The sequence below is a fragment of the Gossypium raimondii genome, chromosome 5, assembly GCF_025698545.1.
Source record: "Gossypium raimondii isolate GPD5lz chromosome 5, ASM2569854v1, whole genome shotgun sequence".
Classification (NCBI taxonomy): domain Eukaryota; kingdom Viridiplantae; phylum Streptophyta; class Magnoliopsida; order Malvales; family Malvaceae; genus Gossypium; species Gossypium raimondii.
Genome location: NC_068569.1, coordinates 44,514,909 through 44,659,087, shown reverse-complemented (window position 1 = coordinate 44,659,087; position 144,179 = coordinate 44,514,909). Strand labels below are relative to the sequence as shown.

Below are 144,179 nucleotides of genomic sequence, written 5' to 3'. Positions count from 1 at the left end.
ATTACATCAACTGGGTTTGAACCTTGGTAATTGAGGTGTCAACAAGGGGCCTTGACCGTTACTCCCTTATGCTGTTGACTGTGCACTTAGTTCTTAGCCTTCTAATTCTGATTAAGCTCATTGGAGATTATGAGTTTCATACGGCCACATTAATGTTGTTGAGCATGCTACTGAACTAATTTTCTAATTACTTATCAGATGAACGGTGTGTCTTTACTTGTGGAGATGGTTCGTTTGGCCAGCTCGGGCATGGTGATTACAGGTCACATTGCTCTCCTGTTAAAGTATCATTTTTTGTTAATAAGCATGTTGAACAGATAGCTTGTGGCATGCGCCATTCGCTTGTCCTACTGAAAGGTAAACGTGACAATGATTTAGTTGTAGTGTTAGTAGTCCTGAAAGCAACATGAAGAATTTAATTTTCCATATAATTTACTTGTGTTTGCCTTAATTTTTTGCACATGTTTTTCGAGTCTATCTTTTTTATTATTTATGTATGTTCACTACTTCAGTTAAGGTGATGAAAACTCCACGGGTTGAACTAAGTGTTGAAAGATGAACAGCGAAGCTAGATTTTTTTCGCAACCTTTTTGCAAATGATGATTTAATTTTTTGAATTTACATTTTTCCAAATGATGATTAATAATGATGCTTTGTTGGATGCTTTCTGTGACCCTTGGGATGAATTGCAATTTGCGAGCTAAACATTGAATAAGGAATCTCACATGAGTAAAGCATAGTGTTTCTATCTTGATGCTCGGTGAATATGAAAGAAGACTAGAAGAGTACCCTTTGAAGGTTTAGCTTAATTGAAGGTTTAGCTTAGTGATTCATATTTACTTAAATCATCAATAACCAAGTTTTGTCTCTGCAGATGGTTCAGGAAATCTACTTTATGGATTTGGATCTGGAAAGCGTGGTCAATTGGGTATTTCAATAGATAGAAGCAAGTCTGTCAATGCTCCTGAGATTATCCGTGGATTTGATGATGTTCAAATCATTACCATCACTGCAAATGCAGACCACAGTGCAGCATTATCTGGTGAGTACTCCAAATTAGCTGAATATTTGTAGCATAAAACATTTTGGATCATAAGTATAACCCTTTTAGGTGAAAAATAAAATTTAGCTCCAATCACAAGCTGCTAATTTTAATTTAAACTTCTGAGTAATTCTTAGTTGTTGTGTTTTGTCTGTTGCACCAGCTGATGGAGAATTGTACACTTGGGGAAGAGGGTTTGGTGCTACATCTGATTTTCTTAGTCCTCAACAATCACCTTCATCATCGAAGTTCTCTAAAGTTGCACTTGGTTGGAATCATGCTCTAGTATTATCTGGTATGCATACACACTTGTTAATCCGTTATAGACTTGTACTTTGTTTGAGTTTTTACTTGATCTATTTGCCAGTAACTTAATATTAACTTTTCCCACCCAGGCCCCTGCCAAGAGAAAAGGAAAATTCCTAGGCGAATTTTCAGCTTTCTGAGAATTCTACCTGGCAAGATATTGTAAACCGCATGTTTATGACATTGTTTTCATTTTGTACAGATAATGGAGAAGTTTTTATGCTTGGTGGTAGTCATCATGGAATGCTAAGCAATCCTGAGATAACAATTCTCTCAAAGCATTTATCAGGTGATCCTTAAGGAAAACTAAGACTAGAACTTGATTTCATCATAAAAAATAAATAAATAAGCAAGAACTTCAATATGCTTTAGTGCAATAGAAGCATTAGGATTGATGCTTACATATATACATTAGAGATGTTTGGTTTCTTAACTATCATGATTGGAAGGGAATTGCGGGGAAAGAAAAACATGAACATCAGATATTTATATATGTATATATACATATACAAACCATTATGTGATTGTTTATGTTTTTGCTGATATAGATGGAGCTGTTTTGGAGAGAGTCCCAGGTCTTGATGGGATAAAAGTGGTGGACATTGCAGCTGGAGCTGAGCACTCTGCTATTGTAACAGGCAAAGTCACATTAATCTTTCACTGGTTTGTGCCTGATCATAATGTTTACCGATTTTTCTTTCCAATTGGCAGAGGAAGGAGCGATTAAGATATGGGGTTGGGGTGAACATGGGCAGCTTGGTCTTGGGAGTACAAGGGATGAAACCAGCCCTCAAACAGTCAGTTTAGGTGATGAAGTTGAACGCAAAGATGGTACAGTCAGAGTTTACTGTGGGAGTGGATATACGTATGCCATTAGGACATTTTTTTCTTAATGATACATTCTGGTTAACATCAAAGAGACATTATGCCTTGGCTATGTAAACCAATGGGAGCAAACTTTTCTGGAAGCAGTCTGAAGAAAAGTTTAGAGCTGTTTCATCACTCCTGACGGTGTTTTTCTTTAAAAAAAAGTAAATTGTGTTCAGTTAATATCATGGTTAACCGTACCTACTGATATGTATTGTATCCAATTCGGTACCTTCCTGTCTTGATTTGCATCAATTATCTTGATCTTGTAGCAGTTGAGGTTGGCACCATCTTGTATTGATAGTTACAAGATTTTATTTTTTGGCTTTTTTAAATAGCTATTTAATTTAAAAGGTTTATACCACATGAAAAAAATTATGTAAAAAATATATTTATAAAAAATATATATTAATTAAATGAGGCTTTTATTCAAATGGTAAAGTTAAAAGTTTAAATTTCATTTGTTAAGTTCAAGTTTTATTATAGTATTGTTTTATTAAAAAACATGAGAAGGTAAATATTTTTGTATTATTTGTTCCTTTATAAAAATAAATGTATTTTGTAATTTTCGAACTGAGTTAGCATTCAGTTGATTCGTAATATCAATTCACTCAATAAGTTAATATAAGTATATATGAATTTTGTTCTCTTAGAAATTATTCAAAGTTATGTTTATTACCCCATATTTAAAAAGAACTTTTGAATATTAAATATAAATTTTTATTTTATATTTACATTAAATATTCATATGTACTAAATAAAAGTGTATGTCTGTGTAAAATATATTATTAAATTTTTATCAAAAGATATTAAATAAACTTGAAAATTAAATATATGAAAAAAGAAATAACTCCAAAGCTAAAAGTTTGCTCTGAAGTAGCACGATTTAGTCTAGCAAGTCTAGGGTTTTATCCGATTGGTTTTTTTTTTTTTTTTTTTTTTTTGCGATTGGAGGCTTTTTTGGCGCTGATAAGGGAAAAGTTCTTTACAAAAGAGGATATTCATGAAATTTTTTAGAAAAACTAAACTTTGTAGGTTCGTAATTCTTACATAACCAAGAAAAGTAGATTTTGCTGAAACATGGTAGGAAGAGCTATCGATGGAGAATGAGCTTGCAAAATTAAGCTTTGAGGAAGAAGAGGATGAGGGTTTGTAGTTTGCGACAGAGGCCAGACCACAGAGATCAATTTATGAGATGTGTTTAGTTGGATGCTGCCTCACAACAAGCGTAGTGGACTTCCTTGCACTAAAAAACACGATGACTAATTTGTGGCATCCGTTGGGGGGAATCTAGATCTCTGACTTTGGTGAGAAACGCTATCTATTCCGTTTCTTTTATGAGGTTGATGTGGAGGGGGTGATGAGCAGAATGCCATGAACTTTCAATAACCATCTTCTTTTGTTGCATAGACTAAAAGAAGGTGATGATCCAAATTTAGTTTCGCTGGTTTATGCTGAATTTTGGGTGCAAGTTCACGATCTTCCACAAGGTTTTTTCTTTGATTGTGTGGTGCAACAATTGGGAGATTTTGTTGGGAAATTCCTGGAACATGATACAAAACAACTTAATCAAGGTTTTATAAATTTTATGCGTATTCGGGTCGAGATAGATATTAGAAATCCTTTAAAGAGGAAGAAAAAGATTGTCATTTCTCTGTCAAACTTTGTTTATGTGAAATTTTGATATGAAAAACCGTCTCTTTTTTGCTTCCTTTGTGAATTTTTTGGGCATGATGATAGGGTTTGCTGAAGGAGGATTAACCTAGGGCTGATAGAAGTTGAGTGTGGGTGGGATATGTAATAGCCCGAATTTGGGGCTAGTCGGAATAATGGTTTCGGGACCACAAATTCGACGAGAAAAAAATTTATTTTCATTATATTTTTATGGTCTACGATTTCACAAAATGATTTCGTGAAAATTTCGTTCGAAAATTTTGACGTTTGGGCACTCAATTTAGTCAAAAGGACTAAATTGTAAAAAGTGCAAAAGTTGAGTTTTATATGTTAGAGGTGTCCAATTGTTATGAAATTTTAAATTGGAGGTCTTTATATGGTAATTAGACCATTGGTTAAGTTGGTGGACAAAAATGGGTATGGTTAGGCATGTTTCCAAAGTTTTTCATTAAGGGCATTTTGGTCATTTAGTTATTAAAATGAATTAAAAACAAAATTAAAAGCCAATTTTTGTCCATATTCAACCCCTAGGCCGAAAATTGCATGGAGAAACCATGGCTAGGGTTTTTCAAGCTTCCAAGCTCGATTGTAAGTCCATCTATCCCCGTTTTTAATGATTTTTACGTTTTTGAAATCCTCGTAACAAGATTTACCTATTTTTACCATTGTTTTGAACTAGGGTTTGTGTTTAAAAATTTACCCATGAATGGTATGCATGTATTTTGATGTTTTATGGAAGAATATGAACATTTGGAGTGTGATAAACGATTTGTACTATGTAATTTTCGATGAAAATGCCTAAAAGGATTAATTTGTAAAAGTTATAAAATGTCACAAGTGTGTGAATAAGTGAGTATTGTGGACTGCTATAGTTTTAAAAATGGTTAAACTAGGCCTAAAATGCAAGGAAATTGAATAAAAATTATTTTACGAGGCTAGGGGCAAAATCATAATTTTGTGAAACTTTAGGGGCAAAAATGTAATTTTTCTAAAGTATGATTTTTGGACTGGAATGAATAGTGTGAATGTTATATAAGGTAAATGTATTGTTATAAATCAAGAAAGACGAGAAATTAAAATTGATCAATAAAAAGAAAAGTGAGAAAAAGTGAAAAATTCTCGAATGAACCTTTGGAATAAAAAGGGATACGAATGAAGTGACAGAAATGATCACATGTGGCACGGATTGTGTGTAGGCCACTATGTAAAAGTGAAAGTGATGGTCACGTGTGTAGTACTATGTGCAGGCTACTACGTGTACCGGAATGATAGGTCGCATGTGTAGTACTATGCACAGGCTACTATGCGTACCAGATAGTTTCGATCACGTGTGTAGTACTATGTGCAAGCTACTACGTGTATCAGATGGTAATGGTTATATGTATAATACTATGTGCAGGCTACTATGTGAACCGAACATCATTAATTAGTAAGGTGGTTGCTATGTGCTGATTCCACCGGACATCATTGATTAATAAGGTGGTTGCTATGTGCTAAATCCATCGAGTATCTGTTATTATTCCGAAGTGTTCATCGGGAAATTGACTAAGTGTAATTGAATAATGAATATAGGTGTGGAATTGAATTGAATATCGACTTAGAAATGAAAAAGTGAATTTTGAATTGAATTGTGATTGAAAGTGAAAGTGAAATTATGAAAGAGTACATTTAGCAATAAAATAGTTTAGACAATAACAGTTGAGTGACTTTAAAAAATCACCAAAAATGGTGGAGATTGAATTAGAGGCTGAATAATATATGAAATTGAAGTTGAATGAGTCTATTTTCACATAAAAGAAATAGAGCAAGCAAAAGAGTTATATATTTTGACATATTTGAATTTTAGTTAGACAGAGTCAGAATGAGTTTGAAATCCCCTATTCTGACTTTGGAAAATTGTCAAAAATTGTAAAAAAAATAATGGGATAAAGTTTATATGTTTAGAATCCTCAGTGAATCTATTTTCAAGAGAAACAAATGGAAACAATATCTGAATTCTGTACAATGAGATAATTAATTTTTAGTCAAGAGAGACCAGAACTGTCGAGCAGTGAAACAGGGGAAACTTTAAAGAATAAACTGTACTATTTGGCTAAACCAAAAATTTTGAAAATTTTATATTAGGAAGATATGTGAATCTAGTTTTGGGAAAAATTTATGGATCTTCATTTGGAGTTCTGTAGCTCCAGGTAAAAATAATTTAGTGACTCTGACTCGAATAGACAGCTTTGAATATACATGTGAGTGAATAGTGAAATTGTAGTTAATGTTGTTTAAGTGTGTTATACACATTAAGGATGTGGAATGGAGAGGAGGAGGAGGAAAATTGGAAGAACATATGAATGATTTGTGTATAATTGTCCATATGCTCGATTATAATCGATAAACGATTGAAAAGAAATGATGTTTATAATTGTGCATTATTATTATAGTTAAAGTTCATGTGAGAAAATAAAGTTTCATAGTATGTGTATGTGGTATACTTCGTATATGATTTGGTATGTAGCAATGTCAGAAATGGTTTATGAATTAACTCATGTTGATAAGTTTGATACATAAATAAATGTGGTGCTTATCCATGCTTATAATGCTTATACTATATGTTTATTTGGCTAGCATGTTTGGTGTGTTTGCTTAGGCTTTTGCCAAGTTGTGGCTGGATTACGCCACATTAAATTTATAAAATTATGCATTGAAATGGTAAATGTCTAGATGGAAATATGCTTGTGATCATAAAAGGGTGGTAAGGTTTAAAGTTTGTAATATTTATTAAAATGGTTTATCATGTGGTTAGTCTTCAAAAAGACTAGCTTGCGACTATGGTTGAGTGTCATGTTTATTTCTTGTGTGATATGCATAGGAAACAGGAGTGGAAAGGAAATGAAATACTAGGTTCATGCTTGAAGTGTAAAATGATGCAAAAAGGGGACGTTAAGTTAAACGATAAATATGTATTAGTATTGAACTTAATGAAATTGAATTGTACGTGAATTAAATGGAAATTGCAAATGATATGATTTGAATTAAATGAATTATTGTGGTATTGAAATGTATATTGGATTGAGAAATTGAATTGAATCGTGAACATGAGAATCGTGAATTAAATGAAATGGAAATGAAGTATTGAATTACATGAGTATGTATTGGGTCTCAGAAGTCGTATTTGTTACAAATATAGTATTTTGAAGTTATAATGTGAAAATTTATAAAAGCATGTTAAAAATTTGAAGAGTTTAAATTTGAATGAAATTTTATAACTCGGTTTAACATGTTTATAAGTGTATGTGTTCTAGTAATGCCTCGTACCCTATTTCGGCGTCGAATACGGGTAAGGGGTGTTACAATGTGACATCGCCAGATTCGGTCATAACGTTTAGACCGGATTTTGGGTGTTACAGGATATATCATTAAGGTCACAACCAAGGCAAGTTAGTATCACACCAAATGTATGGTTGAGAGAAGAGAATTTGGGGAGAAATTTTGTGGAGACTGTTGGCAAAAAAAAAAGCTACGAATAATAGCCATGGGGTTTGTAGTCTTGATCCGCAACAAAACTCAGGTTTTATTACCCAAACCTTAGGGTTTAATCTAGAAGGTAGAAAGAGACAAGATAAAGGAAAAGGAATATTATTGATAAGTGAGGAAGAAAAGGAGGATATGAAAGAAGATAGTGAGAAACTATCACTGGAAAATGTCGAAGGAAAGAAGAGACTTACGTCAAGAAATCATGTACAAGGTCGAATTATGCTTAGAGGGGAGGACGGTTTAGAAGAACAACAGGGAACAATTTGTACAAATCAGATATCAGTGGCTGCATATAGGCAAGCTGACCGAACACAATGAAAATATTAAGTTGGAACGTCTGTAGATTGGGGAGTCCACGGGGTGTTAGAAGGCTTCATCAATCATTAAAGTTGTATAGTCCCCAGGTAGTCTTCTTTATGAGACAAAACTTGAAAGTTATCGGATGGAAAGGGTTAGGCGGTGATGCGATTTTCACTTTGGCATTGATGTACTAGCAATTGAACGCGTGCTGGGCTAAGTATTGGATGCAATGAGGGGATATCAGTGAGTTTGAATAGTTTTTCTAATAATCATTTTGATGTTGACATTGAAGATAATGAAGTACGAGCGACATGGTGGATGATTGGATTTTATGGGCACCGGAGACGCGAAGGAGGAGTAAGACATAGGACCTTTTAAAAACCTTAGGTAGGGAGCAAGTCATGCCATAGTTGGTCTGTGGTGATTTCAATGAGATTTTTATATTCGTTTGAAAAGGAAAGGGCTTTGCCTAGAGATGGAGGACACGTGGAGGATTTTAGATTAGCTCTTAATGTGTGTCGACTTGAGGATGTGGGTTATGTAGAAAATGGGCTTCACAAAATCACTAGTATCTTTTATCATGCGATGTGTCACGATAGTAAATTATTCGGTATGCATGAATAATGAGATGGGTGAACGTTTGAAGCCAATGAGAGGGTTACGTCAAGGTGATCCTTTAAGCCCCTACCTATTCTTAATTTGCAATGAAGAACTTTTATCCTTAATGAGGTTAGCATTGCAAGAAGGAACTATTAAAGGAGAAAAGGTTTGCCGACAAGGACCAACTATTATGCACCTACTATTTGCGGACGATTGCATTTTATTCATGGATGCTACGGAAATGGTAGCCAATAACCTTAAAATCGTATTATGATAGTACAAAATATGTTCAGGTCAGTGCATAATTTTTGATAAGTCAATGGCTTTTTTTTAGTTCAAATGTTTCTAAACAGATGAGGGTATTAGGCGCACGAACTTTAAGAAACCCAGAAAAATATTTGGGTCTACCAAATATGGTGGGAAGGGATAACAAGAGAACCTTCCAACTTCTGAAGGATAGAATGATTAGTAGGGTCAAAGGGTGGGGTACAAGGTTTTTGTCAATTTGAGGGAAGGAAATGTTCAGTAAAACTGTGTTACAGGTAATTCTTACCTACTCTATGGCATGTTTTTGTTGCCAAAATCTTTTTGCGTGGAATTAGAAAACATTATGGGTCGATTCTGGTGGAAAAAAAGGCACGATAAATGTGGAATTCATTGGTGTGAGTGGAGGAAGCTTGGTGATTTAAAAGAGGATGGTGGAATGGGTTTTAAATGCCTTTCTAAGTTCAATGTGGCACTTTAAGCAAAACAAGGCTGGCGTTGATTTGTTACCCAGATTCATTATTAGCAAAATCTTTAAAAGAAAAGTACTTCCTCATTCAGATATTTTGCAAGCAAGATTGGGGAACTTACAATCCTTTACCTGGAAAAGTTTATGGTCAACAAAGGGACTTCTTGAGAAAGGGATGTGTTGAAGAGAGGGGTCAGGAAAATAGATATTGATTTGGAATGAGGCATGGGTCTCGGGCATTGAAGATTATAAGATCCAATTATCAGGCTTTAATCCAAATTTAGTATATGTTTCAGACTTAATTGAACAACATTCAAATTGTTGGAAGGAGGAGTTGATTAGAATTACCTTTCATCCCGAAAATGCTGAGAGGATTATGTGCATTCCCCTTCCCGTTGAGAAAGAAGCTGATAAAATAGTATGGCGAGATGAAGCTTCAAGGGTTTACACGGTTCAAAGTGGTTACAAAACATTAGTACAAAATTATCGTGTAACATCCCTAACCCGTATCTATCTCCAGAATAAGGTTATAGAGCATTACCGTAAAAACATAACTCAAATCATTCATTTACAACATGTCATAGTCATTGCAAAAATCCAACCAAACACATGTGTAACGTCCCTTTTTTGAGCCCTCGAGGCCTTAGAAACACTTTAGAAACAATTCGGGGCTAAATCGAAAACATTTAGATCTTCATGGCAAAATATAGAAAAATTCATACTACAGGGGTCACGCGGTTGAGACACACGCCCGTGTCTCAGGCTGTGTGGGCATTCGAAGTAGGGACACACGGCCGTGTCCTAGCCCGTGTTCGTGCCCGTGTAACTCTCTGACTTGGTTCACAAGGCCAAGCCACATGCCTGTGTGCCAGGCCATGTGACTCTCGAAATAAAACCTTTTAAAAACTACAAGGGACACACAGCCGTGTTCCGTGGCTATGTGTCACACACAGCTGAGACACATGCTTATGTCTTAGGCCGTGTGGACAAGAAATAGGCCAATTTCAAGCCATTACTTTCATCCATTACAAGCTCACACCTACAAGACATTTACACATACAATCAAGCTTTCAGACATACTAAAGCATGAATATTAAAACCAATTCAATAGGTCATTTATCCATACAACCAATATGCTAAAAGGAACCTCAAACATAATCATCAAATCAACCTAAACATGTGCACATTTACCATTTATCAACTATATTGTTTCCATGCCAAAACATATCACAATTGATACATATCAATCATACCAAATTAATGTCCAAATGGTCATAATTCAACTAGACAAATTTAATTTAAATTCTATATCAATACATGCCATAAATGATCATTTTGCAACCATGCCAACAATTATCAATTTGGTCACAAATCATTGGAATGACGAAAATGTGCAAGTGTACACAATCGCAACAAGTAATAAAGTGACAAGTAAATGTCGAGTTATCGTACCCACAGGGACTATGAAAAAAATTATTTATGAGTGCAATTAAAAACAGTTTGGTGAAGAAAAATATTTTGATTTGAGGAGGTGATTAAAAACTAAGATTTTAACTAAGTAAAATAAATAAAAAGAAAATAAAAGTTCTATTGCACGATTTCAAAAGATGATTTTAATCAAGATGACATAATTGTGTTAGATTAATTACATTTCTTAACTTAGAATTATTAAGCTCATGTTCATGTTGTTACGAATAAATTCATGGCAACTTGGTGATTTGCTAACTTATGAACATACTCACCTATCAAAATCCATTTATCTCTTGACTATATCTCTATGTCAATTCAACCGATTAAACAAATTTTAATACACAAATGTGTTAATGCACATACATAATTATGAAATTAAAATAATCTCTTGTACATATCTCTATGCCAATTCAAACAATTAATTCAATCTCATAAGCACATAAAAGATTTCGTGAGGTAACAATATTACTACCTTGTAACAGTTTAATCACAATAATCTTGCAAGTTATGCAAGGCTAATGTATCGTTAGATACCGTTGCTAATTTAACCGTCAACTACCTTAGATGATTAAACATGCACTGATTAACTATTGTGTCAATTAATTACAATTTCAATCTGTTTAAATAATTAATTCATTAGTTACCTTACAATTGTAATGCAAGAATAACTTAGTCATGGTTTTTCTTAATCAAATATCTTACCGAGACCTATAACAACATAAACACGATTTTAATAAATTAAGTGGACAAAATGCAATCAACCTAACACAAATTAAATTTAAGCCATATTAATTAAAATAAACATATCAGTGTCACAATCATTCATAGACATGTTCATAACAACAACAATAAAATTAAAAGGATAAGGAACAAGAATCAAATTCGGTGTTTCTCCGAAGCTTGACTAGTTTGCTCCGCTCCTCCTTCTCCGCTTGTTCTTGTTGAGCCGAGACTTCTACGAACACTTGAATGCTGCTCCAAATGGTGGTTGAAGGACTCCTTTTCAAGAGGTGAAGTTGGCAAGGGAATGGGGAAGAAAATGAACAATAAATAACGATATTATCTGTTATTCTGTCTTCTTGTTGCCGTTGAGTCCAGGGAGGACGTTAGGCGTTGTGTGAAGACGATAAAGATAATAGACGGTCTTAGGTAACAGAAACAAATATTATGGAACAAATCGAGTGTCAGTTTAAAGATAAAACTTGTAATCATATTACGCATATAGACTCTAGAAATGAAAACAACATTTCATCTCTGAGTAAGGGTATAAATAGTCTTGTGGATATGACTTCTTTTTATTTTTCTAAGTTATATAGTAAGGTCGATTCAGTAGAAGAGAAAGTAAATAATTTAGGTGATATTAAAATTTAGACTTAAACCATCAATCGAAAGAAATATTAACTAATGTTAATAATAAACTAGATCAAAGTTATAAACAATAATAATATTGAGTCCAAGTAGATTTAGGTCCTTTATATTATGGTAATGGTAAGGATAATATTTTAGTTTTATCCAAGGAAGAAAACACTTCTTTTGATGAATCAACATCTATGTTAAAAATTATAAAAAACATAAAAAACGTAAAAAGATGATAAACAAAAGAATATGATTTCCGATCCTATAAAACCCTTATAGAACATTGGAAAGAAAAATTTACTAATAGTAATGATCAACTTGAAAGAGTTGAATATTTAAAACTAATAAAGGAACTTTATGAAAACATAAAGATCTTTTAGTATGTTTAATTATCATTATATGTTAAAATATGATGATAAATGGTTCAAGTACTTCGAAAACATAGAATTATTTAAAAACAATCTAATGAAGAAAAACTTAAACAGATCGGGATGAAGACATAAAAGTCTCAACATATAATTCGATGAAGAAAACACTTCATCGAAGATGAAAATATAGAAATTCCGAACCCATGGATCTTGAACTAATAGATCCTAATGGAAAAGAAAAATAGATTCGGATATTCAAACAAATGATTATCGATTAAAGAAATAGATAAAGATCAAAATACTGGTTGTACTATATTAAAAGACTCGAAATAATCCAAAATACAACTACTATTTTGACTAGTAAAATAGAAAACTTAACTATTAATAAGTTAAATCTCGAAAAACTAGAAAATCATTTAGTAAAGATTTATTAAGTCTTAATGTTTAAATTAATAGATTTTTATTAGGATTTGCTTTAAAACCTAATACTCATCATAGGCATAGAAAGAAAAAAATATTATAAGCCGGTCAAATGGAAACTAGGAAATAAAAATTTTACGGTAATAGTCAGTCTTTTAGAAGAAAAACTTCTAGAAAACTTAAAGATATTTTAAGTGTTAAGACAAAGTTATATAGTCAAAAATTTTCGAACAAAAGAAAAGAAACTCGAAAAAGAATTAAAAGTCTTGAAAAACAAGATTTAAAAGTTTGTTATAAAGAGGAAACAAATCCTAATAAAATATTATATGAATCGAATCAAAAGCGACATTGATGAAAATATATTTTGTTAGAAAATTCTAGAAACACTAGAATTGAAAATCTAAAACTATTATTCAACAAATGAAAATTGGGAAAAATTGATATTATTACTTTTCAAATTTCCAACCAGAAATATTATACTTATATTGAAATTAATTTTCAATTCGAGAATATAAAAATATTATTTACATGCTTTATTAGATACTAGAGCTACAACCAGTAGTTGCAGAAAAAAATGCTATTCCTATAGAAAAATAGGAACCTATGAATAATCCGATAAGAGCTATAGGAATCGATGGTAACGAAACCATCATCCAATATAAAGCTAGAAATATACCAATCTACATAAACAATGTTAGATTTGTAATTCCTAAGATTTTGTGTTTTCTTGAAATGCATGGAGACATATTACTAGGAAATAATTTTATATATCAACATTTACCTTTTCTATAGATAAAAATCTAGTCATTTTATCCGTAGAAAATTTCTCAATGGAAATACCACTTGTAGAAAACCATAAGTTTGTGTGTGATAAAACTTTACACCAAAAAAAGGAACAAATTAAACAACTTGAAACAAATCATTGGTTGTTTAAAATCCTTGAAGATAATTTTAATGAAGAACCATTACAATTATGGAAAAATAGTCCTAGATATTGTGAAATAAAATTAGTTAATCCTAATAAAATCATTAGGGTTAAACCTATGATCTATACCAAACAGGATATAGATGAATTTGATATCTGATTAAAGAATTATTAGAAAATGATTAATAGAAAAACTAATAGTCCACATTCTAGTTCACCTTTTGGTAAGAAACCATGTTGAAATAAAAGAGGAAAAGCTAGGATGGTAATTAATTATAAAATATTAAATCAAAACAGTATTTTTATGGTTATTTTATACCTAGAAAAGAAGTTTTAATTAATCAGGCTAAACATGCCAAATATTTTAGTAAGTTTGACTGTAAATCAGGATTTTGGCAAATCATGTTAACCGATGAGTCAAAACCTTTAACGGCTTTAAGTGCCCCTAATAGTCATTATCAATGGAGAATAATGCCGTTTGGATTATGTAATGCCCCGCAAATCTTTCAAAGATGGATGGATTCCATTTTTAACAAGTATAAAAGATTTTGTGTGGTATATATAGATGATATCTTAGTCTTTTCAGAAACTCTAGAAAAGCATTGAAAACATCTAAATATTATTTCTCAGGAATTCTTAAAACATGAAATTATATTAAGCCCTAAAAGATAGAGCTAGAAAAAATTGAGATAGAATTTTTAGGTTTAAAATTATCAGCTGATGGTCTTAAACTCCAAGATCATATTATTGTAAAAATAAAAGAATTTCCTGAAAATATTGAATACAAAAACGGCTTCAACAATTTTTGGGAATTGTTAATTATGGAAGAAATTTCTTTCATAACTTATCTGAAAAAATAGGTGAGTTATACGAAAAATTAAAAAGGAAATACCTTTTAATGGTCTAAGCAAGACTCGAAATTATAAAAATTTAAAATCAAATAACTCGAGAATCCTAAAGTTTATCTACCTAAACAAGGTGATAAATTAATTTTAGAAACCGATGCATCACAAAATCATTGGGGATGTATTTTAAAAGCTAAAACCACAAATAATGAAGAATTAATATGTGGTTATAGTTCGGAAAATTTAAACCAAATGAGGTTAATTATGTTATATATGAAAAAGAACTTCTAGCTATTAAAAAGGAATAAAACTTTCATTATATATTTAGCACTTGAAAATTTTATCATAAAAACGATAATTAGGCGGTAAAGCAATTCCTAACTAACAACAGTTTGGAAACTGTACCACGGAGAATTAGGTGGTATAATGATTTATGCACTTTTAATTTTGAAGTTTTATATATAAAAAGTGCTGAAAATATTCTTGCTGATTATTTGAGCAGACCTTTTCATGGATAAAGGTAAAAAGCCTCTAAAAGAAACTGTCGGTGAATGGACTACCATTCACAAAAAGCTCAACAAAGGGATTGCAGCAACAAACTCTAAAAAAGAATTTGAATATGCAAAAATACCATTTTATCCTAAACAGGGATATTATGTGTCTTATCCAATGGTAAACCAACCACTTGGAACAAATGTTTTGTCAAATCCAAAGGTAAAACAACTGGTTGGAACAAATGTTTTAAATTATCTAATGGTAAACCAACCAATTGGAACTTCTTTTTCAAACTCGGTGTATCAATCACCAATGTCCCAAGATATGTATTTAGCATCACAAACCAGTTATGCTGAAATTATCAAAGGATTAGAAAATTTGTTGAAAAAACAACAAATTGAAGAAGAAAAGAAATTTCTAAAATTAAAGATTTTATAATCCTGGTTTATCACTAGAAAATTATGGTTTTGTAAATGAGATATGAAAACCCATATTTCAAATCAAAGAGCCAATTTCAGAAGAGCTCTTACTAGATTTTCACAATTTTAGTTGAAAAACAACTAAGGAAAGTGAATCGAGGATTTATTATTAAAATCTATTTTATATAGAGATTGGGATGAATTCTAACTCTTTATAATGGATATTAAGGAGATAAATAATCTTCTTGATATTGTCCAATATTTTATTCATAAAGGAAAAATACCCTATTATGAATAAAGTATATAGAATCATTTATATAACAAATCTAGACAGATTTTACGGTAGAAATATTCAATAAAATCAATGGAATCATCTCAGTAATCAGCAGACTCAATTCCAAAAATCTTTTTTTGAATATTTTCTACAATCTTATGTTTTTACAAATTTTATAGGTGAAAGTTATCCAACTATGAAATTTAGACTGGATCACGAACCGTTCGATATAACCAGTATTGAATGGGGATTTGTAAGAGAAATTCTCGTACAAAATCTTTCTTTTCATCTTTTAAAAGATTTTCCAGCAGTAGTAAAATCCTTACTACAAACCATCATAAACAATGATGACTTTTTCTACTATTTTTATATCAAAATTAGTAATTTTATTGGTATTGCTGAAAAAAAAATTTATCAGCCATACCAAATCTGGGAAATTCAGATGATCTCGGAACCCCCCGTTTATCTGCTCTTGATGAAGATAAAGAACACTTGGCATCAGCAATTGACAAGTGTCAAAATAATTTTAGCCACTATCAAATCCAAGCAGGAATTGCTTTAATGGCTAAAGCCAAATATCTACTTCAACAAAAAAAAATATAAATTCAAAACTGATGTAAGATGGATATTAGCATTTCATTCTGGAATTAAGGAAGAAAATGATGAAGAATCCATACGACTTCTAAAAAAGTTAACTGATATGGAAATTGAAGACTTCCCATAATATATTCTGGAAAAAATCAGACACACATGGGAAACTTGTCACCAACATATTTCTACAATTCATCATTTTTAAACAAAGAAGAGGAATTAAGAAGGTTGAAGTCAACAAAGATGGCCACCTAAAAGAAAGGAAATCCATACACCAACAACAAAGTTTGGCAACGTAGAAATCATTATGATGCAAGCAATGATGGAAGCAACCATTAATGCTAATCAATGACATCCAGATGTAGAAAAAAAAGTCTTGCAACGTGGAAGCTATTATCAAAACAATGATGATGTAAGCAGTGATGGAAGCAACCATGACACAAGCAGTGATGGAAGCGGCCATTAATTTAAGCATGTAATGTGGAAACAACCATGACCATGCAATTAAAGAAACAAGAAGACAAATGAGACGTGGAAGCAGCCACATCCATTTGAAACCGAATCCTTATCAGAAACACTGTTCGGGATTCAAAATACAATAGAATTCTTAAACTCCTCTATAAATAGAGAGGAAAGTTCAATTGTATAGACATCTTAGAATTACCAAATAATAAAATCTTGTAAATTACCAAATACTTTTCTTTATAGTTTTCTCTACTGTAAACTTTTCCTTTTGTAATTAAGAGTCTATAAATCCTTCCGCTCATACTCCCTCTTGCCCTTCACTCATTTTAGAGGGTTTTTACCTCTATCCTTGAAAAGGCATGCTCAAATAATCAACAATTATTAGTAATAAATCACAAATAATAACTAATTAATTTTAATTGATGTAAATTTTTTATTACATACAATTTTATTATTATCTTCAAGTGGAATTTCCATAAAATCTTCTTCTATTGATAACCAAATAGAATGTTTATCAATAGTAAATGGTAAATGTCTACAAATAAAATTATTACTTAATAATATATCTCCTGCGTGTTAGGAAAACATACTATTTTAGGAATCACAAATCTAACATTGTTTATGTAGATTGGTATATTTTTAGCGTTATGTTTTATAATGATTTTACTACCATCTATTCCCATTATTTTTATGGGTTTTCATTAATTCCCATTTTCTCTGAGAATCGCATTCTTTTCGCAACTTCTGATTGTAGCTCCAGATATCTATCAAGGCATTTAGAGAATATTTTTATATTTTCTAAAATGGAATGTAACTTTAATATTTATTCCAACTTTTGACTTTTTATCAATTGTTGCAGTTTGAATTTCTTCCATTCTAGTTTTTCTAGAATTACTACTAGGATCAGTAGGAAATATAGGAATTTGAACAGTTTTAATTCCTATTGGTGTACTATTTGTACTAATATTATCCTCTTCTTCTTCTGGTTGAGAACTAGAGGGTAAAACTAAATTTTTGTTTGTATTGGTTATACAATTGTTTTTAAAGTACAATTTATTACCTGACGACATATACTCAATAATACTTACTGGTTTAGAAGTACTAGTACTATTAATTTTTTTTCATCATCCAATCCCTTGGAATTGTCAGATCTCTCAAATCTAATAATTTCGGTTGTATTTCAGTTGTAAACCTGTTTGGTTCGAAGAGTTCAATAATTTTGTTATTAATCTCTTTTATTTCTACTTCTGCCGTATTTGTATATTCATTAATAGAAGTCCAGCTGATTGCAAGATCTTCTGCTAAATCATTAATATCAGAATTTTTTGTCTGAATCCTAAGGCAAAGACACTCTTCTATTAGAGGATCTGTAATTGAAATAAAGTAATTTGGTTTAACTTTAAATCCTATTACACCTGTATGTAAATTAGACGGAATACCTCCAATAAATGCTTTTATTGGATTTTCAAATCTTTTATCTAAAAGAACCGCTATTATAGGAATGTCGTGACCTCTCCAAAATAAGGCTCTAATAGTGATCATGATTATACCTAAATGTATATATCTGACCTGAGGATTTTTCTTTTTAATCCTCTTAATTTTTTCTTTAGTAAAGAGAGGGATTTCTGTTAATCCTCCTATTGTATCCTTCGCGACGGTGTTACCGCTAATTTTTTCTATATGTCTCTGAGTCCATATTTTAAACTTAGAGATCTTATATATTTCTTCTTTAGAAATATTATTTTGTTAATCCTTTCTAACATTTCATCAGAAAAGTCTTTTTCTTCTCCGATTAAATTACCTAATTTAATATCCTGTTTTTTAATTAGGAATTTCTTCTAATTGATTATTAGAACTACTTCCTATTTTAAACATAAATATATATTCTTCGTAATATATCTCCGTGATTTATTTCCTTTTTAAAACATATTTCTAAATCTTGTTCTTCAAGACTTTTTATCATTTTTCTAATGTCTTTTCTTTTGTTAGAAAAGTTTTTGACTATATAACCTGTCTTAATACTTAAAATATCTTTAAGTTTTCTAGAAGTTTTTCTTCTAAAAGATGACTATTACCAAATTTTTTTATTTCCTAGTTTCCATTTAACTGGTTTATAATATTTTTTTCTTTTTATGCCTATGATGAGTATTAGGTTTTTAAGCAAATCGTCCTAATAAAAATCTATTAATTGAAACATTAAGACCTAATAAATCTTTACTAAATGATTTTCCTGTTTTTCGTGATTTAACTTATTAATAGTTAATTTTTCTATTTTACTAGTCAAAATAGTAGTTGTATTTTGGATTATTTCGAATCTTTTAAAATAGTACAACTAGTATTTTGATCTTTATCTAAATCTTTAATCGATAATCATTTGTTTGAATATTTGAATCTATTTTCCTTTTTCCATTAGGATCTGTTAGTTCAGTATCCATGGATTCCAGAATTTCTATGTTTTCATCTTCAGATGAAGTGTTTTCTTCATCAGAATTATAAGTTGAGACTTTTATGTCTTCATCCTGATCTGTTGAAGTTTTTTCTTCATCAGATTGTTTCTTAAATAATTCTGTGTTTTCAGAATTACTAGAACTACTACTATCATCATATTTTAACATATAATGATAATTAGACATCTTGAAAAGATCGTTTTTTTATAAAGTTCCTCTATTAGTTTTAAATATTCAACTCTTTCAAGTTGATGATTACTATTAGTAAATTTTTCTTTCCAATGTTCTATAAGGGTTTTATAGGACCGAAATCATAATCTTTTGTTTATCATCTTTTTACATTTTTTATGTTTTTATAATTTTTAACATAGATGTTGATTCATCGAAGAAGTGTTTTCGACCTCGGATAAAACTAAAATATTATCCTTACCATTACCATAATATAAATTACCTAAATCTACTTGGACTCAATATTATTATTATTATTTATAACCTGATCTAATTTATTATTAACATTAGATAATATTTCTTTAGACTTATGGTTTAAGTCTAAATTTTAATATCACCTAAATTATTTACTTTCTCTTCTACGTAACCGACCTTACTATATAACTTAGAAAAATAAAAAGAAGTCATATCCACAAGACTATTTATACCCTTACTCAGAGATGAAATGTTGTTTTCATTTCTAGAGTCTATATGCGTAATATGATTACAAGTTTTATCTTTAAACTGACACTCGATTTGTTCCATAATATGTGTTTCTGGTACCTAAGACCGTCTATTATCTTTATCGTCTTCACACAACACCTAACATCCTCCCTGGACTCAACGGTAACAAGAAGACAGAATTGTAATATCGTAATATTCATTGTAAGTTTTTGTCTTTGATACCAATCGGGGGGAGGATGAGTGAAGGATAAGAGGGAGTATGAGCGGAAGGATTTATAGACTCTTAATTACAAAAGGAAAAGTTTACAGAAGAGAAAACTATAAAGAAAAGTATTTGGTAATTTACAAGATTTTATTATTTGGTCATTCTAAGATGCTATACAATTGATCTTTCCTCTCAATCTATAGAGAAATTCTAAAAATTCTATACAATTGTATTTTGAACCCTGAACAGTGTTTCTGATAAGGATTCGGTTTCAAATGGATGTGGCTGCTTCCACGTCTCATTTGTCTTCTTGTTTCTTTAATTGCATGGTCGTGGTTGTTTCCATGTCGCATGCTTAAATTAATGGCCGCTTCCATCACTGCTTGTGTCATGGTTTCTTCCATCACTGCTTACATCATCATTGTTTTGATGATAGCTTCCACGTTGCAAGACTTTTTTATCTGCATCTAGTTGTCATTGATTAGCATTAATGGTTGCTTCCATCATTGCTTGCATCATCATGATTTCCACGTTGCCAAACTTTGTTGTTAGTGTATGGATTTCCTTTCTTTCAGGTTGCCATCTTTGTTGACTTCAACCTTCTTGATTCATTTTCTTTGTTTAAAAATGATGAATTGTAGAAATATCTTGATGACTAGTTTCCCATGTGTGTCTGATTTTTTCCAGAATATCCTATGGAAAGTCTTCAATTTCCATATCAACTAACTTTTTTAGAAGTCGTATGGATTCTTCATCATTTTCTTCCTTAATTCCAAAGTGAAATGCTAATATACGTCTTCCATCAGTTTTGAATTTATAATTTTTTTGTTGAAGTAGATATTTGGCTTTAGCCATTAAAGCAATTCCTGCTTGGATCTGATTGTGGCTAAAATTATTTTGACACTTGTTAATTGCTGATGCCAAGTGTTCTTTATCTTCATCAAGAGCAGATAAATGGGGGGTTCCGAGCATCATCTGAATTTCCCAGATTTGATATGGCTGATAAAATTTTTCTTTTTCAGCAGTACCAATAAAACTACTAATTTTCATATAAAAATAGTAGAAAAGGTCATCATTGTTTATGATGGTTTGTAGTAAGGATTTTACTACTGCTGGAAAATCTTTTAAAAGATGAAAAGAAAGATTTTGTACGAGTATTTCTCTTACAAATCCCCATTCAATACTGGTTATATCGAACGGTTTGTGATCCAGTCTAAATTTCATAGTTGGATAACTTTCACCTATAAAATTTGTAAAAACATAATATTGTAGAAAATATTCAGAAAAAGATTTTTGGAATTGAGTCTGCTGTTGAGATGACTCCATTGATTTTATTGAATATTTCTACCGGTAAAATCTATCTAGATTTGTTATATAAACATATTTCGTATACTTTATTCATAATAGGAGTATTTTTTCCTTTATGAATAAAATATTGGAAAATGTCAAGAAGATTATTTATCTCCTTAATATCCTTTATAAAGAGTTGGAATTCATCCCAATCTCTATATAAAATAGATTTTAATAATAAATCCTCGATTCACTTTCCTTAGCTGTTTTTTCAACTAAAAATTGTGAAAATCTGGTAAGAGCTCTTCTGAAATTGGCTCTTTGATTTGAAATATGGGTTTTCCATATCTCATTTATAAAATCATAATTTTCTGGTGATAAACCAAGATTATAAAAATGTTTAATTTTAGAAATTTCTTTTTCTTCTTCAATTTGTTGTTTTTTCAACAAATTTTCTGATCCTTTGATAATTTCAGCATAACTGGTTTGTGATGCTAAATACTTATCTTGGGGCATTGGTGATTGATACACCGAGTTTGAAAAAGTTTCAATTGGTTGGTTTACCATTGGATAATTTAAAACATTTGTTCCAATCGGTTGTTTTATCATTGGATTTGACAAAACATTTGTTCCAAGTGGTTGGTTTACCATTGGATAAGACACATAATATCCCTGTTTAGGATAAAATGGTATTTTTACAGATACAAATTCTTTTTTAGAGTTTGTTGCTATCATCCCTTTGTTGGGCTTTTCGTGAACGGTAGTTCATTCACCGACAATTTCTTTTAGAGGCTTTTTACCTCTATCCATGAAAAGGCCTGCTCAAATAATAAACAATTATTTGTAATAAATCAAAAATATTAACTAATTAATTTTAATTGGCGTAAATTTTTTATTACACACAATTTTATTATTATCTTTAAGTGGAATTTCCATAAAATCTTCTTCTACTGATAACCAAATGGAATGTTTATCAATAGTAAAAGGTAAATATCTACAAATAAAATTATTACCTAATAATATATCTCCCTGCATGTTAGGAAAACATACTATTTTAGGAATCACAAATCTAACATTGTTTATGTAGATTGATATATTTTTAGCGTTATGTTTTATAACGGTTTTACTACCACCTATTCCCTTTATTTTTATAGGTTTTCTCATTAATTCACATTTTCTCACAGAATCGCATTCTTTCTCGCAACTTCTGATTGTAGCTCCAGTATCTATCAAGGCATTTAGAGAATATTTTTATATTTTCTAAACTGGAATGTAACTTTAATATTTATTCCAACTTTTGACTTTTTATCAATTGTTGAAGTTCGAATTTCTTGCATTCTAGTTTTATAGAATTACTACTAGGATCGAGAGAAAATATAGTATTTTGAACAGCTTTTAATTCCTATTGGTGTACTATTTGTACTAATATTATCCTCTTCTTCTTCGGTTGAGAACTAGAGGTAAAACTAAATTTTCTTTTGTATTGGTTATACAATTTTTTTTAAAATACAATTTATTACCTGACGACATATACTCAATAGTACTTACTGGTTTAGAAGTACTAATTTTTTTTCATCATCCAATCTCTTGGAATTGACAGATCTCTCAAATCTAATAATTTTGGTTGTATTTCAGTAGTAAACCTGTTTGGTTCGAAGAGTTCAATAATTTTGTAATTAATCTCTTTTATTTCTACTTCTGCCGTATTTGTATATTCATTAACAGAAGTCCAGCTGATTGCAAGATCTTCTGCTAAATCATTAATATCAGAATTTTTTGTCTGAATCCTAAGGCAAAGACACTCTTCTATTAGAGGATCTGTAATTGAAATAAAGTAATTTGATTTAACTTTAAATCCTATTACACCTGTATGTAAATTAGACTGAATACCTCCAATAAGTGCTTTTATTGGATTTTCAAATCTTTTATCTAAAAGAACCGCTATTATAGGAATGTCGTGACCTCTCCTAAATAAGGCTCTAATAGTGATCATGATTATACCTAAATGTATATATGTGACCTGAGGATATTTCTTTTTAATCCTCTTAATTTTTTCTTTAGTAAAGAGAGGGATTTCTGTTAATTCTCCTCTTGTATCCTTAGCGATGGTGTTACCGCTAATTTTTTCTATATGTCTCTGAGTCCATATTTTAAACTTAGAGATCTTATATATTTCTTCTTTAGAAATATGATTTTTATTAATATTTTCTATCATTTCATCGAAAAGTCTTTTTCTTTTCCGATTAAATTACCTAATTTAAATATACTGTTTTTCGAATTAGGAATTTCTTCTAATTGATTATTAGAATGATATACTATATTAAACATAAATATATATTCTTCGTTATTATCGAATTTGTTTATGATAGTAACTCATATAATATATCTTCGTGATTTATTTCCTTCTTAAAACATATTTCTAAATCTTGTTTTTCAAGATTTTTAATTCTTTTCTAACGTCTTTTCTTTTGTTAGAAAAGTTTTTGACTATATAACCTGTCGTAATACTTAAAATATCTTTAAGTTTTCTAGAAGTTTTTCTTCTAAAAGACCGACTATTACCGTAAATTTTTTATTTCCTAGTTTCCATATATGACCTGGTTTATAATATTTTTTATGCCTATGATGAGTATTAGGTTTTAAAGCAAATCGTCCTAATAAAAATCTATTAATTGAAACATTAAGACCTAATAAATCTTTACTAAATGATTTTCCTGTTTTTCGTGATTTAACTTATTAATAGTTAAGTTTTCTATTTTACTAGTAAAATTGTAGTTGTATTTTGGATTATTTCAAAGTCTTTTAATATAGTACAACCAATATTTTGATCTTTATCTATTTCTTTAATCAAATAATCATTTGTTTGAATATCCGAATCTATTTTCCTTTTTCCATTAGGATCTGTTAGTTCAAGATCCATGGGTTCTCGAATTTCTATATTTTCATCTTCGATGAAGTGTTTTCTTCATCGTAATTATAAGTTGAGACTTTTATGTCTTCATCCTAATCTGTTGAAGTATTTTCTTCATCGATTGTTTTTTAATAATTCGTGTTTTCAAAATTACTAGAACTACTACTATCATCATATTTTAACATATAATGATAATTAAACATTCTAAAAGATCTTTATGTTTTCATAAAGCTCCTCTATTAGTTTTTAAACATTCAATTCTTCCAAGTTGATCATTACTATTAGTAAATTTTTCTTTCCAATGTTCTATAAAGGTTTTATAGGATGGAATTTATATTCTTTTGTTTATCATCTTTTTACGCTTTTTATGTTTTTTATAATTTTTAACATAGATGTTGATTCATCGAAGAAGTGTTTTCTTCCTCGGATAAAACTAAAACATTATCCTTGCCATTACCATAATATAAATAACCTAATTCTACATCCGACTCTATATTATTCTTATTAATAACTTGATCTAGTTTATTATTAACATTAGTTAATATTTCTTTACACTCATGGTTTAAGTCTAAATTTTAATATCTCCTAAATTATTTACTTTCTCTTCTATAGAACTGACCTTACTATATAACTTAGAAAAATAAAAAGAAGTCATATCCACAAGACTATTTATACCCTTACTTAGAGATAAGATGTTGTTTTCATTTCTAGAGTCTATATGCGTAATATGATTACAAGTTTTATCTTTAAACTTACACTCAATTTGTTCCATAATATTTGTTTCTGGTACCTAAGACGGTCTATTATCTTTATCGTCTTCACACAACGCCTAACGTCCTCCCTGGACTCAACGGCAACAAGAAGACAGAATAACATATATATGGGTTTTGAAACAAATAACTGTGAATCAAACAGAAATGTAAATCCAAGACAAAAACTTACAATGAATATTACAATATTATTTCTCCAGAAAGTCGTTACACCGGCACCTCTGATACCAATCGGGGGAAAGAGTGAGTGACGGGTAAGAGGGAGTATGAGTGGAAGGATTTATAGACTCTTAATTACAAATGGAAAAGTTTACAGAAGAGAAAACTATTTGGTAGTTTACAAGATTTTATTATTTGGTAATTCTAAGATGCTATACAATTGATCTTTCCTCTCAATTTATAGAGAAATTCCAAAAATTCTATACAATTGTATTTTGAATCCCGAACAGTGTTTCTGATAGGGATTCGGTTTCAAATGGATGTGGCTGCTTCCACGTCTCATTTGTCTTCTTGTTTCTTTAATTGCATGGGCATGGTTGTTTCCACGTTGCATGTTTGAATTAATTGCTGCTTCCATCACTGCTTGTGTCATGGTTGCTTCCATCACTGCTTACATCATCATTGTTTTGATGATAGCTTCCACGTTGCGAGACTTTTTTGTCTGCATCTGAATGGCATTGATTAGCACTAATGGTTGCTTCCATCATTGCTTGCATCATCATGATCTCCACGTTGCCAAACTTTGTTGTTGGTATATGGATTTCCTTTCTATCCGATTGCCATCTTTGTTGACTTCAACCTTTTTGCATATTAATTAGATTCATTTCTTCAATTTCATCTAGATTTAATAAATCTAGTGAAAGTCTTGGTGGTGAATTCCAAGTCTCCCATGTATATTTGATATTTTTTTATAATGTGAGATGGAAATTCTTCTAATTCCATGTCAGCTATCTTTTTTAATAGCTTCATAGATTCCTCATCTCTATCCTCCTGGATGTTTCCATTAGTAAATGCCAGTATTCTTCTTCCATCCGTCCATAATTTATAAACTTCATCATAGAGAAGATAACGGGCTTGTGATAATAAATCAATTCCTATTTGGATTTGATAATTATCAAAATTATTATAACATTCATCAATGGTTTTTGACAAATGTTCTTTGTTTTCATTTACCGCAGATAATTGGGGAGTTCCAATCATCTTTTAATAACCCAAATTTGATATGGCTGATAAAATCTTTCTTTTTAGCTATACCAATTAAACTACTAATTTAAATATGAAAATAGTAAAAGAAATCATCATTGTTTATGATGTTTTGTAAAACCGATTTTACTATAGCAGGAAGACTTTTAAAAGATTAAAAGAGAACTTTTGTACAACTACTTCCTTAGTAAAACCCCATTCAATATTGGTTATATCAAATGGTTCATGATCTAATCTATATTTTAAAGTAGGAAACTTTTATCTAAGTAATCAAGAAAACATATGCTTGTAGAAAATATTCTAAAAAGCTTTTTGCAATTGAATTTGCTATTTGCAAATTACTTCATCTATTTTGTGGATATCTCTCTGGTAAAATTTTCCTAGCTTTGTTATATAAATGATTCTAAATACCTTATGTTAGAGTATGCCCAAAGATCAATCATGAGATGGTTGTAATAACATACTTGATTTATCATGTTTATTAATATAAGGCGCTACCATTATTATTTCAGCTTTCTTTTCGTGTATATATAAATAAACTATTTTATAATAATGTCATGAGAATAATATGATTATTCTTAAAAGTTCCTTAGTCAAGTATTATTGTTGGATAGGACAACGATAATGCATTAAGACTAACGTGTAGTTGATTGATGATAAATAGTTGTCATTGATATGGAATGTCGAATCATTACATGAATATGTGTGTTAGAGAACAACATATTGGACCTGACCCGTTATGAGTATGTTTCTTGGATTATTATGTAATTGTCACGACATTACTCATAATGATTAATATTTATATGATCCTCGACTTGAGATCATCATAATCCCAACATCGTGAGTTGTATATTTTGATACGCTTAAACGTATAATCAGAATCGGTTGTTCTATAAAGACTGATGTTGGATATACCACAATCTATGTAGAGGGATATGGTTGGTCGATATAGAATAAGTCCCTCCTACATAATGGGAGTAATATCTTAGGCCACTTGATTAAGTGAGACTAGAAATGCATGGCCATGCTCAAATAAGTTGATATTAGATGTCATACTTATTTATATATCGTAGTCTGCTTAAGATATCAAGGAACATGGAATGGACAATACAAGTGTGACTATTCCATGACTTATGTCCAATCCAGAGATAAATGACTTAAGGATTATTGCATAAAAGGTTAATCATAAAAAGGTTATGTCGAATCATGATCTCTTGTGACTTAGGTAGCAATGATGCATTGCTAGATGCCACTCATTGTTCGTAGCATTAGAATCATTTTAGTGTTACTGCTAACGTTACAAGAACCTACAGGGTCACACCCTATAGTTGAAATGAACGGAATAAACCATAGTTGGTATTGTTTTTGGGGTCGCTTGAATTAAATTAATTATAGAATTAATTTAATTCGGTAATCAAATTTCCAACACATTATGTACAAGGTTGTTGTACGTATAGTGAGGACATGAATTTGGTTAGCATAAGAATTCAAATAAATATATGGTTTATCGAACTTATATTATAATTAATGTAATTATAATTTTCGGATTAAAATATTATTATATTTATTTAATTCTTAAAAAAAACCCTAAAACAAAAGGATATATATAATCCCGTTTTTCTTTGTTTTGAGTCTAGCAGCCTTCAAAGAAAAATAACTCTCAAAACTGTTTTGTGGATTCCTTCCGTTCGTAGTCAACTGGGTGGATTACGTAGAGGCCGGAATCACGATAGATTGCGGTTTGGTTCGATAGCAGATCAGACTACTCGTTGTTGAGGTGTTGCTGTCCACTCTGAATAAACATTAGGTAATTTCGCAACCTCTTTTACCCCGATTCGTTCCTCACACATGGATCCCTGGTTAGGATCGCTGGATTTTTATTTTTCGATGCGCCATAGGGGTGCCGGCAATCCAACACCTTATTCATAATAGAATTGTTTTTTCCTTTATGAATAAAATATTGAATAATATCAAGAAGATTGTTTATCTCCTTAATATCCATTATAAAGAGCTAGAATTCATCCCAATCTCTATATAAAATAGATTTTAATAGTAAATCTTCAGATTCACTTTCCTTAGTTGTTTTTTCAACTAAAAATTGTGAAAATCTGGTAAGAGCTCTTCTGAAATTGGCTCTTTGATTTGAAATATGGGTTTTCCATATCTCATTTATAAAATCATAATTTTCTGGTGATAAACCAGGATTATAAAAATCTTTAATTTTAGAAATTTCTTTATCTTCTTCAATTTGTTATTTTTTCAACAAATTTTCTGATCCTTTGATAATTTCAGCATAACTGGTTTGTGATGCTAAATACATATCTTGGAATATTGGTGATTGATACATCGAGTTTGAAAAAGAAGTTCCAATTTGATGGTTTACCATTAGATAATTTAAAACATTTGTTCCAATCAGTTGTTTTACCGTTGGATTTGACAAAACATTTGTTCCAAGTGGTTGGTTTACCATTGGATAAGACACATAATATCCATGTTTAGGATAAAATGGTATTTTTGCAGATACAAATTCTTTTTTAGAGTTTGTTGCTGCAATCCCTTTGTTGGGCTTTTTGTGAACAGTAGTCCCTGCACCGATAGTTTCTTTTAGAGGCTTTTTACCTCTATCCATGAAAAGGCCTGCTCAAGTAATCAGCACATATTAGTAATAAATCACAAGTATTAACTAATGATTTATTTTAATTGGTGTAAATTTTTTATTACACACAATTTTATTATTCTCTTCAAGTGGAATTTCCATAAAATCTTCTTCTACTGATAACCAAATAGAATGTTTATCAATAGTAAAAGGTAAATATCTACAAATAAAATTATTACCTAATAACATATCTCCTGCGTGTTAGGAAAACATACTATTTTAGGAATCACAAATCTAACATTGTTTATGTAGATTGGTATATTTTAGCGTTATGTTTTATAATGATTTTACTACCATCTATTCCCATTATTTTTATGGGTTTTTCATTAATTCCCATTTTCTCTGAGAATCGCATTCTTCTCGCAACTCTGATTGTAGCTCCAATATCTATCAAGGCATTTAGAGAATATTTTTATATTTTCTAAAATGGAATGTAACTTTAATATTTATTCTAACTTTTGACTTTTCATCAATTGTTGAAGTTTGAATTTCTTCCATTCTAGTTTTTCTAGAATTACTACTAGGATCGAGAGGAAATATTGGAATTTGAGCAGCTTTTAATTCCTATTGGTGTACTATTTGTACTAATATTATCCTCTTCTTCTTCGGTTGAGAACTAGAGGGTAAAATAAATTTTCTTTTGTATTGGTTATACAATTGTTTTAGAATAAAATTTATTACCAGATGACATATATTCAATAGTACTTACTGGTTTAGAAGTACTTGAACTATTAATTTTTTCCATCATCCAATCTCTTGGAATTGACAGATCTCTCAAATCTAATAATTTCGGCTGTATTTCAGTAGTAAACCTGTTTGGTTCGAAGAGTTCAATAATTTTATTATTAATCTCTTTTATTTCTCCTTCTGCCGTATTTGTATATTTATTAATAGAAGTCCAACTGATTGCTAGATCTTCTGCTAAATCATTAATATCAGAATTTTTTGTCTGAATCCTAAGGCAAAGGCACTCTTCTATTAGAGGGTCTGTAATGGAAATAAAGTAATTTGGTTTAACTTTAAATCCTATTACTCCTGTATGTAAATTAGTCTGAATACCTTCAATAAGTGCTTTTATTGGATTTTCAAATCTTTTATCTAAAAGAACTGCTATTATAGGAATGTCGTGACCTCTCCTAGATAAGGCTGTAATAGTGGTCATGATTATACCTAAATGTATATATCTGACCTGAGGATATTTCTTTTTAATCGTCTTAATTTTTTCTTTAGTAAAGAGAGGGATTTCTGTTAATCCTCCTCTTGTATCCTTAGCGACGGTGTTACCGCTAATTTTTTCTATATGTCTCTGATTCCATATTTTAAACTTAGACATCTTATATATTTCTTCTTTAGAAATATGATTTTTGTTAATCTTTTCTAACATTTCATCAGAAAAGTCTTTTTCTTCTCCGATTAAATTACCTAATTTAATATACTGTTTTTCAGAATTAGGAATTTCTTCTAATTAATTATTAGAACTACTTCCTATATTAAACATAAATATATATTCTTCGTTATTATCAGAATCTGTTTCTAATATTAACTCATATAATATATCTTCAGGATTTATTTACATAAAACGGATGTATGTACGGATGTATGTACGGCCTTGCCCTCACATTCCAAGAAACAACATCAATCTTTCCTTCATCTGGATGTTTAAGACAAATCACGCAAATTTCCAATGGACGCCACTACTAACTCCTTTTTCCGTGATCCATTATCTGCCCGTCTTCGTAGTGCTCATCTGCTTCTTTAAATGTCGACAGCTCTTGAATAATCAACTTGAATTTTAGGGCCATGAAGCAAAGTCGTATACTTCTTCATCACCCTTCTTTTGTTGTGTTTCTTGGAATATATTCGGGCAACCGTATTTCTTCCACTTTATCAAGAAACCTTTTTTCCATGATAAGCTTTCTATCTAGCAACCAAATATGAAGCAGCGCCTTTCAGAATGAAATGCCATGTAGTTGGAAAGCCACGCGATCAAAGTAAAATAAAAAAAAAGTCAGTATCATGTATAAACATAGAATCAACAAATAATAAAACACCTATTCGGGTATATACTAGGGTTTAGTGTAGCTCTACCTAGGGTGAATTCCTAAGATTCATTATATGAGGTTCGGCTTCTAGGGCAAAGGTACCCGAACCAGCAGATTCCTCGATCTCCACCCATTATAGGCTCATATCGATCAATTTCAGTTCAGGGGAATACATTTTCCCTATGACTATACATAGATGAAAATCTCACGAAGGCATAGGTACAGATGTATTCCGAAAGCGATCCACTATCCTATACGGAGGTGAAAACCTCACGAAGGAATAGTTTCTCACTCCCACTTAGAAGGGTAAATCATTCAACTCATGTAATGTATAATGCAAAAATAACTTAGATTAATTAAGCAATTATATAATGAATGCAAAAAGATCTTATGAGTTTTTAAAATTTATTTTCTTGACCTTAAGACAAAAATTAATCAACTTTTTGGCTCAACTCTCTTATTTTTAAAAGTCCCCAGTGGAGTCGCCAAGCTATCGAAACTATTTTTATTTTTGGGAAAAAACAAAAATTAGTTGTCGACGAAATTTGGAGTTGCCACCAATCTTTTATTAAGGAGTGATTGGATCACCTAAAAACGACATTGGTCTACGAGTTTTAGAAAAACGATTTCGGGACTCAGTTACGTACGAGGAAGGATTAGCACCCTCGTAATGCCCAAAAATTGGTACCAAGTCGATTAATAAATGTCTTAATGTCGAGAGTTGAAAAATACGATCCTTAATTAATTTAAGTTATTTATTAAGACTCTCTCATTTTGAAAAAGAAAATGTCACACCCAATGCGTTAGGGCACGATATTTTATTCTTTTCAAGATGAGTTGGTCCAAAAAACTCGTGTAATAAAATTTAAGAAAATATTTAATTGTTTAAAATTCATGAAGAAATCGCAGCCCAATACGTTAGGGCACAATTTCTTAAAATCCCAAACAATGAATATTTCCTTTATTTTTTTAAAAAAAATCTTTATCTCGAGAAATCAACGCGTCACATCCAATATGTTAGGACACAACATATTGAATTCTCGATGACAAGTTTTATTTTGTTTGATTAAAGAGCAATCCTCGATTGTTAGATTTTACGAAGAAAATCGGAACCCAATACGTTAGAGCTCAATTTTCTTGAAAATCCTAAATACGAGTATTGTCTTTATTTTAAAAATTTTCTATTTTTAAATTTGAGTAAAAATGTAATGTTATATTGGATGTATGTATAAAGGTCGCAACAACAAATAATAAATACAACAACGATATAGAAATAACATAAATAGTAAATAAGCAAAATTTGAAAAACGATGACATAGAAATATCTAATAAATGAACAAAATAAATAATAATAAAACATCCTTTAGAAGGTAAATAAAATACCAATAAATATAAAAATAAAGTGTGTATACGATATTGAAAATATGGATTTACATATAAAATTTGGTTTATAGAATTTAAATAACAAAATATATAATGTATTTATGAAAACAAAAAATATATAAAAAATATATATAAATTATAGAATATGTGTTAGAAATATGAATATGTATTTAAGTATTTTTGAAAATAAATAAAAACATGGCTAAATACGTACACACATATGTATGGAATATTCTAAATATAAGTATATATATGTACATATATATAAAAGAAATATACACACATGTAGATTATAAAAATATATACATATATATAAATTACATTATTAATTAATTTTAAGAAATATAAAGGAAGGACTAAATTAAACTGTAAATAAAATTTTTGAGGCAAATCTGCAAATAAATAGAGACTGAAGGACCAAATTGAACGCGCGTATTACATGGAGGGACCGGAGGGGAAATTTTCCCTACTTCCCTAAACGGCGTCGTTCAATCAGGATCGAATTGAATTTTAAAATGAATAAAAGGGTAAATTTAAAAAAATAAAAAAACTTAATTGTAAAAATATTAAAAGGTGGAGGGGTTAAAAGCACAATTTACCCCTCCGCATAAAAACACGCGGATCCTGGGTCCGGGCCGGTCGACATCGCAGATCCCACCCTTCCAAACAGTGTTGCTTTCAAGAGGCTATATAAGCCAAAATTTAGTTAAAAAATTTCATTTTTCATTCTTTTTAAAAAAAACTTCAAAAAGGTTTCAAAAATGCTCTCCCCTTCCTTGTCCTCCGGCCAGGGTTCTATCATCGGCCACCGCACCACCGCCGATCTCCAGTAGCACATCGCTGCTTTAAAGTGGCGAAAAAGGGAAAACGACCCTTTTGGCTCTCTTGACCTTCCCAAGCCTGGATCTGGGCTCAAAATTCCCAAAACATCAATAAAAATACCCCGAAAGCCCGAGAAGCCCTTCGGCTCCCTATCGTCTGTCATCGGAGACGACACCTTCGGCCATCGACGGCAATCTGGGCACCACTAAAGGTTATTTCTTTCCTTTTTATTATTTTGTTTTATTCGTACGTAAAAATACCGATAATAATAAATAAACTAAAGCGAAACGAAAAATAAATAAGCAAAAAAAACTGTAAATATGAACCTCTTGGTTCGATTCTTTGTTCTTGTTGTATTGTGTAATTCCCTATTTTTTTATTGATTTTCGAATTCGGGGGGGCTCATTACAGTATATCGATGGCTCTTTTATAGCCGAAGTATCAACAATATAAAGAAACAATCTTTGATTTGATTTGCAAATCTTTTCCTTTCCATATACTGCTGCTTTCTTTCTTGATGTGCAGATCCAAAGATCATGCTGTGATGCTTGGCTGCGGTGCTTGAGGAAGGCTGCGGTTTACCCTAGAAACCCTAGGGTTTCTGAAACTATTTGGGCCACTGTTAATTTTGGGCCTATTCTGTTGTAATTGCATTTGAATTAATTGGGCCACTGCTTTGTCTTATTAATTGGGCCATTCAGTCCCGTTTGTAATTCGGGCATTTTGACCCGGGCAAAAATAGGGTATTACAAAAACAACTAAGGAAAGTGAATCTGACGGTTTATTATTAAAATCTATTTTATATAGAGATTGGGATGAATTCCAACTCTTTATAATGGATATTAAGGAGATAAATAATCTTCTTGATATTTTCCAATATTTTATTCATAAAGGAAAAAATACTCCTATTATGAATAAAGTATACAGAAGCTGTTTATATAACAAATCTAGACAGATTTTACCGGTAGAAATATTCAATAAAATCAATGGAATCATCTGTAACCAGCAGACTTAATTCAAAAAATCTTTTTCTGAATATTTTCTACAATCTTATGTTTTTACAAATTTTATAGGTGAAAGTTATCTAACTATGAAATTTAGACTGGATCACGAACCGTTCGATATAACCAGTATTGAATGGGGATTTGTAAGAGAAATACTCGTACAAAATCTTTCTTTTCATCTTTTAAAAGATTTTCCAGCAGTAGTAAAATCCTTACTACAAACCATCATAAACAATGATGACTTTTTCTACTATTTTTATATCAAAATTAGTAGTTTTATTGGTATTGCTGAAAAAGAAAAATTTTATCAGCCATATCAAATCTGGGAAATTCAGATGATGCTTGGAACCCCCCGTTTATCTGCTCTTGATGAAGATAAAGAACACTTGGCATCAGCAATTGACAAGTGTCAAAATAATTTTAGCCACTATCAGATCCAAGCAGGAATTGGTTTAATGGCTAAAACCAAATATCTGCTTCAACAAAAAGATTATAAATTCAAAATTGATGGAAGACGGATATTAGCATTCTGGAATTAAGGAAGAAAATGATGAAGAATCCATACGACTTCTAAAAAAGTTGGCTGATAGGGAAATTGAAGACTTCCTATATGATATTCTGGAAAAAATCAGACACACATAAGAAACTTGTCATCAAGATATTTCTACAATTCATGAATTTTAAACAAAGAAGATGAATCAAGAAGATTGAAGTCAACAAAGATGGCAACCTGAAAGAAAGGAAATCCATACACCAACAACAAAGTTTGGCAACGTGGAAATCATGATGATGCAAGCAATGATGGAAGCAACCATTAATGCTAATCAATGACACCCAGATGCAGACAAAAAAGTCTTGCAACGTGGAAGCTATTATCAAAACAATGATGGTGTAAGCAGTGATGGAAGCAACCATGACACAAGCAGTGATGGAAGTGGCCATTAATTTAAGCATGCAACATGGAAACAACCATGACCATGCAATTAAAGAAACAATAAGACAAATGAGACTTGGAAGCAGCCACATCCATTAGAAACTGAATCCTTATCAGAAATACTATTCAGGATTCAAAATAAAATTGTATAGAATTCTTAATCTCCTCTATAAATAGAGAGGAAATTTCAATTGTATAGACATCTTAGAATTACCAAATAATAAAATCTTGTAAATTACCAAATACTTTTCTTTATAGTTTTCTCTTCTGTAAACTTTTCCTTTTGTAATTAAGAGTCTGCAAATCCTTCCACTCATACTCCCTCTTACCCTTCACTCACTCCTCCCCCCGATTGGTAGCAGAGATACTCACTTTCTGATGAAATGTTAGAAAGTGAGAGAGAAGTGAAAGGATGAGAGGTTTTGAGGTGTGTTTGAAGTGATCAGCCAAGGGGGTATTTATAGGTTGATTAGGATGCTAAAAATAGAAAAAATTAGCAACCATAGTGTCCCCCCATGGCCAGCCACACATGTGGCAAGTTTGAAGGATTGAAACTTGCTATTTTAAGGTAGGGGCAAATCTAGAAAAGCATAAATAGTGGAGGGGTTTGAATGGAAATTGAAGGAGTCTTCAAGGGCTATTTTGCAAGCAAAATAATCAACCAAACAAGCTGATTGAGTCAGCATGTGGGACGATTTTGGGCTACCCAGTGCTCGGTTGGAACAGTTTTCTCAGTTTAGCTTAATTGGGCCTCTTTTTATAATTAATTAATAATAATTTATTTAACCCCAAATAAATTATATTAAAATTAAAATTAATTATTTTATGAATTAATATTAATAATTTTGACCGTTTTAGGCTGAAAAATTAATTTTCCTTCATGCTTCAAAATCGCTTCTCGGTTTTGCACTTCTAATAGTGTTTGCCTAGCCAATTTTCGCCCTTTATGCGATTCTATCGAAAATGATGAAAATTAATCAAAATTTAATAAAATTAATTAAAATTCAACATGTTAATAATTTGAGTGCAATTTAATTATTTTATAATTATTATATATTTTTTGACAAGAATTTTACTAAAACTACATGATTATATATTTTTCAACATAAGTCATGTCTGGCCGAATCTTAACCTCTGGCTGTGAGATCACATGTGACGGATCAGAACGGTAACGATGTAACATAGACACATGGAATACATTATGAATCTTCTCTAACTCAGTTGGCAAAGCTAACCGATAGGCTAAGGGCCCAATTCTTTCAGTCACCTCGAACGGTCCAATGAAACGTGGACTTAGTTTGCCTTTCTTGCCAAATCTGAAATTTTTTTTCCACGGGGATACTTTCAAAAACACTTTGTCACCAACTTGATACTTGATCTCTTTTCTTTTTAAATCTGCATAAGACTTTTGTCTGTCTGAAGCTGCTTTTAAATAATCTCTGATAACTTTTACTTTCTCTTCCGTTTCTTTGACTAAATCAACCTCAGAATCGATTTTCCTTAAGTTCATCCAATATAAAGGCATTTACATTTACGTCCATACAAAGCTTCATAAGGTGCCATCTTCAAACTCGACTGATAACTATTATTATAAGCAAACTCTACCAACGGCAAATATTTCTCCCAACTGCCTTGAAATTCTAAAACACAACATCTGAGCATATCTTCAAGTAACTGAATAACTCTCTCCGACTGACCATCGGTCTGAGGATGAAAAGTTGTACTGAAATTTAACTTTGTACCCAAAGCTTCCTGCAATTTCCTCCAAAACCACGATGTAAATCTCAAATCTCTGTCTGAGATAATCGATAACGGTACTCCATGTAGTCTAACTATCTCTGAAACATACAATTCAACCAACTTGTCAAGTGAATAATCCATACGAACCGAAATAAAATGAGTTGACTTCGTTATCTTATCAATTACAACCCATACTGCATCTTTATTTTTTGGTGTCAACGGTAACCCTGCTACAAAATCCATGGTAACTCGGTTCCATTTCCACTCAGGAACTAACACAGGCTGCAATAAACCCGAAGGTAGCTGATGTTCAGCCTTCACCTATTGACAGATCAAGCATCTAGAAACAATTTTTGAAATATCTCTTTTCATTCCTTCCCACCAGTACATTTTCTTCAGATCATTATACATCTTTGTACTACCTGGATGAATAGACAAAGAACTGCTATGTGCTTCCTGTAAGATCTTCAGAATAAGCTCATCATTCTTTGGCATACATACTCTGTCTCTAAACATCAAACAACCATTAGAACTGATCTGAAAATCTGACTCTACACCCGATTCACATTGAGCTATTTTAACTTGCAACTCACTGTCATTTTTCTGAGCTTCATAGATTTCATCAAGAAATATCAGTTTAGCCCTCAGCTCAGCTAAAATGGAACCGTCATCTGATAAAGCCAAACTGATATTCAAAGCTCTAAATGCAAATAATGATTTTATACTCAACGCATCAGCAACAACATTTGCCTTACCTGAGTGGTAGTCAATCACTAACTCATAATCTTTAATCAACTCTATCCATCTTTTTTGCCTCAGGTTCAAATCTTTCTGAGTCATCAAGTACTTCAAGCTTTTATGGTCAGTAAATATTCGACACTTCTAACCATACAAGTAATGTCTCCAAATCTTCAACGCAAATACAATGGCAGCCAGCTCTAAATCATGCGTCAGATAGTTTTTTTCTCATGTGGCTTTAACTGTCTGGAAGCATATGCGATTACTTTATCTTCCTGCATAAGTACACAACCCAATCCATTCAAGGATGCATCACTGTAGATCACAAATTCTTTACTCGGTTCTGCTGACACTTTTCAGTCCATTCAAACTTGACATCTTTCTGCAACAACCTTGTCAATGGGATATCTATCATGGAAAATCCCTTTACAAATCGTCGGTAATAACCAGCTATTCCAAGAAAGCTTCTAACCCCTGATACATTTTTAGGAGGCTTCCAATTAACAATTGTTGAAATTTTACTTGGATCAACTTTAATACCATCGCCTGAGACAATGTGTCCAAGGAATCCAACTTCCCGAAGCCAGAACTCACTTTTACTAAACTTGGCATAAAGCTTATTATCTCTCAAAATCTGTAAAATGGTTCTCAAATGCTCGGCATGTTCAATCTCATCACGAGAATAAATCATAATATCATCAATGAACACAAGTAAGGTCTGAAAATTTGATTAATTAAGTCCATAAAAACAGCAAGAGCATTAGTCAATCCAAATGGCATCACAAGAAACTCATAGGGACCATACCTAGTCCAGAAAGCAGTCTTCGGAACATCGGACTCTTTAACCCTCAACTGATAATAACTGGATCTCAAGTCTATCTTGGAAAACATAGTAGCTCCTTTCAACTAGTCAAACAGATCATCAATTCTAGGCAGTGGATATTTGTTCTTTATAGTTACCTTATTAAGTTGCCGGTAATCTATGCATAATCTCATTGAACTATTTTTCTTTTTCACAAAAAGCACTGGTGTGCCCTACAGAGAACAACTAGGCCTTGCAAAACCTTTATCAGTTAATTCCTGCAATTGATTTTTCAATTCTTTCAATTCCAAAGGGGTCATTCTATAAGGAGCAATAGAAATAGGAGTTGTACCTGGAATCAACTCAATACCAAATTCAACTTCTCTTACAGGAGGCAAACATGGAAATTCTTTCGGGAACACATCTAAATACTCACGTACCACTGGCACTGATTCAATTTTCAACTCTGGATCTTTAGTGTTCAATACAAAAGCAGGATAAGCTTCACACCCTTTTCTCAAGCATTTCTGAGCAGACATAATAGAAATCATAGAGAGAGAACCATCTGACTCATCTGAATCAACCCGGATAATATCACCATTTTCACATTTCAACTTAATGTATTTCTTTTCGCAATTTACTATCATATCATGGGCAGTCAAAAAATCCATACTAAGAATCACATCAAACTCATCAAACGGCAATAGCATGAGATCGGCCGAAAAATAGTGACATCTAATCATCAAAGGGCAACTCTTGCATACTTTATCTACTAACACATACTGGCCTAATGGATTTGATACTTTAATTACAAATTCAGTGGATTCTATTGGGATGTTCATACTAGGCATCAATCTCATACAAACATAAGAATGAGTCGAACCCGGATCAATTAAAGCAATAACATTAGTATCATAGAGAGAAAATGTACTCGTAATCACATCAGGGGAGGATACCTCTTCCCGAGCACGAATATCATATGTTCTTGCGGGTGCTCTAACATCTGATCTAGCTACTGAGTCTCTAGACGTACCCCAGTTACTTGCTCCAACTCCCGGGTTGCTCTGTGATCTGCCTCTAGTAGGAGCATTTCCTGATCTCGCACTCAGTATTACTTCTCTTTTAGTTGTTTCGGGACAATCCTGAATAAATTGGTCTGGTGCACCACATCTGAAATAAGCATTTTCATTTGCTCTACACTCTCCAGGATGACGTCTACCGCATTTGGCACATTCTGGCCTAGTGGGTCGAGTACTACCCGTCCTTGCAACTGTAGTAGTTTGAGCTCTAGAACCCTCAAATCTTCTACCTCTGCTTCAACTAGAATATCTGGTTGGAAAATTTGATCCGCTAGGGAACTCTCTAGGCCTCTTGGAAGTAGACTGAAATGATCTGCTCATCTTGCTTTTCTTCGTGTCTTGCGCTTCAATTTCAGCTTTGCCCTTTTCTTTTTCTTTTAACAAATCCTCAGCTTTACAGGCTCTCTCAACCAGAACAATAAACTCTTTGATTTCTAAAACACCCACTGACAGTCGAATATCATCATTGAGCCTGTCTTCAAATCTCTTGCACATGTTAGCTTCAGTGGACACAAACTCCCGAGCATATTTACTAAGTCTAACAAATTCATGCTCATACTCGGTCATAGTCATCTTACCTTGTTTTAACTCAAGGAACTCTTTTCTTTTCTGATCTATAAATCTTTGACTGATTTACTTCTTACGGAACTCCTCCTGAAAGAAATTCCAAGTAACCCTCTCACTAGGTACCATTGACACAAGAGTCTTCCACCAATGATAAGCCGAATCTCTGAGAAGTGAGACAACACACTTCATACGTTCTTCAGGTGTACAAGATAATTCATCAAAATCTCTGATAATGTTCTCGAGCCAAAATTCTACTTTCTCTCCATCATCGTCTTTAGTAGCCCAAAATTCTTTAACCCCTTGTTTTCTGATCTTATCAACTGGTGGCATTTCCCTAATAACTATACCTACGGCTGGAGAAGCTACATGAGGAACCTGAGAATCATGAGGGGGTAGAGGTCTAACCACCGGATTCGTACGAATGAACTCGGTAAACCAATCATTCATAGCTTGGAAAAAGGCTTCTCGAGCCCCTCTTCCCTGACTAACTGAAATGGGTCTTTCACTAACATTAACAATTGGTGGCACCGTCCCTTCTGTGGGAGTGGGCGCATTACTCTCTACTTCATTTGTACCAGCTCGTTCGGGATCCATAACTATAAAAGAAAACATTTCAAAATCGTCACGAGTCGTCACACTATCAAAAAATATATGTATGGCATGTATAGTTAGACTCTTATTCATACTGGATATTCCGAGAACCGACTAAACCTACTCTGATACTAATAAAATGTAACACCCCTTACTCAAGACTGTTTTCGGAGTCGAGCATGAGGCGTTACTTGACTTAACTTAAAAGTTCGGGGCATAAACTTTTACTTTTGAAATTAATTTCACTATTCACAACAAAGCTGTCCACCTGTACAGCAGTTACTAAATTAATCATAACTCGAGCTATGAAACTTGAAATTTAGATCCATAAATTTTTCCTAAAACTAAACTTATATATATTTTTACCATAAATTTTTCAGAATTTTTGGTTAATCCAATTAGTACAGTTTATTAGTTAAAGTCTCCCTGTTTCACTGATCAACTGTCCTGACCTCTCGTCACTAAAATTTAATTATCTCATTGTACAGACTTCATAGGGAATTCCAAAAACCACTTTGACCTTGTCTAACTAAAATGCAAATATCTCAGAATACATAATTCCTTTGTCAACACTGTTATTTTTATATAAAAATAGACTCAATAAGATTTAATTATATATCTCATCCACCCTCTAATTCATTTTCTACTATCCTTAGTGATTTTTCAAAATTACGTCACTCATGTTGTCTCAAACCGATTCACTACCAATTTTACTTTTCATGATTTCTATGCATAATTTATCCCTAGACATTTATAACAACAAACACCTTCATACTTAGCAATTTTAATAACTATTTATCATCAAATATTTACATATCATCTTTTGGTCATAATTTAAGAATATACAATCGAAATGACTAAGTCCCTATATATGCCATAGCTCGAAACATTTATTGTCTTAAAATACTGAGTTGTGGTGGCTGATAGTGTGAACGCTCTCCGACGTCTTCAAGATCCCGACTATGCTTGATAATACTATATGAAAGAAAAGGAAATAAAAGAAGTAAGCATAAAGGTTAGTAAGTTTACAAGTAAAGAAATAACAACATTTAACACAAATAATGATATGCAAGTATCATGTTCTTAAGTTTCCTCTTTACTTACTCTCATTTACTTGTTTATTTACTTACCTATTTGGATAGCTTAAGATTACAGCTTACTCTTCTCATGCTGAAATAATGGTTCTCACTGATATCATAACATATTCTTAACTCTTATAACTCACCTGAAGTTGCTAATTATACTTTTATTTGAACTTCCATAGAACATAATCTATTTTCTAGCCTGTTGAGCCATATTGGAATAATAAGGATACTTGGGTCTCATATCTGATAATAACATGCCAAAGCCATGTCCCAAACATGGTCTTACATGGGATGTTTCTTGTACTGCCAATGTCATATCCCAGATATGGTCTTACATGGGAGTTCTCATATTGGTGCCCATGCCATGTCCCAGACATGGTCTTACGAGAGATCTGTCATCTCGGTGCCAACACCATGTCCCAGACATGGTCTTACATGGGACCTCTCATAACCTCAATGATATCAATGCCATGTCCCAGACATGGTCTTACATGGGATTTCTTTACCCAAATGTCATGACATTTGTATCCAATACACTCCTAATGTTTCAACGGGGCTTTTATCACTGATTCTCTGTCATCTCATACTTAAGTCAACATTAAATAATTTCATGAAATAAATACATAATTGCTGGAAAATAGCAGCATTAATAATAATTATTGAAATATTACATTTATTTATCGTAAACTTACCTCGGTATAAAAATGTGATCAAATCTAACACTTTAGTCCTCAATCTTTTTCTTTCCCCGGTCTAGCTCCAGATTTCGTTCTTCTTAATCTATAATAGCAAATTTAGCTTACTTAATACTCACATTCATCAAAACAATCCTTGACTCAATTTTGGCAAAGTTACAATTTTGCTACTAAACTTTTACATATTTACACTTTTGCCCCAAAGCTTGGAAATTAAACTTCATCTCTTATTCTTATGTTTTATAACATGTTGAACATTTTCCCTTCTATGACAATATCAAATTCTTACTCTAACACTAATGAACATTAGGTATTTTTGTTGATTATGTCAATATACTCGTTTTCACTTAAAATCAACTAGCAAAAGTTGTTTAACATAATTCCTAGCTTCATATTCTACCATAAAACATCAAAATAAACATATTTCACCTATGGGTATTTTTCCAAGTATGAACCCTGGGTTAAATTATTGCTAAAATAAGCTAAATTAAGCTACCAGAATTCCAAAAACGTAAAGAACATTAAAAACGGGGCTTGGAGTCACTTACTATGAGCTTGAGAAAGTGAAGAAACCCTAGCTATGGCTTCCTTCAAGTTTTGGCAGTAAGCAAGGATGATGAACACAATTTTTTTTACATCTTTTTCCCTTTTAATTCTATTTATTTACTAAATGACTAAAATGCCCTTACTTAAAAAATTCCTATTTCACTTATCTCATGTCCATTTTTGTGCATCACTAACTCATGGTCTAATTACCATATAAGGAACCCTAATTTATAGTTCCATAACAATTAAATACCTTTAACATATAAAACTCAACTTTTTCACTTTTTACAATTTAGTCATTTTGACTAAATTGAGTGCCCAAACGTCAAAATTTTTGAACGAAATTTTCACGAAATCTTTCTGTGAAATTGTAGGCCATAAAAATATAGTAAAAATAAAATTTTCCTCATCGGATTTGTGGTCCCGAAACCACTGTTCCGACTAGGCCCTAAATCAGGAGGTGAGAGTTTCTTAATAACATCTACCTTTTCTTTATCTACCTCGATTCCATGTCTCGTTATCCGACGCTCTAGAACAATACCTTCTGGTACCATGAAATGACACTTTTCCTTGTTGAGTACGAGGTTTGTTTCTTAGCATCGCCTTATTACCTTGGCTAGATTGGCTGGGCAATCATCATAAGTGTCTCAAAACACTAAAAAATCATCCATAAAGACTTCAAAATAATTTTCAACCATGTCAGTAAAAATATTCATCATACATAAACCAAATGGCATGCGTCTAAATGCAAATGTACCATACGAGCATGTGAACCTTATTCTGTGTTGATCTTCTGGTGCACTGTAATCTGATTATACCACTAGTATCCATCGAGAAACTAGTAATAGTCTCGTCCCGTGAGTCTATTCAGCATCTGGTCCAAAAACGATAAAGGAAAGTGATCTTTCCTAGTCGCCTTGTTTAGCTTCCGATAATCGATGCAAATTCTCCATCCCATAATCGTTCTAGTCGGTATGAATTCATTATTTTCGTTCTCAATGACCGTAATACCTCTTTTCTTTGGCACGCACTGGACCAGACTTACTTGCAAACTATCTAAGATGGGGTAAATTATACTCGCATCTAACAACTTGATGATTTCTTTCTTTACTACGTCCTTCATGATGGGGTTCAGTCTTAGTTTTCCATCAATCGTCCCTTTCTCACCATCTTTCAGGATGATTTGTGCATGCATATACACAGACTAATGCCGCGAATATCGGCTATGGTCCATCCGATAGCTTTCTTAAATTGTTTCAATACTAGGATGAGTTTCTCTTCTTGCTCTTTGGTCAATTTTTCTAAAACAATCACATGAAAAGTAGAAGTGTTATCTAAATAAACATATTTTAAATGTGAAGGAAGTACCTTGAGTTCTAATTTAGATGGCTCCTCGATTGATGCTTTTGGTTAAGCATAACCCCTATTCTTTAACTCCAAAGATTCAAAGTGGGATTGTAGATTAAATCCCCTTTGATTAGCTTCTAGAAAAGCTAAGTATTCCTCTCCCTCTTCATCACTTGAAGGGTCTGACATCGAAATTTGCTCCAATAGGTCCTCAACATAGTTGAGTTCCTTTTCCATGATTAATTCCTCTAAATCAGACACTGTAAAACAATCATCAAGTGTGTCAGGAAATCGCATAGACTTAAAAACATTAAATGTTACCTGGTCATCCTAAACACGCATACTAAGCTCGCCCTTTTGTAGATCAATAAGGGTTCTTCCAGTTGTTAGGAAAGGCCTTCCTAGGATCATTGTCACCTCTTTATCTGCTTCAAAGTCTAGAATAACAAAGTCAGCAGGAAAAATAAATTTATCTACATGTACCAATACATCCTCGATTTTTCCTTCTGGATGTGCTAAAGATCAATCTGCTAATTGAAGTGTAACTGTAGAAGGTCTAACTTCACCTATCCCCGATTTCCTAAATATTAACATGGGTATCAAGTTGATACTCGTACCCAAATCACATAGTGCCTTACCACAATACGTTGCTCCAATGTTGCAAGGTATGGTAAAACATCTAGGATTCTTCAACTTTCGGGGTAGTTTATCTTAAAGATATGCATTGCATTCCTTCGTTAAGGCAAATGTCTCAAATTCTCCTAGTCTTCTTTTCTTGGACAGGATATCCTTCATGAATTTGACATAATTCGACATTTGCTCAAGTGCTTCTACCAATGGAATGTTGATATGAAGTTTCTTGAGTACGTCTCTAAACTTCTTGAACTGGACTTCCTGTTTCTGCTTCTGAAGTCTTTGAGGGTAGGGTGGTGGAGGATTCTTTACTGGAACTAGTTGATTCATCTTCTATGGCAATTCTACATCTAACGGAGTTGTTAGTTTATCAGAATTAATTGGTTCAGAAGTTACCTTATCAAATTTTACAGATTCTAGTTTCGGTGAAACTAGAATTTCAACACTCGGTTGAACTTCCATTGAGTCTTGAGCATCAATTGGCTTCTCTTCAACTTCGATATTGTTAGGCTCTAATGTCTTTCCGCTCCTTAATGTCAATGCTTTACAATGCTCCTTCCTTGGATTCCTCGGATTCTCCATATCATTAGGTAAAGCTCCTTGTGGATGGTTCCTAAGTTAAGTAGCAAGTTGACCTATTGATTCTCCAAATTCCTTAAAATAACGTCATTTTTACCATATATGCCTTCAATAGGTTCTCTAAGCTATTGGAAGGTTCAACTTTGGTTGGTTTCTGAACTTGTTGGGGGAAAACAGGTGGTTGGGTCGGCCTAGGTTGTGCATAAGTGTAACACCCCAAACCCGACCTAGACGTTATGGCCGCATCCGAAGATGTCACAAATAAGGGTTTTTGAAAACTGAATTGTTCGATAAATTCTTCAAATTTTGTAACTCTTATTCATTTATAACCATTATCGAAAGTGTTACTTAATTAATTTATTTTTTAAAACATAAATTACAACGGTAGTCATAAAAACATTATATTTGGAAATCCCGTTCGTATTTTCAAAAAACCTTTATTTTAGTGAAAATCATGTTTTCAGCTAATTGTCTCAAATAAAGTGTTAAAATAAAAACCCAAATCCAAAATAAAACCAACAGTTTGGAGAGTCCATTAATTACAAAACTCCCAGAAATAATTCATAATTAAATAAAAATCAAAATCTTAAACAATTACGAACTTGTGGTCACTGTGAGGCTCCGTCACACCGATCCGCCTAAGTCCGTGGATTACCTGAACAAAATAGACAAACAAATGTGAGTTTTTGTAAACTCAATGTGTAACCCAACAGAATTAGACATGCTATTCATACAGATATCATATACACAGTCAGATTCAAATTCAGATTTTGGCTTAAGTCCTTTACAGATACAGATAACAAAATCAGATATGCAGAACAGATATATAGAATCCTACCCTCATCCTCTACACACCAACTCCGACCATCCCATCACACCATGTGGGGTTAAAAACACCCACCCATCCCTACGCACCATATCGTGCCATTATGACACATATCAGATAATGTGCAGCCAAGCTGCCAGAATATAGGTGATGGTCGCCATACAGAACACTTCCTCCACCTATACAAAACCCACCCCAATCACAGATATAGAAATAACAGATACAGTAATATCATGCATAACATGCTCATATACAAATGTCATATATATACTTAACAGAGTAGTCAAACATGCATAACAGTGTCCTACTTAGAGTAAAATATCAGATCACATAATTTTTGGGTTTGGTTAGCTTTTACCGACTCTACGATAGGCCCACAATCAATTAGAACTACCTGTACGACCCTAGGGAAAATATCAAAATTATGGGCTCACATGCCCGCGTGGCTTGCCAATGTGGGCCTACACGCCTGTGTGGCCCACACGCCCAGATTGGCCTCACCCGTGTGGCCCACACGGCCTGGCCCAAAACCATACACTTGTGTGGCAAGCTCGTGTGGGCCCACAAGCCCAACTTGGCCTAGCTTCTGTGGTCCACACAACCACACCCACACCAGACACACGATCGTGTCTTACATACGGCCGCACCTTCGTCAAACACACAACCGTGTCTCGCACACGGCCAACCACACGAGCAACCATACGACCGTGTGGCATCGACAAACTGCACTTTTGGCTTTCGCTGAAACTCGATTTTCACGCGTAAGGGGTGCACACTTGGTTCATTTTCACAATGAAACAATCCTGAGACTCTTGAAATCTAAGAACAACACCAAAAACTTGATTAATTCCAATTATCGAAGCACCAATCTATCCAAAACCCCAAACGACATACTTGAGAATAACACCCACGCTCGTGCAGGGATTCGAACACAGGACCTCCAACACACCAACTCCCTTACCACTCGAACCAGGAGGCTCATCCTGATATGGATTAACAAACAATTTTATATAAGCCCACTCAATAAGGGTAGGGCTTGGATCTAAAATAACAAAGTTTGCCAAAAGTGGGACTTGAACCCAAGACCTCTCACACACACCCAGAACACTTAACCACTGAAGCAGATACACATTTGTGTTAGAATTTACAGAAGCAAAAATAAATTTATCAGGGCGTTACAATAAGTGTTACTGGATCCAGCCCCTTTGTTACTCTAGGAAAAATTCGTGTGGTTTTGCCATGATGGGTTATAGAAATTGGATTGCAATCCTTGCCTTCCTCGATTTTGGTTCTGGTTACCCATGTAATACACGGACTCTGGGTTCGATGGACATTCTTCAAACAGATGTCCTTCTCCACAATAGACACATGCTATATTTTCAAATTGATTTGGTGGCTGTGCTGCAAAACTATTAAACCCATTAGTGGTAAAATTTTTAAGCATTGAAGAAATTGAATATACCTAAGATGCGAGTGAAGTGAGAGCATCCACTTCATGTACTCCAGCGGCTTGTCTTCCTGACGTTGCTCGATTGGTTGACCATTAATAATTGTTGAAGAAATCCTCTCGATGATTTCATAAGCCTCATTATAAGACATAGAAAGGAGAGCATCATTAGCAGAGGTGTCCACTACCATCCTCGTGTGGGCATTGAGACCGTTATAAAATAGCTCAAGTTGGATGCAATGAGGGATTCCGTGATGAGGGCACTTCCGTAATAATTCTTTGTTCCTTTCCCATGCCTCATACAAGGACTCATCATCCATGTGTTGGAAATTAGTGATCTCATTCCTTAACTTAGCATTCTTGCTAGGTGGGAGATACTTCATGAGGAATCTTTCTGCTAACTCTTGCCATGTGAAAATTGAATTTGGCGGCAATGAGTTCAACCAGGCTCAAGCTTTGTCCCTTAGCGAATATGGGAACAACTTTAATTGTAGCGCATCTTCAGGTACTCCGGCTAACATAAAAGAATCACTCACCTCTATAAACAATCTTAAGTGAAGATGAGGATCTTCGGTAGGCATTCCACTGAATTGACTCACTATCTAAAGCATCTGGAACATGAATGGCTTCAACTTGAACTGTTGTGCCTCGATTTCAAGTCTCCTAATACCAGGATTAAGATCATGAAACACTGGCATGGCATACTATCTTAGAGCTCTATTCATATCATTAGCAATAAGGATAGGATTTTGAGCAGGGTTTGCTCCGTTTCCTTGATTTGGATTTTTGAAGTTTATATCTTCTGTCCTTCTCTGACTTGCTTGTCTTCTTCGTTGTCAAAAAGTTCTTTCTATACCAGGGTCTACGAAGAGTAAATTGATAATTTGGTTAATACTCATAAACACCTGAAACAAACATAGAAAAATTAATTAAGTTAAAATTGAACAGAAAAATAAACTAAAATGCGAAATTCACAAATTCACAAATAATGACTTTTAAAACAGTCCCCAGCAACGGTGCCAAAAACTTGGAACGACGAAAATGTGCAAGTGTACACAATGACAACAAGTAATAAAGTGACAAGTAAATGTCGATTTATCATACCCACAAGGGCTGTGAAACGAATTATTTATGAATGCAATTAAAAACACTTTGGTGAAGAAAAATATTTTGATTTGAGGAGGTGATTAAAAACTAAGATTTTAACTAAGTGAAATAAATAAAAAGAAAATAAAAGTTTCAATGCACGATTTTAAAAGATGATTTTAATCAATATGACATAATTGTGTTAGATTAATTACATTTCTTAACTTAGAATTATTAAACTCATGTTCATGTTGTTACGAATAAATTCACGGCAACTTGGTGATTTGCTAACTTATGAGCATACTCACCTATCAAAATCCATTTATCTCTTGACTATATCTCTATGTCAATTCAACCGATTAAACAAATTTTAATAAGCAATTGTGTTAATGCACATACATACTTATGAAATTAAAATAACCTCTTGTACAGATCTCTATGCCAATTCAAACAATTAATTCAATCTCATAAGCACATAAAATATCACGTGAAGTACCAATATTCCTACGTTGAAACAGTTTAATCAAAATGATCTTGAAAGTTATGTAAGGCTAATGTATAGTAAGATACCGTTGCTAATTTAAACCTGTAATGCCCCAAAAGTTGGGCCTAGAAGTATTGGGCCTTGAGCAAGGGAACGGTTTGGAAACTGTGTACAAAAGTATATCTGCTTTAGTGGTTAAGGGTCCTAAGAAGAGTTGGAAAAGTCCTGGGTTCAAACCTGGGCTTTAGCAAAAATTTTGGTTTTAAGTGGATAAAACCCTGGATGCTTGGATGTAGGCCTTTTAAATTATTGTGTTAAATAAAATGTCATAAGGAAGCATGTGGTCTAGTGGTTGTGGTGTCACTAAGGTTACAAGGGAGCTTGGGTTCAAGTCTTGGCTCTTACAATTTATTTTGGTTTTTCTTTTAAAGGAACCTAGACTTTGGCCTTTAGACCTTTTAGTTAATTGAAGACAAAATGTGACACAAAAGAGCTTGTGGTCTAGTGGCAAGGTGGCGTGTTGTGTAATTGTGAGGTCTGAGGTTCAAGTCTTGGGTTGCGCAATGGGTTATTTATTTTGCTGCTTAAGCTGTGTAAGTGGCAGAGTTGGAGTGAAATACTGCCAAAGGAAGTTTGAACTGGTCATAGAGGGAGTTGAGGAGAAATCAGTGGAGTGATAAGGGGAGATTTAAGGAGAGAATATTAGGATTTGGGGAGGTTGTTGTCGTGGAGAGTTACATATTCATCCATCTCATTTGTTCCTTGTTCGGAATGGGGGGAGATCGGTGAGGCTTTCAAGGTATTCGTCGCTTTCTCCAACCTGCATTGCTTCCATTCCTTACTGGTGGTGGTCGAGGTTCATTGGCAAATTGCTTGGGAACCAAGGGTGCAATAATCATTGATTGGCACATCGCTCGTGTGGAAAGCTGAACCTACGGATCATGGGCGATAGACTGTAGAGGCCTCCACGAGCATTTCCATGGGATTGGCCGTAATGGGCCAAAACGGGCCGTGTGGGCTTAATGGGCTTGTGGGCCCCACATAGATAAAATCCACGATTGGTGGCAAATACTGGACCGGGCTATGTAGTTCGCATAGTCGTGATTGAATTTGGGCTAATTTGGCTACACGAGCATGTTGGCCCACTTGGGCCGAATATTGGCCTTGGGCCCATTTGTACCGTTATGACCATTTAAGTTACCTATGTCGCTCGAGGCGACTGTAGGCCTTCAAAGAGGTTATAAAATTAATGAAATACCCTCGAAGGGTAAAATTATCGAAATACCCCTGAAAGGTAAAATGATCGAAATACCCCCAAAGGGTAAAATGATCGAAATACCCCCAAAGGGTAAAATGACTGTAATGCCCCTGTAAGGTAAAATAACCGTAATGCCCCTGTAGGGTAAAATGACCGTAATGCCCCTTTAGGGTAAAATGACCGTAATGCCCCTGTAGGGTAAAATGATCGTAATACCCTTGTAGGGTAAAATAACTATTTTGCCCCTTGGGGTTAAACGATTGATTTGTCCGAGATGTAAATGACTGATTTGTCTGTGATTTAAATGACTGATTTGTCTGTGATTTGTATGACTGATTTCGTGCATGGCATTCTGCAAACATGACATATTGCATGGGGTGGGGATTCTGTTATGAAGGAAGTACTATACTGGTGGCTCTGCCACAATCACTGTTACTGGTGACTTGGTCACATATACTGTTATTGGCAGCTTTGCTGCGATACTGTTGTTGACAGCTTTGCTGCGATGCTATTGATGGCTTTGTGCCAGTCATATTACCATTACTGATGGTTGTGTGTCAATCATATTACCATTACTGCTGGCTTTATGCCGATCATATTACTACTACTGATGGCTTTGTGTCGATCATACAACTACTACTGATGGCTGTGTGCCGACCATATTACTACTACTGAATGTTTTGTGCCAATCATATTACTGTACTTATGGCTTGTAGCCATTCTGTTTATAGCTTATAGCTATCCTGTTTACGGCTCTTAGTCATTCTGGTTACTGGCAGCTCTACTGCGATACTGGTTAGTGCCGCAACCGGTGCTACATGAGGAGTGTAGGGATGGGTGGGTCGATTTAATCCCCACAGGAGTGTAGGGTTGGATAGGAGACGGAGTGCAGGGTTGGTATGGGTATTTATGCATTGCATATACTAATTCTGATATTGAGATGTGCTTAAGCCCAGATATATGTGATATGTGCCATTTGATATGGGCTCAGGCCCAATCGTCACCATTACTATATTGGGCTAAGACCCACACTCTATTGTTACTGTTAAAGGGCTCAGGCCTAGACTGTGTCGTTTTAGTTTACTGACTGTTTCTTTATTAAGGGGATTACACACTGAGTTTTCGTAAACTCACCCCATTTTTAACCTTTCAAGTAATCCCCAGCGTTAGACGGTTCGGAGCTGCGAGGGACTCAGAAGTGGCCACGTAACCATATCAGCTTTCATTTTTAGCTTTTGACTTATAAGTAACTGAATTTGGGTATTTTTATGTAAAAATGCCTCTTTAAAGTTATAAACTTTAAATTGGGGTTTTTATTTATTTAGTTTGATATAAACTGATAGTTGTAAAATAAGACAAGTTTTCAAAAGGTAACCATTTTCAAAGATACCACGTTTTCACAATAAATGAGATTTTGGAAAATTTATAATGTTTTAAAAGTGATTAGTTTTTAATGATGCACGCTTGGAAATGAACAACTCGTTTTGGAATCACCCTTTAATAACAAAATGATTAATTGATTTTTAAAGATTTCAACAACAAGTTTTACGCTAAACACCTCAATGTGACACCGCCAGATTCAGCCATAACTCTTAGGCCGGGTTTGGGGTGTTACAAACCCTCAATTACCTTAGATGATTAAACATGCACTGATTAACTATTGTGTCAATTAATTACAATTTCAATCTGTTTAAATAATTAATTCATTAGTTACCTTACAATTGTAATGCAAGAATAACTTAGTCATGGTTTTACTTAATCAAACATCTTACCAAAGCCTATAACAACAGAAACACAATTTTAATAAATTAAGTGGACAAAATGCAATAAACCTAACACAAATTAAATTTAAGTCATATTAATTAAATTAAAATATCAAAATCACAATTATTCATAGACATTTTCATAACAACAACAATAAAATTAAAAGGATAAGGAACAAGAATCAAATCTGGTGTTTCTCCGAAGCTTGACTAGTTTGCTATGCTCTTTCTCCGCTTGTTCTTGTTGAACCGAGACTTCCACGAACACTTGAATGCTGCTCCAAATGGTGGTTGAAGGAATCTTTTTCAAGAGTTGAAATAGACAAGGGAATGGGGAAGAAAATGAAGAATAACAGAAGGGATTGAAGAGAGAAAGTGAGAGAGAAGTGAAAGGGTGAGAGGTTTTGAGGTGTGTTTGAAGTGATCAGCCAAGGGGGTATTTATAGGTTTAGTAGGGTGCTAAAAATAGCAAAAATTAGAGTCCCCATGGCCGGCCACACATGTACCAAGTTTGAAGGTTTCGAACTTGCTATTTTAAGGAAGGGACAAATCTAAAAAGGCATAAATATTGGAGGGATCTGAATGCAAATTGAAGGAGTCTTCAAGGGCTATTTTGCAAGATAAATAATCAGCCAATCAAGCTGATTGGGTCAGCATTTGGGACGGTTTTGGGCTGGCCAGTGCTCAGTTGGAACAGTTTTCTCGGTTCAACTCAATTGGGCCTCTTTTTATAATTAATTAACAATAATTTATTTAACCTAAAATAAATTGGATTAAAATTAAAATTAATTATTTTATGAATAAATATTCATAATTTGGACCGTATTAGGCTGAAAAATTAATTTTCCTTCATGCTTCAAAGTCGCTTCTCGATTTTGCGCTTCTAATAGTGTCTCCCGAGCCAATTTTTGCCCTTTGTGCGATTCTGTCGAAAAAGATCAAAATTAATAAAAATTTAATATAAAATTAATTAAAATTCAACATGTTAATAATTTGAGTGTAATTTAATTATTATATATTTTTCTACAAGAATTTTACCGAAACTACATGAATTTGAGTTAAAAAATGCATGAAAAAGTGTCTATTTTCATGTTTCCAGTCATACATCAATTTAATCTTATAAACACCAATCATCAAGGCTTCAAAATAATGTCAGTTTCACAAATTCAAAGCAACATCTCATGCCATATCACACAGAAGCATACCGATTTGGCCATTCGAAACATATCATCACTAAAACAATTCAACATTAGCCATCAAGCCCAAAAATAATAAAATGTCATCAGTCATAAACTATTTTACAAGCCAAACATAGTAGCCATATCATCAAGCATAAAACACATATACATGTCATTATAACCGCGACCAAAGCATAAAAATCTACCATTAAAATCGATGGATAGTGTGATGGATCTCTGACTAGCTTCCAACCCGATCGAACTTTCAATAATCTATAAAGCACAGGAAAATAACTATCTAAGAAATGTATGCTTAGTAAGTTCGTATGAACTTTAAGCATAATATTTCATTTCAATAATAAACTTTATAGAATAAACATAAATCTATGTCAATGCCATAAGATTCATAAATCAACATGATCATCAACTCATAAATGAATAAGTTCATTAATGTCACATACATTTATCATTCATAATATGATAGGATTTTATGGGACTTAATAGATAACCATAAACTTTTCTATAAGATTTTACACTTTTCAATCTAGTTTCTTTTCATTCCATTCCCAATGCTTATCATAAGCGTAAACAACATTATCAAATCCTGACTTAGTGTATTTATCCATGATATAGGTATATTCATCCATAGCATACGTAAACTTCTCACATATGATACATCATTCAAACTCATTGCTCCCTTTTCATCAAATTTCATTTCAACTATGAATTTACCATTTCATTACCTTTCCTCACCCATTTCGTTTCATATGCATAACACACAAGATATGCGCATAATATCAACCATGACTACAAAATAGTGCATATAAACATAGCTCGTTTCGAATCAACTACATAATCAACTATTGCTAAGAAATTACATAGTTTGATTTATTTCACCTTGTCATGGACATAAGCACGTTACCAATCGAGCACTTACAGTTTCAATGTATTTCATTAAGATTAAACATGAGATAATTCAATCATAAACTTGGCACAAGCCTAAGCACCACCAACAACACATGTTAGCATAATTGAATATAATTCATGTGAACTTAACATAGATAACCATTATACTTGAGCATGATCCAATTGGATTTATAATCCATCATAACATATCACGTTTTCCATGTATCATCATTTTAATAAGTTTCATACACGTATATCTTGGTTCTTATTGAACACTTATCATTTCATTTGCATAGCACAAAAGACACAAACATAACATTTACCATATTCAGAAGCTAGTGATTAAACACATAACTTTGCAATATCATCACATGGTAAGATATGGTACATAAACATAGCATCACTTAAATCATACCTTTCATAATCATGAATATTCATACTTTGATCATTGGTACATCATACCTTTCCATATTTATCGTAGCAAAGTCAATCAGAACCCTTACTGGAGCTCACACAAGTGTGCTAAATGATGGTCAAAACCATCAATTTTCTTTACTCGATGGTCGAAACCATCCCTTTTCATATTCGATGGTCGTCACCATCCCTTTTTATTAATCGATGCTCGTTGATACGTCGTTGAATTTTTTTGTTGAGGCATGATATGATAATACAACATGATAGCATTTAAAACAACAATTTAAAACGCTATTTAAACATACGAACTTACCTGGTTAAATTGCAGAAATGACAAAGTATAGAGGCATTTTGGTAAATTTTCATTCTCCTTTATTTTCCACTCGATCTTGATCTAAATTAATAATTTTATTCAATATATTAAATTAGACAGTGGAACAATGTATTTATGCAATTTAGTCATTTTTGACATTTTTACAAAATTGCCCTAAAATTTTACTTTTATTCAATTTAGTCCATGAGCTTCAAACATGCAAATTAACCATTTTATTTAAATTTCATAAATTTGAATATTTTAGCTTCCAATACAGCCCATATTTGCAACAATTTCACATCAAATCCTTGCACTTTTACTATTTCAAAAATTTTGTCCCTAATCAAAAAATTCATCAAAATTACTTAACAAAATACTTTTAAATCTCAACCAACATTTCATATTCATCATTTAACATATAAAATCACAAGGTTCATCAATGGCAACATTTAAAATCTTTAACAGCTTCAAAATCGAAGGTACGGGCTAGTTGGACCTAGTTACAACAATCTCAAAAACATAAAACTTATTAAAAACGGGACTAAAACAGACTTACATGCCTCGTCCAAAGCAAGACCGAAGCTTGAAGCTTCTCCATTTATTTTTCCATGGCCATTTCGTGTGTTAAAGGAGAAGATGAATTTTGTTTTTAATTTATATATTAACCTTTTTATTATTTATTTTATCTATAAACTAACATATAAAACATTATAATTAAAAGAAATTAAAGCATCCAACCGTCCCACTATCTTTAGGATGGCTAATTTACTCAATAAGGCCATCCAATTATAATTCTTAATCAATTAACATCTTTAAACCACATTTTCTAAAACCACTTAAACTTAATTAATCATTCATATCACATAAATTATCATAACAAAAACCTGTTTAAAACCATATTCGACTCATAAATATTAAATAATAAAATTTATGAACTTACTCGTCAGATTTGGTGGCCTCGAAACCACTAAAAATGGGCTATTACAACTCTCCCGCTAATGAAAATTTTGTCCTCAAAATTTCTCACCTAATAAAAGTCATCACATCAAATCTTTCTGTCATCTTCTTAACGGTAATTCATAGAAAAGTCATTTATAACTCATCTTGATTCAGAACTCGTATCAAGACTTACATTAGAACTTGATACTATATCTAAACTTAACTGAACAACTATGATGTTCATTTGTCATAACTTTATCATTAGTAGTATAATTATCGAGAAATTCCCAATGATCATCTGTCAAACCATAACCAAGAAACTTAGATTATCAAACTCTGACTGATGCTTCTAACATGTTTGCATATGTAACTTTCAATTGATATTTGTTCCCTTTACATGGAAATTTTCAAGCAATATCATTTAACATAAGCGCAACAACTTCAACTATTGAGACGACTTTAACCCATAATGACATTTCCTAATTAGAACTGATCTGATAGATATAATTCTGTATCATGTCTTCTAGAATATGAATTTTTCATTCAGGCTGTCTGACTATTTATCCGTGAATCTGTAAAATTTATTCTTGAATCGAAAAATAAGCTCGAATATAAAAAACTTACCTAACTTTTCAAATGAATAGCCTATTTTGACTAACATAATTGAGTCGATCTATCAATCGAATAATAACATTTTAGAATAATTCTATCTTTTTGTTGTCAAGATAATCTAGATATACCGTCTATCATAATTCTCTCAGAATACCAATCAAAGATCTCTACAAACTACATTAACTCAAACGAAACATAACATTCTGTTTTAACTCGTTGACATAAATCGAGATTACTTGAAGAATGAAAACCAGTATACAAGTTTAAGCTTAATTTTCCACCGCCGTTACCTACCTCTTTCATGAAAGCTAGAAATGGGATATATAATGAAACAAATTTAATTATTAACATCGAAACTTTAAAACATACCGAAGCCGCCACCGTTGGATGAATTAAAAGCATAGTACTATAATGAAATCGGCGTTACAACCATATAGATAGAATAATACCTCAATGTCAATTGTGCAATCCAAGATAAAAGAGAAAAACTAAATGTAGTCCCAATAACAACCAGTGCAGTAATACAATCTCTATAATCTGAGATCTATATCACCATGCTCCCATGATCAAACCAGAAATTATAACTGTAATAGATATAATCACCTCCAGCCAATGAATATCATTTACAAATGAACCATGTTTGATAGATTAGACAATAAAAATGATAAGAAAACCGAGATAATGAAATCCAAGATGTGAAGCTATGCTGAATTTCTGAGAATACAATCATATTGAATGATAAAGAGATCGATGATACCCCAGGGAAAATCCAGAAGAAGAATATCGCTCATATGCACTGGAAACAGTTGTGATAGAGACAACATAAACTACATTTATTTATAATTTAGAGCATTAACCAGTAGAAGAAATAAAATAACATCATATGAGTCTTATCGTTGAAACTTTTACCTAACATAATAGAATAGAATGCCAAAGAAAGATAGAGCAACGTCGATCATTAATCCACCAAACTAACGATACTTCTATCTAACATTTTGATTAGCTAGCATTCTCATATGATAAGAATCACATCTAAAGATGAACCATTGCATATATCTCTGAAGATAAAAGAACATATAGAATACCCAAAAGAGATCATTGTAAGATACTTGACTATAACCGCTACATTCAAATATCTTTGCAATTCAAACATTATTCTACTAGCTACTACGGTCATCAATAATCCCACATTATCTCGTTTCACTAAAGAAATCAATTCAAAAGAAATTTTGATTAATCCATTCTTTTAGATACCAAACCTGAATAAGTCGATTACCCGTGATTAACCTCTTCTTTAACAACGATATCGCGTACCCCAAATGATCTTCAAAAAAAATCTAATATCTCTTCTAAAACTCTCTTTACTTGCTAACCATTCTCAACTCTGACCGCATTATTATTATTTAGCCACTGAACTCTTCAATTTCATACTTGTGGGCTTAATCAACAAAAATCTTGTAAATTTCATTGTATAAGATTTTGAAGGTGAGGGGTGAAGGTCGTAAAGTTTCTAAATTTGACTCTCATATATATATATATATATACACACATTACATAACATTCATCATTAACATAAAATTATAAAGATTTATTCATACCTTCAAGAGTTTCTACTCATCCTTAGCAACTTTTTAATTATACACGTGAGTATCGTTTTCAGCATTATCAGAATTAGCTTGGTTGGAAAATATTTCTGTCTACAATTAAAACAAATCTCATCAGAGTTAAAAGACGTCACACTATCACAGGTTATATAATGGCATGTATATCTAGACTTCATACATGCTATGTTCAGTCCGAGAACTGACTAAATTGTAGCTCTGATACCACTAAATGTAACACCTCTAACCTGTATTCGTCGCTAAAATAGGGTTACGAAGTATTACCGTAAAAACATAACTCAAATAATTTATTTACAACATTTCATAATCATTGCAAAAATCCAATTAAGCACATGTGTAGCATCATTTTTCCGAGCCCTTGAGGCCTTAAAAACACTTTAGAAACAATTCGGGACTAAATTGAAGACATTTAGAACTTCATGGAAAAAGATAGAAAATTTTATACTACAGGGGTCACACGGCTAAGATACACGCCCGTGTCTTAGGCCATGTAGGCAATCGAAGTAGAGACACACGGCCATGTCCCAGCCCGTGTTTGTGACCGTGTAACTCTCTTACTTGGTTCACACAGCCAAGCCACACGCCCGTGTGCCAGGCCATGTAACTCTCGAAATGAAACCTTTTAAAAACTGCAAGGGACACATGGTTATGTCACGTGGCCGTGTGTCACACACGGCTGAGACACACGCCAGTGTCTTAGGCTGTGTGGACAAGAAATAAGCCAATTTCAAGCCATTCCTTTCGTCCATTACAAGCTCACACCTACAAGACATTTACGCATACAATCAAGCTTTCAAACATACCAAGGCATGCATATTAAGACCAAGTCAATAGGCCATTTATCCATACAACCAATATGCCAAAAGGCACCTCAAACATAATCATCAAATCAACCTAAACATGTGCACATTTACAATTTATCAACTATTTTGTTTCCATGACAAAACATATCACAATTGATACATATCAATCATACCAAATTAATGTCCAAATGATCATAATGCAATTAAACATATTTGACTTAAATTCTATATCAATACATGCCATAAATGATCATTTTGAAACCATGCCAACAATTATCACTTTGAACACAAATCATACTTCAATTTAATCTTGTAAACACCGATCATCAAGGCATCAAAATAACGTAAGTTTCACAAATTCAAAGCAACATTTCATGCCAATATCACACAGAAGCATACTAATTTGGCCATTCCAAACACATCATCACTAAAACAATTCAACATTAGCCATCAAGCCCAAAAATACCAAAATGTCATCAGTCAAAAACTATATTTACAAGCCAAACATAATAGCCATATTATCAAGCACAAAACACCTATACATGCCATTATAATCGGGGCTAAAGCATAAAAATCTACCAATAAAATCGATGGATAGTGTGATGGATCTCCGACTAGCTTTAGACCCGATCGAGCTTCCAATAATCTGTAAAGTAAAAGAAAATAACTACGTAAGCAATGTATGCTTAGTAAGTTCGTATAAACTTTAAGCATAATATTCCATTTCAATAATAAACTTTATAAAATAAACATAAATCTATGCCAATGCCATAAGATTCACAAATCAACATGATCATCAACTCACAAATGAGTAAGTTCATTAATGTCACATGCATTTATCATTCATAATATGATAGTATTTTATGGGACTTAATAGATAACCATAAACTTTTCTATAAGATTGTGCACTTTTCAATCTACTTTCTTTTCATTCCATTCCCAATGCTTATCATAAGCGTAAACAACATTATCAAATCCCGACTTAGTGTATTTATCCATGATATAGGTATATTCATCAATAGCATACGTAAACTTCTCACATATGATACATTATTCAAACTCATTGCTCCCTTTTCATCAAATTTCATTTCAACTATGAATTTACCATTTCATTACCTTTCCTCACCCGTTTCGTTTCATATGCATAACACACAAGATATGCGCATAATATCAACCATGACTACAAACTAGTGCATATAAACATAGCTCGTTTCGAATCAACTACATAATCAACCATTGCTAAGAAATTACATAGTTTGATTTATTTCACCTTGTCATGGACATAAGCACGTTACCAATCGAGCACTTACAGTTTCAATGTATTTCATTAAGATTAAACATGAGATAATTCAATCATAAACTTGGCACAAGCCTAAGCACCGCCAACAACACATGTTAGCATAATTGAATATAATTCATGTGAACTTAACATAGATAACCATTATACTTGAGCATGATCCAATTGGATTTATAATCCATCATAACATATCACGTTTTCCATGTATCATCATTTTAATAAGTTTCATACACGTATATCTTGGTTCATATTGAACACTTACCATTTCATTTGCATAGCACAAAAGACATAAACATAACATTTACCATATTCAGAAGCTAGTGATTAAACACATAACTTAGCAATATCATCACATGGTAAGATATGGTACATAAACATAGCATCACTTAAATCATACCTTTCATAATCATGAATATACATACTTTGATCATTGGTACATTATACCTTTCCATATTTGTCGTAGTGAAGTCAATTGGAACCCTTATCGGAGCTCACACAGGCTAGAGGTTAAACACATAACTTAGCAATATCATCACATGGTAAGATATGGTACACAAACATAGCATCACTTAAATCATACCTTTCATAATCATGGATATTCATAATTTGATCATTGGTATATCATACCTTTCATATTTTTGAAACCATCCCTTTTCTTTAAACGATGGTCGAAACCATCCCTTTTCATATTCGATGGTCGTCACCATCCCTTTTCATATTCGATGGTCGTTAACATCCATTTTCATATGTGATGGTCGTCAATACGTCGTTGGGTTTTTCTATTGAGGCATGATATGATAATATAACATGGTAGCATTTAAAAAAAAATTTAAAGTGCTATTTAAACGTACAAACTTACCTGGCTAAATTGCAGAAATGACAAAGTATAGGAGCATTTTGGTAAATTTTCATTCTTCTTGATTTTCCACTCGATCTTGATCTAAATTAATAATTTTATTCAATATATTAATTTAGACCGTGAAACAATGTATTTATGCAATTTAGTTATTTTAGATATTTTACAAAATTTCCCTAAAATTTTACTTTTATTCAATTTAGTCCATGCGCCTAAAACATGCAAATTAACCATTTTACTAAAATTTCATAAAAACTAAATATTTTAGCTTCCAATACAGCCCATATTTGCAACAATTTCACATCAAATCCTTGTATTTTATTATTTCAATAATTTAGTCCCGAATAAAAAATTCATCAAAATTACTTAACAAAATACTTTTAAATCTCAACCAACATTTCATATTCATCATTTAACATCTAAAATATAAGGTTCATCAATGGCAACATTCAAAATCTTTAATAGTTTTAAAATCGAAGGCTCAGGCTAGCTGGAACTAGTTTCAATGATCTCAAAAACATAAAAATTATTAAAAATAGGGTTTCAATAAACGGTAAGTTAATATGTTATTTCTTTAAGAATTTGAGAAATTTACCAAATTGTTCATTCGTGTGATCTCTCTTCGTCGCATTAGGATATGGTACTCGAGGTTTATATTCTTTAGCAACCGACTTTTGCTCTTTCTGGCTTACCTCAACCTTATCGTTATTTACCATAATTTCTTGCCTTGGTTCTGGTTCAAATTCAACTAACCCTTCGTCATCTCGCACAGTAATTGCATGAAACTGCTCTCTTTGGTTAAATTCAGTATTGCTAGGCAAACTACCTTCTAGTCTTTTCGAAATTAGTTTAGCAAGTTGACTGATTTGATTCTTGAGTCCTTGAATTGGCGCTTGCTAATTTTTAAGTGTTGTTTAAGTGTTTAGAAAACACATTTCTGACACTGAGATAAGCTTTGTCAACATCTCCTCAAGGTTCGGCTTTTTCTCTTACCAATAAGGTTGTTGGTTGAAGCCTGGAGGGGGTTGTGCTCTTTGATTTCCTTGACCACCCCAAGAGAAATTGGGATGGTTCCTCCAACTTGCATTATAGTGTTACTATAAGGGTTATTTTAAGGCCTATAATTATTAGCCATATAACTAATTTGTTCGTTCTCTATGCTAGGAGCGAAGGGTAAACATTCTGGATTAGGCATTCCTCCTCCATTCGTATAGCATTGCATCACCGGATGTACCTACGTAGAAACATATAAACCATCAATTTTCTTATTTAATTGTTCTACCTGATTTGATCACATGTGACTGCATCTAAGTTGAAAACACCTGCTGCTTTCATCGGCTTTGTCTTCATGACTTGCCACTGATAATTATTCAGTGTCATCTCTTCTATAAACTCATGAGCCGCTTCGGGTGTTTTATTGTTAAGTGTACCACTGGCTGCTGCATCGATCAACTGCCTACTTGAAAGATTCAAATCGTTGTAGAAGGTTTCAACCTTTATCCATGGCTGCTGCATCGATCAACTGCCTACTTGAGAGATTCAAATCGTTGTAGAAGGTTTCAACCTTTATCCATAGAGGTAACCCATGGTGAGGGCACCGTCTCAATAAATCCTTATAGCTCTCCCATGCATCCTATAAAGTCTCTAAATTGATTTGCACAAAGGAAGAGATGTCGTTCCTCAACTTGGTTGTCTTAGCCGGTGGGAAGTACTTTAGAAGGAACTTCTCGGTCATTTGAACCCATGTGGTAATGGAACCTCGTGGTAAAGAGTTCAACCACTGTTTATCTTTTTTCCTCAATGAAAAAGGAAATAACCATAAGTGAATGGCATCGTCAGTGACACCATTAATCTTGAAAGTATCGCAGATTTCTTGGAAATTGGCCAAATGAGTATTTGGATCTTTGTACCATTAATGACTTGTCATTTGTATCCTATATATTCCTAAGGTTCAAGCAGGATCTAAAAGCCCCCGATCTAATTCTGTACGTTGGTTTACTTGATCTATATAATCAAATTTAGCTCATTCAATTATATTCTATTCAATTTCATCATATTTTGGCAAATTACACTTTTTCCCCTAAAATTTTGAATTCATCCAAAAACATTGAAATAATTAAAAATGGGATGAATAATACTTACATGCATGAGAATATAGATTGGCTGAATGTCTTCCTAAGGCATTCGACTAGTTGAAGATGGACAAGGTAATGTGATTTTTTATTTATTTTATTTATTTATTAGTAAATTACTAATATAACCTTTATTAAACATATTAATGGTGTCCATAATTATCCACTACTTAAATTAGTGGTCTAATTACCATTTAAGACCACTCATGATTAAATTTCATACCAATTTAACACCTTTTTCTAATAGAACATAAGTTTTGCACTTTACGCGATTTAGTCTTTTTTATCAAATTAAGAATGCAAACGATAAAATTTATTCATGAAATTTTTATACGATGCTAATTTTATGTTGAAGACCTTAAAATAATAATAATAAAATGATTTTTTTGACATCAGATTTGTGTCTCGAAACCACTATTCTGATTTTACTAAAAACGAGCTATTACAGAAAAAAGTGGCATCATGGAATGATCTTTGCCAGATATTTTTTTCTATGATATAATCCCCCAAATATAAATTACAAGCTTAGAAATGACATCACATCTTTTTAGAAATTAGAGGACAAAACTCTATTTGAAGCTTGGGAACGATTTAAGAAATTACTTCAGAAATGTATGATGCATGGATTCCAGCACTGGACTCAAATGGAGATGTTTTATACTGGGTTGAATGCGGATACGAGGATGGTAGTTGATGCGTCTACCAATGGTACTCTACTAGATAAAATGTATAATGAAGCATATGAGATTTTAGAAAATATTGCCAACAATGGTTATCAATATCTGAAAACAAGAGTTGGGACGAGTAAGAGAGCTGTTGGTACCATAGAGCTAGATGCAATCACTTCGTTGATATCCCAAGTATCTTCTCCAACTAACATAATTAAAATAATAAAAATTTAATTGCATTCCATGAAATGAAATTAGTCGAGTCTTTATGTGTTTATTGCAGTGAAAATCATGTGTTTGACGAATGCCCATCAAACTCAACATTAGTGTACTACATGGGAAATTTTAACTGGAATAATAACCCCTATTCCAACACCTACAATCCAAGGTGGAAGCAGGATTCAAATTTTAGTTGGGGTAATCAATGCGCTGGGAATTTTAACAATGCTGCTAGATAAAATGTCAACAATGTACAATCTGGTTACATTCAACCTATATCGAGGAAAAATGTTTAACACGATCAAGCATCATCTTCTACTTCCATTAAAACTTTGTTAAAGGAATATATGGCCAAGAATGATGTTGTAATCTAGAGTCAAGTTGCTTCTCTTCGAGATCTTTAGAATCAAGTGGGGCAAATAGCGAATGTTTTGAATTCAAGGCCACAATGAGCATTGCCAAGTGTTACAGAGAATTCAAGATCACAAGGCAAGGACCAATGCAAGGCTACCACCCTTAGAAGCAGGACTCAATTGAGTGATGTTGTTCACGATGCCGCGGTAGGAGAAAATAATGAAAGTAACAACCAGGTAAAAATCCCAGAACCATCTGAAAAACAAACTGAACCCAAAAAGGGTAAGTAGTAAAATGTTGTGGCAGAATTAGATTAGGTTGTTAACAGAAATGCCATCGCAAAACAATATTAGCAAGTTGAAGCACGACCTCCTTCACCTTTCCCTCAACGATTCCATAATTCTAAACAAGATGTACAGTTCAAAAGGTTTTTGGAGGTCCAGAAGCAACTCCATATCAACATACCACTAGTAGAAGCTTTAGAGAAAATGCCAAATTACGTGAAATTCATGAAAGATATACTGTCGAAAAAGTGTAGATTGGGAGAATTTGAAACTTTTGCTCTCACTGAAGGGTACACAACAATGTTAATAAATAAGTTGCCTTTAAAGTTGAAGGACCCAGGCGGTTTCACTATCCCATGTTTCATTGGAAATCATTATGTTGGTAAGGCATTATGTGATTTAAGAGCGAGTATAAATTTATCTGGGAATCGGGAAAGAAAGACCTACTACGGTTACGTTGCAACAGGTTGATCGATCCTATGCCCATCTGGAAGGTAAAACTGAAGACGTACTGGTAAGGGTAGATAAATTTATCTTTCTTGTGGATTTCCTTATCTTAGAATGTGAAGTTGATCATGATGTGTTAATTATTCTTGGAAGACCTTTTCTTGTTACTGGCAGGACTTTAATTGATGTGCAGAAAGGTAAACTGACCATGAGGATGAATGATCAGCAAGTCACGTTCAATGTATTTAATGCGTTGAAATGTGCTGCTGAGAATGAAGAATGACATGCCATTGACTTGATAAAAACAACAGCGGAGGAAAAATTCACAAGATTTTTCCATAACAATTTTGATAGTGATGAAGATACATTTGAGCGGAGACCCTTATGCACTTTGCTGGAGCAAAATAGACCTTTCGATTTTAATGGTAGCTCGTGTATATTCGCATGGAGCTGTTGATGTCAAGGACATGAAAACAGGGGACACATGTAAAGTTAATGGACAATGCTTGAAGCACTACTAGGGTGCTCATGTAGAGCGAGGAAAATAGTCCATTGATCTTCGAGATGGTTAAATTCAACATCTTAAAAATTCTTTTTATTTTTATTTCATTTTGTTGATTTAAATTTCTTTTAGTTATTTCATTTCCTTTGTTTAATAAATTGTAGGAGGGGAAGGGGTCGGTGATGCAGAGCCTATTGAGACAAATCCTGTCAATGAAGAGAATGCACCCAAAGCAATAGAGGAAGAACCAGATAAAACAGAGTCTGTCAGCATTGAGACTGACCGTGAGGATGAAGAGGAAGCAAAGGTACAAGGTTTCTGCTCGTAAATCAACCCGTCGGATAGAATGAAGTATCTACAATATAGTCCAAGCAAGGAAAGTTTATCTTTCTTTCATTCATATTTCATTGCATATATTTTTCCATGACATTTTTTGCATATAAATAGTTTGCATATATCTATTCATGCATTGAGGACAATGCATCCTTTAGGTTTGGGGGTGTATTCTGCATTTAGGTTGCATTACGTATTGTAAACTGAAAAATATATAGGATTTTTCCTATATAATTCATCACCTTTTACTTAAATTTGTTGTTAAAACCAAGTAATTGTTTAATAAATTAATGAAATATGCGAAAATATGAAATTAGGACATGGAAATTATTAAAATGTGATTTTATGCTTTATTATATAGTTTTCATGCATAAAATGGCTTATTTTATATTAGTTTGAGCATATTATATTTTTAAGCTATAAATTGGGTCATGCATGATTAAATTAAATAATAAAATATAAAGTTATATTTAGTAATTAATTTTAAATATTTCATTAATAAATTGGATTTTAATTAATTAAGTAAATTAATTAATTGAAGTGGTTAAAATTATATTATTTGGTCATCTAAACTATCTACTATTTTTGGACAGGTCTGAGAGTTTTCTTCTAATTGCAAAACGTCCAAATTAGGGACCAAGTCAACCCAACTTTCAGCTGCACATGTCTAATCATAAATCAATTTTTGATTTAATTACACAAGGTCCTTGAATAGTTAAAGAAATCAACGATTTTCCTGAAGATTTGCTGGTGATCGAGTCTTAGTCCTGAGTTGTGGTGGCACTCAAATTGGCCAAGAATCAAGCAGAATCAACCATATTTCCTCAATTCATGGTCGTCCATCCTTGGAAGAAGTTTCAAAAGATGGACACTCCTATTTTTAGCAAACTAGCTCCCTTGCCTCACCTATAAATAAGAGCTCATTTCTTACTTTTTCAATCATCTCTCATTCATTCATCATTCTCTCCTCTTTCAACTCTCTTAGCTATCTTTCCCCTCACGCCTATCATCATCCTTGCATAAGGATTTTTAGCAAAATTAGCCTCTTAAAGAACCCTTGGTCGACCACCTTGGAGCGAAGGAGCCTCGTCAGTCAGTGTCTTGGGTTATTTAAGCCTCTTAATTTAGTTTGCATACTTAGGATAATTTGCATCAGGGATCATTGCATTTAGTTTAATATATTTTAATCACCACTTCTCAACTATATTGTGTTATTATTTACCAAATTTTTAATATAATTTTACAAATTAAGAGACTTAGCTCAAATACAATCCCTATGGATACGATAACTCGATACTTACTTATTACTTGATAACGACTATGTACACTTGCACAAACCTAAGCGTTACAAGTTTTTGGCGCCATTGCTGGGGATTGTCAACTGTTGCCACAGTCATTTTTTCGTGAAATTATTTATTTTCAATTTAATTTATTTCTAACAGTACTAACTTATTATTTTTAATTTTTGTGATTTTATTTTCAGGTGTTTATGAGCATAGATCAAATTATCGATTTACTCCCTGTAGACCCTAAAATTAAGCGAACTTTTAGACAAAGAAGATGTGAACGAACAACTCAAAGACAAGTCGAGATGGACCTTGGAAATCAGAATCAAGACCAAGGTAATGAAGTCAATCATGTATGAAATCCCATCCTCATTACCGATGATAAGGAGCAATGCATCAGAGAATATACTGTGCCACTTTTCAGTGAGTTAAACCCAGGAATTAGAATGCCAGATATTGAGGCAACCCAGTTTGAATTGAAACCAGTGATGTTTCAAATGCTACAAATGGTGGGCCAATTTAGTGATATGCCCACAGAAGATCCACATCTCCACCTTCGATTGTTTGTGGAGGTGAGTGATTCATGCAAGATAGTTGGTGTGACTGAAGACGCACTGAGGTTGAAGTTGTTTCCATACTCGTTGCGAGATCAAGCACGAGCATGACTCAATTCATTGCCACCAAGTTCCATATCCACATGGCAAGAATTAGCAAAGAGATTTTTGGTTAAGTATTTCCCACCTAGCAAAAATGCTAAGTTAAGGAACGAGATCACAACTTTCCAACAATTGGATGACGAGTCTTTGTATGAGGCTTGGGAGTGATTCAATAAGTGACCTCATCATGGGATTCCTCATTGTATCTAGTTGGAGACATTCTATAATGGTCTCAATGCATATACAAGATTGATGGTAGATGCTTCGCGAATGGTGCAATTTTGTCTAAGTCTTCTAGTGAGGCTTATGAGATCATCGAGAGGATCGCGAGTAATAACTATCAATGGCCAAAAAATCGAACAGCTTCAAGAAGACGTGTGGCCGGAGTTCATGAAATTGACGCCTTCACTTTATTATCAGCTCAGGTATTGTCTATGCCCTCTATGTTAAAACAGTTAACCGCTAATAGTACTAATAATTTTGCAGCTCAGCCACCAAGTCCGTTTGAAGTAGTTTCCTATGTGTACTGTGGGGAAGGTCATTTTTTTGAGAATTGTCCATCAAATCCTGAGTCAATGTACTATGTGGGGAACCAATATCAAAATAAGAATGGACAAGGACCACAGTCCAACTTCTACAATCCTTCATGGTGTAATCATCCTAACTTTTCTTGGAGCAACCAAGGAAATAGACCAAACAACAACTTATTGCAGCAAAGACCCAATCAATCTCAAGGGTTTAATTAGCAAGTTCTGAAACCACTTCAAGTTGAGGCATCAAACAGTTTGGAGAACTTGTTGAAAGCGTACATGGCAAAGAATGACGCTTTGATCCAAAGCCAAGCAGCAACACTGAAAAATTTGGAAAACCAAATGGGTCAGTTAGCTACGGAGCTACGTAATAAACCACAAAAAACCCTACCGAGCAATACTGAGAATCCAAGAAATTTGGGTAAAGAACATATCAAGGCAGTGGCATTGCGAAGTGGTAAAATTTTAGAACCCCGATTGATTGATTTTGAAGATAAGCCCATTGAGAAGAATCAACTAGCTGTTGAAGTTCCTACACCAAAGGAATCAGAATCTGCAAAGTCTGACAAGGTAAACCCTGACTTAGTTAATTCAGATATTTTAACATCTTCTTTGGATGTAGATTTACCTACTCAAAAAAGTTATCCGATTCAACCGAAAGTTCCATCACCTCCATATCCGCAAAGATTGCAGCAACACAAGCAGAAATAGGAGGTGCAATTCAAGAAGTTTTTGGATGTCCTGAAGTAGTTACACATCAATATTCCATTGGTGGAGGCTTTAGAACAAATGCCAAATTATGTGAAGTTTATGAAGGATATATTGTCCAAGAAGAAATGACTAAGTGAGTATGAGACTGTTGCCTTGACAAAAGAGTGCAGTGCGTTCTTCCAGAACAAATTGCCACCAAAATTGAAAGACCCAGGAAGCTTTATTATACCCTGTAACATTGGTGAATCTTACTGTGGTAAAGCTTTGTGTGACTTAGGAGCTAGTATCAACTTGATGCCTAAGTCTGTTTTCAAGATATTAGGGATAGGTGAAGTAAGACCTACAACTGTGACGCTTCAGCTAGCGGATCGATCTTTAGCATATCCCGAAGGAAAGATCAAGGATGTTTTGGTAAGAGTCGATAAATTTATTTTTCCTGCTAATTTCATTGTCTTAGATTTTGAAACAGACAAGGAAGTGCCAATCATCCTTGGGAGACTTTTCTTAGCCACGGAAAGAACATTAATTGATGTGCAGAAAGGAGAACTCACCATGCGAGTTCAAAACGATCAGGTAACCTTTAACATTCTTAAAGCGGTGAAATTTCCCGATTCGGCAGAGGAGTGTTCAATTATGGAAGAGATAGAAACCTTGGTTTCTATGGAAAGTAATTTTGAAGAAGATCCATTAGAGAAAGCCTTTGATCTTGACCCTTTGGAGGATGAAGAAGGTGAAAAAAACATGGCTTTGATGGAAGCCAATCCGGGAAATTTTATTCAATCCACACGGTTTGAATCGTTGGAGTTGGAAGTTAGAGAATTTGTGCAACCCAAGTTGTTAATTGAAGAACCGCCTAAACTCGGCCTAAAGGTACTTTCTTCCCATTTTAAATATGTTTATTTAGGTGATTGTTCTACTTTGCCTGTGTTTATTTCAGTGGAATTGACGAAAGATCAAGAGGAGCAACTAATTGCTGTTCTAAAGAAATTTAAGAAAGCAACTGGTTGGACCATAGCTGATATTCAAGGTATAAACCCTTCTTTTTGCATACATAAAATCATTTTAGAAGAAGGTGAAAAATCTCGAATTGATGAGCAAAGGAGGCTCAATTCTATTATGAAAGAAGTTGTGAGAAAGGAAGTGATCAAATGGTTAGATGCAGGAATCATCTATCCTATTTCAGACAGTTCGTGGGTAAGTCCAGCGCAGTGTGTGCCGGAGAAAGGTGGAATCACAATTGTTGAAAATGAGCATAAGGAGTTAATTCCAACAAGAACTGTTACCAGTTGGAGAATCTATATTGATTACAGAAAGTTGAACAAAGCCACTCGGAAGGACCATTTTTCGTTGCCTTTTATGGATCAGATGTTAGATCGACTGGCAGGTAATGAATTTTATTATTTTTTGGATGGCTATTCGGGATATAACCAAATAGTTGTAGCCCCAGAGGACCAACATAAAACAACCTTTACTTGTCCATACAGTACGTTTGCTTTTAGGTGAATGCCTTTTGGTTTATGCAATGCGCCTGTAGCTTTTCAACGATGCATGATGGCAATATTTACTAATATGGTTGAAAATTTTGTTGAGCTTTTCATGGATGATTTTTCTATTTTTTGTAACACTTATGATATCTCTTTGAATAATTTGGCTAAGGTACTGAAGAGATGCGAAGAAACGAACCTTGTCCTTAATTGGGAAAAATGCCATTTTATGGTCAAGGAAGGGATTGTCTTAGGTCATAAGATCTCAAAGCAAGGAATTGAAGTTGATAAAGCAAAGGTGGACATAATTGAAAGATTACCGACCCCAATGAACATGAAAGGAGTCAGAAGTTTCTTAGGCCATATCAATTTTTACCGAAGGTTTATCAAAGATTTCTCGAAAATTTCTAAGCCGTTATGTTTGTTGATAGAGAAAGATACAATGTTTGATTTCAACAAAGCATGTTTGAAAGCTTTTGAAGAGCTAAAGAAGCGGTTAAACTTAGCCCCTATAATCCTAACACCTGATTGGAGCACACCTTTTGAGTTGATGTGCGATGCAAGTGACTATGCCATTAGAGCTGTGATGGGTCAAAGAAGAAATAAAGTGTTTCACCCTATTTACTATGCAAGTAGAACTTTGACGGGAGCCCAACACAATTATATGGTAACTGAAAAGGAACTCTTCGCTATAGTTTTTGCTTTTGACAAATTTCGCTCATATTTTATAGGTACCAAAGTTACAGTATTTACTGACCATGCGACCATTAAATACTTGCTCACGAAGAAAGATGCAAAACCAATGCTATTTTGTTGGATACTTTTACTCCAAGAATTTGACCCTGAGATCCAAGACAGAAAAGGTGTCGAAAATCAAATAGCTGATCATCTATCAAGGTTGGAGCAAGATGAGGTAACTCAGTCATGTGTGCCTATCAACGAGAATTTCCTAGATGAACACTTATTTGAGGTAAATCAAATTCATGAAATACCCTGGTTTGTTGATTTTGCCAATTATCTTGCATGTGGAATAATTCCTCGAGAAATGACATACCAACAAAGGAAGAAATTCCTTCATGATAGTCTGTATTATTTTTGGGATGATCTGTTTTTGTTTAAACATTGTGCAGATAATATAATCCGAAAGTGTGTAGCTGAAAGCGAGATTGCTGAGATCTTGTATCATTGTCATTCATCTCCAAGTGGGGGACACTTTGGTGGTTCACGTACTGCAGTAAAGATTGTGCAAGCAGGTTTCTTTTGGCCTACACTATTTAAAGATGCTTACGCTTATGTAAAGAACTACGATAAGTGCCAAAGAATCGAAAATATATCAAAGAGGAATGAGATGCCTTTAACAAATATTTTGGAGATTAAATTATTCGACGTATGGGGCATTGACTTCTTAGGCCCGTTTCCTTCTTCATATGGGAACAAATACATTTTAGTTGTTGTGGACTATGTATCCAAGTGGGTTGAAGCTAAAGCATACCCTACAAATGATGCTAAGTTAGTCATGTGATTCCTATATAAGCATGTGTTTACACGATTTGGGACACCAAGAGCTATTATTAGTGATGAAGGGTCTCACTTTGTGAACAAATGGCTTAAGTGGTTGCTTGACAAATATGATGTAAAGCACAAGATTGCTACTGCTTATCACCCCCAATCCAATAGGTAAGTTGAAAGAGTGAACCGTGAAATCAAAGGGATTCTTGGAAAGGTAGTACGCCCTAGCAGAAAAGATTGGTCTCGAAGGCTCGATGATGCATTATGGGCCTATCAAACAGCATTTAAGACTCCATTAGGAATGAATCCTTTTCAGTTAGTCTTTGGAAAGGCATGTCATTTGCCATTAGAATTGGAGAATAAAGCTCACTGGGCTTTGAAGCAATTAAATTTTGATCTTAAGCAAGCCGGTGAGAGAAGGATGTTACAACTGGATGAGTTGGAAGTGCTGAGGTTGTTTTCCTATGAGAATGCCAAAATGTGTAAAGAAAGATCAAAGAGATGGCATGATACTCATATACAACTTTGCGAGTTTAAAGAAGGTCAAAAGGTGTTGTTGTTTAATTCAAGGCTGAAGATGTTTCCTAGGAAGCTGAAATCCCGATGGAAAGGACTCTATACCATCTACCGAGTTTATCCTTGTGGAGCTATTGAATTATACAATAATTATGGAGGTACGTTTAAAGTTAATGGTCAACGTCTCAAACATTATTGGGATGGTGAACTTGAGCGAGTTGAATCCTCATTCAAATTAACAGACCCTTGATTTTTCATGAACTCGTCTTGTAAATAAATAAATAATTAGAATTTATTTCCTTAATTAAGTACATTTAATTAATTATGTCTAAGGAGATTGGAACTTAAGCGGAACCGTTGTGACCCCTCCAACCTTTCTTGGGAATTAATTTAATATAATTTGTTAAGAAGAAATTTTCTAATTAAGTTTTAAAATGTTTTTTTTCTAGTTTAATTTATTTAAAAATCTAAGTTACTGTATGTCTACAGAACTCTAGATTAATAACTGCAATGAGTGTTCTTCTCTACACAACTCGCAATATCTATGTCTAGAGTGCTACGAATATTCTGTCGAATATTTGCTTGTATCAAACGATTCTAGATCCAATATATTTAACCTTTTTAGAATTAAAAATACATCTATGAACACAGCATACAATCAGTTATGTCTAAAGCTTGCATACATGTATTTAAAATAGGCATAAATCGAATGAAACAGTGATATAGGCAATCTCAAATCATGAGCATTAAAGATGATAAACATCCACCCAAATAACTCCAACCCAGAAATTATTTAGTTCATGGGTGGAAAAGTAAACACCAAATTTAAATCATAGAAATCAGGAAAACTAAAGGCATAATTGTAGGATTTCTCACCACACTCTAGCTTCTCTTTTATCTTTCGATCGCACCTGAATCCAAGATAGATGTCTCTTCCCCTTGTTCACATCTGTATTCTGCTCTCTGTAGCTACTACCCTTTCTTTCTTTAAAATTCTCCAATGGAGTTTTTCTCTGTGCAGAGAGAGGATTGATGTCACCAGTCTCTTTTTCACGCAAATTCTCCTCTCCTTTTTTTCTTCTCTCTCTTTCTTTTATTGGGTAGATCCGTCCCACCTCAGCACACTTTTTTCATTCCTCTTTTCAGGTTGGATTTTTTAGTACACACACCGCTGGTTAGAATGACGTGGATAAAGTGCTGAGTCATCTTCTCAGAATTACCATGGCAAATCTGTTGGAAATCAATTTCACCATTTGCCACAGTAACATTTCACTTCCTTTATTTTCCCTCTTCATCTTCTAGCTCTTCCTACACCTGTATTCACTCAAAACCACACCTTTCCTCCCCAAGTGATAAAAGTAACAAATAATGACCATTATATCACAATCCAAGATTTGTTATGCAATGTTCTAAAAATATCCTAAAAATGAAAATGTATTCACTTAATTACAACCAATTAATTCTATTTAAAGGCCTTAAATATAACACTTTTCAAGAGTTACCACACCACCAAACCTAAATTATTGCTTGTCCTCAAGAAACTAATGTTTGAATATGCATGAATGCATGGAATTGCCAAAACAATTAGTCACCAAATGTGCTACCAAATCATAATAAGCATACTGTGTATCTCTATTCTCAACAATATTCTACTAAAACAAAGAAAAAATACTTACAACTGTTGTAAACCTATTTAGCAAATGCAGTGCAGAAAATGGTTCCTAAAGGTAAAATTTTCTAAATATTTCAGCAATTAAAACTATAAAGATCTTTCCAAATATACTTAGGTTATCTCTCTCCTAAACTTAGTTTTTTTAGGCACTTATTCAATTTTCAACACAAAATTTCTTAGGGAATTCATTTTGTCATATGATTATATACTTGACAACCTCAGTGGAGCATACACTAGATTGTCACGTATTATATCATGTCACAATTTGAATATAAATCACTCATGAAACAAAAGCTTTTAACTAAACAGATGGATGGAGCAGACAACTATCTTCTTAGCAATTTAGCCTCAAGATTCAGTGAAGTGTCCCTAGAATATGTACATAATTTTTTGTTAGGCAAACACGCATATTTGAACTCATTTTCTGGTCAACAATAGAATGGAGCAAAAAAAATATTACTGACCTACTCAAAAGGTTCAAACATTAAAGTATTTATATTATTTTACCATGACAACATTATACCCTATTATTGTATTGAAATTAAGTCAAGAAGTCCTAAATTTATTCAAAGAATGCTATTATAACCTAATTGCATTTATATTTCAATTATTATACTTTTAGAAAGTCATTTTCAACAAGTGTCATATGCTAAATGTGCCTAAAAAATTGTCACGCTATTTTCTAAGTTTACAAAAAAGAGTTATTATCCTCATTGAACATCACTGATAACCATATACTCACATAATCCAGTAGTTAAATGGAAATTGAACATTATGACAATGCAATATATTTGCACAACACACCCCCAAACCTAAGGGGTGCATTTTCCTCAATGCGTGAAATGACAAAGTAAAATTAATAAAAGCTACATGAATGCAGGAAATAGATAAAAGCTAAAATGAAGGATCATGAAAATATAAAAATCAAAGCTTGGAGGGGAAAGAAATTACTTCACTTGGATTGGGTGGATTTCTTTGCAGCTTCCTTGTACTGTTGCGGCCTATCCTAGTCATCACTGTTAGCTTGAACGGTTTTACCAGCAGCTTTCTTAAATCTTTTTTCTATTAAGCTAGTTGATGGGCACCTCTTCTGTAACACCCCACACCCGGCCTAGACGTTATGGTCGAATCTGACGTGTCACATTAAAGTGTCTTTTGAAAATTGGTCTTGTTGGTAAAAATTTGTTTCTAAGTTTAAAAACCTCTTAATTATTATTTAACAAATCATCTAGCCAAAGTGTTTACCTTTCTGTCTTGCTTTTGTTATAGTAAGTTGATCTAAAATCACGGAAGATTTTGAAACTCTGTTGTTTAGGTCTCGTGTCTTTGAAAATAGTAATTTTTTTTTAAAATTCGTCTTCTCCTAAACTAGCTGTTTAAAATAAGTAAGCAAAAGCCCAATTAAAAATTTAAACAAACTTAAAGGCCTTATTACAAAAATAAAACCCAACATAAACATTAAATCTAAATAAAAGCAAGTGTAGAACAGCTGCAGTTGTGTGGCCATCTCCGAGTCCCTCACAGCACCAAATCGCCTAAAATTGAGGAGTACCTACACGGTTAAAAGGACAGAGTGAGTTTACGAAACTTAGTGTGTAATCCCCTATCAATCAATTAGTATAAAATAAGCGGTGTGATGCGGGCTGAGCCCTATTCAAGAATGATGCAGTGTGGGCCTTAGCCCAATGAAGAAGTGTGGGCCTTAGCGATATAATATCGGCAAATGCAATAATGCAACCCATCCCAATCCAGCCAACATACCTCTGCGTACCACCAACACAGCATGTGGGGATAAAATCGACCCACCGAGCTAACACACTAATATCGCAGCAAAGCTACCAGTAATAGTATAGCAGCAAAGTTGCCAATAACAGTATCGTAGCAAAGCTGCCAGTAACAGTATATTTCCTCCATAATAGTATCCCAACCCCATGCGGTATGTCATGTCATAAATCATACTCAATCATAGTCATACATATCATAGAGCAGATCAATTATACATAACCTAAGTCCATATCAGTCATTTCATCTCCTAGGGGTATAACAGTCATTTTATCCTATGGGGGTATTTCGGTCATTTTACCCTGTGGAGGTATTTCGATCATTTTACCCTACGGGGGTATTTCGATCATTTTACCCTACAGGGGTATTTCAGTCATTTTACCCTATTTTGGGGTCTCGACACAGATATTGACCTCTCGAAAGGCCCGCAGCCGCCTCGAGCGACTCAAGTAACCTAAATGGTCATAACAGTGTAAATGGGCCCAAGGCCCATTACTCGGCCAAAGTGGGCCCACACGCTCGTGCAGCCCCTTCAGCCTAGATTTTACCACGGCTATGAGATCTACATAGCCCAGTCCATTATTTGCCAAAAATCGTGGATTTCATCTGTATGGGGCCTATGAGCCCATTGAGCCCACACGGCTCATTTCGGCCCAACGTAGCCCACTATTGCCTAAGCCCATAAAAATGCTCATGGAGGCCTCTATAGTCCATCGCCCATGTTTCGTGAGTTGGGCTTCCCACACAAGCGATTGCACGCCTGTGTGGTCTTAAACACCGTATTTTCAAATTTTCAGCTTTTTGTCGTTCTATGGTTGCAATGGGGTGTTTACACACCTGATTGTGAAAACGCACCAAGATCCATGAGCACCAAAAACCTACATTCATACAAGGCTTTCCATTAGTCGCAGAACAATAGGGTTAATCTCCCTCTTTTACACCCTTAACCAACACTAAATTAATACTTGTCTCGACTGTCAAAAGTGGCTTAGCCCACTTATACCACTGACGAAGGTTGACTACAATCTCTTTGACGGATATGTGCATTGCAAACGGATTATTAAACAAGATTGTTAATTCATGTGGTTTAAATCCACACATGACAACTCATGGGACCACAGAAAGCACTCGGCCAACACTTAGAACGCTAGACTACATACTTACCTTGATCGAATGATGAGAGAAAGGTTTCGACGATTTTAATATCACTTGCTACACCTTTACTCCTCGAGGAAATCGAACCGTCATAGAATAGTTGTCAAGCAGAAAGAAAAATAGAGGAGATGAAGAGGAGAGAAAGGCAATATTTGACAAACAGTTGTGCAAAAAGGGGTTGAGAAAGAAGAGAAATTCAAACGTAAGATGCAACACAAAACCACTTCAACAGAATCCGGTAAAGGTTTGGAAAAAGTGGAGAAGTGAAAAGAAGCAACAAAAAGAAGAGGGGAAGAAACAAGGAGAATTCGGCAGAGGGGAACCAAAAAGTATTCAGCCAAAAACAAAGAAGAAAAAATAAAAGGCAAGAGCAAAAAAAGTACTCAAACAAACCCGAGAGGTACACGAAATCTCTTCAAAAATTCGGCACCAAAGGTAAAAAGAGGGAAAACATACACAAAACTGAAATGAAGGGTATACCAAAATGAGCAGTATACCCCTCTGGCCAAAGTTCCTGAGTAACAAAGTTCACATTCGGCACACATCTCCTCTCCCCTCACTTCCCTTGATTTTCTCCTAAAATTTCTCCCCTTATCCCTCCTTGAATCACTCCACCGATTTCTCTTCAACTCCCCCAACAACTCTATTCAAATTCCATTCAAACTCTCCTTAGCTGTGTTTCAGTCCAACTCCACTACCTACACAGCTCAAGCAACAAAATAAATACTCCATTGCACAACCCAGGACTTGAACCTCAGACCTCCCAGTTACATAACACGCCACCTTGCTACTAGACCACAAGCTATTTTTGTGTCATAAAACAAGCACATTATATAAGGCCTATATGCCAATGTCCAGATTCATTTAAGAGAAAAACTAAAAATTCTGCAAAAGCCAATACTTGAACTCAGGCTTCTCAAACACTCCCATACACACCCAAATCACTTAGCCATTAAAGCAAACAAGCAATTTGTGTCACTTCCTTGCACAACTAAATATTTATGTGCAGTCTCCTAACTGTTCCCTTGTTCAAAACCTATTTCTTCAAGGCCAAAATTCGGGGCTCATAATCATCAAAATCAGATTTTGTGATTTCATCAATTAGTTGATGAATCACAGGTTCCTGATATGTCATGGAGGCCTTGGATCGTGGTGCAGGTGCGATAGTCTAAGTATCCCTTCCATCATCATTAGATTCAATGTGGATAGATTCTGCCCTAGCTTCATCTTGCTCTGGGTCTTGGATATGCACGGGGGCAGTAGTAGGTTCCTCATCTTCTACTTCAGGATTCAATAGCAGTTCCTTAGGAAAAACAGGAAATGGTGGCTTTGGGCATGAGAAATTCTTTTTTAGGGATTTACAAATGGCAATATCACGTTGGCGGACATATCCCCAAAAGATGGCCATTAATGACAAGCATTTTCTGATGTTTTTCCAACACATAAAATTGTTGTTTCAAACCTTCTACAACTTCAATCATTTGCTGCTTAAACTCAGTGTGAGAAGTCGAGGGGGCAGTAGAAGAAGTCCTAAGGGGAGAAGATGGAGATGTGCCAGTTTGCCTTGGAATTTCCTCTCCAGCCAATTTCTGTGCAATGTGCGTAATAATAGCCCCTTTGTTAGGAAGGTGGTCTTCATTTTGTGACAAGGGAACCTTGAATCTTTGGTAGAGTGTAGTGATCAGTGAGGGGAAATTTATTGTGCCAGTATTCTTTTAGGCACAACGATGAATCTCATGAAAGATGTTTTCTCCAACATTAATCTTTCGGCCCACCATTATGGAGTGGAGAAGCAATAATCGATCCTTAGAGATTGTAGCATTATGTGTAGAAGGAATGAGACGAGTTTTTAAAAAATGGTACCAAATCTTGCATTGAGGCGTCAATGAGATTCTGTCGATGGTGTACTAGTCATTTCTTGATATTGACCATTGTGTTCCCTCCACACAAACATCAATGAGAACCTGGGCCAAATGCTCTGGGGACATTGTCTTCACAAAGTAAGCATGCTCGTCAAGACATTTGGACAATCCATATTGAGCATTGATAGAGTCCTTATCAAATAGAACTGATGCGCCACGTACGTATATAAATGCATTGTCAGGAGAGGTAATTTAGGCATAAAACTCTTTCACTATCTTTGGGAGGACATCATCAGGATTGAGGCAGAAGATTCCCCACCCATGCTTTTTAACAACTAATGAAAGAACCTCTGTATACCCCATGAAGGGAGCATAATCCACAGCTTCAACCCATTTGGAGACATAATCCACAGTGACGAGAATATAGATTTTACCCCATGATGGTTGAAATGGACCCATGAAACCAATTCCCCAAACATCAAATAATTTCACCTCTAAAATATTTTGCAACGGCATCTTGTGTCTTTTTGATAAGTTACCAGTTCTTTGAAAACGGTCACAATTTTTATAGAACTCATTACCATCTTTAAACATGGTGGGCCAATAAAAACCAGATTGGAGAACCTTTGCAGCAGTTCTCATGCTCTTAAATGTCCACCATAAAATGCAGAATGACAGTGATACAGGATACTTTTAAATCATCATCTGGAATACATCCTCAAATTACTTGATTTGCACACTACTTGAATAGAAATGGCTCGTCCTAGTAATATTATTTGACATCATTAAGGAATTTCCTTTGTCCTTGATGATTGAGCATAGGTGGCAGCAACCCACTGACTAGAAAGTTAACAATATCAGCATATCATGGCAATGCCATAGCCAACAATATCTACTCATCAAGGAATTCATCTTTAATCATTTGACCCTCACCATACTCATTCTCTTCTTTCAGTCGTGACAAGTGATCAGCCACTTGATTTTCAATATCTTTCCTATCTTTGATTTCCAAATCAAACTCCTGTAGCAGCAATATCCATCTAATAAGTCTGGATTTGGCCTCTTTTTTCGTCACCAAGTATTTGATGGTAGAATGGTCTAAACAAACTGTGACTTTGGTGCCCACTAAATAAGCTCTGAATTTTTCAAAGGCAAACACCACTTCTAACAATTCTTTCTCCGTGGTGGTGTAATTGAGCTGTGAATCTGTCAGTGTGCAACTGGCATAATATATAGCATGAAACATATTGCCTTTTCTTTGCCCTAGCACTGCTCCAACGGCAAATTCAGTTGCATCACACATTAGTTCAAATGGTAGAGTCCAATCTGGTGTAGTGACTATAGGTGTTGTAGTTAATCATTCCTTTAACTCTTCGGCCGCCTTTGAGTATGACTTATCAAAATGAAATGGTCAGTTTTGTTCCAACTATTGACATAGAGGCTTTGATATCTCAAAAAAATCCTTAATAAAGTGACGGTAACATCTAGCATGCCCGAGGAAGCTTTTGATTCCTTTCACTGGAGTGGGTGGTGGACACTTTTCAATGACTTCTATTTGTCAATTGCAATTCCTTGCTGTGAAATTTTGTGGCCCAAAATAATATCTTCACAAACCATGAAGTGGCCTTTTTCCCAATTCAACACTAGATTTGTGTCTTGACATCGGCAAAATACTGAATCTAAATTTTTTACACAATCTTCAAAAGTATCACCAAACACCGAGAAATCATCCATGAATACTTCAAGGAATTTCTCCACCATGTCAAAAAATATTGCCATCATGCAACACTGGAATGTTGTCGAGGCATTACATAACCCAAATGGCATTTTTTTGAAAGCAAATGTTCCATAAGGATAGGTGAATGTAGATTTTTCTTGATCAGTAGTAGATATGGAAATTTGGTTGTACCCTGTGTAGCCATCTAAAAAATAGTAAAAGGCTTTCCCTGTTAATCTGTCCAACATCTGATCTATAAAAGGCAAAGGGAAATGGTCCTTCTTCGTTGCTTTGTTGAGCTTTTGATAATCCATACAAACTCTCCAACTTGTGACAGTAAATGTGAGAATGAGTTCATTGTTATAATTGTTGACTACTGTGACTCCTCCTTTCTTGGGTACACACTGAACAAGGCTCACCCAAGAGCTATCAGAAATTGGGTATATAATCCCAGCATCTAACCATTTCATAATCTCCTTCTTAACTACTTCCTTCATGATAGGATTCAGTCTCCTTTGCTGTTCAATAGATTTTCCATGGCAATCTTCAAGTATTATTTTGTGTATGCGAATTTCTAGGCTAATTCCTTTGATATCCTCAATTGACCATCCTAAGGCTTTCTTGGATTTCTTTAAGACCTCCAGTAATTGCATCTCCTGGTTTGTTGTAAGCTCGGTAAAAATAACTACAGATAGTGTATTGTTTTCTCCCAAATAAGCGTACTTCAAATGCACTGGTAATGGCTTCAAATCTAGCACCGTTGGATCTTCTATTGATGAGCGAGGAGGGTTGAAAGAGTGACTTGATAAATCAAATGATTCAAATCTCCTTGTACATCAATTTTCAAATTGATGAGTTTCCATCAGTTCTTCAGATTCTTCAGTCAAATCTATTTCATTTAATTTGACATAGTCTGCATCAGAATTGTTGTGCATATGTCCTGCAAAGTCTTCTTGAATTACAATGTCAACAAATTCTACAGCATGGCACTCTTCATCTGGGTATGCACACTATAAAGCATCAAACACATTAAAAGTCAACTGTTGGTCATTAATTCTCATGGTTAACTCACATTTTTGTACATCAATCAATGTTCTACCAGTTGCTAAGAAAGCTCGTCCAAACATTATAGGTAACTCTTTATCTGCTTCACATTCCAGAATAATGAAATCTACTGGAAAGATGAACTCATCAACTCTTACCAGTACATCTTCAACTTTACCTTTTGGATGGACATATGATCTATCAACTAGTTGTAGTGTGACTGTAATAGGTCTTGCCTTTCCTATCCCAAGTTTCCTGAAAATATACATAGGCATTAGATTGATACTTGCACCTAAATCTCATAATTCTTTTCCTACATAACCGTTTCCAATCGAACAGGGTATAGTTAAACTCCCTGGATCTTTTAATTTTGGTGGCAGTTTGTTCTTCAGCATTGTTGTGCACTTTAGTAAATACAATAGTTTTGAACTTCCTTAACCTTCCCTTCTTGTATAGGATATCTTTCATGAATCTCACATAGCTAGGCATTTGTTCTTGTTGGAACGCCGGCACCCCTATAGCGCAGCGGAAAAATAAAATATTCAGCGATCCTAACCATGGATCCATGTGTGAGGAATGATTTGGGGTGAAATAAAGGTTTCGAAATTACCAAATCTTTATTCTGAGTAGACAGCAATGCCTCAGCAATGAGTAATCTGATCTACTATCGAACCAAGCCACAATCTATCGTGACTCCGGCCTTTACGTAATCCACCCAGTTGACAATGAATGGAAGGAATCCCTAAAACTGTTTTGGAAAAAATTTTGCTTTGACGGCTGCTAGACCCCAAGCAAAGAAAAAATGATTTTTTATATCTATTTTTAGGGTTTCTAAAAATTCAATAAATATAACTATGCTTTAAATTTAAAATTATAATTACATTAATTGTAATAATGATTTCAGTAAACTATATATTTATTTGAATTTATATACTAACCAAAATCATGTTCTCATTGTGCATACAACAACCTTGAACATAATGTGTTTGATATTTGATTATCCAATTAAATTAATTCTATAACTAATTTAATTCAAGCGACAACCAAACACAATACCAACTATGTTTTATTCCATTCATTTCAACTATAGGGTGTGACCCTGTAGGTTCTTGTAATGTTAGCAGTAATACTAGAACGATTCCAATGTTACAAACAATAAGTCGCACCTAGCAATGCATCATTACTACCTAAGTCACAAGAAATCATGATTCGACATAACCTTTTATGATTAACTTTTCATGCAATAATCCTTAAGTCATTTATCTCTGGATTGGACACAAGTCATGGAATAGTCACACTTGCATAGTCCATTCCATGTTCCCTGATATCTTAAGTAGACTATGATATACAAATAAGTATGACATCTCATATCAGCTTATTTGAGCATGGCCATGCATTTCTAGTCTCACTCAATCAAGTGGCCTAAGATATTACTCCCATTATGTAGGTGGGACTTATCCTATATCGATCAACTATATCCCTCTACATAGATCGTGGTATATCCAACATCAGCCTTTACAGAACAACCAGTTACGGTGTACGTTTAACTATATCAAAATATACAACTCACGATGTTGGGATTATGATGATCTCAAGTCTGAGGATCATAGACATAGTAATCACTATGAGTAATATTATGACAATTACATAATAATCCAAGAAACATACTCATAATGGGTCAGTCCAATATGTTGTTCTCTAACACACATATTCATGAATCGATTTTGACATTCCATATCAATGACAACTCTTTATCATCAATCAACTACATGTTAGTCTTAATGCATTATTCTCGTCCTATCCAACAATAATACTTGACTAAGGACCTTTTAAGAATAATCATATTACTCTCAGGACATTATTATAAAACATTTTATTTATGCACATAGAAAAGAAACTGAAATAATAATGGTAACGCCTTATATTAATAAACATGATAAATAAAGTATGTTATTACAATCATCTCATGATTGATCTTTGGGCATACTCTAACAGTTCCAATGCTTCCACCAAAGGTATATTGATGTGTAATTGCTTCAAGACCTCCAGAAATTTCTTGAATTGAGCATCTTGTTTCGAATTTTGGAAACGCTGGGGAAAAGGTGGCGGTGGCCTTCCTTCCATTTATTGAAGTTTCCTTGCCATGGCATTTGTATTGGCTCGGCAAGATAAATTTGCTTCCGTATGCTTTTTTCTAGTCCCATCTTTTGTAGCTTGTTCCATTTCTGGTTCGAAAGTTGTGATTCCAGGAACTTCGAAACTTTCCTCCTCAAATGAGCCATCATTCACAACCCTTGGTAGTTGAGTGCCACTCTGAAGTGTTATGGCTTTACATTGTTCTTTTCCTTGAGATCTAGAACTTTCTGTGTCACTAGGCAATGCTCATTATTGTCTGGAGCTTAATGCAGTGGCAATTTTCCCCACTTGATTCTCTAGAGCTCTTAAGGAAGTTGTCTGGCTCTGAATAATTGCATCATTCTTAGCCATATACTCTTTTAATAAAGCTTCCAGAGCTTATGTTGAAGATGATGAACTCTGTTGCACATTTCTCCGCGGCATTGGTTGACTGTGTCCAGGTGTTACACAAGCGGCATTCTATCTATTAATAGTGTTAACATTTCCCATTCCTTGATTACTCCAGCTAAAACTTGGATGTTGCTTCCACCTTGGATTGTAAGTGTTGGAGTAGGGATTGTTGTTGCTATGATTAAAATTTCTCATGTAATATGCAGAGGCTGGATTGGATGGGCATTCATCAAAAACATGATCTTCTCCATAGTATACACATGCTAGTTCTGCAGCCTTCATCTCCTGCACTGCAGATGGTTTTTTTAGAGTTTTAATCATATTCGTTAAAGATGATACCTGAGCTATTAACGATGTAATCGCATCAAGTTCTATTGCTCTAGCAACTCTTCTACTAGTACAAACTCTGGTAGTGGGGTACTGATAATTATTATTTGCTATTCTTTTCAGAATTTTTTATGCTTCATTGTAGGATTTGACAAGCAACGTCCCATTAGCACATGCATCCACAACCATTCGAATATGAGCATTTAATCCATTGTAAAACATTTCTATTTGTGTTCAATGCTAAAAACCATGCATCGAGCATTTTCTAGTTAATTCCTTAAAATGCTCTCATGCTTCGTATAATGTCTCATCTTTAGATTGCTTGAACGATGTAATGTCATTCCTCAACTTGGCATTCATGTTGGGAGGATTGTACCTAAGAAAAAATCTCTGACACAGTTCATTCCAAGATGCCACCGTACCTTATGGTAATGCATTCAACCATGAACTAGCACGATCTCGCATTGAATAAGGGAATGATTTTAATCTAAGGGCATATTCAGGAACACCCTGCTGCCTGAATGAGTCATAGACTTCAAGAAAAAGTCTCAAGTGCAATCTGGGATCTTCAGTTGGTAAACCACTAAGCTGCCTTACCGTATGCAGCATCTGAAACATTACTAGTTTTAATTCAAAGTTTTGAACTTGAACATGTGGCCTAACAATTCCTGGACTTAGATCACCCAAAGTAGGCACTACATGTTCTCTAGTGGGTCTATCTCTATCATCTAAGATTCTAGGAATATCATCATTCCTTTCATTTTGGAGTACCTGACCTTTTCTGATTGGATCATTTATAATCCTTTCCATTTCTCTTAATGTTTTCGTTCTTCACCTTAATGTCCTTTCAATCACAGGATCAAAACAATACTATGTATCATCTTGAATACTTCTTCTTATACACTAGTACAAACCTGAAAATTCAAATAAAATACTAATTAATTGTTCTAACAAAAATAACAAGAATAATAGTAAATCAATTTTTCACCAATGCTGTCGATCCCCGACAATGGTGCCAAAAACTTACTGCGTGGAAATAACTAATGCAATTGTGCAAATGTACACGTCATTCAAGTAATAAGGTGATGAGTAAGTATCGTCTCCACATAGATCAAAAATTGGTAAGAGATTGATTAAGTTATTATAATCCTATTAACTATACTAAATAGCAGGAAATACTCTTAAATTGAATAAAATGTTGGTATAATGAATTAATGTAATTTAATGCTAAAAATAGAGAATTGATATGGAAAATATAATGTAGTGGCAAATTATAGAAAAAAGCAAGAGTAATTCTGTTGTTGAATGAATAGTGTTGGAATTATTTAGGTGAAATGCTCATATCAAAATAATGTCATGGCAAAATATTGTCTAATCAACTGCTCAAAGAGTTACTACTATAACTTGCCTCTTTTGATAGCTAGAATTTAAGCTAAAAATCTAAGTTATTGTATGTCTATAGAACTCTGGATTAATAATTGCAATGAACGTTCTTCTCTACACAACTCACAACATCTATGTCTAGCGTGCTAAAAATATTCTGTCAAATATTCGCTTGCATCAAACGGTTCTAGATCCAATGTATTTAACCTTTTCAAAATTAAAAATACATCCATGAATACAGCATACAAACAACTATGTCTAGAGCTTGCATGCATGTATTTAAAATAGGCATAAATCGAATGAAACAGTGATATAGACAATCTCAAATCATGAGCATTAAAGATGATAAACATCCACCCAAATAACTCCAACCCAGAAAATATTTAGTTCATGGGTGGAAAAGTAAACACCAAATTTAAATCATTCATCAACATTTAAAAAAGTTTGAATCACAGAAATCAGGAAAGCTAAAGGCAGAACTGAAGGATTTCTCGCTACATTCCAGCTTCTCTTTTATCTTCCAATCATACGTGAATCTAGGATAGATGTCTCTTCCCCTTCTTCACATTTGTATTCTTCTCTCTGTAGCTACAACCCTTTCTTTCTCAAAAATCCTCTAATAGAGTTTTTCTCTTGCAAAGAGAGAATTGTTGTCACTAATCTCTTTCTCACACAAATTCTCCTCCCTTTTTTTTCTTCTTCTTTTTCCTTTTATTGGGTAGATCTATCCCATCTCAGCATACTTTTTTTCATTCCTCTTTTTCATGTTGGGTTTTCTAGTACATGCATAGCTTACTGACAATGACGTGGATAAAGTATTGAGTCATCTCAGAATTACCATGGCAAATCTGTGGCAATTAATTTCACCATTTGTCACGCCAATATTTCACTTCCTTTATTTTCCATATTCATCTTCTTTCTCTTCCTATACATGTATTCACACAAAACCACAACTTTCCTCCAAAGTGATAAAAGTAACAAATAATTACCATTATATCACAATCCAAGCTTTGTTATGGAATGTTCTAAAAATATCCTAAAAATGAAAATGTATTCACTTAATTACAATCAATTAATTATTTAGAGGCCTTAAATATAACACTTTTCAAGAGTTATCAACTATTCCAGATATGAGTATGTATACCTAATGTACCACAAAAGTGAACCTTTAATAAATTCAAAGAGTTTCGTGCGGAAGTGGATAAACAACTAGGTTTACCCATAGAGGCACTTCGGTCTAATTAAGGTGGGGAATATTTATCTGATGAGTTCTTATGACACCTCATAGAGAATGGGATTCTATCTCAATTAACCACTTCGAGCACTCCACAACAAAATGGTGTGGTAGAGAGAAAAAGTCAAACTTTATTAGACACGATACATTTGATGTTAAGTTATTCGAAGTTGTCAGTCTCTTTTTGGAGATATGTTGTACAAACGGCTTGCTATATTCTAAATGATCTGCCAATTAAGGCAGCATCAAAATCCCCATACAAATTGTGACATGGCAAGAATCCCCATTGGATTTGGGGATGTCCGACCCACGTATTGGACAAAGATGCAAGAAAGTTTGACTCACCAATAGAATTGTACATATTTATATATGTTTATTTGTTATTGAATTGCTTTGGATGCTGAATATTTGAATACAAGAAAGTATCAACAGAATTATGACGTCCAAAATCCCCGTACGAACCATAGGAATAGTATAGGATACGTATGTCATGACATTAGGATTCTGAGGTGTGATTTTGTGTACGAACATGTCTGGGACATTGGCATCGTATATGATTTCGTGTAAGACCTTGTCTAAGACAGTGGCATCGATATATTATAACATGTAAGACAATATCTGGGATATGGCATTGTACAAGCTTTATATACTATCCGAGTATCCTTATCAATTCCGAACAATTCAACGGGCAACGTTGTGAAGTGGATGAATATGAGAATGAGTAATCAATTCAGGTATGTATGATGTTATATGAAAATTGAAAGGTTAAGGTAAGTGATGCTTATGAATCATTAACAAGTGAGTTAGATGAGGAATGTGATATTTATACATGTGATCAACCATGATTTTTCATTGATGAGTTGGTTATATTTACTTCATGTATTATAAGTTTATTTGTATATGGCTTACTAAGCTTTTAAAGCTTACTGTGTTTATTTTTCATTATTTTATAGATTATCGAAGCTAGTTCGGACTCGAGGATCGTCGGGAAACGTCATCACATTATCGATCATCTTGTTGGTACTTTTGAAGCTTTGTATATATGGTAAATGGGATGTATAAGCTAATGAGCTTTTGGTATATTTTGAATTGTAATTCTAGCCACGTGAGTTGGCTTGGAAATGGTATATCTTGTGTGGTGGATGGGGGGAATTCGGTTTGTGTTATGATAAGATGCTGTCCAAATTGGTGCTTAATTGTTGTCCATTATTGAGCATATTAATGTTGTCCAAATTAGTTCTTAAATGATGTCCATTTTTTTTAGCATATTAATGTTGTCCAAATTGAGGCTTAATTGTTGCTCATTTTTTAGTATATTAATGCTGTCCAAATTGATGCTTAATTGTTGTCCATTTTTTAGTATATTAATGTTGTCCAAATTAGTGCCTAAATGCTGTCCATTTTTGTACAAATCAATGTTATTCGAATGTTGTTACTGTTGTCCAAATATTTGTGAATTAATGATGTATGAATGTTGCAAATCAAAGCTGTCCAAATCAGGACATGTTTCGTACGATTACCTAGTGTAAATGCTTGTTTAATTGGAGTATAAATGATGTCCAAAACAGGGTAGGTTACCTATGTTTTGTCTTAGTTTACATGCTTATTGTCCAAATGTGTTGTCATTTATGTGGTTTTATTTAACTAACTAAGTTGTTCAAATGTGTTGATTTTCACTGACCAGTTGTGATGCTGTTATGCTGCTATATTGTGTAATTTAGTTGTTATCCAAATGGAGGAAAACTTATTGACTTAAATGTAATATGTTGCTGTTGTTTATTGAATTAACTGTGAAATGTTAAGTGCTGCTTGAACAAAAAGTATAGGGATTGTCCGAATGCTGAAATTTCGACATTTATCTTTTGATTATAATGTGTCTCGTTGGGTTAGTATGGCTTGCTATGTAAATGTGCATAGGTTTATAAAATAGAATGATTAGTAATTTTTTAATGAAATAAATGTATGCAAATGGATGTTTTGGCATATGCTCAGTATATGAAATGTAATGATATATGCTGGAATATATTTTAAGTATTCGAATGACATGAATTTGATGGTACTGAAATGGTTGAATTTCGAAGCATGATTTGCAATTGTGATTTAATTAGTAAAACATGTTTGTTAATTAGCCATGTGTTTTAATTATGTGTTTTATTGATATGGTTAAATATTGAAATAAAGTTCGATTATGTGAAATGATTAGTAAGGCATGATTGATTTTTGGTTGGCTATGAGAATCTAATATACGAATTTGGTTTATGTGAATAGGAGAATTGAGGCTAATTGAGTTTAGAAAATTTTGTAAAGAAGTAGATATAAATTTGTGCATGAAATGTAATAAATGATTGTGTTTAACTAAGTTTTGTTTGGTAATGCCTCGTAACACTAATTCGGTGACAGATACAGGTTAGGGGTATTACATTTAATTGGTATCAGAGATGCGATTTAGTTGATTCTAGGACTAACGTAGCGCGTGTGAGTCTAGCTATACATGCCATATAAAAAACTGCGATAGTGTGATGATTTCTGACAATTAAAATATGTTTTTGTATAGTAAATGGATCCCGATCGAGCTGTCGCTGATGATGTGAAAAGTAATGCGCCTGTTCCCACATAAGCAGCAGTGCCGGCTGATTCTGGGCCGATTATGAGTAGCCACGAGGGAAAGGCTAAACAAGCCTTCTTCCAGATGATGAACAAATGGTTCACACAATATATCCAGACAAATCCAGCTGCTCAACAACCTTCATCCCCGCCTAATTTTCCTCAAATACCTGTGATGCCTCAAGTTACTAATCCGATACGATTGAATAAGCCCCCGATTGATAAAATTATAAAAATATAGGGCCGAAGAGTTAAGAGCTACTGTCGATGATGATGCTGAACGAACTAAATTCTGGCTTGATAATACAATCCGAGTGTTCGATGAATTATCCTGTACTCCTGATGAATGTATCAAATGTGTTGTATCTTTGTTAAGGGACACTACATATCACTGGTGGAATACATTAGTATTAGTGGTTCCAAAAAAACAGGTTACCTGGGAGTTCTTTCAGACTAAATTCTGGAATAAATATATCAGTCAGAGGTTCATAGATAAATAACGCAAAGAATTCCTTGAGTTAAAACAAGGTCACATGACAGTAACAGAATATGAGCGGGAATGTGTGAGACTCGGTAGATATGCCCGTGAATGTGTTTCAACTAAAGCTATAATGTGTAAAAAATTTGAAGACGGTTTGAATGAAGACATTAAGCTGTTAGTCAGGATTCTGGAAATAAAAGAGTTTGTGGTACTCGTCGAGCGAGCATACAAAGCTGAAGAACTTGGGAAAGAGAAAAGAAAAGCTGACTTTGAAGCTAGAGATTCACGAAAAAGATCATCGAGTAAGTTATTTTAGTCAGCATCAAAGATGTTCTGAGATAATTTTAGCAATTCAAGGGCTACTGTGGGTTATTCTAGAAGAGACTGAGACAGACCACTTGTGCATTCGAAAGTTACTTCAATAGCTAATATTGGAAATGTCAGACCAAATCAACCTGAGTGCAAACATTGCAGTAAATGACATCCCGGTAATTGTAGATTGAATAATTGGGCTTGTTTCAAATGTGGTTCATTAGATCATTTTATTCGTGAATGTCTTAAGTTGGCCGAGCAAGATACAGTGCAAAATACGAGGCTAAATAACACTGTAGCTAGAGGTAGACCACCTAGAAACACGGGTAATGTGAGTAGTAGTCAGAGGGGAACTAAAGACACTGCTGTTAGATCTGAAGCCCGCGCACCAGCCAGAGCTTATGCTATTTGCGCTCACGAAGAAGCTTCATCTCCAGATGTTATTACCGATAGTTTCACTCTCTATGATACTACTGTGATTGCATTGATAAATCCAAGATCAACTCATTCTTACATATGCATGAATTTAGTATCCAGTAAGACTTAGCCTGTAGAGTCTACTAAATTTGTGATTAGAGTATCGAACCCCTTAGGCAAGTGTGTCTTGGTAGATAAAGTGTGCAAGAACTGTCCGTTGATGATTTGAGATTTTAGCTTTCTCACTGATCTGATGTTGTTACCATTTGATGAATTCGATATAATTCTAGGTATGGATTGGTTAGCACTGCACGATGCTATTGTAAACTGCAAACAGAAGATGATTGATTTAAATGTCAGAATAATGAGATTATTCGGATTGAGTTAGATGATCTGAATGGGTTGCCAACTGTGATTTCATCGATGAAAGCTCAGAGTTATGTGAGAAAGGTTTGTGAAGCTTACTTTTCCTATGTACTTGACTCTAAAGTGACCGAAAAGAAGATTAAATATGTGCCAGTTGTGTGTGAGTATCTAGATGTATTTCTCGAAGAGCTACCGGGATTATCACTGATTCGAGAAGTTGAATTTGGTATTGAGCTAATGCCAAGAACTACTTTGATATCAATAGCTCCATATAGAATAGCTCTGACCGAGTTAAAAGAATTGAAATCTCAGTTGCAAGAGTTGACCGATAGAGGTTTTGCACGACCGAGTTTCTCTCCCTGGGGTGCTCCAGTATTATTTGTGAAAAAGAAAGACATAACTATGAGAATGTGTATTGATTATAGACAGCTCAATAAAGTGACAATCAAGAATAAATATCCTCTGCCACAAATAGATGATTTGTTTGATCAGCTGAAAGGGGCTACAGTGTTTTCTAAGATAGATTTGAGATCGGGTTATTATCAACTGTGAGTTAAAGATTTAGATGTGTGGAAAACTACTTTTCGAACGAGGTACGGGCATTATGAGTTTCTAGTTATGCCTTTCGGACTAACGAATGCACCTGCTGTTTTTATGGACCTAATGAATCGGATCTTCAAATCGTATTTGGATAGATTTGTTGTTGTGTTTATATATGACATTTTGATCTATTCCCGTGATGAATATGAGCATGTCAAACATCTGAGAATAGTGCTACAGACTTTGCGAGATAAATAGTTATTTGCAAAGTTTAGTAAATGCGAGTTCTAGTTACGAAAAGTTGGTTTTCTGGGGCATATTGTGTTAGCATCGGATATTCGAGTCGATCCGAGTAAGATTTAAGCAATATTGGATTGGAAACCTCTGAAAAATGTATCCAAAGTCTGAAGTTTTCTGGGACTCGCCGGTTATTACAGACGATTCGTAAAAGGTTTCTCAATGATTGTAACTCTGTTGACGAGACTACTTCAGAAAGATGTTAAGTTCAAGCGGTCGGACAAGTGTCAGAAAAGTTTTGATCAGTTGAAAGCTCTTTTGCCTGAAGCTCCAGTGTTAGTACAGACAAAATAGGGTAAAGAATTCGTAATCTATAGCGATGCATCATTGAAAGGTTTGGGCTGTGTTTTGATGCAGGAAGGCAAAGTCATAGCTTATGCCTCGAGACAATTAAAACCTCATTAAAAGAATTACCCGACGCACAATTTGGAATTAGCATCTATCGTGTTCACGTTGAAGATTTGGCGTCACTATCTATTCGGTGAGAAATGTCATGTTTATTCTGATCACAAAAGCTTAAAATATTTGATGACTCAGAAAGATCTAAATCTATGACAGCGAAGATGCTTGGAATTGTTAAAAGATTACGAGCTAGTGATTGCCTACCATCCGGGAAAGGCCAATGCTGTTGCTGATGCTTTAAGTCTAAAATCTTTGTTTGCTCTACGTGCAACGAATACTCAGTTAGCTCTATCTGACGGCGGCTCGATTATAGCTAAGTTGAATGTAAGACCGTTATTTATGCAGCAAATTTGCGAAGCTCAGAAAGTTGATAATGAATTGTTAGCGAAACGGGCTCAATGTGATTTGAATTATGATTTAGAGTTTTGAGTTGATACTAATGATTGTTTAAGATTCAAAGGCTGAATATGTGTACCGAGAAATTTAGTGTTGAATCAGATGATTTTAAATGAAGCTCATAACGGTTGGTTATCTGTTCATCTCGGAAGCACGAAAATATATAACGATCTGAAACAGCTTTACTAGTGGTCTGGTATGAAATGTGACATCTCAGAGTTAGTTTCTAAATGTTTGATCTGTTAGCAAGTTAAAGCTGAGCATCAGGTACTGTCTGGTTTATTGCAGCCGATTATGATTCCTGAGTGGAAATGGGATAGAGTGACTATGGATTTTGTGTTGGGATTGCCCCTATCTCCAAAAAAGAAAGATGCAATTTGGCTTATAGTTGACAGATTAACGAAATCAGCTCATTTTGTTCCAGTACGAACGGACTATTCTCTTGATAAGTTAGCTGAGTTGTATATTTCTAAGGTTGTGAGATTGCACGGAGTACCTATTTCTATTGTTTTGGATACAGATCTGAGGTTCACATCACGATTTTGGAAGAAACTGCAAGATGCACCAGGTACAAAGCTACACTTTAGTACCGCTTTTCACCCACAGACAGATGGACAATCCGGACGAGTTATTCAGATACTTGAGGATATGTTACGATGTTGTGTTCTTGAGTTTGAAGGTACGTGGGAAAAGTGTTTATCGTTGATTGACTTTGTGTATAATAACAGCTATCAATCGAGTATTAAAATAGCACCTTAAGAAGATTTATACGGTCGCAAATGCCGAGCACCTCTGTACTGGATTGAACTTACTAAGAACAAGATTCACGGGGTCGATTTGATTAAAAAAATTGAACAAAAAGTGAAAGTGATTCGTGATAGTTTGAAAGTAGCGCCAGATCGTCAGAAATCGTACGCAGACTTGAAACGAAAACATATTGAGTTTCAGATTGGGGATCGAGTGTTTTTGAAAGTATCGAGTGTTTTTGAAAGTATCTTCGTGGAAGAAAATACTTAGATTTGGCAGAAAAGGCAAGTTAAGTCTGAGATATATCAGGCTGTATGAAATTATTGAGCGTATCGGGCTAGTTGCTTATAGATTATTGTTGCCACCTGAATTAGAAAAGATTCATAATGTATTTCATGTATCGATGCTTCAAGGATATCGATCTGATCCCTCACATGTGATTTCCCCATCTGAGATTGAGATTCAGTCTGATATGACATACGAAGAAGAACCGATTCGAGTTTTAGATCGCGAGGTTAAAGAACTGAGAATAAGAAAATTTCTTTACTGAAAGTCTTATGGCATCGACACGGGGTTGAAAAAGCTACGTGGGAGCCCGAGGATGCTAAGAGAGAGCAATATCCAAACCTAATTCGCTGGTAAGATTTTCGGGGACTAAAATCCCTAAGGGAGGAGAGTTGTAACAGCTCGGTTTTAGCTAAATCAGAACAGTGGTTTTGGAACCACAAATCCTAAGCCGTAAAATTATTTTAATATTATTTCCAATATTTACAGCATGTTATTTGATATGTGTCAAAATTTCGTGAGCTAATTTTATCGTTTAATTGCTCAATTTGAAAAAAGGACTTAATTGAGTCAAATGCAAAAGTTGCATTCTACTTGTTAAAGGTTTTAAATAGCTATGGAATATTAAATAAGAGATCCTTATGTTGTAATTAGACCATAATTAAACTGAGTGGACATTAATGGGCATAATATCATGAAATTTGATGGTTTTTCCTTAAGGATTATTTAGTAAAATGATAAATAACATAAGTTAAATAAAACAAAAGCTAAAATTTGGTGTTCATCTTCTTCCTTAACCGAAAATAAGAGAGGAATCCACCATTTTTTAGCTTTAAAAGGTTCGGCCATAGTTTCTTATGCATGGTATGTATTTTTTGCTCGATTTTTGATGATTTCTATGTTTTTGTAATCATTGCAGCTCAATCTAGCTAGCCTGTACCTTTACTTTCGGAATTTTTCAAGATTTTGAGAGTTGCCATTGTTGATTATATGTGTTCTTTGATGTTTAATGTTGAAATATGAAAGCCTGATGATAGTTTTACATGTTTTGTAAAGTAATTTTTCACAAAAACGTCAAATAGGGATTAAATTGAGAAATGTGTAAATTGAGTGGTTGAAATGTGAAATAAATACAAATTTTGGGTTTCTAGGGACCTCTAATAAATTTGGCTAAGCATGGGTGTATTGAAATTTTGTGTAATTTGTGATTTTGTGAAATAGGGACTAAAATGAATAAATGTGAAACTTTAGAGGCTAAAGTGCAAAAATGTCCAAATAGATATTTTTGAATGAAATTAAATGAATAGGTGATTAAATGAGCTAAATTTGAATTCAAATAGATCAAGAAAGATAGAAATCAGATTTAGATCGAGGGAAATCGAAAATTGACTAGTAGTCGATCCGATCTGTTGATCGTATATACGAGGTAAGTTCATATGAAAATAAATACCTTTAAATTAATTTATATATGTTTATTTATTATTGAATTGCTTTGGATGCTGAATATTTGAATACGAGAAAGTATCAACCGAATTATGACGTCCGAAATCCCCGTACGAACCATAGGAATAGTATAGGATACGTATGTCATGACATTAGGATTCTGAGGTGTGATTTTGTGTAAGAACATGTCTAGGACATTGGCATCGTATATAATTTCGTGTAAGACCTTGTTTGAGACAGTGGCATCGATATATTATAACATGTAAGACCATATCTGGGATATGGCATTGTACGAGCTTTATATACTATCCGAGTATCCTTATCAATTCTGAACGGTTCAACGGGGAATGTTGAGAAGTGGATGAATATGAGAATGAGTAATCAATTCAGGTATGTATGATGTTATATGAAAATTGAAAGGTTAAGGTAAGTGATGCTTATGAATCATTAACAAGTGAGTTAGATGAGGAATGTGATATTTATACATGTGATCAGCCATGATTTTTCATTGATGAGTTGGTTATATTTACTTCATGTATTATAAGTTTATTTGTATATGGCTTACTAAGCTTTTAAAGCTTACTGTGTTTATTTTTCATTATTTTATAGATTATCGAAGCTAGTTCGAACTTGAGGATCGTCGGGAAACGTCATCACATTATCGATCATCTTGTTGGTACTTTTGAAGCTTTGTATATATGGTAAATGGCATGTATAAGCTAATGAGCTTTTGGTATATTTTGAATTGTAATTCTAGCCACGTGAGTTGGCTTGGAAATGGTATATCTTGTGTGGTGGATGGGGGGAATTCGGTTTGTGTGATGATAAGATGCTGTCCAAATTGGTGTTTAATTGTTGTCCATTTTTGAGCATATTAATGCTGTCCAAATTAGTGCTTAAATGATGTCCATTTTTTTTTAGCATATTAATGCTGTCCAAATTGATGCTTAATTGCTGTCCATTTTTTAGTATATTAATGTTGTCCAAATTAGTGCTTAAATGCTGTCCATTTTTGTACAAATCAATGCTTTTCGAATGTTGTTACTGTTGTTCAAATATTTGTGAATTAATGATGTATGACTGTTGCAAATCAAAGCTATCCAAAACTGGACATGTTTCTTATGATTACCTAGTGTAAATGCTTGTTTAATTGGAGTATAAATGTTGTCCAAAACAGGGTAGGTTACCTATGTTTTGTCTTATTTTACATACTTATTGTCCAAATGTGCTGTCATTTTTGTGGTTTTATTTAACTAACTAAGCTGTTCAAGTGTGTTGATTTTCACTGACCAGTTGTGATGCTGTTATGCTGCTATATTGTGTAATTTGGTTGTTATCCAAATGGAGGAAAACTTATTGGCTTAAATGCTATATGTTGTTGTTGTTTATTGAATTAACTTTGAAATGTTAAGTGTTGCTCGAACAAAAAATATAGGGATTGTCCAAATGTTGAAATTTCGACACTTATCTTTTGATTATAATGTGTCTCGCTGGGTTAGCATGGCTTGCTATGTAAATGTGCATAGGTTTATAAAATAGAATGATTAGTAATTTGTTAATGAAATAAATGTATGCAAATGGATGTTTTGGTGAGCATATGAAATATAATGATATATGCTTGAATATATTTTAAGTTTCCAAATGACATGAATTTGATGGTAATGAAATGGTTGAATTTTGAAGCATGATTTGAAAATGTGATTTAATTAGTAAAACTTGTTTGTTTAAATTAGCTATGTGTTTTAATTATGTGTTAATTAGCTATGTGTTTTATTGATATGGTTAAATATTGAAATAAAGTTCGATTATGTGAAATGATTAGTAAGGCATGATTGATTTTTGGTTGGCTATGAGAATCTAATATACGAATTTGGTTTATCTGAATAGGAGAATTTAGGCCAATTGAGTTTAGAAAATTTTGTAAAGAAGTGGATATAAATTTGTGCATGAAATGTAATAAATGATTGTGCTTAACTATGTTTTGTTCGGTAATGCCTCATAACCTTAATCCGGCAACGAATACGGGTTAGGGGTGTTACAAGGAGGGCCTCTTGTAGGCTTGAGTTCTTCCAATCTAGCAGAAGTGTTCTTAACACTGCATCTGTAGAACATGAAGATGATGACCCACTTACATATGACGAAGCGATGCAGAGTGCTGGTTCCAAACTCTGGGAAATAATTATGAAAGTTGAGATGGATTCTATGTATTCCAACTTAGTGTGGGAACTTGTAAACTTATCGATTGAGATAAAAACCCATAAGTTGTAAGTGGATCTACAAGAGGAAAAAAATTCAAATGGAAAGTGAAAACTTATAATGCCAGACTTGTAGCAAAAATTTATACTAAGAAAGAAGGTGTCGATTACGAAGAAACCTTCTCTTCAGTTTCCATGCTCAAGTTAATCTACATATTGTTATCCATTTCAACAGCTCTCGGTTACGAGATATGGCAAATGGATGTCAAGACAGCGTTTTTGAACAGTTATCTTAAAAAGAACATCTATATGATGCAACCTACTGAATAAATAGTTAAAGGAAACGAGCATAAAGTGATAGCAATGTCTCATGCTTCATACATAGAAAAGATATTGCAGCGTTTTGTAATGATTGATTTGAAGAAGGAAAATCAACCCTCCGTATCGAGATTTTCTCTCTTTAGATGACTGTCCTAAAACAATGGAAGAAAGAGAGAACATGAGAACGATTCTTTATGTTTCAGTAGTAGGAAGTCTTATGTATGTTATGTTATGCACATGTCCAAATATCTATTTTGCAATGGGGTTGGTAAGTTAGTATCAGGCGAATCTAAGACCAAGACACTGGCAAGTAGTTAAGCATATACTCAAGTATTTACGGAGAACGAAGGATTATATGCTTGTGTATTTCGAAGAGATCTTACTCCTATCAAAGAGTTTTCATGGTGTTTATCGATTTGTGTGATTGAAGCCAACTCTTTAAGCAAACCAAAGGTTTAAAGAATAGCAAATAATATCGTGTTAGTAGAAAGCCAAGAAACAATTAAATCTGCCTAACTCAAAACACAAGTGCTAAATTTGGTAAAGGGTATCGTCATAAATAACACAAAAGTTTAATTTTAGAAAAAAAATTAACTTCTCGCTTTGCAACAAAACCATTTTCTAAACAGAATATTTCCAACTTTGATAACCAACTTTTTCATAACTAAAGAAGCATGACATATCTGAGATGATTGTAAGCATGACATATAAGAGATTATGAAGGGTTTGATCTCCATGCTTTTTTTCTTTTTCATTCCATGTGCCTTCCCTCATCTCAGTTTGCAAATCTCTTACAGCTTGTTTGGTTTGGTGTATTGGCATAGCCAATACACCTCTAATCAGTGGGGCCCACTTAATACCCCTTTAATACTTTGTTTGGTTGAAGGTATTCCTATTACAGGTCTAATACACTACTGACCTAATCCTCAAAATTCACGGATTTGTAATCCCACCCTTTTGCTCAGTTTAGCTGTTGTTTCAGATTACCCTCCCTATTTTACCCTCCCGATTGGCTTCCCCTTTCCTTCTGTTTCTTCCTTTTGTTTCAGTTTAGCTGCCGTTCCTTCTGTTTCTTCCTTCTGTTTCAGTTTAGCTACTTCACAACCTTTTCTTTTCTTTTTCTTTACAACACAATTTACAACGGTGGTAAAGAGTGCGTTGCAGGCGATCCGTGAGAGGGGTCTCCGTACTTTCTTAAGGGAGCTCAAGGATGATGGCTTCACGTTCGTAGTTCCACTCTCTTCCTTTCTTTTTTTATTTCGATTTCTTATAATTTCTACTATTTATTCGATTCAAAAAATGGATAACCCACCTTATTTACTGATTTTTTTCCCTTTCCTTTCCTTCAGGAAATGCTTCTTCGATGGAAACCTTCTGTAAGTCCAGCTCCTTTTTTCTTAATTGGAAATTTTACTTTATTTTCACGAGATTTGGATAAATAGAAAAAGAGAAACTTTAACTATCCTTTAAATTTAAGCTTACCAAGAAGAATTAGAGACTTGAATGTAAATCCGCTTGATTTGGGGAGAAATAATGGAAGCTAGGAAGATTATCCAGCTTCAGTGAGATGTTTCTGATTTAAAGATTCTAAATTACAGCTTGCATAGATATTCAGTGGCTGCTGGGAAAGGAAAAGGGGGAAGTGATTTTATAATTAGAAACTGATTCACCGGTAAACCATGTGAATACTTTAGCTCTTAAAGTATTTAGAAACATTTTAGGATTTAAACCCCAACTTTCATGGGTCTAATCCATGTTACTTTCATTGATGAAGCTTAAGCCCCATATTTTGCTATTACAAATGAGAAAATTGTTTCATATAAATCTGGTATGGCTCAATGAACTGTGTTTGAAAATGACAAAAAGTTGATAATTTTTTGGATAATATCATGATGTATAACAAGTACTCTTGAATAATATCATGATGTATAACAAGGCATCCCATGTGGACATACCTAAAGTGTATTATAGGGATGCATTTGTCAGAATTGTTAAATGTTTATTGTGATGCATTTCAGATTGCTAATATAATAATTTTTATTGTTATGTCTTTTATTTATTTAGTGGAAGTTCCTCTATGAGCATGTACACCAGGTAGATGCTTAAATTCTTTTATATGTTGGATAACCAAGCCTTGTTTTGTTGTTTTAGATATCTGTTGAAAGTCTTTGTCCAAAGCAAGCAGAGAACGAGCTTGAGGTTCGGGGACCTCCCGCTTTGAAAGCCTTTGACCCTCAGGGAAATCCTACAAAGGTTTTGGTCGCCTCTTATTATGCTTTGCTATATATTTTCTCACGAGAAGAATGAAGTATGATGTTTTGTCCGGTGATTTTGGTTGTTGGGCAAGATAACTTCAAGAGTGAAGATTCGGCGTTCCTTGAGTTTTGCATTTTTCTTTTTATTTTGGTTTCTACCTATATGAAATTTGTTGTTTATCGCAGTCTGAGGGTTTTTGCCGCAGATATTCATTCCACTAGATTATTTGTTCGTAAAGCGACGGTGAGTCAATTTTGATTCTGCATAAGGCTTGAGTCTCAGATTCGTGCTTCATCTATTTTCTTAATAAAATTACTTAATATGACGCGTTACAACTTACAATCATGATAAAAACATCAAATAGGAAGGAAAACAACAGGCATTGCGTATTTCTTCATTCATGTCATGTTGTAAAAGAAGTGATTCTTTTTTTTTGGTCAAATGCATAAATGCATCTTACTTTCTCACTAGTATAAATTTCTCAAATTCAGAGCAATGAATTGTACCTACTTGGTATAAATAATTGTCTTGCTATTACTATATTAATCAAGAGAAATTATTTACCTTTCGGGTAGATTATGTACTTTATAACAATCCTTGCCCTTACATTAGTGGAACAAATTATTATAGGATATCTTTGGTACAGCTCCATGCAATATCTTTTCATGTTTAGATGGTATCATTGCATTTGCTTTATCTGCAAAAAGGAAAAAAATTCTGTTTTCTACAAAAACCTGATCATTTTCCAATTTAATGGAAACTGGTTTGGTTGCATCTAAACATAATCTTTATTTTAGCATGAGTTTCTTCTTATTCCTTCATTTTTCGAGTTCACTTCATTGTACTTGAAGACTTTAGACATCTTTACTTCCTTAGAAAACCCTCCAAACTTTATCAAATTCACATTATCTTCATAACTCTCTGAATTTGAATCACATTTGCGTCTATTACATAGTAACAAAGTTGTAATTAGAAAACAAAAAACAAATAACATTCTGAATAGAATGAAAAGACTAGCAAAACAAATAGAATAAGTACTTACAACTTAGCTGATTCTTTTTGTTCTTTCTTCTGTTTGAATTCGTGAAACTTGTGTATTATATCTCAGCGCCTTCACATCATCATCTTCACTTTTTACAAGCAATGCCTTTTTGCTTCTAGCTCTAACAGCTCCTTCGCTCTTCATTTTCGGATCATTATGTTCAATTTTGGACATATTTTCATTCTCCCCAAAGTTTATCATTAACTAGTTGTCTCCTTTGTGTACCAACCATGTATTGAGTGTAAAAAAATGTAATATAGTTCTATCCTTCTAAGAGGCATTTAAGACTCAAGCCCTCACAGTAAATGCTTCTCCAAAATGCTATAGTTTTATTAATATTTTATAATTTTGTGAATAAATTTGATCTAATTAATAAAAAGAAAATTGTTTAAAGTCAATTAACCATTGAATTCTGAAAAAGCCCTTCCCCTATCCCTTCATCAAGACGAAAAAAAGAGCAGAATTTATGTTGTAATTTCTTTTTTAATTCCTGTTGCTTGTTTATGATTAAAAAAATGGAGGGATAAACCATATAAAGTTGAAGCAAGCAGAGAGTAATAATGGAAGGAATGAAATAATTGCCAATTTTAGATGCCAAAGTTGACAAGAAAAATACAGAATGAATGGAAGGAAGAATTCCATGGCATCTAAAATGGCTAGACGAAAGTAAAGGAATATGATTCTGCCTCATCCCAATCTATGCGTATGTATATATGTATATATATATACACAAAAAAAATCATAATAATTGTTTCGAATGTGATTCTACTTTTTGGAGCTTTACTTACAATCTTTTTTCTTACCTATTGGATATCAAGATATGCAAAAGAGAGACAAAACTATACTGTAAATCTAATTTCTTGTATTAGATTTGAACACCGTGATTACAGACCGCATTGATTACATTTTTTATTTTAATAATATTACATATAAACCTAGAAAACAACTTGATTAAACAACAAATATTCAATATATTAAAATTGGATTATTAGATATAATCATGTAAACAACTTGATTACAAAACAAATATTCAATTGTTATTATGATTGATTAAAACCTACTTCAAAGAAAAAAACAAGTATAGGGTAACATTGTTGATTAGAAAACAAATATTCATTGTTAATGTTAATGTTATAGTTCTATTTTTACTTGTTAAGATTCTAAATTTGTATTGTTCATTTTTCTTTGATAGTGTGATATTGCTTCCTACTGAAGCGGCTTGTTTGATTGCTTCCTCCACCCACAGTTGATCGTATTCTTTTCACACAATCACTGTAAGTTCTTCGGCAATTAAATTATTTAATTTTATTTTACTGTTATTGAAATTATGATTGGAGAAATGTGACCCTTTTACTGCAATTTGCCAATATGGAACACATTAATTTATTGCAGTAATGGCCCGTCTGCCTTTAATTGCACAAAGTGTGAGGCGTAAAAGAATTGGTATTGCAGTGACAATATGGTTGGAAATCTGTAGAATTGCGATTTGGTTCTTATTTAGAATGGGTGCCAGCCTTAGCCTACATAGTTATAGACCAAGGATTAGGTCCTATACCTTAGATTTTTATGCACAACGGGATTATGTGAAGAGGCTTGTATATGCTAGTGACGAGACTTGTATTGAACAAGTTAGGATGAATAGAACTGCCTTTTTTAAACTATGTGAGATGTTAGAATCGATAGGGAGATTGAAGTCGTCAAGGTTCATGCTTGTTGATGAGCAAGTAGCAATGTTTTTACATATCATCTCCCATCACCTGAAAAATCGAGTTATCAAGCATCACTTTAGAAGGTCCGGGGAAACTGTTTTTAAATGCCATCATACGCTTACAAGATGTCTTATTTAAAAAGCCGGAGCCAATTACAGCCGATTCTTCTAACACAAGGTGGAAATGGTTTAAGGTATTAAACTGAGTTTTATATATAACTTGTACAACATTTGGTTGACTTAGAATTAAATTAGTATTCTAACTCAAGGTTTTATATCATGTGATATAGAATTGCTTAGGTGCTCTTGATGGAACCCACATCAAGATTAGGGTGCCAACAGTTGATAAACCTAGATATCGCTTTTGAAAAGGTGACATAGCAACAAATATGCTAGGTGTTTGTACACCTGAGATGCAATTTGTTTATGTTCTTCCTGGTTGGGAAGGTTCAGTTGCCGATGGACGGGTGCTTCGAGATGCCATTAGTAGAAGACATGGACTAAAAGTTCCTCATGGTACAAGTGTATAGTTAGAGGAATTTGAATTATACGTAAAGATCAAACTTTGTTTCTTGAATTAATCATTTTAGTCAATTTATTTTATAGGTTGTTATTCTCTAGTTGATCTGGATACACAAATTGTGAGGATTTCTTGCACCATTTAGAGGACAAGAATATCATCCGAACGAGTGGCGTCGTGGTTATCACCAAGTTCTCCGCAAGAGTTTTTAATATGAAACATGCCTCAAAGACGTAATGTCATTGAAAGATGCTTTGGCTTATTAAAACTTAGATGGGGAATATTTAGAGTCCATCGTTTTATCCTGTAAGGGTGCACAATAGAATTATTATTGCATGTTGTTTGCTCCATAATTTTATTCGAACCCATATGAGTATTGATCCCATTGAAGCGGAGGTGGGAGAAGGATTACCTACTAATGTGGTGGATGACGATGAACCGAATATCACAAATATTCATCCATCGGATGCTTGGGCTACTTGGAGGATGGAACTAGCCAACCAAATGTTCGATGAATGGCAAGCATCTAGAAATTAGTTAGGTTTAGGGACAATTTGAGTTTGAATTGATTTGTTGATGTTATTTTATGTATCTAGTTTATTAAACTTTGGTGGTCTTTGATTACAATTCGTATTGTACTAAACTTTGTTGAATTATAATTTAATTATCTTTTCGTTCAAAGATGTGTTATAAATTTAAATTTAGTATTGAACTACCGATATAATATTGTAAACTGTTCACCTTTTGATTCACGATATTCAAAATATTAAATAATGTTAATTTGTTTTTTTCTTAAGAACAATATGTCGTGTTCCACCAACGGTGCTTCTTCTCAAGCTTCTCGAGGAAGCAAAAGAAAATGGGTTCCGAAGAGGATGCACCTTGGTTTCTTGCATGGTGGATTTGCACAATGTAGGAACATTTAATGTCGATAGGGTTCAAAGCGGTTATTTGAATGAGCTAGAGAAAATGCTAGAAAAGGCTTTACCAAGAGCAATGTTGAAGGCGAGACCAAATATTGAATCTCGGATTAGGTGCCTAAAAGGAATGGTCATCGCTCACGACATGCTTAATGGTCGAACAACAACGGTTTTGGTTGGGACGAGCATAGGCAACTCGTTGTTGTGAAGATGCGATTTAGAATCCTATGTTAAGGTAAAATGTATTTCAAGTATTTATTTGTTTTTACAAAACACATGGACTAATATGATTTCCTCGTTTTTTAGAGTCACAAAGAAGCCTCTCGATTCAGACATCGTTCTTTCCTTACTACAACCAAATTTTACGCCATATACGCAAGAGATCGGCGACGGGAAAGACGCTCAAACAAATTACCGATGTTCTTGAAGAAATACATGCCGAGGATGAACGACTACTGAGATATGAATGAAGAGAGAAACACATTCTATGATCAAGTCGACGTCTCTTTAGATGACATGGATGTTTCGCACGGATCCATGAGGAGATAGAGACCAAGGGGGTTCCTCATCTTCAAACAAGAGAAAGAAGAAATCTGATGCTCGTGATGATGTGTATTCTTCATTTGAGAAGGCTGCCACCTTGTTGGGGGAAAAAATCCAGGCCGTTGGCGATAAAATTAGTAGGAGTATTGCCTCCGAGGTGGTAGTTCAGTAGAAGTCAGAAGAGAATATGGAAGAGAAAGCTTCAAATTTATATTCAGCCTTATGGTCAATTGAAGGTTTAACCGACGATCAGCGGTATGATGCTTTGAGTAAAATTCTCGATCATCCAAATCAAATGATCGTTTTCTTTAGTTTACCTTCTGTTGCCCGATTGGAATGGGTCAGAAGATTTCTTTCTCACCATTAAATATCAATGTTCAAACTTTTGATGTTGTAAAACTATATAACATATGGATTATGATGTACAATTTCATTTTCATCTAACTTTTCTTAGTATAAGTTAATTATGTTTATGCGAAAATAATTCTCAAGTTATATTTTTATTTTATAAATTCATAAGAACATTTTATGAAATTATATTTAATAATAATTATTTTAAATTGTATTAAATCATATATTTTAATTAAAATATATTTAATATTAATTATTTCAAATTTTCATTTATCATATATTATGATTTGAGTAAATTCATATAAGAATATGAATTATTAAGAATTTTATTAAATTATATACCAAAATTATAATGTATTTAATAATAATTATGTTTAAATATGATTAAATTATTTATTATTGATATTAATAATCTTATTAAAATTTAAATAACAATAACAAATTTCGCTAATTATAAGAATTTTATTAAATTATATATTTTAATTAAAATATATTTAGTAATAATTATGTTTAAATATGATTAAAATATTTATTATCGATAATAATAATCTTATTAAAATTTAAATAACATTAACAATAATCATTTACCAAAACAATTTTACGCTAATTATAAGAATTTTATTAAATTATATATTTTAATTAAAATATATTTAATTATAATTATGTTTAAATATGATTAAAATATTTATTACCGATAATAATAATCTTATTAAAATTTAAATAACAATAACAATAATCATTTACCAAAACAATTTTATGCTAAGGGTATTCTAGTCATTTTAGTTTTTTCCATTATGCTATTACACCTCTATTCCATTCAACCAAACACAAGATTACTATTACGCCTCTATTCCATTACATTCAACCAAACAGTGGATTAGCTATTACACCTCTAATCCAATACACCTCTAATCCCAATACACCTCTAATCCAATACACCTCTAATCCAATACAGCGAACCAAATGCACAGTCGTTGTCTTCATGAGTTATGGTTGACAAACACTAGTGTCTCCAAGCTCTTTTACTTGGAAAGTGAATTGTTTGTAGATATTTAAATAGTGGCTCTTTGTCAACTTTTAATCTTTTTCTGTTTTTAAGTTATTTCAGAATACTAATTGGTTTCACGTGTAGATTTGGACCTAGGTTCCTTTACACCTTATGTGTTTTGTGTTGTTTTCCTTTATTTAATAAGTCTTTCCTCATAGAAATTGTAGAAGATCTTATCTTATTATGTACAAGTTTTAATCTTGTTTATGCAAGTCTTTTTAGGGACGTATTGATCATCCATTTTAGTTTGGCGAATCTTAAGTTTTCTTATTCTTTTACCCCTGCTCTGGATCCTTCAAAGCCGGCTCCTTTATCATGTTAAGTGATTACAGTCAACCCAAATATATCATACTTGAGTTGTGACAAAATCAATTGTCAACATGTTATAATATTCTATTCTTGCTGAGATTATAGCCTTTGTTCGTCTTAATGGATCTTGTTCTTCACCCCAAATACCTCTCTGGTCCCTCTTAATTTCGATGTTGAGTAAATTGATCCTCTCAACAAAACCAGGGCAATTTAATCCCAGTCAACTTCAAAAGTAAGAAACTAAAAACAATTAATCACAACATTAATATAGTTCATCAATTGCACATTTTTTTTAGTATAATAACAAATTTAGCCCTCAAAATTCATATTCTATCACTTGTCATATTATGTCAATTTGGTCCCGATTTAGCAAATTACCCCATAATTTTTACAAAATACATATAAACACCAAAGGCTAAATTTGTTGTCATACTAAGCAAAATTATTTACAATTGATAAAAAAATATTTATACTATTATTAATTATCCTTAGTTGCTCATGTTCAAAATTGATAGAGATTAAATTACTATGATTTTGTTGAGAGGGATCAATTGGTTAAATATCAAAATTGAGGAGAACCGGAGAGGGAATTTTAACCCAAAAAAAATACCACAAGAACAAGATCCTAACAATTGGAAATAGATAAAATGTACATTTTCATACAACTTTGTTGAGAATAACTTACATGACTAGTCTTATTGCAGTCTTGGACATTATGATAGTCTAGTCATGTTTTTTTTCAAAGGGAACCTACTTGTAGAGATTGGCTATTTCCTCCTTGTATTGAGCCACAACTTGGTCTCTTCGGATTTTCATGGTTGGAGTCAATAAGCCACTCTCGATCTACAAATCAGAAAAAGGTATACATAAGTCCAACATAAAGTATGCGAAATCAATGATCAGATATGGCAGCATTGAGTCTTACCGTAAAAGGTTCATCCACAACAAGAATTGGTCCAATTTGAAATGAACACTCGGAGGTCCTGCATAAAAGACAATAGTCAGATAACAGCCTACCACTCGAACTCTAATCGACTCTTCAAACTGCTTTAGGTACTGCAACATGATGAAAGAAAAAAGAAAACCAGTAGAGACCCTTAAATTGCAAATAAATAATTACCACTTCCTCAATTCTTCATATAGCATGCTTGAAATTAGTTCCTTGCTAAGATCTACGGCATCTGCATCTACAACAGATGCCTCTTTTGCTGCCAGGAGTGCTTCATCTTTGTTTGGGACAATGACAGCGCCAAGGCGTCGTTGATCCTGGAGGAAGATGTCAATCAACAATGAAAAGTTAGAAATCAAATCAAAAGATGGAAACGATACATGCGTAAATAAAAAACCTATGTGCAACAACCACAAGCAACTTCGTGAAAAGAGGGTGTCCAACTTGCCTGGCCGATGACAACGATCTGTTGAATAAGAGTACTCCTTAAGGCAGCTTCTTCGATCTCTAAAGGTTCAACATTTTCACCTGTTTTCTCCAAAGAAGATTGTTTTGGTTAATAATGGAAAGCATGGTAAGTGAATGCTTAATGGAGTTTAGAAAAAGAGAAGACTTCAAAGTACGGTTGCAACATCAAAATTCAACTTAGTAAACTTGCACCATAATTTTTCTTTTCCGACTACCGGGAGAAAGAGAAAACAGCATCTCTTAAACCTGCAGTCTCCATTTATTTATTTTGGGTCCAACACATGACCATGGATGTGGAATATAGTCCTTCGAAGACCCTCAAAAGACAAAAAAGAAAAAAAAAACAAAAAAAGGTCAAACAACTCACACCCAAGTCCAAGTGACAGATCTCAACCAAAAACACCGTAGTCCAACCAAATGATCCGAGACAAAGTGACTTTTATCACCAAATTATCTGAGCCTAGGTGACTTTTATGGACGAATATTATTATAGTCATATCAAAGATAGAAAGTTGGAATCAGATTGAGTCCCTAAAGTAAACTATGAGACATAACTCTGTCCAAGTTACAATTGGAAACTACAGTTTTTTTGGGGTAAATCACACAATTGGTCATCCAACTTTCATAAATTTTCATTTTGAACACCGAAAACAAAAAGTTTACAACATGAGCACTGTAGATACATATTTTTATCATTTTAATTACTGTTGTTGCATACTTCTACAATTTTATTCATCTTCCGTTAATTTATCATTATATACATTCATTTTAGTTACCAACTTTAAAGAATTTTCATTTTAATCACTCATTTTCTTTTCTAGAATGTTTTCTTTTTAAAAAACTTGGAATTTTTACAAAAATTGATTCATTCAGCTGCTTACATGAAACTTAAAATTTTCACCAGTAAGTCAATTACATGTAAAAGCTTAGGTTTTTCCTTTAAAACCTCATATTTTCTCTTTATTTGAAAAACTAAAATTAATTCTTAAATTTAAAGGAAAATAAAAAATAAAATGATTTTTCCTGAAACAATTCATTCCATTTTTCTTTATAATTACCCAAATAATTACCTATGAAACCCCTGATTTTTCCCTCTTATTGAAAAAAACTAAAATCAATTATAGAAAATAAATTGATTTTTCGGTAAAAACTCAAGTTTTTCTTATAAAACCTAGATGATTCCCTATAAACCCCAAAATATTCCCTTCACTTTTACTAAGAAAAACTGAAATTAATTTTAAAAGGAAAAACAAAAAAATTAAAATAATTTTTTCTAACCTAGATATTTCCTTACTAAAAAACTAAAATTAATTTTTAAATAATGAAAAAATAAATAAAATTAAAAAGATAAAATGAGTGACCCAAATAAAACTTACTAAAGTTAGGTGATTAAAATAAGTGTATGTAATTACAAATTAACGGCAAGTGAGTAGAATGATGAAAGTACGTAACGACAGTACCCATATTGTAAACTTTTTATTTCCGATGTCTAAAATGAAAAATTATAAGAGTTGGGTGATCAACTATATAATTTACTTTTTTTTTAAACAAGTGAAACTATAATTATACACTAAAGAGATAAATGTGGACCCACAATTAAAAAAAAAACTGAGAAGGCCAACAGCTAAAACATTCAGTAGCGAATTTAAGGGGCATACAAGGGTCTTGCCATTCTAAAATGAAAAAATTACTATGCAACTTATTGGTGTAAATGAGATACAGGTGTCCGCAAACAACTCAAATTCAACTCGAAAAATATTCTAACTCGAGCCACCAATTGAACCGAATTCGAACTTAGTTATACTTGACTCGAATAGTTCGCAAGTCTTATCGAATTTTTCATGTTTTTATATTATTAAATTACGTTATTGCCCTTAATATATATTATTACCTTAAGCTTAATTATTGAGCCAAGCCCGAGCTCGAGATAAACAAGCTTAATTGAGCTTGAGTAGCTCGATTATATCTCGAGCCGAGCTCGAGCTTAAAAATAGATGTTCGAACGAGCTAAAACCAAGTATCGAGTTTCGAATTTTCAGTTGAGCTCGAACTTTACATTATTCGGGCTCGACTCAGCTAGATTACACCTCTAAATTGTAAATTGTTTAAATTATAAATTAACATATGGTCAAATTACATTTTAACCCCTCAAAAATTCTATTAAGTCTCTTCAAAAAATAATGTAATCATGAAGAATAATTATATTTTGACTTCTAAATAATTTATAATTTAATTCCGGCCTCTCTCTAAAAGGAATTTCAGGAATAGCCCCTGATATTCTTTAACTGAGATAATAAAAAACGACACGCAATAAAGGACCTAATTGGCCAACTCAAAGCTAAAAGGGGATGATTGTTTTAAATTACTGGTATAAAGATTGCACCATGTAGGTTATAGGAGTTACGTAGGGTTTAAAATATACCAGAAGAAAGAACAATAGTGTCCTTGGCACGTCCTTCGAAAACTATCACACCTCCACATCGACGACTTCGCCCTACTGAATGATGAGGAGCAATCCAACCTATATCACCAGTATTTAGCCAACCATCTTCGTCTAGGGCTTGCCTCGTAGCCAATGGATTCTAATTCAAACAACAACCAGAATATGTCATTTGAGATGCCACAATAACTGATCAATTGCATGTAGCATGACACTCGTCAACAATGAAAGTTTATTCCGGAATCCCAAGAAGTGAGGAATAGAAGTCTTATACTCTCATAATTATTCCATCTTAAACTAAAAAAAGTGGTCCAACGCAACAAATAATGCAAATATTTTTTGTTTTATATTCTTCATGTCTATTTTACAGTCCATATTTGTGGTTCATGGCTACCTTTCTCAACAAAGTCGTCTCTAAAGTCTGAACCTGCGTCTTCCCCTTGAGAGTATAATTTCTCTTACCATTGCACCCACCAACTTGTTGATGTAAATATTTTTTATTTGAAACAATATTGGTGTTTCCTAAATGCAAAATAGAAATTATACGTGTTTTTATTCACCAACATTGAACCCTTAAACACAACCTGGAAATAGTCCGAGCCTAAAACCTTGCAGATTCAGTTTCTTGGTTAAGTCACCTACCACCCTAGCACTCGCAATAGTGAAAATTCTACTGCTGTACAAATTCCAAAAGCATAACTTATGACACAAGGCATTTGCTACAAACAAGACCAATTCTAAACATCTTATGGGTTAATACACATTTGGTGCCTAAAGAAGCCAAATTTGTGATCGAGGACTTCACTTTGTTTAGCAGATTATAGAAATCGCTAACTCAGTCAAATGGGTGATGAGGCCAAACAGAACAGCCAATAGAAGTTAGACAAGTATGTCGAACATTGCTATCCCCAGTTTTTTGCCACATCACCTGTTTGACTAATGGAGTTATCCTTAGGTGCAAGCTATTTAACCGAAGCAAAGTTTGCATATCTTATTGCGATTTTTTAAACTTTTGGAATCAAACATTCAAGTATACTTCGGGTGTGCAAAATATAATTAATCCCATTTTTATTTCACTAATTTCTTATATGCCTAAAGTTTCTTTATGTAATGTTCCTTCTCTTTATCAAAATAAATAATTAAAGGTTACTAGCTCAGGCTACATGTTGTAAGAAATGCACAATATATGAACATTTGACAACATTTTCAATAAGCATACTTCAATATAATACTACCTTATAGTAACCTTTCATCACTGGCGGTCCCCTGACCTTTATAATGCCCTTGGAGCCAGGTGGGAGGATTTCACCAGTTTCGGAATCTACAACTTTGAATTCTGTGAGTGGAATTGGATGCCCAACAGAACCAAGAACCTTCAAAAGTCAAACATGAGAGATCGTCATATGATAGGACACTCTTTCTTAAGGTCAGCACAATTTATACCAAAGAAAAGAACCGAGTAAGATTGAAAAAAGATGAAAAAAAGGTAAAAGGAAAACGTAGTAAAAATAAGACAGTGAACCCAATAAAATACACTTAATATCTTAGATTTAAAACATTCAAATAATTTAATAATTTTAATTTTTATGTAATTATCTTTACCTCTATAAATAAAAGTTTCTATAAATAAATCAAGTGGAGTCATTTCGGAAGTCTCTCATTACTTCTAGCCTTTTGTCTAACAACATGGTTTTCGATCTTGGTCTATATGTCCTTTTTTTTAACCCTTTCGCTCAGACAAGCATATTCTTGGATCTTTATATAACTCCAACTATTTATCTTTTTCAGCTGAATAACATCAACTCTTATTCAGCAAAGTCAACCAATCAGTTTTCATTAATACTAGTCAATCACCGACTTCTATTTCTTAGTTCAAAGAGGCGAGATTCGCACCCAATTATCTTAGTACTCAGTTGAGGGGCTTGCCTAATAGATGTCAAACCACATCTTTGGATTCGGTTTTACACTGCCGTAACTCACAAGAGTTCGTCATTACAACATCCTCAATTCCAATATCCACCTTTTTTACACCAACTGTTCGTGTTTTTTAATGTCATTGTCAATCCAAGATTGTTGCTCTACCAATCATCAACCTTGCAGGGCCTAATAATGCAATATTCAAATAAATTAGTAATTTAAATTTTTATGTAACTATCTTTATCTCGTTTCTTCTATCAATAAATCAAGTGAAGTCATCTCATGAGCCTCTCATTACTTCAATATTTAGCAAGCATGTCTTTAACATGGTTTGACCAACACCTAGACGGTTATTGCTAGGCCGACAAACTTCATAGTGGTTGCACCAGCTAAATCTAGATTTTCAACCTATTTCAAGAATATCAATCTGATCAAATTCTTTGTTCGATAAAACACCAAGTTACTCGGATGCAAGTTTGAGCATTGGACACCATATGTTCCCAATACAGGCATGTTGACTATTTTTGGAGTTATTCCATGTATTTGGAGGGTTTTTAGAGGTCATACCTCCAATGTCATATTTGATAAATGTGGGACACAGATATCCCGAGAAAAAGGAGACGCAGTGCAACATAAATAATGTATATATAAAACAATAGTCCCATTCATTTTCATCAAGTGAGGTAAAGAATTATCAAAGATCTAAAGTACGTGCATGTGACACAAGGCTAGACCTTTCGTCTCGCAAACCGTGCGGCCTTAGGCGATTCGTTCATCCAAACTCGCCCAAGCCAGCCTTAACTCAAGTGAGGATTCTTTTAGAACTCCTCCAAGGAACCAAATTGAAGAGCGGAAGCGATTTATGCCAAAAGAAGAACAATAAAGAACAACAGAAAGAACGCTCGCAAAGTGTTTGAGTAAATGCCCTCTATTTCTCTTATTCACAAAGAATAATGAAACAATGAAACAATGAATGGAATGAGTACAACTGAGGGGGAGGCTCTCTATTTATAATTGAGCTCCCTCAAAACCAACGGTCAAAATACATTTACATTGACGGATAAGATTTAACCATATCCCTTAATTTTAGGGATTTACAAGATAAGCCTTATCAAATATAATCTAATCTTTACAAAATATGATTCCCTCTATCTTCTAAGATTAGTTACCATATTAGCCTAAGTTGCCATCTCTTCACTATCGGGCCAACTAGGTTTCAATCTGACAGGCTTGTCCAATAGCTCTTTGAATCGGGCCAGTTCATGTAGGCCAAATGATCCCCATCTAAGCAATAAACCTCCATTGGATGCATTTGGTGCGATGGTCACGGGCTTTGAACTGCGGCCCGTGACATTCTCCCCCACCCATTATCGCAACGTCCTCGTTGCAACTTTCGAATGGCACTGACTTGATTCGCCTCGGTCTCGTCTCGACACCTTAGCTTTTCCCTTCCTTCGGGACTTTTGCTTCGGCTTCCATCGCTTCTTCACTCGAACCGTCCTACTCGTTTGTACATCTCGATGACAAGTTATGTCACTCTCTTGTCCACATTCTAACTTTACTCGAATAGAATCCTCTTGATTCACAACACTTGGCTTCGCTTTGCCCACAGTCGCTCGGCCTCTTTGCTCAAGAACTTTGAAAGGGCTCCTACGTTCTTGCCAAGTCAACAAGTTAGAATGCAAAACACTATCAAAGTGTTCGGAATGTACCTTCACATTTACTCTGGTCAACTGTCCCACATGCATCACTTCTTTTTCCCTAAAGTCTGATGCACCACCCACCTCTCTCATAGGTGGAAGCCTAGTCGATGACTCGGCCAACTCTACCGCCTCACTCAACTTGAGCCTCATTGGTCTCAGCTTCACTGTTTTCATCGCAACTCTTTCCTCTAAATCCGATGACAAACTCATCTCCTCCTTGGGTGGAAGCCCCTCTGATGACTCACCAAGCTCAGACGTTGCCTTTCTTTTGACTCCGGCTTGCTTTGGACAGTTCCGCAACTCATGCGGACCACGGCACAAGAAGCACTTTACTCGCTTCTTTTTGCTCCTCTTTACCCTCTTGCCTTCGGCTTTTCCCTTACTCGAACCAAGCTTCTTGGGCTCCTTGTCTGCTCCATCGTTCCCCTCGATGACAGACTTCCTCGGACACTTCCACAACCTATGCGGACCATGACATAAGAAGCACTCCACTGGCTTCTTCTCGCTTTTGGCCTCCTTGGCTTCGACACCCCTTGTGCTCGAACCAAGTACCAAAGCCTTACCCACCGACTTCTCCTTAAGCGCGGACTTCTTCGGACATTTCTTTAACGTGTGTGGACCGTCGGAAAGAAAACATTTCAGCTTGTCACTTTTCCTCTTGGGTTTCTTCTTCCCAACTCGTGGTTTCCCATTACCACCATTGTCGCCGTTGCCATTGCCATCAACAATATCTTCCTTGTGATCCATTTCACATACGCCCCTTTCCTCGAACTTAGAAGACCCAAGCTTGTCTTTCCCTAGACCAAGCTTGACCACGGATTCAACTACTATCATGGCTTCCGACAGCTTTTGGACACCTCTTTGTTCCACCTCCTGTCTGACCCACGGCTTCAAACCATTCTGAAAAGCAAGCAATGCCTCTCTTTCGGTCACCTCTGAAACTTGGAGCATGAGTTCCTTGAACTCTCGAACATACTCCCCCACTGTGCCCCGTTGCGTTATCCCTTGCAACTTTGCCCGAGCTTCTTCCTCGGCAAATTCTGGGTAAAACTGTCCCTTCAATTCGCATTGGAACTCTTGCCACGTCCCAATCTCACATTGCCTTTTATCTGTGGTCCTACCTCGCCACCATAAAAGCGCAATGTCAATAAGAAACATTGAAGCAGTGTTTACCTTAACCGTATCATCCATAATGCCTTTGGCACGGAAGTAGTTTTCCATCCTCCACAAGAAATTGTCCACATCGCATGCAGACCTTGTCCCCACAAACTCTTTCGGCTTCGAGACATCCTCGTTACTGAGTGCTGCATTTGCCACTCCTTTCCCCACAGCTGCTCGACACAAGACCAGCTGTCCTTCGAGCTCTTCTATTCTTGTGCTCAAAGCCCTCGTCGTGGCCATTGTTTCTTTCTTCAAGGCCATCATCATGGCCTCGAGAGCATCATTCCTTTCCGACAGCTTATCCCTGTGTGAATTAAACAATTCGTTTACCTTGTCCATGGTCGAATCAAGAGACATCTTTACATAATCTCTGGACTGCTGCTTCCAGTTTGCTACGCGATCCTCGACCCCATCGAGTGCCTCCTTTACATCCTCCATGGATCCCTCGAGTTTACCCACACATTCCTCTACTGTCGATAATGTCCCCCTCAAAGACTTCCTCGCCCACCTTTTTTCGAACTCTTCTTTCGACATCCCAACGGTGCCTTTGAACCAACAACTCGAATATTACTTGGTTCAAACCTTAGCTCGGATACCACTTGACGGGGTTAGATTTTTCGTTCAGTCATAAGAATGCGGACTTAAGCGATAGTTCTTCCAAACGTTTAAAGCCTTTTGAGGATTCTTTTAGATTTCCTCAAGGCACAAATTGATTTATTAGGGCGATTTTGCCAAGAAGAACAACAAATTCTTTCTTTTGTTCAATAGCTTTTGAATCGCCACCTCGCTGGCCAAATGATCCTCATCTAAGCAATAGACTCATTGATGCATTTGTTGCAATGGTCACGGGATCATTTCGCCACTTAAAATCGCCCGATTCAAAGAGCTATTGGACAAGCTCGTTGATTGAAGCCTAGTTGGTCTGATAATGAAGAGATGGCAACTTAGGCTAATATGGTAACTAATCTTAGAAGATAGAAGGAATCATATCGTAAAGATTAGATTTGATTTGATAAGGCTTATCTTGTAAATCCCTAAAATTAAGGGATATGGTTAAATCTCATCCGTCGATTTAAATATATCTTGACTGTTTGGTTTTGGGGAGCTCAACTATAAATAGAGAGCCTCCCTCGCTTGTACTTCACTCCATTCATTGTTTCATTATTCTTTATGAATAAGAGAAATAGAGAGCATTTACTCAAACACTTTATGCAGCGCTCTTTCCGTTGTTCTTGTTGTTCTTCTTTTGGCATAAATCGCTTCCGCTCTTCAATTTGGTGCCTTGGAGGAATTCTAAAAGAATCCTCACTTGAGTTAAGGCTGACTTGAGCGAGTTTGGACGAACGGATCGCCTAAGGCCGCACGGATTGCGAGACAAAAGGTCTATCCCCGTGACACATGCAGTCACCATTTTAATGATTCCATGAGCTGATTTTGCCACCATTCGTTTGGACATAATAAAAAATTCCAGCAATTCTGGGTTCCGGAAAAAATTAAGGCTACCTCTTTGAAATCCACTTAACCAAAAAAAGAAACAACTAAGACTTTAATACCAAAGCACAGACATAGATCATTTGATCCTATTAAAGAACTTAGCAAGAAAAGATAGTACCAGCATAACAAGTTTACTTTTCAAATGATCTCAAACACAGTTTTCCCCAATATCCTGTATTTAAAAAAGTAGATTTCTAGCTAGTTACTTGCAGTCAGGTGCGAGCCTTATATACGGATATGTATCCAATGTGCGTGTGTTCAATTTTTTTAAGCTTTTCCGTGTATTTGGAATGTTTTTGTAGGGACATATCCCTGTATCCAAGTCTGTCTAAGCGTCAGACACGTGTACTTCAAGAAAAAATAAGGGTAGGAGCAACAGAGATTACCGCTATATAACTATTAGTTCTCTTTTTAAGAATTTATTCGCATTGCTTAGGAGAAATCACATGTTCTATCAGAGGTAGCATGGAAGAAAGAGAATAGTTTCAGTTAAATATTATAATAGAAAGACCTAGAGCTGTCTTACATTATAATAAGGTCGTCGACCAGCAATGCAAGGGGATGTTTCTGTTAAACCATATCCATTCTGCACTTCCAGACCAATTGCCTGCACGTACGAGCCTCCATAAAATAAGAGATAAATTGACTGGTAACCTTTTCATTTGAAAACTAAAAGCATATTAGCATCTAACCTCATAAAACTTTTCAATATGTGTTGGCAAACTTCCACCTCCGCTTTTGGCAGTCTAGAGGATGATTGAAAATAATCAATAAAACCCAAAACAGAAATACTAGAAATGCTGAACGAAGAAAACTTATAGGAACATACCAACAAGGATCTTTGCACATAAAAGGAAAAATAATAATATGTATTCCTCTTCTTTTTCTCCTTTGTAACGTTTCTTTTTTTCAATTGCAATACACTACGTTATATGACACGGGTGTGAGTGTCAAATAAGGGTATGTAAGCAACACTGATATGTTTAATTTTGCATATGCTTTTCCATATATTTGAAGGGTCGGGTAATATCCCCAAACAACGACCAGTGATATATCAAACACAAGTGTCAGACCCAAGTACTTCAAGAAAAGAAAAATGAAAGAGTGGCAAAACATAGACTATACATACAGATTTTATTGGTTGATAAATAGAGTTCACTCTGAAGCTGGAAGAAAAATTTTCAACAACTAGTTTATGTAGCTAATATATCAAACCTTTTGTATCCCAATAGCAGAGCGGATTTTTTTGTAGACAAACTTTGTTGCTAAGACATGCAAAGGCCACAATATTGTAGCAATAGTTTTAGACCATAAGTAGTCGAACATGGATACAATATGCGAAGGTTCCTCCGGATTTCTTGTTAGGCATAGTCCCTGTTGATCAAATAAAAATCAAAGGGCAAAACTGAGTTGAAACAACTGACAAACAAACATTAGAATTCATCCAGTTTGATAGTTTGGAGCGAAAAAGACAGTCAGAGGACCATATGAGTGCACCAACACTCAGTACATGTGACATCCAAAGCATGGGGCAAATAGATTATAGATATGTTACTTGGACTCAAGTGGGTGTGAGTAGAGGCATGCATCTTATATGGGTATGTTTGACTTTTTTTTGGTAAGTTTTTCACCATATTAACCCAACTCTTCATTTTGCCTAAATAACTACTGTGTCTGAATTCATCTCCAACACATGCTCGGACATGGGCATCGAGATATGGTCCTCCAAGAGTCCTCCAAATACATGCAATCCTAGAAAAAACTGAAAATACCCAAGTCAGATGCCTATGTCCAACACTTACACCCAAGTCCGAGTAACATAATATTTTCATATATTTGGAGGGTCATATGCTATACCCACGTCCAAGAATGCGTTGAACACAGATACCTCAAGAAAAATGAAAATCAAAGCAACACAGGATGATGGTTTTTAATTTGCTTTATTCAGTTTGGTCGATTCCACAGGCTGCTAGACTAGTCACCATATTCTGCAGAAAGCGTTATCAGCATAACCCCACTGTCAAACGAATTCCCTGATAAGCAGAACCATGTTTAACCCTGATTGTACATTTAACAGAATTTTAACAATTTATACAAAGACACAATTGCTTAAAGAATTTCACTAGAAATTAAGTTATGTGGTCTTTTCAAAAACGGGTCGTAAGTTAAGTTTAAGAAAGTCTGCAGTCTTAGTTGAACTTTAGGCATTATATCCATAAAAGAAATATGGGTATCAGGTTAAACTGGCATCTAATCCCCATTTATCTCAAGTTTTAGGGCATTAAAGAATGAATTTATGCCACGGGAGAGTGCATAAGAACATAAAACATTAACAAGGAATCTGCAGAATTCAACTTTAGTTTCACAAAAATTGCCATAACCTCATAAATTCTCTTCAACTCCGTGTATGCCAAGCTGATCCTTATGAATGAAAATACTATTAATTTAATAGCATTGGGGCTTGAAGATATCTGCTTTTGAATTCCACTGCAAGGTAATCCAAAAATATTTTAAAAGCAGCATTTAGAATCGAATAGTTTCCTTACACAATAAGTTTAACCAGAGATCTGCCATAGCAGTATAATTAGCATTTAATTTGGATAATTTAAACATGAAGATCAATCCAACATACAGAATGAGAGAGAGAACATTTATCACAAAAGAAAATTATTTTGATTCATCGGAGTAAGTAAAGTCTTTAATAAACTAATCATGCATGGCCCAACCATCTAGAATTAATCTAAAATTACAAACGTGTAACTCTCGTATCTAAAAAATGAACATCAATACTACGGGTAAGATACATGTGCCCATAAGTCACTTGGATTCCGCTACAAGTAAAACTCAAATCAATTCAGTCATTGTCAAGTTGAACTCAAGCTTGATAGCCTTACTCGGATTTGGCAAAGAGGAAAAAAAAAACTCAAATCAGTCATAGTTAAGTTGAGCTCAAGCTTGAGCTATCAAGCGAGTTGAACTTCAATACCCAAATGTTCAACTCAAGCAATTTGTGAGACTAATCGAACCTTTTATTTTTAGTTAATATTGAAAATTTTCAATTTAAACTCAAGCTTGAGCAAAAATAAGTAAATTTTAAGTTGAGCACGGGAATCAAGCTCATTTTTTACTAGGTAAACAAGCAAAATCAAGTGAGCTTGAGCAGTTCAATCTTTATCTTGAATTCAACTCAAGTTTTTGAAAAATGAAACTCAATCAAACTCAAGCACAGCTTTAATCTTCAAAGTTCAAGTTGCGCTCAAGATTGAGCTTCTAAAAACTTCAGCTCAACTCGACTTATTTGCACCCCTATTCAAGATCCCATTCTTGTGGAAAAATTATTTCATGAACCCTTCCCATAACATCATCAATGATCCCATTAAAACCATCAACCTCACCTACCTCACATTTTTCTCTCCATGTTGGCTTTTTTTTTTTTTTTTACGGGTGATTACTTGGAAGTTTTGATCTGACTATACAAATTCCACAGAACGATTATACCACAATATAGTTTATAATATTCATTAGGAATGCAACATGACCGAAAACTGATGGAACACACATTAAATTACAGGACATATGGATGCAATGCAACATAAACAATTAACTTTTTTTTCCTTTTGTTTATTAAAGAGAACTCAATTGCCTGCACAGACAAATATAATAGTAATATATAGTTGTTGCAAAGATAAACATTCCAACGAAGCTAATTAATTAAGGTCATCGATGTCCCAAGTAAAGGACATACCTATAGAGTGTTTCATACACTAAAGGTACTGAAATCATATAATCTGGCTTATAATTTCTCAAATCATCCTACAAAACAAAATAAAAATATACATAATCAACATATTTAAATCAGTAATAAACTAACAATTAAGCAAAGAAGAGAATCATTGAATGTACCAGTGAACATGGTACCGGATAAGTCAAAGTGGTTCACATTTATCAATTTATTCTATATAAATTTAAAGAATGTAAACCTAAAATAAACAATACCTTCAAAGTTCTCACAGTTGTATATACTTGCTCAATTCCACGCGTAAATATGAAATACTCACAAGCCCGCTCATATGTGTGCCAAGTAGGAAGCATGCTTAGAAATCTATCCCCCGCTTTAGCAGGTCCAAGAACCCCCAAATTTTCTATCTGGAAAATGAAACACACAACAAACAATATTACACAGTAGATTAAGTTAAGCAAGACATTACTTCACACTATTCTTATGAAACTCTTGAAAACTAAAATACTTCAATTTATTAAGAAGTTACCTGGTGCAATAAGTTTTTATGTGAAAGCATAACGCCTTTTGGGTTACCAGTGGTTCCACTCGTATATACAAGGGTAGCAATATCATCTGAGCCAATCACTTCATATCTGTAACCTTTTCCTGAAATCAAAGTTATCCAACTGCTATAATTCTATCAAGGAAATGGGAACTCGTAGTAACACCATATGATTTAGACAAGTTGTACGAAGTGCATAGTTAAATAAGAAGCAACATGCAAACAACCACTCTAGTATCATCATGTATGAAGAGGCTATTTAGGACTCGATGAAATTTCAGAAAAAATAAAATGTAGAGCCAAAGCAATATGGCAAGTAATCACAAAAAGAGAATTTGATTCTGCAAGAAAATGTAGTCAAACTTACTAGCATCAAGAGAATCGATAAGGGCAGCACGGTTTTCCCTTCCTAACTTCACCATCTCCTTATAACTGAATACAGGTACACCAAGTGTTTCATTGTTGGCCAGGCATGATTTCTCCCCCCAAAGTAGAACAATAAATCTCATACTTGCATTGGAACAAAATTTCCCAGCAAGACGATTGAAAAATTCTGGATTGTCAATAAGCAGCCCAACACTGCCATTACAATAACATAAAATCAGCAATTTCTGTACTACTAATCACAAGGAAGGCAGTATAGCCCTGATAATGAAACCCGAAGAAGCATTTATATCTCAGAAATTAGGAACTTGGGCTAACCCCAAGACATGAGGTTCATGTGAGTTTCCATGTGTTCTATACATTGTGAACAACAATTATCAACCCTTCTTGAATAATGATTACTTCATGAAAACATGATTATGTGCAGATTATTTTTGAACTATCAATTTAGCAGTAGATAATATTACTAATCATTAGAATTAATTATGCTTGATGAAGGGGTAAATCCCACGGGAGGAAAACCCAAGGAGCCTATGTTGTTTCACTCTTAATTTTTCTTAAAATATCCATGTCCAACACTTGTGCCTGACAGTTGCATATAGAGATAGGACTTCCAAGGACCCTCCAAAACCATGGAGAAACTAAGAAAAAAAATGACCATACTTGTGTCAAGCAAATACTTGTAAATGACACTCACACCTGAATCCAAGTAACATAGCTAGGAGACATGCATGCTGACGTAAACTAAAGTGCAAATCGATACTCAAATGCGCCAATAAACAACAATAGCAAGTATACAAAGACATCGCATGCATTATTTCAGGACATCTTTTGCTTAAAAAGCTACAAAACTAGAGTCAATTTCAAACATGAAAAATCTTTTATTTTTGAAAAAGAAAAACCACCAGAAAAGAAAAAATTGAAGTATATTACAAGAGCACTTATTCCCCAAACCTTTCTGAATGATTGTATATATGTAAAAGCTCTTTCACAGCTGATCTTGACCCTCTGACAACATTAATAGCTCCTGTTGCCATTATACCTAGGCCAAAATAAAGCAGCAAAATTATTTCAGATTTTCATAAATTCAACAACTAATAAGGCTGTAACGGAGTAAAGATAAAGTGTTCCTACACCAGATACTAATATTATATCAATTTAAAGATATAATAGTGAATAGCCTCACTACTTTCACAATAAAAACACAGTAAGTTTCTAGGCTTAAAAAGGAAGAGGCCGGCTGTCTACAGACGCAACCTTTACTGCCAACAAGAAAAAGTAAATTCATAAAACCAGACGAACGCCATCAATGGGTATAATCTAAAGCATGGAAGTTCAACAAAAATGTTTCAACAACTCTTACGTGAACTCAGTATTTCAGTATGAAACAAGTATGCCAGAGAAAACTGAATAAAATGTGGCAATAAGGCTCAACCATAAGTCATCCGGTTCTAAAAATAGATAAGAGTTTAAAATCAGGTGAACAAGTGAATTGGGTTCTCAATGAGTTGGAAGTGGCGCATCTAGAAATGAAATAGAAGATACATAGCTTGTTCTTACTATAGAGAGAATGCGTGTAAACATGGCTGCATGAGCTTTAAAAGCCGTGCATAGTTATTGACTAGAATCAAAATGCTCATGTTTTAAGTAATCAATTCAAGAGGAAGTTATTCAACTTTTCTCCCAATCTGTGTGCTAGGTCTTTCTTGTTTATATAGAACATAATATATTCATCCGTTATTAATTCTAGAGAAACAGAATTAAGTGCCTCTGGTTCAAAGAAAATAGAGGAGACTATCCAAAAAGCCCAAGTCCCATATAAACCTATAAAATAGAAATCCATAACAAGAATATATGTTGGAACATTTCAAATACTTATAGTGTTCCAATAACTATAAATAAATGGGTGTAATTAATCAAAATTATATTATTTAATTTTTGAAAAGAATTATAACTATTTAAATAATATTATTTGAATAGTTATAATATTAAATGAATAATTATGTGTTTATTTTAAAGACATTATTATTCAGAAAGACAACTATTGATGAAACATGTCTCTATGAAGAGACATGAAAATTCCTATAAATAGGAATGGAATTTCATTTGGAAAACACACCAACAAATTCTAACATTCTTTCTTTCCTTTCTTCATTTTCTAATATTATTAGATTAATCTATAAAGTATTACTGCAGAAATCCTTTGTAGAAAGTTTTTGTTATACATTGCTCAATGCGTAGTAGACTATTCTCGTCAGTGCAAAACGCAAATAGTCATTGGCTTCATTGTATCCTCGAGTTTAATTTGCTTGGAACTCATTTGCACACCGAAGATAGGTGGGGGCGAATATAACCTTAAAGATAATGACTTGATACACCCCTTGGAGCCTTATCCTATTTCTTCTTTTTCTGTTTGAGTTTCGTTTGTGTGTTCGAGATTTTCTTCACTGGAGATTTGTACTAACAATTTTAAGGTTATATCTCATGATGAGTATCACAACACATGAAAGTCGAACACTAAGGGAGTTGGCTTCCAACTTTGTCAAACTTGATCGGTTTGATGGTGGCAATTTTCGATGATGGCAGAAAAAGATGCACTTCTTATTATCAACTTTGAAGATTGCTTATGTTTTGGATACTCCAAGACCTAAAGAGAATAATAATGAATCAGTTGCTGCAACCCGAGGAAGACAAAAATGGGACAATGATGATTACATGTGTATGGGCCACATATTGAATGGTTTATCTGATGGTTTGTTCGACACCTACCAAAATGAGGTCATCGCTAAAGAATTATGGGACAAATTGGAGACAAGATACATGACCGAAGATGTTACAATAAATTTCTTGTCAGTCGTTTCAATAATTATCAAATGGTTGATGGTCGTTCTGTCATGGAACAATTCTGTGATATTGAAAAGATGTTGAATCAATTCAAACAATATGATATGAAAATGGATGAAATGATTGTTGTATTCTTCATAATAGACAAACTTTTTTGTATGAGAGTATGTTCAAGCTCAATATTATTAATAAGATTAAAATACTATTTCGCTTATATGGTTGAATCTTTTGTTTGTGGCATAATAGATTAGGTCATTTGAATTATAGAAAATTGAATGACATGTATAAATTAGATTTAATTCTTGTTTTAATATTGAAAATGCAATACATGTATGTTGGCTAAAATTACAAGAATCACTTTCCTAAGGTTAAAAGGAAAACAAAATTGTTTGATTTGATACATAGTGATTTATGTGACATGCATAATACTCCTACATTAGGTAGAAAGAAATATTTTGTTACTTTTATTGATGATTGTTCTAAATATTGTTATGTATATTTATTGCATTCAAAAGATGAAACGTTTGATAAATTTAAAGTTTATAAATCAAGTTGAACTTTAGTGTGAATCATTTATCAAGTGCTTAAGATCGGATAGAGGTGGAGAATACTATAATCCAAGTTATTTTGAATCCAATCGAATTGTCTATCAAGTTTCATTTTTACACACCACAACAAAATGGTGTAGCTGAAAGGAAAAATAGAGTCTTGACTGAAATGGTAAATTCAATGTTATCATATTCAGGTCTTGGACAAGATTTTTGGGGAGAAGTTGTTCTAACAACTTGTCATATATTGAATAGAGTTCTTAATAAGGAAGCTAAAATAACTTTTTATGAACAATGGAAGAAAAGGAAACAAAACCTTAATTATTTGAAGGTTTGGAGTTGTAGAGCTATTGTCAAAATTCCAACACCTAAACGTAAAAAGTTAGGTGAAAGAGGAATTGAATGCATATTTATAAGTTATGCACATAATATCAAGGCATATAGGTTCATGGTAATTAAACCAAATGATTCAATTTCAATTAATACTATTATTGAATCAAGAGATGCTATTTTTGATGAAAATATATTTAATTCTATATCAAGACAATTACGACCACAACAATTGATTCATTCTTCAAATGAGAATAAGATTCTATTGAAACAAATTGATAATAATAATGAATCTTGTCAAAATTAAGAAGAAGTAAGAAGATTAAAAGGTTAAAGATTTTGGACCAGATTTCATTATATTTCTTGTAGAAGGAAAATGTGAAAGTATATGCAATAAGATACCTTATTATTATAATACGGAATCTAATCCTATTACATTTAAAGAGGCAATTAAATATCAAGACTCGCTTTTGGAAAGAAGTAATAAATGATGAGATTGATTCAATAATGAGAAATCAAACTTGGATCTTAGTTGATCTTCCACCAGGTTCAAAACCAATAAATTGTAAATGGATCTTCAAAAAAAAAAAAAATAAAGGTCGATGGAACCATTGATAAATTTAAAGTAATGTTGGTAGCTAAAGGTTTTACACAAAAACAAGGTATTGATTACCTTGATATCTATGCTCCAGTAGCAAGAATTGCTACAATTAGACTCTTAATATCCCTTACCTCTATATATAATTTGGTTGTTCACCAAATGGATGTTAAAACTACATTTTTAAATGGTGAATTGGAAGAAGTGTACATGGAGCAACTAGAAGTATTTGTTGTTCCAGGACAAAAGCATAAGGTATGTAAGCTTGTTAAATCCTTATATGGGCTTAAACAAGCACCAAAACAATGGCACCAAAAGTTTGACAAGGTTGTTTTAGCTAATTGCTATAAAATAAATTAAACCGATAAGTGCATATATAGCAAATTTGAAAATGGAAAAGGTGTCATAATTTGCTTATATGTAGATAACATACTCATTTTTGGCACGTATTTGAAACAAATAGAAAACACAAAGAAATTGTTGTCAAACAACTTTGCTATGAAGGATATGAGTGTAGCAAATGTTGTTCTTGGGATTAAAATAACATGAGATGAAAGCACTATAGCTTTATCACAATCACATTACATTGAAAATATGCTTAAAAAGTTTAATCTTTTCAGCTATATACCAGCGCCTACACCCATGGATCCTCAAATAAAGTTAGTATCTAATGCTGGTAGGAAAATTGATCAATTAGAATATGCAAGTCTAAACGATTGTCTTATGTACATAATGACTTGTACAAGACCAAATATTGCATATGTTGTTGGAAAATTGAGTAAGTACACAAGTAATCCAAGTAGTCTGCATTAGTAAGCTTTGAAAAGAGTACTTAGGTACTTAAAGAAAACTATTAACAATGGATTGTGTTATAATGGATATCCTCCAGTTTTAGAAAGGCATTCGGATGTTAGTTGGATTACAAGTTTGGAAGATCATGCATCTACTAGCGGATGGATCTTCACTCTTGGTGGAGGAGTCATTTCTTGGAGTTCCAAGAAACAAACATGTATTACTGATTTCACCATGGCAGCAGAATTTATTGCATTAGCCGTTGCATCTAAAGAAGCAAAATGGTTAAGAAATTTGCTTTATGATGTATCTTTATGGCCTAAGCCAATTTCACCTATTTCTATCTGTTATGATAGTGAGGCTACTCTAGCTAAGGCATATAGTCAAATATATAATGGAAAGGCTAGCCACATTGGATTGAGACATAGTTATGTCCGATAATTAATCTCTGATGGAGTGATCACTATTAATTATGTGAGGTCAAGTGAAAATTAAGCAGATCATTTGACAAAAAGTCTTGGTAGAAATACAGAAAAAAGGACCTCAAAAGGGATGGAACTCAAGTCCATTAATTAGAGTCACCCATGATGGAAACTCAATTCAACACTTGGTATAACATCAAGTCTTGAGTTCAATGAGACAAAGTATTTCATTAGTATGTGACTGTTAGCACTATAAATAAATCCATCCTAAGATTAAAGTGTTAGGTACCCGTAATGATAAGGGAAGGATGAGTAATGTACTCTTAATGGACCCATAACATAAATATGTTAGAGTGCTAGAATTACGAGAACACTCTTGATGGGATCTACCTATATGAGTGGAAGTGTGGCCGCTTCTAGGAGCTCAAGGGCTTGGCTCTGACAGCACTCATTAAAAGAGGACATAGACACATGGCCATAATAGTGTCCCTAGATACTATGCATTGACCGATGTTGAAATCATTGTGTGAGATGTGTTCGGTTAATCAAATGGAATAGTTGGTTCAAAGCTTAGTCTACCATACAATTTCGATTAACTTTAACATGTTTTCACTAAGTGAAGGCTCAATCGTAAGATACCTTCATTTATGCAAATTGATTTCCAAAAATATCAAAATCCAAAATATTTTTAAAATGGGGAGAGATTGTTGGAACATTTTTAAATATTTATAGTGTTCCAATAACTATAAATGAATGTGTGTAATTAATCAAAATTATATTATTTAATTTTTAAAAAGAATTATAACTATTTAAATAATATTATTTGAATAGTTATAATATTAAATGAATAATTATGTGTTTATTTTAAAGACATTATTATTCAAAAGACACTTATTGATGAAAAATGTCTCTATGAAGAGACATGAAAATTCTTATAAATAAGAATGGAATTTCATTTGAAAACACACCAACAAATTCTAATATTCTTTTTTCCTTCCTTCATTTTCTAATATTATTAGATTAATCTATAAAGTATTACTGCAGAAATCCTTTGTAGAAATTGAATTTTTGTTATACATTGCTTAGTGCGTAGAGGACTATTCTCGTCAATGCAAAACGCAAATAGTCATTGACTTCATTGTATTCTCGAGGTTAATTTGTTTGGAACAGATTTGCACACCAAAGATAGATGGGGGCAAATATAACCTTAAAGATAGTGACTTGATACACGCCTTGGAGCCTTGTCCTATTTCTTCTTTTTCTGTTCGAGTTTCGTTCATGTGTTCGAGATTTTCTTCACCGGAGATTTGTACTAACAATATATATGTATTTTAAACTAGCAATGAAATGTTAACAGAAAGTTAATGGAAAATTAAAAACGATACACACCTTGATCTGCAACGAGCCACCTGCACGAATTATCAGCGAAAAGTGCATACTTCTCTTCTGGCTTTACTCCAATAACCCTTAAACCTTCGGCGAAGTCCAATATTTCCTGCTCCAACTACAATACGGAAGGAGTTGAAAATAGGCAAGTGAAAAAATATAATAACTTATTTTAGATAAATAAGTATATACAAAAAAATTATGAAAGAAATAAGGATTCAGATATTAATTTAATAAATGGGCTTCACATTTTCTACTTCAATGTGTACTCTAATTAGTTTTGTAATAACTTATAGAAGAGTAGAAGCAAAAATTTACCTGCTTATATGTCAAGGTAGAGGGTGGATCATGATATGGATCCACCAATGCTACTTGATCACCATACTTTTCTGCTGAAGACCTCCAAATGTCTGGGACTGCTTTCCATTCATCTGAGAGCGGTGCACCATTACTTGGCAGTGATGCCTTTTCTAGTAAAGGCGAACACCTTCTAATCTGCAACTCTTGTGTCTAGGACAGAAAAAAAAACATGGCTAGATGTTGAGACTACATTCTTTCTCTAACTCCACTAGAACAAGCTAAGTTACACGAGTTTGAGTGTCAGATACAGGTATGTGTCAGACATAAGTATATTGAATTTCTGAATGCTTTCCATGTATTTGGAGGGTCTTTGGAGACTCACATCCCTATACCTAGGTCTGGTTATACAACGGAAATAAGTGTCAAGAAACAAGAACTTCAAGAAAATAAAGTCATAGCAACACATGAAACAAGTATAAAATGTTTCATAAGGAAAGGAAATTTTAAGAGCTTTGTGAAGAAGCACTATAACAACCTTTTGAAAATGAGAATAACGCTACCAAGCTCAAGCAAACAATAAGAGTAATATATGTTACAGGGAGCTACATGGAAATAAAAATATTGAAGCTTGAACGGTTAAAAGTTAGGCGAGATAAAGCCAAGGAGGAGCAGGCCTATTGATAGCAATGATGCAAAAAATAAGCAATCCACATTACAAGTGAATTTTCAGTGCAACTGCACGGTCCACAAGCTGTTGCTATAAAATGAAATATAGGATTAAACCATTTACAATAGAATGCAGGTTATCGAGTGGAGTTGTCCAGCATTACCAACTTTGCCATTAAAATCAAACCCCAACTAACCTCATTGGAACATGTCTTAAATTATCCAATCCTCAATATTAGGCTATTTTACTTGCTAAAACACTTTAATGCAATTGAACTTTTTCCCCTATTACACAAACTTCAGATATTTTAATCATTTCTTTTATTAGCACCAAATGAACCTCCATTTTTTTTTGTCAAATTAGACAGGTTTTGATCTAATGGAAACTAGTTGTGATTATTGGCACTTCAATTTGTAGGATTTAATTGATGTGACAAAGCAAACCTATGCTTTGATGGAGGAGACATATACATACATATATTTTTCTTCCTCCTTCGATTCCACTTTCTTCCAACCTAAAACAATCATTTTTCAGTCAATAATTTATAAATAACCTTGACAACCGATTTGGACTTTCAAGAGTTACAAGTAAAAGAGTAGTTCATAAAAATTCTCTCTCTTAGGTATTAACCAAAATAATTAATATTCAAACATTATCTTTTGGATAGTCATGCCTTTGAATATTTTCAAACTATTTATAATTTTAAAGAATTGACTCAATGGCAAGAAGTGACAAATTAAGTATCATAATTATTAAAATTATATCTCTTGACTAATAAGCAATAATTGTAGTTATCTCTATTAAAAGAGTTAATAGGAGTGACTATCCAAAAGACATCTAAATAGATAGTTGTGTTTAGATGAACAAAAAGAAAGTTCTTATAAATAGAACTTGGAATTCAATTGAAATGAAGTTTCACTTGTTCTCCTTATATCTTCTAATACACAGAGAAAATACCATTGATTTCTCAGTTAAGTAATGATAAAATACCCTTACTATATAAAATATCAACATTATTTTAAGGTATTTTGTCAAGTCATATCTTTATATAGAAAAATAAAAATATTAAAACACATAATAAGATTTAAACCCAAGTGTCTACAATTTTCGACAGTTATATTTCATCATTCAATTAAAACCCCATTTGTTAGTTATATTAAATTTTAGTAAATATATTTATTACATAATTATATTTCTTACGGATTGTATATAGGCTGATTTGTAGGGATATGTAGCCTGATTTATAAGTTAAATATATAGGATACTTTACTTCCTATTATAGGATTCCTATACTGCTATATATACACTTACGATTGATGAATAAAATAAAAAAATTCATTCTTTTCTTCTGAAATTTACATGGTACCAGAGCCTGTTCGGTTCTGTGTTTGACTCGTCTCTGTTTCTCGACGCTATTTGCATACTTGTTTTTGGGTCAATATCGATATATGTGTGGGACTTGGCTATGACATGTTTAGTTCTCTTATGGGTAATCTGTTATTTTTTTAGCAATTATGTCTGACAAAAAGACTGAAATTGTTTCTGATATAGTTCTGGTGGTTTCAAAATTCACGGAACATAAATTAGATGGAACTAATTTTTTTTATTGGAACCATACTATTGAATTATATCTGCTCAGTATTTCTATTGTTGGTAATCTGACTGATGATCCACCTACGGATGACTCTAGATTGTCTTGGGTAAGAGAAGACGCTCGTTTGTATATACAAATTCGTAATTCTATTGATAGTGAGGTGGTTGGTCTGGTTACTCATTGTAAGACAGTGAAACAATTAATGAACTAGGACTTCAAGAAAATATATGAAGAGCTCCATATGCTGCTTCCTTTCAGTACCGATGTAGAGGTGCAACGAAATCAGTGAGAGAAGATGGCTGTTAATGAGTTTTCTAGCCAGTCTTCCGTCTGAATTTGAGACTGCCAAATCTCACATCCTTTCAGAAATTTCCAGTCTTTAAGATGCTTTTCGAAGGGTCCTCCATACAGAGAATTCATTACCTCTCCTATCTACTCAGCCTAACAGTGTTCTTATTAGTCACACTACCCCATCTGACTCGGGCGGACAACAATACAAGAGTAGTAACAACAATAAGAGCATGGGGTTGGGATCCTACAACTCTGATAAGAATGCTGAAATTCGTAAACAGGAGCAAGGAGAAATTGTATGTCACTACTATCATAAACCAAGTCATATCAAGCGGATTGTAGGAAGTTGCAGTATCAGAAAGCTCAATGTGCTCATTTTGCATCTAGTTCTAAGACCTCTGAAAAGTCTGTTACAATACCTGCAGATGAGTATGCCAGATTGACTCAGCTTCCAGAAACTGTAAAACAGTCATCCGGTTACATTACTGCCCTTGTTGAGTCAGGTAAACCCAATACATGTCTTGTTTCCTCCTCTTCAAAATGGGCCATTAATTCTGGTGCTACGGATCACATGACAGGTAATCCCAGTTTACTTTCTAACTTTCAGCCACATAAATCTATCACTCTTGTTACCTTAGCCGATGGTTCAATATCCAGTGTCATTGGGTCTGGAACCACTAATCCCACATCATCTCTCCATTTATCATCTGTTCTGAGTCTACCACAACTATCTTTTAATCTGATTTCTGGTAGCAAATTTAATCGTGCCCTTAATTGTTGTGTCGTATTTTTTCCTGATTATTGTTTATTTCAGGATCTCATGACAAAGAAGATTATTGGTAAGGGACATGAGTCTGATGGTCTCTACATTCTTGATGCCCAGAAACCAGAGTCTATAGTCTGTGTTGGAACAATCACTCCTTTTGAAGAACATTGTCGATTGGTCCTCCTTCACTTTCTACTTTGTCAGTTTTCAAACATTACTTCTTTAGAGTGTTAGTCTTGTCAGTTTGCTAAACATCATCATCTTAGTTTTAGTTCTAGAGTCAATAAGCGAATCACTGCTCTCTTTGTACATTCTGATGTTTGGGACCCTTATACAGTTACCTCTAAAACTGGTTTCAGATATTTTGCTACATTTGTTGATGACTATTTTAGAATGACATGGCTTTATTTGATTAAAAATCGCTCAAAATTATTCTCATTTTTCTTCCTTTTGTGCTGAAATTCAAACCCAATTTGGTAAACCTGTACAAATTTTATGGAGCGATAATGCTAAAGAATATGTTTATGGAAATTTTCAAAAATACATGCTTGAGCAGGGTATTCTCCATCAGACTTCTTGTGTTGACACCTTTCTCAAAATGGGGCTGCTGAGAGAAAGAAGAAACATCTTCTTGAAAGAGCTTTGTTATTTCAGAGCAGGTTCATAATGCTTCTGGGATGATGTTGTGTCTACTGCTTGTTTTCTAATTAATCATATGTCTTCCTCTGTTTTGTTTGGTAATTCTCCTTTCCATACTCTATTTCCAAATAAACAATTGTTTCTTATAGCACCAAAGATATTCGGTTATACTTGTTTTGTTCGGGGTGTTCGTCCTTAAGTTACAAAACTTGATCCTAAGTCCTTATAATGTATGTTTTGGGGATATTCCCATGTACAAAAAGGGTATCGTAGTTATTGTCCTTATAATGTATGTTTTGGAGAAATTCCCATGTACAAAAAGGGTATCGTAGTTATTGTCCAAGTCTTGGTAAGTATCTTGTGTCTGCCAATGTTAGTTTTTTGGAACAAACACCATTATCTTCAAGTACTGTGAGTCAGGGAGAGGATGATTTGTTAATCTATAATATCATACCAAATTTGGGTTTGCCTCCCTCTACACCAATTAAGCCTCCCATCAAACGCACCTACTCGTGTCGCCCACATCCGCTTAGTTCTGACTTGATTCTCAAGTCTTTAGAATCATGTCCTGATGAACAAGTATCTTTGTCATCAGATCCGACGACCACAAATGATCTTGATCTTCCCATTGCTCTTCGAAAAAGGTAAACATACATGTACATATCTAATATCTTCAGTTGTTTCCTACAATCATTTGTCTTCCTCTTCTTGTGCTTTTCTTACATAGATAATGTTTCTGTACCTAAAACTGTTCGAGAGACATTAGATCATCCTAGATGGCGTAATGCTATGATTGAGGAAATGAATGCTCTAGATGTTAATGGTACCTGCACTTTGGCTACCGTACCTGTTGGTAAACAATCTATTGGATGTAAATGGGCATTTACTGTCAAAATTAATCATGATGACTCCATTTCTCGATGAAAAGCTAGACTTGTTGCTAAAGGATATGCTCAGGCTTATGGAGTGGACTATCATGATACATTTTCTCCTGTTGCTAAACTTGTTTCTGTCAGGTTATTTATCTCCTTTGCAACAACTTCTGACTGGCCTCTGCAACAATTAGACATAAAAAAATGTCTTTCTTCATGGTGATCTTCAGGAGGAGGTATATACGAAGCAACCACCTGGTTTTGTTGATCAGGGGGGAGTATGGGAAAGTATGTTGTCTGCAAAAATCCCTATATGACTTGAAATAGAGTCTTCGGGATTGATTTGGAAAATTTAACCAGGCTGTTGAGAAGTTTGGGATGCAGAAGAGCAAGTCAGATAGGCATTATACTGTTAGATGTATATGTGGATGATATTGTAATCACTAGTAGAGTCACTAGAGGAATTTCATCTCTTAAGTCCTTTCTTCATACTCAATTTCATACCAAAGACTTGGGATGTTAAAGTATTTCTTGGGAGTTGAAGTTAGCGGGAGTAAGAAAGGAATCTTCCTATCTCAAAGGAAGTATGTGCTTGATTTATTGTCAGAGTCGGGAAAATTGGCTGCTAAACCATGTAGTACTTCAATGCTCCTAATTTACAATTAACCAAAGAAGGTGAATTATTTGCATATCTTGAGAGGTACAGAAGACTTATTGGAAAGTTGAATTATCTTACTGTGACACATCCTGATATTGCTTATTCGTTAAGTGTGCTGAATCAATATATGTCATCACAAACTGCTGATTATTGGAAGGCGGTAGAACAAGTTCTGCACTATTTAAAAGGTGCTCCTGAACGTGGAATCCTATATGAAAATCATGGTCATACTAGGATCGAATGTTTTACAGATTCTAATTGGGTAGGATGTAAGGAAGATAGAAGATCTACTTCAGGATATTGTGTGTTTCTTGGGGGAAATTTGATTTCATAGAAGAGTAAGAAACAGAATGTAGTATCACGATCGGATGCAAAAGCTGAATACAGAGCTATAGCCAAGTCTGTGTGTGAAGTCATGTGGGTATATTAGCTCCTCAATGAAGTAGGAATTAAGGTCTCAGTACCTGCAAAGTTATGGTGTGATAATCAAACTGCACTTCATATTGCACTTCATATTGCTTCCAATCCAATCTCATGAACAAACGAAACATATTAAGATTGATTGTCATTTCATTAGTGAAAAGATTCAACAGGGTTTGATTACTACAGGTTATGTGAAAACTACAGAACAATTAGGTGATATAGTCACAAAAGCTTTTAACAGGGTCCGGATTGATTATCATGTAACAAGTTGGGCATGATTAATATACGTAGAAAGGAGCCAAATTAGTTTGTCTATATTAGGAAATTACTCATAGGCTGTAATCTTGTAGATTAGGATTTATTATTTAGTTTCCTAAGAAATATAAGATCAGTCATTAATTGATTCCTAATTAGTTGCTTTCCTAGTTTATTAAGATTTCTAGTTTTGTGGGATTGTCCTATTATCTTTCCTAAAATAATGGATTGAAATGTTAGTCATCCTAATATAAGCATTAGGTTGTATTTCCTTGATAAAATAAGAATTTTTTACTTCACCAAAATTTCTCATGACATCAGAGCTAGGCTCTAAAGCTTAATACGGCATGGATACACAAACCATTTTCTCCTCAGAAGTCAATTCCAGACCCAAGAAAAATCCCTCAGCCAAAAACTATGAAAATTTCTAAACCAATATCATCAAAATACATCAAGGTACATTTTCATCTGCTCATATTGCAACAACTAGAAAATTAAGACCATGGATAGTTGATTCTAAAGCTTCGGATCACATGATCGAAGATATCAATGTCTTCCACAAGTTCAATCCATATTCAAGCACCATATTCTCTCGTCAGTCCTTTATGTTCCTTAGTTTGCAATCTGATTTCTATTAGTAAACTCACTTGTGACTTAAACAGTGTGACTAAATTTTATCCAAATCTTTGTGAAATTCAGGCAACGGATTCAGGGAACGTGATTGGTAGTGTTGAAATGTATGGTGGTCTCTACTTGCTCAAAAGGAACTCTCCACTATATGGACAAGTTTATTCAAGTTGTGTTACCGAGTCTGTTTCTAACTCTTTCTCTAATTATGTTTCTGTTTCAAATGAGAATCAAGTCATGTTATGGCACTCCCGCTTTGGTCACCCAAATTTTGTATACCTTTAAAATTGCTTCCTCATTTGTTCATCAATAAAAATTCAAAATTTTTTCATTATGAAATATGTCAACTTGCAAAACCTATCCTAGCATTCAATATAAGCTTTCACATCCATTCTTTATAATTCATAGTGACATTTGGGGACCCTTACGAGTGAAAAATATTAATGAAGAAATCTTTCATAGACGATCATACTAGAACCACTTAGGTATTCCTTATGAAAGAAAAATCTGAAATTAGGGAAATCTTCAAGTCATTTTATTCCATGATTCACACCCAGTTCAAAGGCAAAATTTAGATTCTTAATACTGATAATGGCAGGGAGTATTTTACATCATTCTTGGGTATTCATTTCATAACACAAGGAATTATTCATGTGAGTTCTTGTGTTGACACCCCTCAACAAAATGTGATAGCTGAGAGAAAAAATAAACACTTACTTTAGGTAGCTAGATCACTCATGTTTACTAATCATGTACTTAAACACTTCTGGGGTGAAACCATCCTTACTGTCACCTAACTCATCAATAGAATTCCTAGTCTAGTGCTACAATTTTAGAGACCTCATGAAGTCCTCCTACAAGTCTTCCCTCATGCTAAATCCTTTTCTTTTGATCTTCCACTCAGAGTCTTTGGTTGTTCAACATTTGTTCACTTGCACCAACAACATTGAACCAAACTTGATCCCAAATCAATAAAATTCATTTTCCTAGGATATTCTTCTAATAAAAAAAGGGTACAAGTGTTACTCACATCTTACTCGAAAGATGTAGTCACTTTTTTGAACACCAATCCTATTTGTCCAAATCTGAAATTCAAGGGAGAACTTGAGGGAATTTCAGCTTTGGGACATTCTTCAAGACACTCAATCCGTGTATATTTCACCCCAAAGTGTCAATTTGGCATCCTTACCCTCTTTCAAGCTCTCTAATATCTTATCTCTTCTAAGTCTTCAAAATCCGAATCCCAATTCCACATCAAGTCCAAACGACACACCATCCGAGTCTCAGTTCCATGAGTCCACTCAACCACAGCTTGGTGTAAATCATCAAGAACTTCGTGTCTATTCTGAGAGGAGACGACCTACTAAAAATCTAGAGAACGACACTCAAATCAGAGATTGTCAAGAACTAGAACAGGAGCCTCCTGCTTCAGAATTTCACAAAAGTATGGATTCTTCAACTCGTGAGTCTTTGTTCTTTTTATTGATGATTCTGATTAGCCACCTATTACTCAAAGAAAGGGTGTCTGAACATGTACAGACCATCTTATTGAGAAATATGTGGCATATGAAAATTGTTGCCATCATATAAATCATATATTTCAGTTATTGACAGTATACAGATACCAAATTCAATTCAAGAAGCTTTGAAAAATCCAACATGGAAGAAGGCTATCGAGGAAGAAATTAGAGCTCTAGATAGAAATGGAACCTGGAGTTTTACAGAGGTACCTCAAAGAAAGAAGCCAGTGGGTTGCAAGTGGATATTTATAGTTAAGTATAAAGCATATGGAAGTATCGAGAGGTTTAAAGCCAGGCTGGTGGCAAAGGGCTTTACTCAGTCATATGAAACCGATTATCAGGAAACCTTTGCACCTGTTGCCAAGTTAAACACGGTTCGAGTACTGTTGTCACTAGCAGTAGATAAAGATTAGCCCTTGTACCAGCTAGACATAAAAAATGCCTTTTAGAACAAAGATCTTGAAGAAGACGTTTACATGGAAATACCTCTGGGTCTAGAAACCTTCTCTAACAACCATCAAGTGTGTAAGCTAAAGAAGTCATTGTATGGGCTAAAACAATCACCTCGTGTCTGGTTTAATAGGTTTTCCAAAACAGTAGTCACAAATGGATACAATCAATGCCAGGCAGATCATTCCTTATTTGTGAAATCCTCATCAAAAGGTAGAATTGTTATTCTCATTGTCAACATCAACGACATCATTCTAACTAGAGATGCCTCAAAGGAAATTATCAAACTCAAAAGATTACTTGCTATTGAGTTTGAAATTAAAGATCTTAGCACTCTTAGATATTTCCTAGGCATGGTTGGGTGTAACCTACAGAGACGCCTATGGACCCCAACCTAAAGTTAAGGAAAAATGAGAGTATACCAGTGGATAAATGGCAGTATCAAAGACTAGTGGGCAAGTTGATCTATCTCTCATACACAAGGCTAGACATTGCATTCTCAGTAAGTGTTGTTAGCCAGCACATGAATAATCCGCATGAGGAACATTTAGAAGTTGGGAATCAGATTCTCAGATACCTAAAGATGACACCAGGTCATGGTTTACTCTTCAAAAATAGTGAAATTCATGAGATAGAGGTTTACACCAACACAAGTTGGGCTAGAGAATTGACTGAAATAAGATCCACAAGTAGTTACTACACCTTTGTTTGGGGCAATCTTGTTACATGGAGAAGCAAAAAGCAGTCAGTGGCGTCAAGAAGTAGTGAAGAGCCAGAATATCGTGCTCTTGCTTTGGGAATTTGCGAAGGAATGTGGATTCAGAGATTACTAAGGGAATTGAAAGTCGATTTTAAGGACCAAATAAAAATATACAGTGACACTCAATCCGCCATGAGCATTGCTAAAAATCCAATACACCACAACAAGACCAAACATGAGGAAATTGACAGACATTTCATTTCAGAGAAGATCAACAATGGAATAGTCTAACTAAGCTATATCCCTATTCAACTGTAATTTGCTGACATTCTCACCAAGCTCTTCCAAGAATCAGCTTCGATGAATTCAACTCGAAGATGGGATTGCATAACATATACACCCTAGCTTGAGGGGGAGTGTAGAAAGGAGCCGAATTAGTTTTATATATTAGGAAATTACTCATAGGCTGTAATCTGGTAGATTAGGCTTTATTATTTAATTTCCTAAGAAATATAGTATAAGTCATTAATTTATTCCTAATTAGTTGCTTTCCTAATTTATTAAGATTCCTAACTTTATGGGATTGTCCTATTATCTTTCCTAGAATAAAGGGTTGAAATGTCAGTCATCCTAATATAAGTATTAGGCTATATTTCCTTGATAAAATAAGAATTTTTCCTTCACCAAAATTTCTCAATATCTATGCTCCAACTTGAGGAGGAATGTTACAGATTGTATATAGGTTGATTTGTTGGGATTAGATAGTTGATATGTAGGTTAAATGATAGGAATTAAAGTGCTGGTTTATTGTAAATTATATAGGATATTTTACTTCATATTATAAGATTTCTATAATGCTATATATACCCTTACGATTGATAAATAAAATACAAGAAATTCATTCTTTTCTTCTGAAATTTACAATATTTTTCATCCATGTGGGTGTGCCGTAATCTAATAATTTCTTTAAACAAATTTATAATCCTATTGTGCATTGTTTAGATAATTGTTTTTATCCATGCAAAATGTAAAACGTTATTGGTTTCCTTGTATGTTCAAGACTCCCTTTATTGCATACCAGTATATACAAAGTTGGTCAAAGAATTCATGTTGGGCTTTATGGTCTAATGGTTAAGGGTGTTCACCCCCCAGATGTAACGTGAGTTCAAATCGTGTTTGTTATTCGGGCTTTAAATAAAAATTAAAAATATATCATTTTTAAAAAAAACAAGTAAAAATTGTTGATACATTCACTAATCACATTTAAAATATTAAAAAAATACAATCAATTTTCATAAAAATTGTACAAAAGTTCTTTAGAAAAGAAAAATACTCAACAATAGCATATTCAGATATTTGCCACATTTGATTGTAGTTGTGACCATAAATATTAAAGATTAAATTCAAATATTTTACTGCAATATATGCTCATGTTAATTTTAGATATCCACTTCTCTTTTAAAAAATTTATTTGTGAATTAAGATATTGATTTAGAGACAAATAATTTGTCTAAAAACAATTGAAATAATTAAAAATATTATATAATTGAAATAACATTAATTCCATTATTTGAATAATTTGAAAATTTAAACGAATCCAAATTTATCACCTAAAAATATCTATTAATTATAAATTTAGATTGATTGAATTATAAGTCAATTATTGCATGTGGTATCATTCCAAGGGACAGGAATCATGTTCAAGTTCTAGTAAATGTGATTTAAAAATTATTAAAATATTAAAATATCTAATATTTTTAAAATTTTAGTAAATTTTTTATATTTTAATTTTATAATTTTAATAATTTTTAATATTTTTATATTTTTATTTTTAAAGAATTTTAATTTCTTTTCTAATGATGACATCACTGTGACGACATTATATGACACGAGACAACATATGATTGTTAGATATCTCATTCGTTAGTTTTAACATCTAAAGGACTAAACTGAAAATATTTGATAATAATAGAGATCAAAGTAGGCCAAAAAATTTAAGAACTAAAATGGAAAAACGATATACTTTAACGACAAAAGTGCATATTAAGCCTAAACAAAAATTAGATAATGGCTAATCTTTTTAACTTAAAATTTAAGGCTTATTTTAAGCCTAAAAATAAAATTAGATAATTGCAAATCTTTTAACTTAAAAGTTAAGGATTATTTTTCCAATAAGCCTTCGAATTTTTTCAAAAAAATCAATTAAGTCCCTCTAACTTTGTGCACCAACTAAAGCCTAAGAACTCACAATTTTGACCAATAAGACCTTTTAACAAATGTTGACCGTTATAAAAAATTTCAAAAATATTAAAAATATTTTTAAATTACTTTAAAAATAAGTATACAAGGAATCCACACGCATAGCTGTCTTGCCCAGATACATTTAGAATTATAAAAAAATTAAAAAATAAGAAAAGTCATGAAATTAATTATAAATATTATTAGAAATTAATTAAAATTTATAAAATTTATAAAATTTATAAAAAAATAATTTATAAACAAACATCAACAACTTATATCATAAAATCAATATTAACAATTTCTTTGTTATATTTTTCCTCTCATTTCTTTTTTCAATTTGTGCAAGTTATAGTCAAATTATTTAATCAATATGAGGAAACATTTTTTATAATTTTTTTAAAATTTATGGTTTTAGATTAATGTCTAAGATTTTATAAATTTTTTATGGTTTCTAATCAATTATTTTTATAAATTTTATGGTTATTAATTAATTTTTATTAATTTTATAAATTTTAATAATTTTAATGATTTTTTATTATTTTTTATGTTATTTATAATTTTAGAATAAATATGTATAAATGATTGTTCAGATTCTATGGGAGAATACCTCTATTCGGCCCAAATAGTGGATCTCGTTCCAACAAGGAACAAAGACTCGTCCCGACGACGCAATTGTCTTAACTTCCTGACGAGCAGAGAAGCAGCGTCACGACGACGCGACATCCAATCCAAATTTTTGACTTTATTATTCCTAGTTAAATTCTGTTTCAGTTTCCCATTTAAACTATAATTAATCTAGAGGTATTCTAGTCATATTATAATATAAATTTTAATTTATAAATAGGTCACAATTATTCTAAGTTAGACATACAACAAAATATTGAGATTGAGAGAATTTTGTTCTTTGTTTTTGAAAGGTTTGTTCTCGTGGGTTTTGGATTTTCCTTTGATTCTCTCTCTTGTACTCATTATTTATTATAGTGGAATATCTTTTTACCCGTGATTTTTTATCTTCAATTGAGGAGTTTTTTCACGTAAATTTCCGTATTGATTTTTTCAGTTCTTATTTTCTTCACTTTGTTCATTACTTACTTGGGTTTATCACTAACAAATTCAAATAAAAGACAACTATTTATCCAAGTTCAGTGACGAACTTACTTTTTAAAAGAATTTTTTATTTTTACTGGTGTGGCATTTTTTAATGATCATGTAGAAATTGCTGTTTGTTTTTAATAGTCAACGTTGGTCAAAGATCTCATTGAATAAAATTGTGAGTGTAAAAAATTAGAAAAGTATAATTGATATTTTTTTTTTAAGTTTGAAGGTTTATTTTCCTAATAAGCCAAAAATTAAAAACTTAGCAGACCGAAATTAATAAATTTAGACCAAAACCGAGCCGAATGGTATAGTTGTAATGCTTTCTCGGTCTTTTCTGAGCCCTACCGTCCAACCAATTAACTCAACTCCGAACTACAATTACTCATTACCGGACAAACAATATCGTCAATTCCAAAACCATTTGACTAAAATATATATAATACCAAAAATAAAATAAAGCCAACTTGCAGGAAAAGAACATTGAATGAACAGTTGAACACATCCAAAAACCCAACCCATCACAGATCCCCGATGATCCCATAAAAATAAAGTACAGAATTCCGAAGAAACTCACCTTGGAATCACAGAAAACTCGAAATTTCGATCCTCGGGAGACCCGGAACTTGGCGCTGGAGAGCTGCTTGATATCCAAAGTTTTGGAGCACTGCAATTTAGAACCCGAGAAAAGAAACTGAAAAGACCTCGATTTATCTAAACAAACCGGCGACAACATGATCGCCTTTCTATTTTCAGAAGAAGAACAGCAAGAAGGCGAAGAAGATATTTTGATCGGAGCCCCCAACATTTTTGAAAAAAGCGAAAGCAAAGGGAGTGAAGTGATGTGGCGGTGGTAGGTGAGAGGAGCAAGTGCGGGGGATCACGAAGTATCCTGAAGATGCTGAAGTTGAAGAAACATTAACGTGATATATAGAAATCATAGGGAATTGAGATGATGCAAACAAATTAAAAATTATATACACGACAAAACGGCCCACTTACTTATACTACTGACACTGACATTTGCATTTTTATCTTTAAAACCCAGTTTGCTTGCGTGACATTATTATTGGTGTTTGATTATTAACGCAGTGCTTTTTTAGGGCAATTTATAGAAAAAAATCTTTTTTTTTAAATTATTGAAATGGGTCAATTATTTAATTATTTATCAGAATAGTTCATTTTCCGAAAAATCGCGTTTATGTCAGTGCGATTTCAGGGGACGCGCCAGGAAATCGCGGTCACGTCAGCGTGATTTGCTAACATGACAGCAAATCGCGCTAACGTGATCGCGACTTGCCCCGCGCGTGAACAGTGCTCCAACGGTCCCAACGGTAAAAAAAACTATAAATACCCCCATCCTTTTTTTTCACAAACTAATCCTCTCTCAAATTTTCTCTCAATTTCCTTCAAAAATTCTCTTAAATCCATATTTAATTTCAATTTTCTCTCAAGTTTCTCTTAAGTTTCTCCTAACTCCTTTTTTTTAAATAATTTTAAAAATATTTTTTAAAATTTTTTTAAACCATAAAAATTTGTACGATTTCAGCAATTGCCAGAGAATTGACTCGTCTTGATAAGCATCACATATCGGTGGAACAAATGAAAATGGTAAGTATTAAATTTAATTTTTAAATATCATTTAAGAATTTTTTATTTATGCATTTTTAGATAATTATTAATTCTTTATTTGTTATAAAAGTCTGTAGATCGGGTATTGAAATGCAATATCCGGAATATGCATGCTCCTCCATCACCGTTGGTAGATAACTACTTGCAGGAAGCGGGTTTTTGGCACGTGGCGACAGTAGGCCGGGGATGCAATGTGGACCCGAAACTAATCAGTGCGTTGATCGAGAGGTAGAGACCCGAGACGCACACATTCCATCTTCCATGTGGAGAGTGCACTATCACTCTAGAAGATGTTAGTCTGCAATTGGGATTGCCGGTGGACGGGAACCCAGTCACCGGGTCTGCCCAATCTAACGATTGGAGGGCAGTGTGCTACGAGCTTTTGGGCACTATTCCAGAGAAAATGGAGGGAGGTAAGATCGAGATGGGCTGGTTACGTGACACATTCCCTGATCCGGATGAAGATTCAACCGAAATTGAAAGAATCCGATATGCTCGGGCATACATTCTTCAATTAATTGGAGGTTATCTGATGCCCGACACGCCACGAGTCACAGACATCTAAGATGGCTGATGAAACTCGTTGATTTTAGAGCAGCCAGTGAATTGAGTTGGGGGTCTGCCGTCTTGGCAACATTATATCGGGAGATGTGCGGGGCGACGCGACCGAGAAG

At 33.7% G+C, this 144,179-nt stretch overlaps 2 protein-coding genes, 1 long non-coding RNA gene, 4 other non-coding genes and 2 pseudogenes across 9 annotated transcripts in view; 6 read left to right on the top strand and 3 right to left on the bottom strand.

Annotated features, from left to right (window-relative positions):
• LOC105766181 (ultraviolet-B receptor UVR8) overlaps positions 1-2,489 on the top strand; it is a 3,281-nt gene extending 792 nt beyond the window's left edge. Inside the window, exons 3-8 of one of the 2 annotated variants that reach the window (XM_012585530.2) lie at positions 199-357; positions 875-1,042; positions 1,206-1,337; positions 1,551-1,637; positions 1,897-1,986; positions 2,060-2,489. In XM_012585530.2, coding sequence (XP_012440984.1) covers positions 199-357; positions 875-1,042; positions 1,206-1,337; positions 1,551-1,637; positions 1,897-1,986; positions 2,060-2,241 — 818 coding nt within the window. In that variant the 3' untranslated portion in view covers positions 2,242-2,489. The remainder of the gene's footprint in view (positions 1-198; positions 358-874; positions 1,043-1,205; positions 1,338-1,550; positions 1,638-1,896; positions 1,987-2,059) is intronic. The other variant, XM_012585531.2, reaches the window with a different exon arrangement.
• Positions 2,490-47,935: 45,446 nt separating this feature from the next.
• On the top strand, positions 47,936-48,042 carry LOC128041546 (small nucleolar RNA R71). Its single transcript, XR_008196556.1, has one exon. It is a non-coding gene; the product is annotated as a small nucleolar RNA R71 (small nucleolar RNA).
• A 14,758-nt stretch (positions 48,043-62,800) lies between these two features.
• LOC128041540 (small nucleolar RNA R71) lies at positions 62,801-62,907 on the top strand. The gene has a single exon (XR_008196550.1). It is a non-coding gene; the product is annotated as a small nucleolar RNA R71 (small nucleolar RNA).
• A 966-nt stretch (positions 62,908-63,873) lies between these two features.
• LOC128041472 (small nucleolar RNA R71) lies at positions 63,874-63,980 on the bottom strand. Its single transcript, XR_008196492.1, has one exon. It is a non-coding gene; the product is annotated as a small nucleolar RNA R71 (small nucleolar RNA).
• A 16-nt stretch (positions 63,981-63,996) lies between these two features.
• LOC128041084 (uncharacterized) lies at positions 63,997-78,627 on the top strand (annotated as a pseudogene).
• On the bottom strand, positions 68,201-68,295 carry LOC128041471 (small nucleolar RNA R71; annotated as a pseudogene).
• Positions 78,628-85,180: 6,553 nt separating the features above from the next.
• On the top strand, positions 85,181-85,287 carry LOC128041447 (small nucleolar RNA R71). The gene has a single exon (XR_008196469.1). It is a non-coding gene; the product is annotated as a small nucleolar RNA R71 (small nucleolar RNA).
• A 14,137-nt stretch (positions 85,288-99,424) lies between these two features.
• On the top strand, positions 99,425-105,151 carry LOC105766180 (uncharacterized). Of its 2 annotated transcripts, none has more exons than XR_001125053.2 (4): positions 99,425-99,582; positions 99,709-99,735; positions 102,850-102,931; positions 105,112-105,151. It is a non-coding gene; the product is annotated as an uncharacterized LOC105766180 (long non-coding RNA). The 2 variants fall into 2 exon arrangements; XR_008196428.1 differs by lacking the exon at positions 105,112-105,151 and adding an exon at positions 103,050-103,310.
• Positions 105,152-107,663: 2,512 nt separating this feature from the next.
• Positions 107,664-142,822, bottom strand: LOC105766178 (probable acyl-activating enzyme 16, chloroplastic). The gene is made up of 18 exons (XM_012585527.2): positions 142,451-142,822; positions 129,094-129,285; positions 128,779-128,893; positions 122,810-122,897; positions 121,839-122,050; positions 121,457-121,575; positions 121,185-121,334; positions 120,934-121,001; positions 119,570-119,675; positions 118,404-118,562; positions 117,881-117,934; positions 117,715-117,795; positions 112,149-112,286; positions 110,896-111,055; positions 108,454-108,533; positions 108,177-108,322; positions 107,982-108,039; positions 107,664-107,899 (listed from the first exon to the last, which is right to left on the bottom strand). The coding sequence occupies exons 1-18, from the start codon at positions 142,679-142,681 to the stop codon at positions 107,807-107,809; spliced, it is 2,250 nt and encodes a 749-aa protein (XP_012440981.1). The 5' UTR covers positions 142,682-142,822; the 3' UTR covers positions 107,664-107,806.
• Positions 142,823-144,179: the final 1,357 nt, after the last annotated feature.

What these genes read in the sequence shown, in the direction of transcription:
- LOC105766178 (XM_012585527.2), bottom strand. Translation starts at nt 142,681, where the DNA reads ATGTTGGGGGCTCCGATCAAAATATCTTCTTCGCCTTCTTGCTGTTCT. An exon ending in GTCGACGACCTTATTATAAT is followed by an intron (nt 112,287 to 117,714) that starts GTAAGACAGCTC and finishes TGACTTTTGAAG; the next exon opens with GTTCTTGGTTCTGTTGGGCA. An exon ending in AGATCGTTGTCATCGGCCAG is followed by an intron (nt 108,323 to 108,453) that starts GCAAGTTGGACA and finishes ATCTTCCTCCAG; the next exon opens with GATCAACGACGCCTTGGCGC.